Source organism: Cibotium barometz, chromosome 11 (genome assembly GCF_041138505.1).
Source record: "Cibotium barometz isolate CiBa-2024 chromosome 11, ASM4113850v1, whole genome shotgun sequence".
NCBI classification, from domain to species: Eukaryota; Viridiplantae; Streptophyta; class Polypodiopsida; order Cyatheales; family Cibotiaceae; genus Cibotium; species Cibotium barometz.
The window spans coordinates 32,627,174-32,742,981 of record NC_141056.1 but is presented as its reverse complement, the minus strand read 5'-3'; the positions used below and the strand labels follow the sequence as shown (position 1 = coordinate 32,742,981).

General features: G+C 44.2%; 1 protein-coding gene across 4 annotated transcripts; it reads left to right on the top strand.

Moving 5' to 3' along the window:
• The first annotated feature begins 19,366 nt into the window (after positions 1 to 19,366).
• On the top strand, positions 19,367 to 98,162 carry ATG10 (autophagocytosis-associated family protein). 4 transcript variants are annotated; one of them, XM_086805176.1, is made up of 8 exons: positions 19,385 to 19,544; positions 19,936 to 20,038; positions 67,150 to 67,292; positions 67,390 to 67,455; positions 67,588 to 67,647; positions 67,767 to 67,866; positions 68,010 to 68,101; positions 97,609 to 98,162. In XM_086805176.1, exons 1-8 carry the CDS (start codon positions 19,425 to 19,427, stop codon positions 97,858 to 97,860), a joined length of 936 nt encoding a protein of 311 aa, XP_086661302.1. In that variant the 5' UTR covers positions 19,385 to 19,424; the 3' UTR covers positions 97,861 to 98,162. The 4 variants fall into 4 exon arrangements, with proteins under 4 accessions (XP_086661305.1, XP_086661306.1, XP_086661303.1 ...); XM_086805179.1 differs by lacking the exon at positions 19,936 to 20,038 and having other exon boundaries at positions 19,367 to 19,567; XM_086805177.1 differs by having other exon boundaries at positions 19,382 to 20,038; positions 67,767 to 67,854.
• Positions 98,163 to 115,808: the final 17,646 nt, after the last annotated feature.

Genomic DNA, 115,808 nt, shown 5'->3' with positions numbered 1-115,808 from the left:
AGCACCTTTTCCACTTTTGGGCTTTTTCTTTACATATAAATACATCTGCAAGGCCTTTAACCTTCATCGAGTAATCATTTATACTCAAGTTCCCTCTGGTCACATTGTGTAGCTCTCTTGCTTTAGAGCTATATCTTTTGAGCTTGAGTGTTTGTATTGTATTTCTTCACCAAGTTGTTCTAAGCCTCCTTAGGAATTTGTGTATCGTATATACACATAATCGTCGAGTCTATCACACTGACATACAACCAATATAACACCCTTTTGGCTCTTTCATGCCATGCTTTTTATGCCTACACCTGTTATGGGGTGGGATTTTCTTTAGCAATGTCTGGCTCATTTTCATTACCTATGATGAACTCCTAAATTCCTTTTCCCATAAGGAAATTGGTAATCCTAAACTTCCATGCTTAGAAGTTATTCTTGTCAAGCTTCTTGCTCATAATTTGGGATAGACTATCAGAAATAGGTACCTATAGCAACTTACCAAATGGTGTTTGCAAATACTTCTACACTTAATGTAAACCTAGAATCTTCAACACAGTGGTACCATTATACTGCAACTATATATGGAACAATCACATAAACACACATTCACCAACAACCCCAAATCTCAGATTCTCTACACATACTATCGTGTTGTAACCAAATTTTTGCTGTAATTTTGCACCGAACCAGATCTAATATAAAGGTAGATGTTAAAAAACATGGAAGAAGAGATGAAGATGATTAAATCTCATATAAGGAAAGCCCAAGACATACAAAATTCATCTTATGACATAAATCATTCCCCTAGCTAGGAAGTTTTCTCAAGGTGATGTGGTCTTTCTTAGGGTGAAGCCTAAGGTAACCAATTTGAAGCTAGGATGATACAAAAGATTGTCTCGTCGATATCGTGATCCATTCAAGGTATTGAAAGACTAGATTCCTTAACTTGCAAACCTGTTTGCTTTTCAACTAACATTATGAAATTATGAAAGTGAGCAAACACTTCACTTTTCTCTTTCATGAAAGAGACCCACACCTTCCTTGTGTGGTCATTAATGAAGACACATAGTAATGACATCCTCCCATTGATGCCATTTTTGTTAGCCCCCATACATATGAGTGCACCACATCAACTGCTCTCTTACATTCCTGCCTTCTTGTGGAAATACATTCTTTGTTTGCTTTCCAAATTGACATGTTTCACATACTTTATGCATTCCATCCACCTTAAACTTTGGCAAACTTATAATAATTTCTAAATTCTACAGAGACTTCAATCGCTGCTTATTCACATGACCAATACGTTTGTGCCAGATATCTATGTAGCCCACCATAACACCTACACCTTGTGCAAACATGGAAACTTTCACCTCAGACATGATTACATCCAAAGTAAACATTTTGTCCACTCTTTTGTCCTTTATTTTTGAAGTCCTCAGCATAGTAGCCCTCAAGATTAAAGCGTACATGTAAATCGTGCTCAATCATCTGCCCAATAGAAACCAAGTTCTTTGTTATGTTAGATACGTGAAGTACATTGGCCAAGTACCTCATCTTGACATCCTACATAGCCAATGGCATATTCCCAATGTGAGCAATAGGATGAGCCGTGTTCCCCCCCCCCCCCCCGCCAGTCTCTACATAACATGGTTTTTCCAAATTTTTGACATCTCTAAACCACTCACCATGATAGGTCATGTGGTTAGATGCTCCCAAATCCACATACCACACATCATCACCATTTGTGGATACATCTATAGTCACTTAATTCATCATATGCTACATAACAAATAGATACTCACATCTATCTTTAGCCTACTTGCTTGAAGATGCATAATTATTTTGTAACTTGTCACTTTTTATGTCACTCTACTTCTTGCGACATTCTGCTCTTCTGCAACGTGGCCTAGCTTGCAATGATAAAACCAATCCTTTGGACCTGATCCTGATTGCTATCTTTGCTAATTGCCTCGACATCTCTAGCTCCCCCTGCCTTGAGACTAGCCTCTTCCACCTATGTGTTTGCTGCTCTTTACACGAATCATTGAACTGCTATTCATAATTTTTATTTCCAAAATGGCCACCACCTTAGCCTCGATCGCGACCTCTACCTCTACTTGAGTTTGAGTAGAAGGCATATTGTGAAGTGTTCTTGCTTTGGAAGGAAGAGTCTTCACCCAAAAGACTTCTCTTCTATGATTAACATAAATACCAAATCTCAAAAGTTGGGAACATTCTCTCTTACAACAATATAGGCCTTGAATGGCTTGTATTCTTTTCTAAGCCCATTAAAACACATGCTCACCATTGTCTTCCAATGAGACATTAATAGATCTAAGGGATTCAACAATATAGGCCTTGAATGGATTGTATTATTTGCTAAGCCCATTCAAACACACACTCACCATCATCTTAATGAGACATTAATCAATCCAATGGATTCAACAATACCCTTGATCTTCAATGCATACTCACATTGATGGACATGTTCTTCTTCTCCACCATATGCAGCTCGTGTTTTAGTTGTAACTTTTTTGCCTTTATGTTTGTGTGGAACAACTTCACCAGGTTTTTCCATACAACTCCTAGACTGTTGACATCCTGTATATAGTGTTTATCACACTAATTGAAAGCCAATACATAAATTTTCTTGCACCTTGGTTCCAGTATTTGAACACATTTATCTCTGCTAGAGTAGTATTCTCTTTAGGCAATTTGGAGGCTCCTCTCCTTCACCATAGCCCCAAAATCTTTTTCCCATCAGAAAATTGTTAGTCATTCTGTAGAATCATTGGTAAAGATCCGTCGTGTCAGCTACCAAACATGCCAATGGTGTAAAGGTGGAATGGTCACCCAAGCACATCATGAATGTTAGCTCATGTTAAGCTTGACATCTCAACACAGAGCTGCATCTAAAATCATGGAACATATTGACTCATCATGTTTAGAGAGGTCAAGATCTCATGATAGAGAATTGTGCACACATCTTCACAAAGGCTCATGCAAGGATCAGATGGTGGAGAGTGGTAGCTTTATCAACTCGACATGGGATCATAGAGGTAGCTCACCTTTAGGTGGATATTAGGGGGGAGTGTTGGATATATATGATCCACTCTCATATTATATTGCACCGTCTAGCCCATATTTATATAGCCCCCATTAGGAGAAGTAGCTATAGTTGAGTGGTTGAGTAGCCTAGGCACCTTGGCATCCTTGTATTCACACATGAAGGTGGCCTAGAAGGCCAAATGGTTTAGACAAGGCTTGGATTAGATTTGGCACACTGCCAAATAGGCTACATGCTACACTGGACCGTTACATCTCATAATGATCCACACATGAAATTGGTAGACTTTACTAAATTGACACCCTGTCCTAACATTGCAAGGCCTAAATAGGGCATAACATGAGCTTATGTTGGGCCTAAAAAAGGCCCAAGTTGAGCTTAAATGGCCTTGGGAGGTTGGAAACTACATAGTAGTTTGTAGTCAATCTTTATGAGAGAAGTCTACGCATGGACGGTGGCACTGACTATGATAGCATGAACCTATGTAGTGATGTCATGTGGCAATTTTGCATTAAAAAAAGCATGTTTTAATCCCTAGCTTCTACTAGTATACAATGTAAGATACATGAGGATACAATGTACAATGTTTTGTATACAAGAGAACACTCACAATCCGTGTTTTAAAGGCTTGTACTATCAAAGCTCCTACTTCTTGTGAGTGTTCTCTTATATACATAACATCGTACATTGTATCCTCTTGCATCTTCTAGTACCTTAGTACATTGTATCCTCTTGCATCTTCTAGTACCTTAGTAAAGACACTTAAAATTATGCTCTTACTAATACCATTACTACCTAGTTCCTTAAGTCTTACATTTCCTACCTTACAAACCTAAAACCTATCGTATTCAAGCCTACCCTACATAACCTAAAATCAACAATTCCCCTACATAATCCAAAATCTACAATCCCCCTCAATTTACATTAAGGTTCCTTCTTTCTCTTAACTCACATTATATATCAACGTACATGCCAATTTGATTTACAACCCTCTTCTAACCTTATTAAACACCCATTTCACACATCTCTTAGCCTTCTGCTCTCCAAACACTCCCAAATAAGCTCAAAACTTATTCAATCTTGATAATTAGCTTTACTAAAAAAATTATAGATCTCTACTATATCTGTAAGTATGAATTTGATAAGAGCTAAACTTTATTGATGAAAAATTGCTAAGAAAATTAATATCAAAGAAGATTTGGTGATTACTTTTTACTTTCATTACGCAACCTTCGCTCAAAAGCTCAATGTTGTGGAAGAGTATTTGTGTTGAGATTTCTCTATTGCAAAAGTGGGAAAAGAAAGCTCAATAGAGTGGTATGCTTGAGAGAGAGAGAGAGAGAGAGAGAGATAGATAGATAGAGAGAGAGAGAGAGAGAGAGAGAGAGAGAGAGAGAGAGATTAAGCATCTTCTAAAGACCCAATGGGGCTATGAGACTAAAAGTGGTACAAGAGTTTCATGTGGTGTTAGGACAAGGAAAAAGACTAACAAAACAAAAAAACTCCTCTAGGTTAATGATTGTAATCTTGTGTCTCAAATAAGCTAGTAATGGTTAGCTAGGGAGGTGTCCCTCGGTTGTGCTTTGCTCTCTCTCTCTCTCTCTCTCTCTCTCTCTCTCTCTCTCTCTCAGGGAGTCCATCTATTAAGCTCCATCAAGTAAAAACTTCACGGCATATCTAGTTTAGGAAATCAATGATATTGCACAATGGACAAATCCCTCTAAACAAAAGGCAGTGAAATCTTCCCCATATCCACAAAAGGTATGTAATGCATGCATAATCCCTTAGCTAAATCTAAAATGAGCATTGTAATCATTTGCATATAGTAGTAGGAGAGGGATCAAAGTGCTTGCCAAGGTGAGAACATATGCCATCTAGGGATCTCATTGACTCTATATAGAGGAGGCCCTTTCAGTTGGGATTCCATCACCTACTATGACACCTTTCGGTCGTGGGAAGGAGGTTACAAAGGATACGGGTAGACCAAAGAAGGTGTGACCATGATGCATGTAAGCGGATCTCATACTTATGCATTTGAGAATCTATGGATGTTTAACATCAACAATAAAGTATTGTTTAGTCAGTAGATTGAATTATTTTCTTATGTTGGTAATCTAGTGGTGCAAGGGATCTCCCACATGCATATGTTGAAGTCAAATATCTCATCAATGTAAAGTCCAAATAGAGTTTGAGAGAGGGGGAATTCTTATCTTGACATATCCCCTTTGACGAGCTTTGACATTGCTAGAGTAACTGATTCATTAATTGACATAATTCCCCATATCATCTTTGAGGGTACATCCAAGTCCTACAAATGCATAAGGAGGGTGTGCCTGCTAGGGGGGGATAGCATTAAAACCTTTGTGGGAATACACAAAGCAACAACAAACTTGGTATCTCTTCTAGGATATGGCCTCTAGATCTTAGTGTGAATATGTGGTCGAATGTGGAGTAGGTCCACCAAAAGTGTTCATGTCCTATGGCCTTATATACATGTATCTCTACTAAAGAACTAAGTTCTAACTCTATGCCATAGATCCAGAAAGCTTAATTAATTGTTGGAATTAGGGTTGCAGGAAAGCACACAAAGCTTGGAGAAGAAGAAGCAAGAATGCACACAACACACAATGTATTAGATTGTGTCAATGTACAAAAGATAAGATAGCCCTAGTAGGATGGGCGTATATTCAAGCCGGGGGAAAAAACCTCCTAAAGAGGGAAAAAGTGCCCCGACGGTCCTAAGTGTGTTCACACACATCACTACCTATGTATATGGTAACAAATCCCCCCTAGGAGTGATGGTGTGAACGAGAGCTGGCACTCATGTATAGGGGAGTGCCATGCCCGAAGTAGATCAATCCACAAAGGGGAGCAAGCCCAAAGCTTTGCGGAAAGCTTCAAACTTCTCACGAGGAAGCGCCTTTGTGAAAAGATCGGCGAGGTTGTCCTGTGTTGGCACATAGGCCAAGCTGATCTCTCCTGCTGAGAGTCTCTCCCTGACATAGTGATAATGCACCTCAATGTGCTTTGTGCGAGCATGAAAAATTGGGTTTCTCGCAACTGCCAATGCGCTCTGACTGTCAGTGTAGATAGAGGTGGCAGACTCTTGTCCAACACCCAAATCAGCCATAAGCCGTCTGAGCCACACACACTCAACCGTAGCTGTGAAAGCTGCCCTGTACTCAGCTTCACAACTAGAAGTGGCCATAGTAGGTTGCTTTTTGCTCAACCAAGATATGCATGAGCTACCAAGCATGAAACAAAAACCACTTGTGGACACTCTTGTGTCATAGCAACCAGCCCAATCTGAGTCTGAAAAAGCATGTAAATCTGGCGGCAACAATCCCCCCTTGGGATAAAACAACCCAAGATGTATGGTGCCACTCAAGTAGCGAAAGATGCATTTAACTGCCTTCCAATGCTGAGACCCTGGGCTATGCATAAACCTACTCACCTGTGAGACTGCAAACTGAATGTCCGGCCTCGTAATGCATACATAAATGAGGCAACCAACAGCTGTCTGATAGAGTGTGACATCAAAGTGATCTCCAGCATCATGAAGACTCAACTTCAAACCTGTCTCCATTGGAGTAGCAATAGGCTTGCAGTCTTCAAGGCCAAATCTCCGCAACAATGTCTCAATATACTTTGTTTGACACAAAGCAATACCTCCATCACACTGCTTAAATTGTATCCCCAAATAATGATGCAAATGCCCCAAATCTGACATCTCAAAAGAGGCATTCAAATCAGCCTTAAAATCAGCAATATGACTCTCATTTGGTCCTGTGAGCAGCATGTCATCGACATAGAGAGGAATGATTAGATGTACACCATCCACACGTTTAACGTACAATGCTTTCTGTTGGACTATTCTGAAACTTATGTGCAGTCAAATATGCATGTATCTTTTCATACCAAGCTCGTGGAGCTTGCTTTAAACCATATAAAGCCTTTTTCAACCTGCACACTGTTTTCCTGCCCTCTTTGAACAAAACCATGAGGCTGCGATACATACACCTCCTCATGCAAATCTCCATTCAAGAACGCAGTCTTTATGTCCAGCTGATGTACATTCCAACCATTATGAGCTGCCAATGCACAAATGCTACGAATGGTAGTCATACGACAAGTGGGAGCAAAGGTCTCATCAAAATCAATGCCCTTTTCTTGAGCATAACCCTTTGCAACAAGCCTAGCCTTATAGCGATCAACATTGCCATCTGGCTTTCGTTTCAACTTAAAAACCCACTTACATCCAATGGCCTTTTTACCAATAGGCAAATCACACAAAGACCATGTACCATTCTTCATTATAGCATCATATTCACTTTGCATTGCAGCCAACCAATTTTCTGATTTTTGTGCCTCATCAAATGAAAGAGGTTCTTCCTCTTCACACATACTAGACACAGCCAAAGCATAACAATCTGATGCATAAGAGGCATGCTGAAAACCTGAACGAGTACGACTAGATATAGGTGCATCAATTTTACTATCACGCAAGGTTTGCACCAGCCATTTAGGCATACCTCTAGCCTGCTCATTTTCAGCCCTATCCTCATGAATTACATCCTGTAAATCTGCATCATAAATAGGCTGATCTATGATGTCGTTTGAAATCTGCATAGGCTGAATATTTGCCTCATTAGGACTTACATTTGAATTTCCACCTATAAATAGAGGCAACAATGTATCAAACACATCCCATGAGCTCACACCTGTCTCTTTGGTACATGATAACAAAGGCTGTACAACATCTTCCACAAAAACAACATCTTGACTAATCAAGATACGCTTTGACTGCGGATGATACAATCTGTAATCCTTGCTCTCAGCACTGTAACCAACAAAAATGCATTTGACAGCCTTATCATCCAATTTTCTGCGTTGTTGCACAGGCACTAAAGCATAGGCCAAGCAACCAAAGACACGCAAGTGACCAATAGAAGGTTTCCTGCCATGCCAAGCTTCATATGGAGTAATAGACTGCAAGGCCTTTGTTGAGTACATATGCAGCACACATGATAGCCTCAACCCAAAACGCATGTGGCAAAGCTTGGCTCTTGACCATACATCGTGCCATCTCCATAAGTGACCTATTCTTCCTCTCAGCAACACCATTTTGCTGAGGGGTATACGACACTGTACATTGGTGTTTTATCCCACAACTAGCCAGAAATGCATCAAACTCTTTAGACATGTACTCCCCCCCTCGATCAGAACGAAGGGTGCCCACATTACAATTGGATACATTTTCAACCATAAGCAAAAACTGTTTAAAGCACAAAAACACTTCAGACTTTGCCTTCAGTGGATATACCCATGCATGCCTTGAGTAATCATCAATGAAAGTCACAAAGTACAAGTGTTTACCAAATGACGGAGTTTGCATAGGCCCACATACATCACTATGTACAAGCTGCAATTTGCGAGTGGCCGGCACAGAACCATCCTTTGGAAACACAGAACGCTGCATTTTGCCCAAAATACAGCCTTCACAAACATGTTCCAATGGTGCCTCAAGAGGGGGCAATGAAGCAACCATATCAAATTTCTGCAAACGCAGCAAACTAGCAAAGTTTAGATGACCAAAACGAGCATGCCATAGTTTTGCATCTGAAACTGCCTTTTCATCAGAAACTGCATTTGCTGAATCTTCCACACATTTGTCATAAGAATTGAGCCTATACAGCCCACGAAACAAGGTGCCAGATACAATAATCGTATCACCAGAAGTCAAATCATGAACAGTACATCTGTCATCCACAAATTTGATTACAAATCCAAGTCTAGCAAGCGCAGAGATAGACAATACATTCTTCTTTATCCCTGGCACATACAAAGCATCTGAAAGTGTGAAAGCGCTGCCATTTGCAGAAGTAAGCATAATTTTACCAATGCCCTTCACTGGGTAAGAAGCATTATTGGCACATGTGACAGTATTCCCATTAGGGACAGCCTCAAGAGAAGTGAACATATCACGATGCGAGGTAATGTGCTTTGTAGCACCACTGTCAAAATACCATACATGAGAGTCAACAGAAACTGCCAAACATGCATCATGTACAGATGGGTCATACTGGCAATACACGCTAAACACCCATTCTGTATCCTGCACAACATTTGCAGAATCTGCATTTGTAGAAGCATCCGCTATTGTGGCTGCATTTGACTCTTTCTTCTTTGCCTCTTTAGCCTTTAGCTTAGGGCAATTCTTAATGACATGATCATTTGCCTTACAATAGTTGCACCTGGTCTTTTTCTTGCCTTTATCAAGAGCCTTCTCAGACTTATTGTTGCTACCTGTGGAAGGAGAAGAAGTTGCAGACCTACTAATAGGAGAAGAAACAGGGGAAGGGGCTGCCTTACCACTTCTTCTCTGCTGCTGGGCAGCAATAAATGCTTGATCAACTGCACGCTGCCTGGCCCTGTTTTGCCTGGACTGCGCTTCTTGCAAGAGCTTGTTGACTAATGTATCATACTTGACAGCATCAGGTCTGTCCTCATTAAGAAGTCTCCACGTGGAAGCAAAAGTCTGATATGTCTCAGGTAAAGCATCAAGAACAGTCTGTACAAGAGAATGATCAGGAATAATCTCACCTGCAGAAATCAACTGTTCTTTGAGATCTTTAATCTCAGCAAGAAAAACATTCATGTCATCATCTTCTTGCATAATCTTCAATTCTAGCTCTTTACGCAGGTAAGCGATTTTTGCCTCATTATGACCTGCATACAAACCAGCTAGAATATCCCAAGCCTGTTTTGTTGTTTTAGCTGAACGAATATGTGGGGTGATGTTACGTTTGACAGAAAGTGCAATCAAGGCATGAGCCTGCGCATCTTTACCATCCCAACGAGCTTGTTCAGCAGTGGGTAAAACAGCAGCAACAGTAGAGCTGCTAGAACCTGCAACATTCTCAACAGATCCTACATCCATAGAACCTGGACGTACATCCGTACCCTGCACAATGTTTCACACTCCTTTTGCAACCAAAACATGCTGCATCATGTATGCCCAAAGTGGGTAGTTGCTGTCTCCATCCAGTTTGTCTTCAGCAGACAACATGCGAAATACATCATTGCTGTTATCAGCCATGGCCACTGACTGAAACTGATGCAAAAGCTACCTGTAATGAAGCAAAGACTAAACAGAAGACAACTTGTGCTATGTAGCACGGTCCACAATAGAACACGTATGCCTGTTTTGCAGAAAACTGCACTGTCGAAATTTTTGCAGAAAATGACGAAAACACCTGTGCAGAACTTGAAATGCAAAAACGGAGCCCGAAACGACCTCAGACGCAAATTCTGAGAACGCCAAGTCCTATGGGCTTATTTGCAGAGTATAGGGACCTGCAAGCGCTCGTGAAAACTCACCTCAATCGGAGAACGTGAGTCGAAGGGTGCTGGCGGCGTAGCCCTGGGAGCCGATGCCTGCTCTGATACCAATTGTTGGAATTAGGGTTGCAGGAAAGCACACAAAGCTTGGAGAAGAAGAAGCAAGAATGCACACAACACACAATGTATTAGATTGTGTCAATGTACAAAAGATAAGATAGCCCTAGTAGGATGGGCGTATATTCAAGCCGGGGGAAAAAACTCCTAAAGAGGAAAAAAGTGCCCTGGCGGTCCTAAGTGTGTTCACACACATCACTGCCTATGTATATGGCAACATTAATGTGTGGCTAATCATAATAGTCCCTATAATTTCATGCTCACACGAAACCTATTGAGTCATCATGTTTAGAGATGTCGAGATCCGACGACATAGAATTGTGTAGACATCTTCACAAAGGCTCTTTGCATGGACCAAATGGAGAGTGGCAGCTTCATCGACTTGGGAGTTCACACCACAGAGGTAGTTCACCTTTGGAAGGATATTAAGGTGGGGTGTTGGATATTAATGATCCACCCTATATTGTACTACCCAAGCACCGACTAGCTTATTTTTATATGCAGCCAGCATTATGAGGAGTAGCCATGGTTGAGTGGTTGAGCAGGCCAGGTGCCCCAACATCCTTGTATTCACACATGAAGCTGGCCTAAGAGGCCAAATGGTTTAGACACAGTTTGGATTAGATTTGGCACATTGCCAAATAGGCTACATGCTACATTGGACCATTATATCTCATAACAGTCCACACATGGAGTAGGTGGATTTTACTCTTAGACACCATGTCTTGACATTGCCAGCCCAAATGGGGCCCAGCCCAAGATGAGCCTAGATGGCCGTGGGAAACTACGTAATAGTTAGTAGTTCATTTTTAGCTGAGTTTACATCACGAGTAGTGTGCTGACTATGATCACCATGGGAAACTATGTAATAGTTAGTTCATTTTTAGCTGACTATGATCACCATGGGAAACTATGTAATAGTTAGTAGCTCATTTTTAGCTGAGTTTACATCACGAGTAGTGTGCTAACTATGTAATAGTTAGTAGTTCATTTTTAGCTGAGTTTACATCGAGTAGTGCACTGACTATGATCACCATGGAATCACTGTGGAAATATGTAGTAATGTCATAGCCGCCGTGCATATAGAGGCCTATAGATACATCACGAGTAGTGTGCCGACTATGATCACCATGGAACCACTGTGGAACTATGTAGTAATGTCATAGCCACCGTGCATATAGAGGTCTATAGATACATGACCATCTCCTTCTCCACATAGTTCATCAACCATCATTGTGAGTTTAATCCCTAGCTTCTACTAGCATACAACCTTCATCTTAGCAGTTGATTAGCCATCAAAGCTTCCCTAATAGAAGCACATGGGTGTGGGGATTTCCCATCGATTATATCACTTTAGTAATACAATATTCTTCTCTATCTCTGTTATTGTGCAATTCGCATTTTAAAGTTTGTGTTGTGAAAGATCCTACTTCTTGTGAGTGTTATCTAGTATACACAACACCGCACATTGCATCCTCATACATCTTTTACTACCTTGGTGAAGACACATGAACTTATGTTCTTTGCCTTACATTCCCTACCCTACAAACCTGCGGAGAGCTTTTTTCAACTCTCACACTAGCTATAACTAGCTAGCACTATAGGAATGTAAGATGAGATTAGGTATACAAGACACCACCCCCAAACACTAAACAAAACACGCAAAAACTAAAGGTCTTGGTTTTCCTTTCTTCAGCTCAGTGGTCTTTGCTTAAATACAGCTCTGGACAACTCCTCGTCTTGACAGCTCCTAATTCGGATACTTGAACCCTCTCAGCCTGAATCAATTGACCCACCAAAACGTCCTCTTGGGTTAGTCTTGACTCTAAAAAAGTTAGATCTTCTGTCCTAACTCCTCAGCAAACCTCTTGTGATCTGTTGGTTGACTGTATCTAACCCTAGTTGATCATTGCTGATCAGTTGTGCTGATTGTATCTGACCCTAGCTGAGAATCTCAGCTAATCAATTTGCTGACTGTATCTAACCCTAGTTGATCATTAGCTGATCAGTTGTGCTGACTGTATCTGACCCTAGCTGAGAACCTCAGCTAATCAATTTGCTAACTGTATCTGATTCAGCTATCTGTTGTGCTGAACTATCAGATTCTTATCCTCTAGATTTTCCTCCAGAACTTACAATCCTAAAATCCCTTGCTTCAGAAGCTTACTGGTGGTCATTTAGCACCCTTATGTTGTGACTGTCTGTTGACTCCCATCTGACTTAGTCCTAAACTGTGTTGACTCAAACCTTTTCACTCATGTGTCCTCTCACACTCATAAGCACTCAAACACCTTAAATTCCACAATGATTCAATCTCACAATCCCTAATTTGATATTAGCTGACCTCCAACTGACTTTGATGTTCTCCAACTCCACAAAATTGCCTGACTGATTTCGACAGGCCTTTGATTGTCAGACTTGACCCTAACTAGCACCCTCTCAGCTCAAAAAAATTATTTCTTCCCTTATACAACTTTAGTTAACTCATTATGACCCACACAACTGACACTAACTGGTCATTGTGTTGCTTCTCATCAGCTGACCCTCACAGCTGATGCAATCCCTAGTTAGCCAATTCCTAATACTCACTCAGAGAGTATTCTCCATTGATCTCTTTAGTAATATTAATCAAAACATGATAGCCATTTGTTGGAATTATTCAAATTATTTGGCATTTATGGATTTATTTGATGATATTTATTTTATGGGCAAGCGAGACTGATCACCTCTAACTTATGGATTTATTTGATGATATTTATTTTATGGGCAAGCGAGACTGATCACCTCTAACTTGTCACATATTTTGAGCTTATATTGTGAATGTCAGTGCAGATTAGTGGGGCAGGGTTAGTGTGCGGGATGTGCATGGATCCATTGGGCTTGCTTCGACAGAAATCTATTGACACATGGCACATGGCAATTATTTATTCGACAGTGGTAGAGTGATATTTTATGTGCACATTAGTGTGCAACATTTTGATATATATTAGTTCTATTTCATGAGTGAACCTTAGAATGTTCACATTTTTGTATTTAGGCTTATGCAAGCCCACCAATGTGGAGATCCATATTTGTGGTTACATGTATTTTTTGGCTCTTGCTTTTTGTACAAGGAAATATATTTAAATACACCATGAAGAGGACGTGAACCACTCTTATGGTGGGGGAGATTTAACCCATTCTTGTGTCGCATGCATAGATTTCTTCTATTTTGAGCTTGAGTGTTTCTTTAAAGTTGATTTTTATAGAGGGCCAACTGTGAGCTTTCAATATTGGTATCAGAGCCAGGTTGATATTGGATAAGAGGATGAAAAATCTGAATAAAAGATGCCCATTTAATATGGCATTCTGAGATAAGAGGTTGATTAAGAAGATATCTAATACTTTGTTGGTTGCTCTTAATCATAAACTCACAACCCATAAGATAATGTTTCCACATGCATAAGGCATGGATAACTCCTTGTCGTATGTACTACGCAAAAGTTCAGAAGGTGTCAATTTTCTACTCTCATAAGCTAAAGGATGTTCATCCTGCATGAGGACTGCACCGATTCTTGAGCCACTAGCTTCAGTGACTACGAGAGGAAGAACGGTTGAGTAAAGTCTAGAAGTTGGAGGATATGGGCATGAGTCAACAAATATTTTAGTCTATCAAATGATTTTTGTTGGCTTTCACCCCATCGAAAAACTAGACCTTTCTTAAGCAGCATTGTCAAAGGAAGTGCTATCAATGAGAAATTACAAACAAACTTCCTATAAAAACGAGCCAAACCAAGAAAAGATCTAACTTCTTTAACACATGTTGGAGTAGGCTATGTCTCAATGACTTTTACCTTTTTTGGATCAAATTTGATACCTTCACCTGAAACAATGTGGCCTAAGTACTCAATTTCATCTTGAAAAAATAGACTTTTATCCGCATTAGCATAAAGTTGATTTTCTTTAAGAAGATTAAACACTAATGCAAGATGCTCTTCATGTTCGGCATGATTCTTACTAAAGACAAGCAAATCATCAAAGAAAACAATGAAGCAATTCTAATGGTCAAGAAATATACGATTCATCATGTGTGTAAAAGTAGCAGGTGCATTAGTTAGACCGAAAGGCATAACCAAAAATTCATAATGACCAGTTTGAGTACGAAAAGCAGTTTTATAAATGTCAGAACTAGTCATTCGAACTTGATGATATCCAAATTTTAAATCAATTTTACTAGACAGATGCACCTTTAAGCTTGTCTAGCAAATCATCAACACGAGGGATGGGATATCTATTCTTAATTGTGACCTTATTGAGAGCTCTATAATCAATACACATGCGGTAAGTCAAGAACAGGTGCACCAAAAGGAGACATACTAGGTTGAATAAGTTTCTTATCTAGTAATTCTCTAATTTGGCATTCTATTTCTTTTTATTGAAGAGGATTTGTACGATAAGGAGCTCTATGAGGTGGTTGGCTACCTGGAATAATCTCTATAGTATGGTCTTCAAGACGTGAAAGAGGTAAGGTTAAGGTAGGAGGTAAATCATCTACAAAACAATCTTGAAACTTAGCCACCATGAATGCTTGCTGAGAAGGAGTGAGATTATTTTCATATGCTTGCACTTCATTAACTAAAATCATGTATGCACGTGATTATTTTCGATGTGCACGTTTAACTTGGGTATGGGATAATAATGGATACATCTCAAGAGAACGATTACCAAGTAATTTCATGAGAGTACCATTATGTGTGAAATCCATAGTATACATGGAATAATCAATATGTGGATTGAATTCATGTCTAAACAGCATACCAAGCATGATGTCACTAGAATACAAAGGTGCAATGAGAAAGTTTCATTTTTGTTTATAAGGTCCAATTTGTATTGCAAGGTCACGTACCTCACAAGAGTGCCCGTGTAGCGTGTGCCTTGAAATGAAGATTTAATCTTATAACACGAAGGTGAGTCTCCAAATGCAACCTACGAACTGCCTTTTTAGAAATAAAATCATGCATACTACCATCATCATACAAAATAGTGATATCATTTTCATTAATAGATCCTTTCATACGAAGCAAAGAGTGAGGAGTGATTGAAGTACCTGCCAATTCGCTTTACATACACACTTCTTCATTGTTGAGTTGTTCTTTCGTCCAGTCCGGAGCCGTATCATGATCACTATCGTAGAATGTGTCGTATTCAATATTGTGAAGTTGTGCCACCTGAGTAGGACAAAATGTACACTTGTTGGCTCGATGACACTTGAAGCATGTAGGCACATTATTGCCTTGACGAGGTTGGGTAGGGCGAGGAGTGGGTGTATTCCTATTGTGACTAGAATTGGGTTTGGGGTGTACATTGCTTGGGTTGGTAGTATTAAAATTGTTCTTTACATTTGAATTGGAAAAAGTGCATACATTGCTACTGCCATTACCAAAATTACATGGACGCCGTTATTGTGATGAAGGAGATTGATAAAATTGAGGGCATCGAAAAGAAGATCTGAAACCTTGATTCCCCAACGAAAGAAGATTGTCGATTGGGTGGAGAAGCATACTGACCACCACTGCGAGGTAATTGACGAGGCAAACCTTTCTTGCACTCAAAATCATGAGCAAGAGAGATTGCATCATCAAGAGAAGTTGGCTTGAACATGTTCACATCCGCTTGAATAGTTGTCTCAAGACCATCTTTATACTTCTCAAGCATACGAAGCATAAGAAGTGATTACCAAAATCTCTTCGTGTATTGAGAAACAGTATCACGATCTATCATGCGGAGAAGATTCCATGCTTGACAAGTGTTAAGGTGGAATTGTGGAGGAAGAAAAGCAGATTTGAATTTGTCTTGGAATTGATCACGTGAGAGGCTTAGTAGGACCCATGTGAAGTGTGTTCCACCACAAAGAAGCTCGATCACTCAAATGATTAGTAGCATGCTTTTATCTTCCTCAGAGAATCGTCCACCAGAAAAATAATCATCAAATTGAGTCAACCAAGAAAGAACTAAATGACCATCTTTTTTACAGTTAAATTTGGAGAACGTGAATGCACGACAGCTAATCTTGGAGTCCTTGTGAGTTCGTTGTTGCGAGTCGAAAATGGATTTGAGAATCTTGCTCAAGCGATCATCTTCGGGAGGCATGACATTAGGAGATTCTTCTCATGAACACACTGGCGTTTGCATTGTTCTTCAAGTTGCATCTCAAGTGGAAGAATGTGCTCCTCCAAAGTAGGAGCAGGAAAAGGTGACACATTTGAATGGGGGACTTGTTGGTGGTAGCAGAGATGCTTGGTAGAAATCAGGGATGTAGAGGAGACAAGGATTGGAAAAAATATACCCCTTCAAAAGATGTAAATATATATATATATATATATATATATATATATATATATATATATATATATATATATATATATATATTTTTAAATACTTCTTCTTCTTCTCTTTCCCTCTTCTATTCTCTCTCTACTTCTTCTTCTTCTCTTTTCCTCTTCTCTTCTCTCTCTACTTCTTCTCTCTCCTTCTTCTTCTCTTCTCTTTCTTCTTCTCTTTTGCTCTCCTACTTCTTCTCTCTCCTTCTCTTTCTTCTTCTCTTCTCTTCTCTTTTGCTCTCCCTCTACTTTTTCTTTTCTCACGGGATGTGCATGGATCCATTGGGCTTGCTTCAACGGAAATTTATTGACGCATGGCATGTAGTTTATTCAGCAGTGGCAATGATATTTTGTGCACACATTAGTGTGCAACATTTTGATATACATTAGTTCTATTTCATGAGTGAACCTTAGAATGTTCACATTTTTATATTTAGGCTTATGCAAGCCCAATGTGGAGATCCATATTTTTGGCTCTTGCTTTTTGTACAAGGAAATATATTTAAATACACCATGAAGAGGACATGAGCTACTCTCATGGTGGGGGAGATTTAGCCCATTCTTGTGTCGTGTGCATAGCTTTCTTCTATTTTAAGCTTGAGTATTTCTTTCAAGGTTGATTTTTATAGAGGACCAACGTGAGCTTCCAATACCATCACAAACAAAATACCACAAACTCAATCATCTACTCATAATAGGATTAAACCCAAAAAAACTCTGAGTTTTTGTGGGTGGTTGGTATTAGATGTAGTGAAGAGAGTTGATGACGTGGGGCCGAGGTTTTGATGGTGGGGCAAGGGGTGGTTGGTTGGGTACATGATAGAGTTTTTGTGCATATGTGTGCCAAATAAAGAGGGTCAATGATGGTGTGGCTAGTGCTCCAAGACTCTGTACTCATTAAGAAAATTTTCCATAATTCATTCTCGCATTTGTCAAAAAAATTGCTTCTTGCCATTAAGTAAGGCGATATAAAATCCATTGTGCTTTGTGCTTCGCAATAGTTGACCACTTGCTCTTGCAGGATGCAGATGCTTTAATCAGTCTCATCATCATGGGCATGGATTCACAAGGGACTTGTTGGTGGCGGTAGCATAGTGCGTTCAAGGGAAAGAGCTTTGGTGGGTGAAAGTGTGCAGGATGGTAACTGTGATGTGAGGGTAGAGAGCGGGATTCAAGGGTCAAGCTCATAGATTTAGTGATTGATGTGGTCACGATACACTGAGTCTAAATGTGACGAAAGTGAACTCATGTGATGAGAGATGGGTGTAGTGTGCTGGGGAATATGGTAAAGGAGAGATAGGTGTGACTAGGAACAAGTGAGGGGAGGATGGGGAAGTATTGGATTTAAGTTGCCAAAACCAAAGTAATCCATTGTGCTAGAGCCTTTGCCTTATAGGAAACATGTGAGACTATTAGAGGAGGGCCATCTGGCCATCCTCATGTTATATATAGCAAGGCCTTGAGTAGCTCCCATATTGAGGAAATAATAAAGGTTATTTTGGTTATTTTAGTTCATCATGTTGGGAGTTCTATCATGTTTGTGTTGCACGAGAGAGAGAGAGAGAGAGAGAGAGAGAGAGAGAGAGAGAGAGTCATATTTGTGCTGCACTACATTAAAGCTATTTTTTGTTGCATTCGAAGGATCCCGAATATTTACTTAAGTATTTAAGTATTAAAGACCTTTCATTATGGTTAATTAAGCTAAAAGCTTAATAGTGGTATCAAAGCAAACAAACTCCAACTTGTAGGATGCCCACAGCCAAACCCTAACCCTAAAAAATAGAAAATTCTAACCCTGAAAATCAACCAACCCTAACCCTAAAATTAGTCTTAGCAAGGGTTGTATGGAAAAATGGGAAAGAATACCCCTACCAATTTTTATCCCTTTGTCCAATTTGGCCTGATTTTTCCATTTTCCCAAGTATGCAGTAGTCTTTTTTTTTTTGGGAACATAAATATAATTATATTTATAGGTTAAGTACAACCATATACAAAAGATCTCTTTTTACAACTGTCACTCCTCCCATCCTACTTCCAATCACTATTAAAAGCAGGTTACAAATTCTCGTCCTCCCAAACAAAAGATGAGTGTTCCCAAGAAATATGATATCCCAACTACATACCTGCCCCACACGCAAAGACTAAGTAGTACATCCCTAGAGTAGTCTCTTATGTCGTTTTTTTGAGGTGCAAATAGTCTCTTCTACACGCAAAAAATAAAATAAAATGACGGAAGGCTGTACAAGGCAACCATTAAAGTCATCAAAGCCTTTGGGAACCCATCTTCTCCCTTTTCATGTACACATCAAGGCTGAATTGTGAAGAGACGCCACGACTTCTTACTTATTAGAAAAAAAAAAATATTTTCCATAATACTTGTACAGCTTAGCCTTATTAAAAACACATAAATAACCAGCCCTCACGTTATATAAACGCTTCCTTCCGCCCCATACAGATTGCGATTCAGCGACCCCCGCGCCGCCCCCCCCCCTCCTCCTCCCGCCCCCCCCCTCTCTGCAATTTTTGGTGCTTGCGCCTGTTGCTTGGTGCCCATGTGCTTCTTCATCAGCCTGCCCTTCCTCTTGCCGGTACCTATGTGCACATTTTTCCCCAAGAAGCGGTTTGATGCAGACAAGTTCCGCCTACATATCAGAATATTTAGCATGTGCCAGGTGTGGTCTTTCTAAATTATCGGGTACATACATTTTCATAATGTGGCACTTTGATGTTAAGAAACCCGCAAATTCATCATCATATGGGCACAACACACTTCCAAGTGCACAAATGGGGACCTATGGTTTTAAAAAATAAAAACCCCTCTGCGCCCTCTTCATTGGCAAAAACCAGCTCCAATGCTCTCGGTTCCAGTTGATCTTCCTACCTATACGGGGTGGTCTATAGCAACCTCCCCAGATTGCAACCGACCCCTTTCCAGTTCACAATATGCCTCTGCCTCACCCACCTACTGACTCCAGCCGACTGGTAGCAGGCTTTGTAGTAGATGCAGTAGCAGTTCGAGCAGCAACTTCAAGCGTTCGTGCTCACACTGGCTTCTCTTCTCAGATCCAAGAGTGGCAGACTGATCATCATTCTCATGCTAGTTCTGTACCAATAGCTTCAATAACGCTATCAAACAATGAAGACACCATTCCCCCTGAGTTGGAAGGTGACGATCTTAAGACTCTTTATTGTCTTTTGCAAGCTAGTAAAACAAAGAAATTGGAATTTAAAGCCCGTGAGTTCTATGGAAGATAACACAATAAGCATATGTGCGACAACTAGTCCTAAAAGGAGTTGAGTCTTATCGTCTTTTGCAAGCTAGTAAAACAAAGAAATTGGAAATTAAAGCCCGTGAGTTCTATGGAGGATAACACAATAAGCGTATGTGTGACAACTAGTCCTAAAATGAGTTTTTAATTGGATATTTTTGTCTTGTGCTGCTAGCCAACAGCTTTCTCTGGACCGACCTGCAGCCCAACCACATATAAAAGAAATAACTTCATAATTCACAACACAAAAACACATCATAAAACAACATTCACCATCTATTGTTGTCGGTCTACCTCTGTAGCAGCTTGGACCTCATCGTTTATCTGTAGCTTTCGTCGGCTCCTTCCTCTACACACAACAGCACCAGCTTGTGTCTTTTGCCCATACCTATCTATTGTCGACTCTACCCCAGCAGCAGCAGCAGCAGCAGCAGCAGCAGCTTGGTAAACCTTCTGCATTGTTTGTGTAGCCTGCAGCTCTAGTACCTGTACCTGCAGCACACTTTGGGACAACAGTCCTCTCTACTCATCATCACCCATCGACTTGGGACAACAACTCTCTCTGCTCATCATCACTTGACAACATCAGGACAGCAGCCCTCTCTGCTCTTCACCACCTACCTTGTGACGACATCACACCATTCGCCTGGGACAGCAACCCTCTCTGCTCCTCAGATCTGCTTTTCTCCTGCAGTCCACTCATCTGCAGGTTTGCGTTTGTCTGCATCACCACAGCTCTAGGTATTGTAGTACCCTTGTCACCAGAGTCTGCATCCCTCAGGTACCGCATCACTCTTGTCACCAGAGCCTGTACCACTACATTTCTATTGCCCACTACAATCATCTACCACCTCACGGAGCGCCACCGCTATCCTCGACATGAGCCTTCGTCACCGATCGTGCTTCAACTCCGACATCATCTTTGCTTCTTCGACAGTCTACTACTCAGAGTCATCTCACACTAGAGGGCCTCTTGTACAGGATTTCATTCACCATTATACATACACTCATTCATCCATTTCATGCTGTGTTGATTTGCTTTGATCTCTCGTACATCTGGTCCTTTCGTCCTTTGGTCCACACATGGTATTAGAGCTATCATGAGCAAAGGGATTGAAGACCTCGAGAGGACACATCATGGATTGTCTACCCATAGTTCTGGAAGACCAACCTTCGTCACACCAGATGTTGATTCTCCTTACTTAGATTTGGACCACACGGAGGATGGGACTTCACCAGATGTTGATTCTCCTTACTCAGATCTAGACCACAGAGAGGATGGGACTTCTTACTCATTGGAGAGTCCCGTTCGAGGTCTTTCATTGGGAGTAGACCAACCTGTCTACACCTACTCACTCTCTACACCTTTGACATCACGCCCTTTCTCTCGGAACTTATTAGACTTTGCTTCCAGAGGGGGATACATGCCTTCTGTCAGTGTGCCAGTGTGGGATGGGACCCTGGTATCCTCTCTCTTCAACTCATTTTCTTTCATGCTTCCCTTTTGGTTTGAGAGGGGGTGTGTGACAACCAGTCCTAAAAGGGGGTTTTTATTGGATTTTTTGTCTTTTGCTGCTTGCCGATGGCCTTCTCTGGGCCAACCAGTAGTCCAATTACATATAAAAGAAATCGCTTCATAATTCAGCAAACAAAAACACATCATAAAACAACATTCACCATCTGCTCTGCTGCTGGTCTACCTCTGCGGGCAGCAGCCTAGACCTCATCGTTTATCTGCAGCTGTCGTTGGCTCCTTCCTTTGCACACAACAGCACTAGCTCGCATCTTCTACCGATACCTATTTGTTGTCAGCTCTACCCCCTGCAGCAGCAGTAGCCTGGCAAACCTTCTGCGTTGTTCGTGCAGCTTGCAACTCCAGTATTTGTACCTGCAGCACACCTTGGGATTGTAGCCCTGTTTGCTCATCATCACCCATCGAATTGGGTCAGCAACCCTCTCTGCTCATCATCACCCATCGACTTGGGATAGGAGCCCTCTTTGCTCATCATCACCCATCAACTTGGGATAGCATCCCTCTTTGCTCATCATCACCTCATGACATCGAGACAACAATCCTTTGTTTCTCGGATTTGAGTTTCTTTTGCAGGTTTGCGTTTGTCTACATCACCACACCTTCAGGTACTGGAGCACCCTCATCACCAGAGCGTGCACCCCTCAGGTACCGCATCACCCTTGTCACCAGAGCTTGCACCACTATATTTCCGTTGCCCACTATAGTCATCTATCACCTCAGAGTGCCACCGCATCCACCGAAGCAAGTCTTGGACACTGACCACCTCACGGAGCGCCACAATTCCGATTCAACTCCCCTTGGCAACATTCGCTACAACCTTGTTGTCGACAGGAAGGGTCTTCTTCTTATCATTCTGAGCGTCAACAATTCTTTTTACCACGTGTATCTGATCGCGGACAAGACTTTGGACGTGATTGGGTATGACAAGCTGAAGTCCCTTTTATTTGAGACTTCGAAACAGCTTGAACCACCAATGCCCTGTGCAAGTGCACAAGGTCGGATGGACCTGGAAGGCAAGATTGAGTTAGAGGGCCTCACGGGAACTTGGAAACCTCGAGAGGGATCACGATGACGTAAGGGTCTCCAAAAAGGGGGGGGGGTGGGCGCGGGGTTCCCTGCAGTGGGACTGTTTGGGGGGGGGGGGGGAGGGGGGTCATCACCGTCGGGGGGCTGGTGTGATAAGTGCTCACTAGACTGGCGTGCTAGACGGTGCCGCTCTACTGTGGAAGTCCGATGGTGGTTCTGCCCCGAACTGGCAGCGTGCCACTCTTCTACACCGAGAGCCTTAGGGGTTGGGACTTGGTGCTGTGAATCCTGGGGCCGGGATCTCCTCTCCCCCCTGGTGAGGAGCTGAGCTAAGAACTTGGGGGGGGGGGGGGGGAGGCATTGGTGATGCTCTCCTCGATTGACAACGGGGACGAGCTCTGGCAAGGTGTCCCACCTGACGACAAATGAAGCATTGCCTGGGGAGGCCAGAGTACTCGACACTCTGCAAAACAGGAGCCCCACGGAGGGGGGTCATCACCGTCGGGGGGCTGGTGTGATAAGTGCTCACTAGACTGGCGTGCTAGACGGTGCCGCTCTGCTGTGGAAGTCCGATGGTGGTTCTGCCCCGAACTGGCAGCGTGCCACTCTTCTACACCGAGAGCCTTAGGGGTTGGGACTTGGTGCTGTGAATCCTGGGGCCGGGATCTCCTCTCCCCCCTGGTGAGGAGCTGAGCTAAGAACTTGGGGGGGGCGGGGGGGGGGGGGGGGGGGGAGGCATTGGTGATGCTCTCCTCGATTGACAACGGGGACGAGCTCTGGCAAGGTGTCCCACCTGACGACAAATGAAGCATTGCCTGGGGAGGCCAGAGTACTCGACACTCTGCAAAACAGGAGCCCCACGGAGGCACGGAAGCGATATGGCATGTGGGACTTTCTTCGGAGAGGCTATGCAGATGCAAAGAGAGGGAATCCTACCATCCGAGCGAGAACTGAGGCGGGATTTGATCACTCTCCCAATAACACCACCTATCATCGGAAGGAGGGGAAGATATTCCTTCTTGAGGCTAGGAAAGAAGATTGTGATGGGAAAGCCTGAGACGCTAGCCAGAGGGTTGGATGTGTTGGAAATTATTTCATCCCCAGATGGACTTTCCCATGCATATTCATGCTTGTATGTGGCTCCATATGAAGCCCTGCATTAGCATATCTTAGTAGAGATTATTTAGCATTTTTTCTACCATTTTTCTGGTATTTTTAAGGCATTTATAGCATCTCTTTGCTATAGCCAAGCTGTTGGCCTGCTACAGCTGGCCGACCAGCTCCTCTCCCACATATATATAGGTGGCTTGGCTTAGCATCATTATTATTTCTTTTTCAGCTTCTGCAATGATAGGCAGCATCTATGGGACCTCCCTCATGCTGCTCCACATGATGTACTACCTTTTCTGGTGATATTCAGCAGTGATCTTTTCTCCTTTATGCTTGCTATCCATATACAGTGTTGTACAGTTCTTGCAGCATTTCTGAGTGGGTATCTCAGCATTGTACCCATTCTTTCATGGTATCAGAGCGGGAAACATCTACAGGGACCTGCGTTTCTTTTCCCATGCTGCTGTTGACTGTTTACAGCATATAGGAGCTGTTTACTGCTGCGTTTCTTCATCAGTAACCTGCATTTTACAGTGGAGCTGCTGGACTGCCTCAAGTGCTGCAATTTCTTGCTATTGTAGGCTGCGTTTTCTGCATAGCTTCTGCGTTTTCTGCAATTTTACTGTTATTAGCTGAAACCCTCTTCATAGGTGCTGAGGATAGGAACTCTGAGATAGTTTGCTTCTTCTATTTTCAGATTCCCACCCTCCCTTCCCTTTCTTTCTTCTTTCTCTTGATGTGCACAGCTTGAGAGGAGGTACTTTGTTTTTTTTTTCAACAGACATGGCTTCAGGAGACCCCTTCTCTACAGCCATTCCTTCTCCTATCTCTTCTCCCACTCCATCACAACCTGGATCCCCTGCTCCCGCCACTCCACAGGTGGTTCCTATTCCCAATCTTTCCTTTTTGAGTTTCTCTCATCCAGGTCTTGCTCCCACCCCTGCCCACATACCATCCTACAACCCTCCCCAAGTCAGTGACTCCATGAAGCTTACAGCAACCAACCGTCATACTTGGTCTTTCTACACTCAGTTGTTGCTGGAAGGAGCCGGTGTGTGGATGGCTATCTCCACACCTCATTTGGTGGACCTTGCTTTGCAAAGCATATTGGATGCTCGGGCTCGTCTTATCATCATCCATTGCATGACTCCATCCATACAGGCACAGTTTGTCTCCTCCCAGAGTAATGCTCATCAGATGTGGACAGAGATCCAGAGGAGGTTTGGGAGAGTTTCGACAGTGAAGATTGCCAAATTGGAGTCAGATCTAGAGAAGCTTACCATCACTGAGTCAGATAACTTGATTGAGAAGATTGGAGAGTTCTCCCGTATCAAGCTGCAACTTGAGGAGTACGGGAGCACCATCAACAATCCCATCCATAAACTTCTTGGTAAGCTGCCTGCTTCCTTTGATTCTTTCAGGGATAATATTTATTTCCGTGATCCTCTCCCCCCTTTTGAGGAAGTCGTGAGTTATCTCCACGACAAGTGGATGCTTTGCGGAAAAGGCAAGTCGGAGTTTGCTTTTGTTGCCTCTAACAAGGGCAAGGGCAAAGGAAAAGGGAACTCCAACAACAACAAGCAAAAAGTCACCCCAAAGTCATCTTCTGACGACGACGATTCTGACAATTCTAACAGCATCAAGGGTTCCAGGATGAAGGATTCTTGTGAGTTTTGTGGCCGACATAGTCATTCAGAGGCCAAATGTTTTGCCTGACAGGCTACTTCCCGCAAAGCTAAAGCCAAAGCTAAAGCAAAATAGGAGTCCTCCTCTGATGGCTCAGACACTTCACCCACAACAGATGGCTCAGATACCAACTACAGAGGAGAGTACGAAGTCTCATGCTAAGATGGCTTTTCTTGCTGTCTATGATCCCCCTGTTCTTTCATCTTCACAGGAGCAAGATGAGTCCATCCTGGTGGTCACACAGGAGACTTCTGATTCAAAAGTCAGTGCCCTAGAGGAATATTTACAGGAGTTTTTGATAGAGACCTTATTAGTTCCTCTAATCCCTTTGGATGAGTATCTTCCTTCTCTTGTGCTATTTCATGCTGATGCTATTATTGTAGATTTTCTCTCCTCTCTTTTAGAGGAGGATAATGGTTCTTCTATAGAGCAGGTGGATGATTTTGTTGAGATATCCTCACATATTCTGGAGCTTCCTACTTTGGCGGCTTCTCTCTTGGCAGTTACTTCTCCTTCTTATGTTCAGAGGTGGCATCTTCCGCTATCTTGGATCCTGTTCCTACTTCGAACCTGGCAAATTCAGCTATCACTGATGATCAGTTTGTTCCAGTGGTTGTTTCATTTCCTTCTTCTTCAGAGGAGGATTCTACTTCGGTCCCGATACTTGTTGCAGATGCAAGGAGGTACCACATTTTTCGGAGCCATCTATGGTTCCATCTTCTGAGGGCTTCTCTCTCCAGATTGATTCTGTTGTTTCGTCTTCGATATCTTCTCGATCTTCTCGTGGCTTCTTCTGGAAAACTTCTGGGTATTCAGATGTACCATATCTTCGCGAGCTTTGTGCCTTTTATGAGGAGGTTGTTCCTTCAGACTCTTTGGAGGATTTTTTGCAGCGTCCCGGAGTTGGTCCACCTATCTGGCCGCGTGAAGAGGAGGTGTTGGAAATTATTTCATCCCCAGATTGACTTTCCCATGCATATTCATGCTTGTATCTGGCTCCATATGAAGCGCTGCATTAGCATATCTTAGCAGAGATTATTTAGCAATTATTCTACCATTTTTCTGGTATTTTTTAGGCATTTCTAGCATTTCTTTGCTATAGCCAAGCTGTTGGCCTGCTACAGTTGGCCGACTAGCTCCTCTCCCACATATATATAGGTGGCTTGGCTTAGCATCATTATTATCTCTTTTTCAGCTTCTGTAGTGATAGGCAGCATCTACGGGACCTCCCTCATGCTGCTCCACATGATGTACTACCTTTTCTGGTGATATTCAGCAGTGATCTTCTTTTCTCCTTTATGCTTGCTATCCATATACAGTGTTGTATAGTTCTTGTAGCATTTCTGAGTGGGTATCTCAGCATTGTACCCATTCTTTTAGGATGCTGGGTCGAAGTAGTGCTGCCACCTTGCAAAGAAGGCTTGGGCCATATGTAGTGCGATGGGGCGTTGAGCTGCATGACTCTATCCAATGCTGCAGGCGATTCAAAATCAACCTGGTAGTAGCATCCACGCCACGCCTGAAAGGATAAATATCAATAATCTTGCCAAGCTCACCGATGAGGCTGCAAAAGATCCCTGAGCAGTCCACGTGTCGGGTGGCTACCCACAATCTTGCAAACCAGGGTGGAGGTCTCCAAGGAGGTGATTGTCGAAGTGAGGAGTTGGAGTTCTACTTCAGAAAAGGAAAGGCAACGATGTGGCTCGGTTAGGGATGATGAAGCGGATGCCATGGAGTCCTCCTGGGGATGAGAAGACGCCAACACGCCGAAGAAAAAACCTGCCCAAAAGCTGAAAACACTTGACAAAGGGGGCAGAGGGTGATAGGCCTCAGGGAGATGAAGAGGATCAGGACGACGGGAGGAGGTTGGCGAAGAAATCGAGGGCAGGTGGAATGCGGGGCTAGCAGACAACAAAGGGGGAAGAGGTGGGTGGAAAGGAGGAGATCCAGGTAGCGAGGAGGTGGAAAGGAGTGGGTGGACGAGTAGGGGAGAGAGCAAAAAGAGGTGCAATGGGGGGGGGGGGGTTTGTTGCACATAGCAAGGGAGGCAGAGGGCGAGGAGGCAGCGGGCGATGGGGAAGGTGGGAGGATGGAGGGAATTGAAGGAAGATGCTGGATGAAACAGAGGCGAGGGCGCACAAGAGGCGGAGAGGGGGTAGATGGGTGGAAAACGGGGGCTCATAGGGTGTAGGAGGGCTGGAGGTGGGGCGCACAGGAGGCTATCGAAGCAGGCGACGAAAGGCAGCGCTCAGAGGGGGCAGTGTGCTAGATTGGGGAGGGAGGGAGAGGACGAAGGTTGGCAGAAACACAGAGGAGGGAGGCGGGGTAGCGCGGGGGAGGATGTTAGAAGTCATCTCCTGTCTTTATCAGACACCAGGGCCTCTGTTGTGGGTGTGCCCGCCCTGTATAGGTGTTTTCTCATTTTTCCTCACTCCCCGTATGTTTTCGCCATTTTTCCATGTTGTGGGTGGCTGCCATATGGTGGCAAGATCAACTGAAGCTGGCCGACTGCACTCATTTGCATATGAGGCTGGCCGACCTGCTCTGTTGGGGTCGTGGATGATTTCCTTGGCTGGCCGACTGGAGGGACCCAGTCATGAGGCTGGCTGTTACGAGCCTGTGTTTTTCCCTCTAGACAACAAGCTGGTGGGCACGGGCATGGGACGCACAGTGTGGACATGCATCAGCTGAATGTGAAAAGGAAACCCATGTTAGTGGCCAGCCGAAGTGTGAAAGGGAACAAAAGAGATTTTTATAAAGTTCTAAGGTTTTTAAACCTTTGATGACTTAAAGGCCTAATAATATTATTTAATAAGCATGCGTTTTTGAAAACCTTGCTTTTGGCGTTTTTAAAAAAAAAATGTATCTTCTTTATTTAAGGGAAGGTGGTGGATTGGAGGGTGTGGTCATGGCGTGGCTGCATGGGTATGCTGTCGTCGCTGTAGTTGGGTACCGCTGCCACCGGGTATAGCAGCTGCCACCAGCTACTGCTGGTGTGCCGCTGTCAGGTACAGTCGGGCGCCGTCGCTGGGTACAGTCGGGCACTGTCGCTGGTACAGGTACCGCCGCTGCCAGAGTTGTCGCGCCGTCGCCAGGTGTCGGAACTGCCGCCGCTGGTATAGGCGTCGCCGTCGGGTGCAGTCCGGCGCTGCCGCTGGGTACAGAGCTGCGCCGCCGCCGCCGGTACAGTCGGGCGCCGTCGGGTACAATGTCGTGCCACCGCCGCTGGTACAGTCGGGCGCTGCCGTCAGAACCGCCGCCGCTGTCAGAGCCACCGTGCCGCTGCCAGAGCCGCCGCTGCTAGAGCCACCGCGCCACCGCCAGGTACGCCGCGTCGCCTCTGCCGCCGCTGCCGTTGCCGTTGCCGCTGAGTACTGCTGCTGTCACCAGGTGTTATCATTGCTATGTATGGATTACAGCTGGGCAGCAACAATGGGCAGTATAGGGCAGCCAAGCAGCCTAGCAGGCAACCAGATGGGCAGCAGCTAGGCAGGCGTCAGGCAAGAGTTTTTCTGCAGAAATATGGCAGACAGACGAGGGTCAGATGGGAGACTCTCTACGCCAGGTGGCTTGTGTGGAAGCAGTCAGCGTGGATCTCTCTCTCTCTCTCTTGAAAGAAGGTGAGCTGAAGGAGGCATGGAGGGGCCAACAACCAAGGAGTCTCTCTCTTTCTTCGCAAGTAGGTTTTGTTTACGAGATTGGGATACAGAGGATCAAGCTGCATATGCACAGGATGATGTTCTTGGAAGAGATGTGTGTTGCTCTTCATCTTGGACTTAAGTGTATTCAGGGATGGCTTGACACATCCTCTATCTTTCTCTCTCTGAGTTTTTGGCATCGTGATTGGATGATGCATATGAGGATTTATCTGTTATGGAAACAGGACATTGGTCTTTCATGAGGAGACAGGACTTTGGTATTGGGGATATAGGCCTATGGTTTATGGACACAGGTCTATGGTTTATTAGATACAGGTCTTTGGTTTCGTGAGAAAAGCATGTCTCTAGATTCATGTGAACAGGTTATAGTTTTCTGGAGGTTACATGCAGGCTGTGACTATAGGAAGGACATATGGTTTGGTACAACCCTACTGCTGTTTGGGAAAGGGTTGTGAGATCCATGGTTGAGATGGAGAAGACCTTTTCAAGCAGGGAGGTGTCGTACAGGTGTGCCTTCTATATAGAATGCTTTGCTGTAATAGCTGAGTTCTTATTTGTGTCTTTGCCTATACGAGGTGAAGAGCAAAAGCTAAAGATGAAGCTCAGGAGAAAAGACACCAAGGACAGGAAGTAGTCAGCCAGGAACAAAGCAGTTGAAGAGTTATGGTACAAGAGATGGGTTGAAGGCTATGGCTTTCGACACTTGGTCATTAGTGGTATCCTCACGGAGGCTTCATGGTTTCGGAAGGCAGCTTCTTTCTATGTTTAGCAGTGGTGATCTACTAGGCTTCATTAGGGACTTGTGCTTACCACTTGGGTGGAGTGCAAGCAGGTTTTGGGTGCCTGTGGATGTATCAGACGAGGCTCAGATGGAAGCGGAGGGACTTAATGAGGTTCTTATTCCAGAGCAGATATTGGCACGTAAGGAAAGAAAGGTACAAGGTAAAGTTTCCCGTCGCTATCTTGTGAAGTTCAAGAACTATTCACTGATGGATGCAAAGTGGATGGAGGAGGGTGACTTAGCAGATTCACCTTAGGTATTGCAGCTTTACCTTCACACCTTTGAGTTGGAGCCGACTCTTGCGACGACTCATTCAGGTTCAGCAGAGCATGGGTCTGGAGCATTGCCTGATGCTCAAGAGGGGGGTAGCACCTCCGCTCCCTTGTTATAGACAAGCTCAGTTTTTCATCTAGAAGTCGCTTGGTGACATCTTTGTATTCACCCAAGGTACTGAGGCTGACAGTACATCTGCTTATGGGACTTCTATGATATTGTGTACTAGTCACATGAGATGGTAAAGTTAGGTATGGTTCACAGTCGGCCGCACCATGAACTATAACTACAACTATGGATGGTTTTTGCCTTTGGAACTAAGGTATGACTGAGGAAAAGATTGGGACATTGATCTTTGTCATATGGTTCTGGCTGTTCTTGACCACAAGATCGGTCAATTGGATATTGAGATGATGCTATTTGTGGAGTTGGTCTCCTTTGGAATGGCATGGTTTGGTTGAGCTCAAAGGCTGAGGCAACCTGAGCTAACACTTCGAGACTCTATGGAGAGCATAAGTCTTGTGAGCAGTCCTAGAGTTGGTTTGGTTCATATATGGATTGAACTCTATTTGTGCATGTATTTATACACTTTATGAGGTATTATGGTATTCTGGTGCCATTGGATTCTGGTATCCTTGAGAATACATTGGGTAATACTCTGGATGTGTCAGGATGAGATGCATGTATGTTGATATGATACATCAGGTACTTTACCATGTTCATGGTGTATCACTGAGTGTGGCTCCTGAGGGATGGCCATAAGTAGGGTGTGTAAAGCATCAAGAGGGACATATGTGGAAAGTCCTTAGTGGATGTATAGTTTAGATGCATTGAGTGCTTTCATATGCTCATGTTGTACCTTCAATCGTGGGTCCTACAGGGATACCCATGGGCGTAAGGCTTGCGAGCAACCCTGAGACTGTTATTTTGGAGTGGGTAGAGCATCTTGAGGAGCATATTGTTTGCGAATGCATATATGTGTCATGCATATGTTTGTCATATGTTGAATGATGCATGGTTTTGTTTTTGGCTAACACAGATTACGTGTTTCCACTTGATTTTAGACTTTTGTTGCAGGTTTTGAAGGAACAAGCAAGAGTTGCTAGTCACTTTGATGTGACAGTGTGACCTTATTGTTCAGGATGATTGTTTCATCACCCAGATGCACTGGAGGGGCATTGCTTTGGTCACATGGGGACTCTTTCTTCATTGGATGCCTTACTGTGTTATTGAGTGCAATCGAGGACGCTTGCTATTTTTCAAGAGGGGGGTATGTTACGAGCTTGTGTTTTTTTCTCTGGACAACAAGCAGGTGGGCACGGGCATGGGACGCATAGTGTGGACAGGCATCAGCTACCCATGTTAGTGGCTAGCCCAAGTGTGAAACGGGACAAAAGAGATTTTTATAAAGTTCTAAGGTTTTTAAACCTTTGATGACTTAAAGGCCTAATAATATTATATGCCTCTCGTGTTCTTTACGTCCCTGCTCTTGGTTTTCATCTTCTGTCAGTGCATGAAGTATGCAAGACTGGCTTTCGGGTGGAATTTGAGGAGGATTCAGTTGCTCTACGGGACCGTGAGACTGGCCAGGTTGTTTGGGAAGGCGGTGTGGAGAATGGTATCTACAAGCTCTCTACACTCTCCTCATTGACAGGTTCTCAGGTTGGAGATCTGTGGCACTTTCGTTTTGGCCACTTAAATGTGGATGCACTGCGGCGAGCTTTCCGAGACCAGATGGTGGTTGGCTTGCCGGGTGTTGGCAGCAGGCAAGGACGTTGCAGTTCTTGCATACGTGGTAAGCAGCACAGGGAATCCTTTCCGAAGCAGGCTTCCAGGCGGGCTTCAAAACCATTGGAGTTGATTCACACTGACTTGTGTGGACCTCAGCAGACACCATCATTGGGAGGATCTCTCTATTTTATGGTGCTTGTTGATGACTGTACCAGATTCACGTGGGTCTACTTTCTTTCACAGAAGGACCAAGCTTTTGCACGGTTCAAAGATTGGCACGTGATGGTGGAAAAAGTGTCTAGATTTCAGGTAAAGACTCTCAGGGCTGACAAAGGGGGTGAATTCTCCTCGAATGTATTTCTCAGATTTTGTGCAAATCATGGCATCAAGAGGGAACTGGCCAGAGGACTGTGGTGGAGATGGCGAGGACCATGCTGGAGCATCGTGGTCTTCCTCGTCCACTTTGGGGAGAGGCTATGGCAACGGCTATCCATACCCTCAACCGGTCTCCAACGACTGCAGTACCTAATATGACTCCGTTTGAGGCATACGTTGGCAAGAAACCTGATGTCTCGCACTTCCGTGTTTTGAGTGATGCGTATGTACATATTCCAAAGAAGCAGAGGGGGAAGCTTGACTCCAAATCCCGCAAGCTTATATTTGTGGGGTATAATTCTCTTTCCAAGGGATACAGATTGTATGATCAAGAGAGGAATGAGATTGTTGTCAGCTGGGATGTGGTCTTTGATGAGCTTGTTCCAGTATCCACTGTGGAGGAGCCGCCACATGGATATCCAGAAGAGTCTGATGATGATTCCCAGACTATTGTTCCAGTTGATCAACCTCAGTCAGTACAGGAGGTTGAGCCCAGAGCTGGAGTAGAACCCCGCAACGGCAGGAGGCTCCACGATCTGTTCGAGTACCCAGGTGGTTGTGGTTTCCGTGGCTCCTGGTTTCTGCCGTCAATGCACATGTAGCCGTCCATCTCTGTGTGTTCCCGCCGTAGCCCATGTCGGGCCAACCCATCCAATCACCCACGAGCTCTTTCGTTGACTACCACGCCCTTGCACCTCTGCCCTGCCTGCTCGTTCCTCCGGAGACACCCGCACTATCACCACACCTTGACATCGGGATGGTCGTCCTGCACTGCCCGATGCCCGACTTCTACTCGAGTCCACGCCTGAGGTTTGCGCTTGTCAACTTGCTGCTCCACCGGCGCGCTCTAGGACTACGCCGTCGCAGCCAGCTCCATGCCACCTTCAGTCGAGCAACATCGCCTTCCGCCTGTTGGCTTTGGAGCTCGTGGTCGTGTATTCTGAACTCCCCTTTGGCTCTTGTCCATGCATTCCGGCCTTCACTTCATGGCTCAAGGAGGTGTGACCTTGCCTATTGAACTTCTCTTTCAAGCAGCATCTCCGCCATTCTTCTTGACACCTATTGAGGACACTTGGCATCATATTTGGTAGAAGGCATATGTGGTGGTATCGTATGCTTTGGAGGTGGCAATTCTCATAGCTACTCTCGGGTTATCACATGACTAGAAGTTGTGGTGGATTATCCCATATGCAAGAGCATGGGAAGTTGAAGAGCCATATATAGGGTGTGGTGGCACCTTGTCATAGATATCTCCACCGGCCGGGTTTTTTGGGGGGAGCAACGGCTAGGAGATGGGAGCCTAGCCACCGACGTTGCTCAGTGCCCTAGGGTGGTGTGCGTGCTGCTGTTGCGTGACTTTGACATGGTATCAAAGCTCTGCTTGTGTGGTCCTGGGTGGTCCTAACCTTTGTTTGATCGAGGTGCTTGAATTGAAGGAGGGTGTTGGAGGTGGCAATTCTCATAGCTACTCTTGGGTTATCGCATGACTAGAAGTTGTGGTGGATTATCCCATATGCAAGAGCATGGGAAGTCGAAGAGCCATATATAGGGTGTGGTGGCACCTTGTTGGGAGGGAGCAACAGCTAGGAGATGGGACCCCAGCCACCGACGTTGCTTAGTGCACTAAGGTGGTGTGCGTGCTGCTGCGTGACTTTGACAAGCCTAAATGTCAATATCTACCACACCTCTACTAGGATCACGTGATGCCTCATCACTTGTTGCATGCGGAAGACTTGGAGATGAATCGTAATGATTAGAGGACAGATTCAGCACATAGACTTGACGATTCAGATATGCACATATGAAAGAGAGAGAAGCGGGAGAGAGTACATAGTGTTGGGTCGCAAGTAATCCTTTGAAGGGCCCCCATCGTGAAGGTGTATTTGCTTGTATTGCTGAATGTGTAATGGACTGACTATTGGCTGCAAATCGGCACCAAGACCATTGACGGGACCTCTGCAGAGTACCCGTGAAGGAGGACAAACATGCCACCTACGCAGTACAGTCTGGACAGCACCTTGTACTTGCATTAATCCGTACTGGCTGCGTTTTCTGTGCTCACAGCAAGTCGCCTTCAATTCAGCACCTTTCCCTTTGCGTTACCTTGTCTTGGGCTGCCCAGGGTATATGCACAAGCAAGGACTGATGGCAAGGGGTTTTGGATAATAGCCCTATGGAATTATATGGTTGTATATGGATAAATTGGCATTCTCCCCCGAGGAGAAGCCCAAAGAGCTTGTTCTTGAATATTTATGTCATGACCCTGTGAATTTATGCAGCATAAGTGTGAGCATGGTGGTCGGTGTGCAAGACATATTTTTTTTTTAATGTTCACAATTGGGAAAAGGGGACAAAGGTTTTAAAAACTAATAAAACCCCATGTGTGGAGGGGACAAGGGTACAAAGGTTTAAAAAACCTTTTAACCAATGGAATATCTCCTTTTAGGAATCGTGGCCCTTTTTAGGGGAAGGCTACGTTATTTTTGGGAGAGGACTCTTTTTGGAGCAATTGGGGTTGCAGCTGCACGTGTGGTGCTTTTTCGCTCTTTGGAAGGCAAGCGGCTGGATGGCAACTCCACGTAGGAGCTTTGAGTTGTGGAAAAGCTGAGGACTGGCTGGTTTAGTTCAGTACTTTTTCATTTTGTTGGGATGACAGAGGATACCCCACACAGGTACATTGATTTGTCTCATAGTCCGAGTTCGGTCTTTTGGAAGACGTTAATAAAATCTTTCTTTCTCTCTCTCTCTCTCTCTCTCTCTCTCTCTCTCTCTCTCATGGAAGGTGACTACAAGGCAGAAGACGCGGGACTGAACAGAGTTTTCTCCCGCCCTCGCTTTGTCTTTGAAGGAGCAGACAGTAGAAGTAGAGGTGCACACGTGGGGACGACCAGTCTCTATTTTCTCTCTTCTCTCCCTTTGGGGGAAAGTGACACAAGGTCTGCAGGTTTCTCTCTCTCTCTCTCTCTCTCTCTCTCTCTCTCTCTCTTTGTGAGAAGGTGGGACTGCAGAAGGTGCACAACCGAGTCCCTCTTTCCACTAGTTCGAGACTGTTTTGGGGGTGCTCCTGTGGCCCTTTGTGAGAGGAAGGGTTTGGTAGTTCAGAGGGTGGAAACAAGGCAAGTTTTTGGACTGATTTGGAAGAGTTTACGGGCTGATGTATGGATGGTTTTTGGCTATGTGCATGGGCCAGTTAGATGCGTATTCAAGGCCTCATGGATGTACTATCTTGGCTGATTAGAGGTGAATAACAGGGTGGTGTTTGGGGGCACAGGGCTATTCGTAACCTCTATGCTAAGAGGTCCAGAGGATTGGCAGATTGGACATGCATATATATAAGCCATGAGTGGCCATGATGTATTCAGTTAAACTCTTCCATTGAATGTGAATAAAGAAATACCGAAAGGGGAGCCAAGCTTTGGGGCCAACAGGTGTCGTTGTTCTTTTTGTGTAGGAGCACTCTAGCTCCCTTTTTATCTGTCTTATTTGCTGAATTACAACTGTGTTTGGGTGACTGCTAGTTTACTACACTTTGGTTTCTACTAGAGGCCAGTTTCAAGGTTCCGTTGCTGGGACCATCACCAACTTTTCTAAGGTGGTGAGCTCGTGGTTGTCTCGAGGAAAGTCGTTGCTGAAAATGTCAGCAAGATGTCAGACTATGAGGATGACTATGACTATGATGATGAGGAATAGCAGGAGACCACTCCTGAGAGGATTGAGTTTGAGGATGACTATGACTATGAGGATGACTATGACTATGATGATGAGGAATAGCAGGAGACCACTCCTGAGAGGATTGAGTTTGAGGATGTACTTGTAGGAGAACATGTTGCACGTTATGAGGATGTACTTGTAGGAGAACAGGTTGCAGAAGATGCACGTTATGAGGATGTAATGCAGCCAGAAGATATGCCAAGTAAAGAGGAAGATGATGCCCAATTCAAAGCCCGTTCGGCAGGGGCAGTGGATGTGCTTATGCAGCTCACACAAAATGAGAAGTTTGTTGAATTTATGAGGGCCCCTTTTGAGCCTAAGAAGAAGAAGAAGAAGGTGCGTTGTAGGAACCCACCTCAGGGCAATAGTGGTGCCTTCCCATAGGATCCTGCTTTTGGACAGTTTCCAACATGCAGAACACTTATGGTGCAAACCCACAAAGTTCCTTTTTCGGGTAGCCACCTATTTCGCAGCAATCGATGCATCTAGGCTATTTTGGCGGTGGTTCCGTGTTCCAATCTATGACTGGGGGTTACCCTCAAGGAGGCATAGGAATGCAAGGGAATTTTGGAGCTAGTTTTCAGCCTGGCATGCAAGGCAACATGTATGGTGGTATGAAGCCCGGAATGCAAGGGAATATGTAGGGGGCATGCAGCCCGGAATGCAAGGAAACATGTATGGGGGCATGTAGCCCGGTATGCATAGTGGTATGCTTGGAAACATGGGAGGATCAGCAGGATTGCATGGTATGCAAGGTGTGGAAACTGGCAATGTTGACCCTAGTATGGGCATGAATGCAGGGGGTAGTAATCTTGTGAAGCCACTTCCTTACGATAATCTAACACCTATGGGTAAGGCAAAGGATTATAAGGAAGGGGGAGCTGCAGTGAAATTTGACACATTCAGTGGGGCCAAAGACAGGCTCAAGGCTCTTACCTTTTTACACCAGTTTGATGCTGCTTTTTCTAGTGGAAATTACACAGAATCCTCGAAAGTGAGAAAAGCTGCGACTTTTCTCAAGGGCAATGCATTGCAGTGGTGGTCCACTCTTCTTTTGTAGCGCATAACACCATCTACTTGGGTACAGTTTAAACAGGTGTTCTCTTCCGTGTGGCTCACATCTACATTTGAGGTGGATGTAATGATAGCATGGAATAAGTTGGATGCATCGAAATGTGAGAATCTTGAGGATTATAACAAGAAGTTTTGGGTAGATTTACTCCCAGTTACTTGTTATCGTGCAGTGCCACTGTCTGAGCAGGTTGAGAAGTATTGTTGTGGATTGCCCAAGGAAGTGCGTGACTATTGCATTAAGACCTGAGTAACAAATATGTCGCAGATGATAGAGAATGCCGTGACGGCAAATGCGTTACTCACTGGGGTTTCAACTAGATTTAAGGGTAGCAAAAGCATTGGCAAGAAAACTAAGAAGTAAAGGCATGCATCTCGAGATGCAACAATGCCTGCAGAGAAGCGGCATAAGAGAACTCCTGAGGAGAAGCAGGCTTTGTTGGATGCCAAGAAATGCTTTTTATGTACCGAAGAGGGACATACGTCTTTCAATTGTCCCAAGCGTAAGTCCAATAAGGTCTTTGACACTAAAGGGGAGCCCAAGTCTAAGAAGGCAAAGCCTTCTGCAGGGTTAGTTTCTGATCTTGTTGGGGAACAGCCAAGTGGTGAGGAGACTGAGTTGTGCAGAGAATGGGGCAAAGTTAGAGATCAGAATGCTTTGATTTTCTTTGACACAAGTGCTAGAGCCAACTTTATCTCACCAGATTTGGCTGGCAGATTGGGGATCCGTGCAGAGGAGATGGGGCCTTTGTATGAGGCTAATATGGCTTGTCCTGGGTATGCAGAACCCGTTACCTCTATTATTGGGAAGTTGAGGCTTCATGTGCAAGGTTATGCGGATAGTGAGGAACTCTATATCATGCCACTTGATGGGTGTGATGTTTTGTTGGGTATGCCATGGTGCCATAGAGTACATGCGGTGGTGGATACGTACAACAGGAAGATTAGTTTGACTCATAGAGGGAAAGAGCATATTTTGGATGTAAAGCTTAAAGGGGAATCTGTTCCTATTGTATCGTCTTCGGCCATTACATCAATAATGAAAAAGCATCTTTCTGTGTACTTGGTTTTTGTAAAGGATGCAAAAGATGATGAATCTCAATCTAATTTGTCTATGTTAGATAAAGACAGGACTGATTTCCTATGTGAGTACCAAGATTTCTTTTCCGAGTCATTGCCAGGAGAACTTCCTTCGGAAAGGCCATAAGATCATGCCATTGATCATGCTATTGATCTTATTCCGGGGAGTACCCCACCAAATAGACCGCCATACCGTGTTAGTGCAGCCCAACAAGAGGAAATTATGAGCCAGGTACAGGAGTTGTTGAAAAAGGGGTTGATTCAGCCTAGCTCATCACCCTTTTGCTCACCTGTGCTCTTAGTGCAAAAGAAAGATGGTTCTTGGCGCATGTGTATAGATTACAGGGCACTAAACAAGAACACCATCAAGAATCGATTCCTTATTCCGAGAATCGATGACATATTGGACCGCTTACAGGGCTCCACAGTCTTTAGTCGGATAGACTTGAAAAGCGGGTATCATCAGATACGCATTAGACCCAAGGATGTGCATAAGACAACATTTCGGATCACCTTTGGGCTATATGAGTTCTTGGTCATGCCCTTTGGCTTGACATATGCTCCCGCCACCTTTAACAGGATGATGAACAGGATTTTCCAGCCTCCAAGAGCGTTTGTGGGCACATTCTTTGAGGACATGATTATGCATTCACGCTCAGAGGAGGAGCATAGGGAGCATTTGGCCATAGTGTTTAAAGAACTCCGGAAGCATAGGTTGGTCATAAATGGCAAGAAGAGTGAGTTCTTCTTGGAAGAAATACACTTCTTGGGACACATCGTGTCTAAAGATGGAGTCCGTATGGATCCTTTGAAAGTAGAAGCAATTCTCAATTGGCCAGATTTGAGGACCGTGCATGATGTACTCAGCTTTTTGGGATTGTGTTCCTATTACAGGCGGACATATGGTATTTTGCTGAGATTGCTTCGCCCCTTCATGCTTTAACAAAGAAGGGAACTACGTTTTGATAGGCTGATTGGGAAATTGCAGCCTTTAAAAAGCTTAAAGAAAAGCTTACTTTGGATCCCGTATTGGTACTACCGGATCTCCGAAAGGCTTTTGTTGTCCAATGTGATGCATGTGGGAACAGCATTGGGATAGTTCTCATGCAAGAAGGACATGTTATAGCCTATGAGAGTCATATATTACAGAATGCCGAGAAGCATTTACAGGTCTATGAGAAAGAGATGTTGGCTGTAATTCATGCTCTTTCTACATGGAAACACTATTTGCTTGGGGCTGATTTCACTGTGCAGACAGATCATCAGACCTTGCGTTATTTCCTCATGCAAACTAAACTTTATGAGAAGCATATGACATGGGCCAACTTTTTGTCTATGTTTCACTTTCAGATTGTACATGTGGAAGGCAAAAAGAATGTTGTGGCAGATGCTTTGTCACGCTAGCCACAGGTCTCAGTAGTTTCACTTGCTTATCATCATGAGCTTGATGAGATGAAAGAGCAGTATGCCCAGGATGAGGATTTTAGCAGGGTCTATGATCAGATGTCTGAGGGTCAGCAGCATGATCATTATACTCTCAGAGATGGCTTCTTATCGATGCATGGTAGACTGTGTGCTACCAGGCAGTTACGACTCAAGGTTATGATTGAAAGTCATGCTCCACCGTATGTAGGTCGTAGAGGCATTGACGCCACAGTAAAAGCAGTGGAGGCTTTCTTTTATTGGCCGACCTTGAGAAGGGATGTTGATGCTTTTGTTAGGCAATGCATCATATGTCAGAAGGTGAAGTTTGACCGTCAGAAGACACTAGGGTTACTTCAGCCTTTACCTATTCCAGATAGACCATGGGCGAGCATTGCCACAGATTTTATATTTGATCTTTCGAGGACACAAACGGGGAATGATGGCATTTGGACTATCATATGCAGGTTCAGTAAGCAAGCTCATTTCATTCCCGTGCGTAAGAAGATCAAAGTTGATCACATGGTGAAGTTGTTCATGGCGAACATCTTCAAGTATCATGGCATGCCTTCGTCTATCATTAGTGGACGTGATCCACGGATGACGAGTTTATTTTGGAGAGGGTTGTTTGACAACATGGGTACAACTCTCAAGTTTTCATCATCGTTTCATCCACAGACAGATGGGCAGTTGGAAGAGGCTAATTCCACAGTATTAGATCTTCTCAAGTGCTATGTGTCAGAGCACAAGCAACAATGGAAAAAGTATCTTCCTTTGGTGGAGTCCACTTATAACAACACCATCCATACCTCGACGGGCAAGGCGCCTTTTGAGATCTTGGAAGGAGGTAAAAAGGTACCACCCATTTTGTGCACAAAGGATAAGATCTTTCAGGCTGACCAGTATGTGGAGAACATGGATGAAGCTTATAGGAGAGTTAAGTTGGCACTCCGAAGAACTCAACAAAAGCAAAAGAAGGCAGTAGACCGTCACAGGCGTGCATTAGAGTTTGCATTGGGTGATTGGGTTCTTTTGCGATTTGAGAAAGCTAGGTCCAAGAAGATGAAGGGTAAAGAGCGCTTATTACCTAAGTTGAGCATGCGCTATTATGGACCTTTTCAGGTATTGGAAAAGATCGGTGAGGTGGCCTATCGTTTGAAGCTACCAGATCACTGGAGGATTCACAATGCATTTCATGTGAGTCTACTTAGACCTTTCCGTGGGGATGTGCCTGAGGATGTATCAGATGAGGCTCAGCCGGAAGTGGAGGAACTTGATGAGGTTCTTATTCCCGAGCAGATACTGGCACATAAGGAAAGAAAGGTACGAGGTAAAGTTTCCCATCGCTAGAACTATTCACCGATGGATGCGAAGTGGATGGAGGAGGGCGACTTAGTAGATTCACGTCAGGTATTGCACCTTTATCTTGATGCCTTTGAGTTGGAGCCCACTCTTGCTACGGCTCATTTCAGGTTCAGCAGAGCATAGGTCTGGAGCATTGCTTGATGCTCAAGAGGGGGGTAGCACCTTTGCTCCCTTGATACAGACAGGCTCAGATGTCATCTAGAGGTCGCTTGGTGCAGCTTGTCTCACCCGAAGGTACTGACAGCTGATAGTACATCTGCTTATGGGACCTCTATAATATGTGTACTAGTCACATTGGATATTGTGGTTATGTATGGTTCATAGTGAAACCGGCCTCTGGTAGAAACCAAAGTGCGGTAGACTAGCAGTCACCTATCCAATTGCAGTCCAGACAATTAAACAAATAAACTAGAGCTAGAGTGCTCCAAAACAAAAAGGAGAACGACACCTGTTGGCCCCAAAGCTTGGTGCCCCTTTCGGTATTTCTTTATTCAATTTCAATGGAAAAGCTTAACTGAGTTCAACAAAGCCAGTCAAGGAAAAGAAACTTGCATGTCCAATCTGGCAACCCTCAAGACCTCTTAGCATAGAAGATACACATACAGATTTGTGTCTCACAAAAGCAACACACTGCTGTCTCCTCTAATCAACCAAGACAATGCAACAGGGAAGCCTTGAACACGCATCTGGCTGTTCCATGATCGTAGCCTCAAACTCAGCCAAAGAACAAGTCCACCATCTAACTCTGCTTCCACCCTTCAAACTGCCACACCCCTCCTCTCACAAAGGGCCAAAAGAAACAACTCTGAAGCAGTCGTAAGCCAGTGGAAAGACAGAGAAAGATATTCAGCAGGTACACTGCTGTCCCTCAGTCCAATCTTCCTCAAAAACACCAGCCCTGAGAGTATAGAGTATGCTGTCCTGAATTGCAGCCACCTGCCTTTGCTCTCCAGAGCTCACACGAGGGGAAGAGAGAGAGAGAGAGAGAGAGAGAGAGAGAGAGAGAGAGAGAGAGAGAGAGAGAGAGAGAGAGAGAGATTCAGGCTGCGCCTGCTGTCCTGTCAACCGCTTGTACCAGTTGTCCCGCGCCAATTGCCCTGTACAGATCTGCACCAGCTGACCTGCGCTAGCTGGCCTCTAGCTGACTGTACCAGTTGCCTTGCAGCCGCCTGCGCGCCAGCTGACCTGCAACAGCCGCTTGCACCAACTGTCCAACAACCGCCTGTACCAGATGACTTGCAGCAGCCGCCTGTACCAGATGACCTACGCAACCTGTACCTGCTGACCTGTACCAGCTGGCCTGCACCGACCTGCACCAGCTGTCCTGTGCCGGCCTACAGAGATCTCTTCAGACGCCTTCCTCTCCACGCAGCCAGCCGCCTTCCCCTTTCCAAAAGCAAGAGAGAGAGAGAGAGGGGAGAGAGGCGTGTACCTCCAAAAATGGTGTAGCCTCTCCCCAAATTTATCCATAAGAAATTCTAAGGCTCTAAGGCCCTTTTAAGTTTATTAAAACTTATCCCTAGGGGCCACTTATGCCTAGGGGCCACCCAAGGTTAAAACATTATAAATATTAAATCCCTTGGTCCCCCTTCACACTTGGGGATGTCCACACATGTTACCATTTGTCCGGGCACCCAAGTATGAATCGTGAAATATTTATCTTGCTCACCGACCACCATGCCCACACTTGTGCTCTACCACTTTCATAGGGTCATGACACATAGTGGTATACAACTTGGACTATTACTATACCATTGGCTTGCAGTGAATGTTGCTACATATGCATGGCGCAGAGAGGTTGGGACGCTGATCTTGCCATATTGTACTTTTCACTTTTAGTTGGATCACATGGCTGATATCTTACTGTATTGGGCAGCCTTCGTTATCAATGTGGTTCCGCTTTGGATGTCTTGCTGTATCACCAGAATGCAATCGAGGACGCTTGCCATTTTTCAAGAGGGGGGTATGTCATGACCCTGTGATTTGTGCAACATAAGTGTGAGCATGGTGGTCGGTGTGCAAGACATTTAAAAAAAAAAAATGTTCACACTTGGGAAAAGGGGACAAAGGTTTTAAAAACTAATAAAACCCCATGTGTGGAGGGGACAAGGGGACAAAGGTTTAAAAAACCTTTTAACCAAAGGAATATCTCCTTTTGGGAATCGTGGCCCTTTTTAGGGGAAGGCTACGTTATTTTTGGGAGAGGACTCTTTTTGGAGCAATTGGGGTTGCAGCTGCATGTGTGGTGCTTTTTCGCTCTTTGGAATGCAGGTGGCTGGATGGCAACTCCACATAGGAGCTTTGAGTCGTGGAAAAGCTGAGGACCGGCTGGGCTACAGAGAAGTACTGGCGGGTTGAGCTGCAAGAGCAAACCCGGTGGGCTGGACTGCATTGGCCTCCCTTTCTCCCTCTTGTGAAAGGCTGCACAGGACTATAAGGGAAGATCGGATGCTAGATACATGTGGATTAGACTGCAGCTCTCAGCGGACAGGGTGTTATACATTGCTCTATGCTACTTTTCTCCTAGAGGATTGAGATATGCCATGACAGCAGAGGAGGAGAGTAGAGGGGAGGAGGAGGACACGGGGCCATTGGGAGAGTCACCATATGCAGCCCTTTCAGATGAGATCATACACTACTCCAACCTGGGGGAAGTCCTCCTTATGGGGGACTTCAATGCACGGACACAGAGCCGACAGTGCGACATTTATGATTTCGAGCGCCCCGAGGTGATGCACACACTAGAGGTGGAGGACACGGGAGCTTGCAGGGTGTCAGAGGACATGGGGCCGGATAACACCAGATATGGTCATCACTTACTTGAGCTGGGAGCGCGACACCATCTCGTTATTTATAACGGGATGAGACAGTGGCAGGATTCAGGAGCACTGACATGCTTTCCACGATAGGGGGGGGGGGGGGGGGGGTAGCACAGTGGACTACATCATGGGGCCCATGGAGACCACACAGGCAGTGACATCTTTCACCATCCCCCCGTCCTATTGGTGCGGATCACATGTACCTCTTACTGTCACTGGCGAGCTCCACACCAGCACCCACACAGCCCACATAGGCATCGCATACAACTTTCTACTTCACCCATGACTTGGCAGACATATGAGCATCATGTATATGACGGGCTGTTCCAGATGGATCCCCTCTCACCTCTAGACACACTCACCACCCAGCTATCATCTCTACTACATACGGCCGCCACCCCCAGCTTCCCCTATCATACACACATTGCACACACAGATAGATCTGGGAGCATGCCCCAGAATTGGTGGTATGATGATGAGTGCAGAGAGCTATATAGACACCTCCATGCTCAGAGAGCACTGGGGACCATACACAGAGACAGGCGAGCCGACAGATGAGGACCCTCACACGTCGTAAGAGGCGTGCATATGAGGAGGCACAGTACTCGGATATATACCACCTACTCATGAGCAGAGATGCAGACACTGCATGGCGCAGGATGAGAGAGCCTCGCCCTCGTACCCCGATTGAGGATCCACACACATGGCACACATATGCAAAGAGCCTCTACCATATCCCTCAGCAGTCGCCCATACCATAGCCACAGGAGTCCCGCCCTACCACCTCTACTTTCTTTACCGCCTCAATGGTAGAGAGAGCTATCCGCCGGTTACAGCATGGGAGATCGGTTGACCACACAGGTATACAGAGTGAGCATCTTATTTATGCAGCTGACACATTGGGACCCTTTGTTGCTCCCCTCTTTAATAGGGCACTAGTGGAGGGCCTACCAGCTGAGTGGACTATGCACACCATCGTGCCTCTCCACAAAGCGGGAGACATGCTAGACCCTAGCAACTACAGGACTATCATGATTGGTCATAAATTGGCCAAACTTTATGGCGCAGTGCTCAAGGCAGAGTTGAGCTCATATGCAAAGAAGGAGGGACTGCGAGCACCAGGGCAGGTTGGATTCCGACGAGCTTTCTCCACTATTGACCATATATTCACTCTGAGATGTTTGATTGACCGGGCTAGGGTGCGGGAGAAGAGATTATACTGCTGCTATGTGGATTTCCGCAAAGCATTTGACACGGTACCACGAGAGAGACTCTTCCAACGCCTATAGTCATTAGGGATCCCATCAGAGATCTGAGATGGTTTGGGGCATCTATGCTTTATATGAGCAGGTCCTCGAGCACATACGATGCCCCGGGGGGCTATTTGATGTTATTGCTAGCACCATAGGTGTGAAGCAAGGATGCCCACTCTCTCCTACACTATTTGGGCTATACATCGATGAGGTGGTTGACTTCATTGGTCACGGTGGTGGGGACGGGGTAGACATCTCAGGTACCACAGTCCACATTATGCTATATGCAGATGATATTATTCTGGTCTCTGAGTCGCGGATGGGACTAAATCACCATCTCCATACACTCCATGACTTCTGCACACAGAGGGGGCTTACAGTGAACCTTGGGAAAACCAAGGCCATGATTTTCCACACCTCAGGACCGGTTCGACGACAGGCCATCTTCACACTAGCAGGAGGACAGGTAGAGGTGGTAGACTCATATGTGTACCTGGGGATTACATTTACGACTCCGCCAAGAAGATTTACTATGGCACAGGCAGCCAGGGATAGACTCACACGAGGGTATGCAGCTCTGGCCATGCTAGAGCTGCATACCCTCGTGTGCAGCTCTGGCCATGCTAGAGAGACAGTGTCACCAGGCACACTTCCAGGAGCCCCGCACGAAGGGGTGGTTGTTTGACACACTAGTCACCCTTGCTTTGATGTATGCTGCAATAGTATGGGCACCTGGGCTCGCTACCTCCACATGGTCTCAGATAGAGAGGCCTCAGATTCTCATGCTCTCACGGATGATCCGCAACAAACCCTCCGTCCCACATGAGATTGTCCGGACGGAGTTTGCTGCACCTCCTATGCTAGTAGAGGCCCTCTTCTAGACGCTCTGCTTCATATAGAGGATCAGAGATATGCCATCAGATCGACTCACATAGAGCTGTTGAGGTGTCCAGGCAGCTCGCAGAGAGTGGAGATAGGAGATCATGGTATTCACAGATGATACAGTGGCTCACTTAGCATGGTCTCGACATAGATCACCTACCACCTTTCCAATATGATATACAAGCACCACACATCCAGCTCTCTCACAGTGAGAGGAACAGAGTCCTTCGGAAGGGTTTATGGCAGCGATACACTCAAGAGACTTGGACTACACCCAGTCAGTCTCTCCCGCCGAAGATGCTATACTACAGAGATCAGTTTATGCATATCTTAGCGGATGGATTCATATAGAGACTTGGATACATGGATGTGTACATGCCTCACAGACTACAGTGCCCGAGTGGCGATTGGCCAGCTCAGAGTGTCATCACACCAGCTTGAGATTAAGGCAGGTAGGGCAGCACGGATCCCCAGAGCAGAGAGGATATGCAGACTATGCCAAGAGAGGAGGTTGAGAGTGAGGAACATTATGTATGCAGATGCAGAGCATATAGTGTCATTAGAGAGAGATACACCACCATCTTCAGTGGACATCCCTCACTCTGCCAGATCATGGAGTCCGTAGACCAGCGCAGATTTGGCCAGTTCTTGTTAGAGAGATAGCGCCACAGAGATACACTGATACGGACTCATACCATAGGGAGAGGTGGGCGACAGCTCCAGCTCACTGATTTCTTCCAGAGATCTATCCTAGTGCCTACCCTGACACAGGAGGGGGTTACACTTCAGCGCACTGTGGACCTCCAAGCCAGACGGATGCCGAGAGCACCAGGCTACCAGACTCCCAGACTACATCAGAGGGAGATCACAGAGATACATATTACACCCCCATTATGGTACTGGTTGGAGCTAGACAGATCTGCATTGCATTCTTGTATACCCTACGCATATAGGTTGCATATTGAGCCTCTAGCAGTAGTGCTCCATCCATCACACCCCCCCACTAGCTCAGTACTTTCATAGTTTATTTCATGTTCATTTTGTCCTTTTTTTTCTGGACATCCAGAAGACATTGACAATTGTACATTGATTTGTCTCATAGGTCGAGTTCGGCCTCTAGTAGACGTTAATACAGCTTTCTTTCTTTCTTTCTTTCTTTCTTTTTGATGGAAGGCGACTACAGGGCAGAAGGTGCGGGACTGAAGAGAGTTTTCTCCCGCCCTCGCTTTCTCTTTGAAGGTGTCAGACAGTAGGAGAAGTAGAGGTGCACACGTGGGGACGACCAGTCTTTGTTTTCTCTCCTCTCTCCCTTTGGGGGATAGTGACACAAGGTCTGTAGGTTTCTCTCTCTCTCTCTCTCTCTCTCATACCACAGGGAGAGGTGGGCGACAGCTCTAGCTCACTGATTTCTTCCAGGGATCTATCCCAGTGCCTATCCTAACACAGGAGGGGGTTACACTTCAGCGCGCTGCGGACCTCCGAGCCAGACGGAGACTGAGAGCACCAGGCTACCAGGCTCCCAGACTACATCAGAGGGAGATCACAGAGATACGGGCTCGACATCAGCACCATATCCAGGAGCGGCTAGCTCACTTACACTCACACCCGGAGATCATGCTTCGAGGTATTTTTGCCTCGCCATCGCCTATGTATCACATATTACACCCCCATTATGGTACTGGTTGGAGCTAGATAGATCTGCATTGCATTCTTGTATACCCTGCGCATATAGGTTGTATATTGAGCCTCTAGCAGTAGGGCTCCATCCATCACACCCCCCCACTAGCTCAGTACTTTCATAGTTTATTTCATGTTTATTTTGTCCTTTTTTTTTCTCTGGACATCTAGAAGACATTGACAGTTGTACATTGATTTGTCTCATAGGTCTCTCTCTCTCTCTCTCTCTCTTCGAGCTCCAGGCAGACTATCTGATAGGGTGACCAGCACGATAGGGGTGAAGCAGGGATGCCCGCTATCGCCCACCCTCTTTGGACTGTACATTGATGCGGTCTCTGATTATGTAGACAGATTGGGAGGCCCAGGGGCATGCCTGGCAAGGGTGTTGATACCCATCTTGTTATATGCTGATGATATTGTTCTAATCTCAGACTCTCCGGAGGGATTACAGAGACACCTGGATGCATTACAGGCTTTCTGTGCAGATAGAGATCTTACAGTGAACCTTGGGAAAACCAAGGTTATGGTGTTTAACACCACACAGGCATGGGTGACGAGATCAGAGCCTCAGTTCACTTTCCGAGGGGAGCCGGTAGAGTACGTCAGGTCATATGTCTACTTGGGAGTTACTTTCATAGGACCGCGTTTCTCCGTGAAGGAGGCAGCAGCAGCAGCTAGATTAGCTCTCGAGGGCATGTAGCCTTGGGGGCACTTGAGAGGCAGTGTGCACACATATAGTTTCAGGAGCCACGCACCAAATTGTGGCTATTTGATACGCTTGTCACACCGACCCTCCTGTACGGAGTTCCAATTTGGGGGCCCAGTATACATCATAGATCTCAGAGAGGGACAAATGAGGGATGGAGGCAAATGGAGAGACCACTGATTATGATGATTGCCCGCATGATTTGGAGCAAATCATCAGTACCACATGAGATTGTTCGGGCTGAGCTGGGTGCCCCACCAGTAGTAACCGAGGCCCTATTCCAGGCAGTTACCTTTTTACAACGGCTATGGGAGCTCCCTTAGCAGAGGTACTCCCGTTTGGCATTGACCTCATCCATACAGTTGGCAGAGGATGGAGATACTCATTGTTGGTACGCTCAGATGAGATCATGGTTTGACCTACATGGTTTGCGGATAGAGGCACTACCACCCTTTCAGTACAGTCTGGATTGTCCATTTTTGGATCTCACCCGCTCAGAGCAAAACCACATGATCAGGATGGATATCATCAGAGTGGACTCAGAGAGGACATGGACTAGCCCCCTTGAGCCCTTGGGCACGAAAATTACAAGAGCCATTTTCTACACCTCTCACCGGATGATTTTATCACCCGCCCGGCGTACATGGATGTACACCTATCACATGGGATACGTTGTGTCATTGGGCAGATCCGGACCTCATCACACCAGCTGCGGATTGAGACAGGGCGATATGTGCACTAGATCGTGGATGACCGCATTTGTCAGCTATGCTACCAGGAGGTAGAGACAGAGGAACACTGCATTTGCCGATGTACAGTCTATTATGAGATCCGAGGTAGATATCACTGCCTCTTCCGAGAGGGTTTTGGGCCATTACGCAGGGTCATGGAGTTTGAGGATCAGAGATGCCTGGGATTGTTTCTACTTGAGCTCAGGAGACACAGAGAGACCCTCTTGGCAGACAAGAGGCCGAGCCATGATGTACCTAGACAAAGGACCCTGACAGATTTCTTCGGCACCAGCACCAGCAACCCAACCCACATACCTCGTGATACCTTCTCCATTGGGCCATCAGTGTTGGGGTAAAGGCGTTATGCCCACCCTTATAGTGTGTACAAGCCCATAAGTTATAGTACATAGTACACTTAGTACTTTTAATGTACTAAGTGCACTATGTGTACTAGTGCAATATACATGTGTGATAGGGGAGTCACACACTTATGCCTCATGAGTTGACTTATACCCACAACTCTCTCTCTCTCTCTCCCTTGTTCTCTCTGTGTATGTCTCCCACATGAATTAACCTAACCCTAATTCCTGTTTCTCCCACACAACTGGTATCAGAGCCGGTGCCCTTCGAATCTCTGTGCAGTAGCAATCAGCTTGACTCTCCCATTCAATTGGTCGTGGCCAACAGCCAGTTGTAGGCTTGCAGCAAGGCAGTGAAGTGCAGGCAGGCGGAGTAGTTAGGCGCCTACAGCAACCTAGGAGAAGAAGCGCAAGGACACGACAAGAGCTTTCGGAAAGCAAACGCTAGGCGTCCATTGATAGGCGAGTGTGGTAGCTCTACACGGCGAAGGCAGCGCTGGCCCTTCAGCGTGAGCAGCGAGCGGATACACATGCGACACACAACCGTGGCGCTAGAGGGAGGTCGAACAGGCTGGTCCACAAGGCGGGCGTCAACAGTGCGAACGTATGCGAAGGCAGTAAAGCGTATTAGCGTGGAGCGTTCAAGCGCTACTTGGCGGAGGATATTAGCGTGGAGCGTTCAAGCGCTACTTGGCAGAGGCATAGTCGAATCGGTAGGTAGCTGCCCCGAGCCACATGGTAGTCATGCGGAGATCCAGGCTAGCATGCCACCATGCGAGGCCCAGCAACTAGTGCTCCAGAGGCCTCACCACCAGTCCCAGCTCTATCCGCAGACTGATGAAGGAGCCTTCCTTGCGGATCCCAGGCCTGGAAAAGATGCCCTGCACTCTCACTGAATGAAAAAGATGGTGAAGGACCCGATGGTGTAGGAGTTGCTGGAAGAGGAGCAAATCTGCACGAAGAAAGCAGGAGCTTCAGAAGTTCTGAGCCGGAAAATAATAGAGACCCAACAGCAGCACCAAATTCATCAACCCGCCTGCAAATCAGAGAAAAAATCAGAAAATTACAAGGTATTCTGCTTCAATTTTTTTTTGGGATTTGCAATTGAGCAAGTACAGTAATCAATTGAGCAAGTACAGGTGCCCAATTGCTCAATTTTTGAGCAAAATTGGCAAAATTGGGTGACATTGGTCACAATCAGGATCAATTTTCAGGAAATTGGATGTCAAAATTTGGGGCTTTTGATGTAATTGTGCAATTAAGCACTCATACATGCTGTATGATGTGAAAAATCGCACATTTGGGCAAAATTGCAGCAAATTGCAGTGCAAATCAAGGGGCTTTTGTGCCGATTTGGTTGATTTGCATGCAGGCACTTGCTTTTGATGCTGTGGATAATGTGTTGATGCCTTACAAGCACTCAATGTGCCTGTAAATCAAGGGGGTTTCATGTCTTTGATGTATATGTGGCGAGGGAGAAGCATCGTGAACACTCTGGATGCCTTCATGTGCGTCAATGTACCATGTATGATCAGAAATTGATCTTAAATCAAGGGGCTTTTCAAGTTTGTATGCTTGTTGAGCTTGGCAAAGCAGCAGGCAAGACATTTATGCCTTGAATCCTCAAAATCAGCTTGCAGTCAAGGGGCTTTTGCCCAATTTCTGTTCGGGACTGTTGTATGCAGTGTACAGGACTGTAAAAGTCTGATTTTCACTCATTTGGACAGCCAGGAGAGCATTTATTGCTATTGTACCTGTTGGTACAGATTTGGCACAACTTTGTGCAAGTTTTGGCATGGCTGTACACTGTTTTGAGTGACCAAAAGGTTCAATTTCAGCTGCTGTACTTGCCGGTACAGGTTTGGTACATCATTTGTGAGCAATTGGTACTGTTGTACAGTACTTTGGAAGGGCAACAGAGCACATTTAAGGTGCTGTCCAAAATCTGCAGCAACCAGATTTTGGTGATTTCATCACATAAAGTGGGAGAAAAGTTGCATTCTTGCTTCCGCAGTGGGAGATAAAGCTTGGGAGAACAACTGTGAGCACTTTGTGTGCTTTTGGTGCAGTGTTTGCACATTTTTGCAGGGAGTCAGGCATTGATAGGTTGCATATTGCTATGGCAACCACAGGTGAGAGCTCTTCATTGCTTCACATCAAGAAGCTTGAAGGCTCGCATAATTATGATATTTGGCAAACCCAGTGCTACAATGTGTTGCTCCAGAAAAGGCAGCACAAGTCTATCAAAGAAAGGGGTGTGATGCCCGCTTCTCTTACTGCTGAAGAGTGGGAAGATATGGATGAGCTGGCAAGATCTACTATCATGTTGTCTGTGTCAGACTCATTACTTTTCAGCATTCGTGAAGAGAAGACAGCTTGGGGAATGTGGCAGAGATTGCAGGACTTGTATGCCCAACAAAGTGCCTCAAGCAAAGTGTATTGGTTGAAGAAACTCATAGGTCTTCAGATGAAGGAAGGGGCGTCTATGACAGCCCATCTAAATGAGTTTAATGGTATTGTCAGCCAGGTCATTAATCAAAAGTTGGCAATGGACGATGAGTTCAAAGCCACTTTTCTATTATGCACTTTGCCAGAGAGTTGGGACACATTCAGGACAGCCACTAGCAATTCGCATGCTATGCTGTCATATGCAGATGTTGAGGGTGCTCTTCTTCAAGAAGAGATGAACAGGAAAAACAACTCTGTTGGAAAGTCCAATGCAATGAATGCACGTGGGAGATCCCAGCAAAGGGGAAAAAGCCAAGAAAGGGGAAGGAGCAAGTCTCGCTCCAAAAAGGATTTGGAATGCCATTATTGTGGCAAAAAGGGACACATTAAAAAGCAATGCTACAAATGGAAAAATGATCAAAAGGAAAAGGGAAAAGGCAAAGACAAAGAGAAAGATGAAGCCAAAGATGTAAAGCCAAAGGGCAAAAGTGGAGTCAAGATTGAAGAAATCAATGTGTCACATGCAGGTGGCAGTGAGGATGAGGTCCTATTTACGTCTTCACTTGATGCCCATTCACTTCTTACAGGTGGTCATGGTATGCACTCATGGATCATTGATTCAGGTGCCTCCTTTCATGTCACAGGTTGTAGAGACTTGTTTGTCAAGTATACTGCTGGCAATGAAGGAGTGGTTTATTCTGGTGATAACCATGCATGCAAGATTCTTGGCAGAGGTGATGTGAGGCTTGTGTTTTCAGATGGCTCACAGCTTATGCTCCATGATGTCAGGCATGTGCCTGAGATCAAGAAGAACCTGCTTTCTACTGGACAGCTTGATGATGCTGATTATGTTACCACATTTGGTAGTGGAAAGTGGAAAATTAGTAAGGGCTCACTGGTTGTTGCCAGAGGCTCTAAGGTGGACACTCTTTATTTCATGCATGCAGGTGTTTGTCACCATGCTAATGTAAATGCAACCGAGCTGCCGGAAATTTCTATGTGGCATAGCCGGTTGGGACACATGAGTGTCAAGGGAATGGAGCAATTGTCTCGTTTGGGTTACTTGCCTTCTCTAAAGTTTTCAAGTTTTCAGTTTTGTGAGCATTGTATTTATGGCAGGCAACTCCAGTGCCCCCACAAGAAAGCTCTTGGACAGAAAGATGCTCAGTTAGAGCTTGTGCATACAGATGTATGTGAGATGCCTCAGCTTTCTTTGGGAGGGGCAAAATACTTTGTGTCTTTTATTGATGATGCCACACATAAGGTGTGGGTCTATCCTCTTCGTTTGAAGAGTGATACATTCTCAGTGTTTCAGAAGTTTGTTGCTCATGTTGAGAATCAAACTGGCAAAACACTGAAGGCTTTGCGTTCCGACAATGGTGGAGAGTATATGTCCAAACAGTTTCAGGACTTTTATGATGCTAAAGGCATCAAGAGGGAGCTCTCTACTCCTTATGATCCTCCACAAAACGGGACAGCAGAGAGGATGAACAGGACCATGCAGGAGAAGGTCCGTTCTATGTTGTCACATGCTGCATTACCTCATGGTTTTTGGGCTGAAGCTGTTATGACAGCCGTTCACCTTATAAACAGGTCACCTAACACGAGGCTTGGTGGGAAAGTGCCAGAAGAAGTATGGACAGGGAAGCCTCCGTCATACAAGCACTTGAGAGTGTTTGGTTGCGTTGCGTACGTGCACATACGCAGGGAAATGCGCACCAAACTTGATCCTAAGTCTCACAAATGCATATTCCTAGGATATGGTGACAGAGGTGAAATGGGGTATAGACTTTGGGATCCCGTGAATAGAAAGATCATACGCAGCAATGATGTCATTTTTTATGAAACATGCATGTATAAGGAGCCTGCAAGGCAACAGGAGCCTGGCAGAGTCATCTTTGATGATGATGGACATCATGGACAACAACCAAGGGCTGTAAATCAGCCATTACAGCAGGAAAACCAGCCCTTAAATGGTGCTGAAAATGGTCCAAATGGACAGCCAGAGATGGCAGAAGATATCCCTATGGATATACCACAGTTAGAGGAGATACCGGGCATGATTTTTCAGCCTTATGGCATGGAACAGGAGCCACCAATGGGTGATATGCAGGCTGGACAGCAACCTGCAAATGATGGTCATTGGGTACGGAGGTCCACTAGACCCTCCAGAGCCCCTGACAGGTTTGTTCCAGGGGTTGACTACTTGATGCTTACTGACTGTGGGGAGCCCTCATGTTATAAGGAGGCTTTACAGAGGGCAGACAAGGCTCTTTGGGAGCGTGCCATGAAGTCAGAGATGGATTCTCTGCACAAAAATGGAACATGGAAGTTGGTGCATTTGCCTGCAGGCAAGAAGGTTTTGCCATGCAAGTGGGTTTACAGGCTCAAAGTTGCACCAGATGCAAAGCCAAGATACAAAGCCAGGTTAGTGGCTAAGGGCTTCAAGCAGGAATATGGTGTGGACTTTGATGAGATCTTTTCTCCAGTGGTCAAAATGACCACACTTAGAGCTGTGTTAGCTTTGGTTGCGCATGATGATTTGGACTTGATTCAGATGGATGTGAAGACTGCTTTTCTTCACGGTGATCTCCATGAGGAGATATATATGCAGCAGCCAGAGGGTTATGCAGTGAGTGGAAAGGAGAAGCTTGTATGCAAGCTGAAAAAGAGTCTTTATGGGCTCAAACAGGCACCAAGAGAATGGTATCATAAATTTGATACATTCATGAAATCTCAGAAATTCAGGAGAAGTGACATAGATCACTGCTTGTACACCAAGAAAGCTTTGGATGGCAGTCTATTGATCCTCATCTTGTATGTTGATGATATGTTGATTGCCGGGAAATCTCGTAAGGAGATGGATGCCTTGAAGCAGAGGCTGCGTCAAACCTTTGATATGAAGGATTTGGGTGATGCAAATCACATCTTGGGTATGCGGATACTTCGGGACAGAAATCAGCATGTGTTGTATTTGTCTCAGAAGGAATACATTGGCAAAGTCTTGCAGAGGTTCAATATGGACGGGGGGAAGAAGACTAGTACTCCTTTGCCTCCATATGTGAAACTTAGTGCTATGGACAGCCCACAGTCAGATAGAGACAGGGCTGATATGGCCAAGATTCCGTATGCTTCAGCTTGTGGCAGTCTCATGTATGCCATGGTTGCTACTAGGCCGGACATTGCATTTGCAGTGGGAGTGGTTTCTAGATACATGGCCAACCCTGGTAAGAAGCATTGGGAAGCAGTGAAAGGTGTCATGAGATACCTGAAGGGCACACAGGATATGTGCATTTGCTTTGGCAAACAGGATGCATTAGTGCATGGTTACACGGATTCGGATTATGCCGGTCATCCAGATAACCGGAAGTCTACTACCGGTTATGTATTTACATTCACAGGAGGTGCTGTGTGATTCCGTATGCTTCAGCTTGTGGCAGTCTCATGTATGCCATGGTTGCTACTAGGCCGGACATTGCATTTGCAGTGGGAGTGGTTTCTAGATACATGGCCAACCCTGGTAAGAAGCATTGGGAAGCAGTGAAAGGTGTCATGAGATACCTGAAGGGCACACATGATATGTGCATTTGCTTTGGCAAACAGGATGCATTAGTGCATGGTTACACGGATTCGGATTATGCCGGTCATCCAGATAACCGGAAGTCTACTACCGGTTATGTATTTACATTCACAGGAGGTGCTGTGTCATGGATATCCAGGATGCAGAAGTGCACAGCCTTATCTACTACAGAGGCCGAGTATATTGCAGCCACAGAGGCTTGCAAGGAGGCATTATGGCTATCTCGGTTAGTGGTTGATTTGGGCTATACAGGGGATATTCCATTGTTGCATTGTGACAGTCAGAGTGCCATCCAGTTGGCAAAGAACCCTGTCTTTCATGCAAAGACGAAGCATGTGGATGTGAAGTATCACTTCATCAGAGAGGTGATAGAGAACAAGCAAATTCAGCTTGTTAAGATTCATACGGATGACAACCCGGCTGATCTGTTGACAAAGAGTTGCTCATTGCAGACACTTGATGGGCATTGGATGAGGCCAGTTTCAGCCTTGATATGGCCTTGTATATTATCATGTACATGCTGATTTTTTCTTTTCCTTCATTTAAGGGCGCTTTGCCTTTAAGTGGGAGGTTGTTGGGGTAAAGGCGTTATGCCCACCCTTTGGTCATATTTAATAACACGCATTGATGGTATCGAAAAGCATGTTAAAGGTTGTAGTAGTCTCCTTTGTTACATTGGTAGTAGAGCAAGGCTTCCTTCTCTCTCATAAGGAAGAAAAACTATCACAAGTGGGGACCACACTTACCATTGGTGCTATTAGCCAATTCATAGTCTATGCTGCAAGAGATAGAGAGTGATAATGCAAGGGCATATTATGGATGGAGTGTCTCAATGTGATGTATGGTTGAGAAACATTTCTTGATAACTCAAATACTACATGGATTTGAAGGCATAAGGATCTCCGTGCTCCATGTTTCTCAAGAATACTTCAAATTCTACATGGATTTGAAGGCATAAGGATCTCCGTGCTCCATGTTTCTCAAGAACAACACTTAGAGCTAGCTTGGCAAAGAAAAGCCAAGTATACTTTGAGTTTGCAAAGTTTTTGCATTTCCTATTTGTTTTAAGAGTACCTTTGAACACCTAACACTTGTGGTGGTGCAACAATGCAAGGAGAAGTGTGGATTATTTTTCTTATGTTTGTCTTAGAGAAATTATGGATTGTCCTAGGTTTACAGGCAATTTTCACAGAGCACTCTTTGCTCACAACATCATGAATTTATGACATATTCTTGCGTTTCTCTATGGCCGAAATGCCTATAAACTAGGAGAACTAGGGTATGGTTGTGATACTAGAAGTACTATCTGTTGGAGAATACATAGGCGGAGGCATAAACAAGACAAGAGAGAGAGTAGAGAGAGCTTGTGGACAAGATCACCTAGCTTTACAATGGCAATAGGCCAGCAAGAGATGTTGAACTTGTGCAAGGGAAGTGGATGATTTAGTGAATAATCGGGGAACTCCTTATATAGTCCATGTGTGAGCTGGTTGATTGTCTCTAGGGCTGGTCGACTGGCACAAGACAAATAAATAGGAGAAAATTACATAAAATACCAAATAAATGATACAACCCAAATACATTGAGATGCATAAATTCTAACACCCCCTTTGCAGCTCATAGGGTGCAAGAGTCGGAAGAAGATAACCCGATGAAGATGCAACCATGGACCCTCCAGCATCGCGAATACTGGAATCACCTAGGAGAGAGCATCCACCAACACGTTTCCTCGAAACAAAATGCCACCACGAACAGCAAGGAACTTTTCTTGGCCACGAATTCCCACACAAGTGTGCAGTGAACTCCAAGAATAGAGCTGTTGGACACACTGTGCTCATAATCCCCAACAGTGGACGGAACACATCACGTCCCAAAAGCCTCGAACAATGAACTCGGAACATATCCAGTTCATAATCTCTGCTACACAAAAGATAACCATGTCTTGCCAGATGTCTAATGCTTGGAACTCCGAATCACGGTCGCAATGCACTAGTAAGTGGAGCTGTAATCAGCCCCCTCTCCCTCCCACAAGCCTCCTTTGGCTGGAAGCACGTGGGGGAAAACTGCATGTGTACTAAGAAGTACACCATCTGGGTTCTCTTGAGCTGGAAGCGCCCTGGGAGCCCTAGAAGTGGTAATAGAATCTGTATCACTGTCGTGTGTCGTGTCTTTGCCTTTCGAAGTCTTGCCCTTGGTCTTGTCCTTCTTCTTGGACAAACAATCCTTGGACTTTTCTATTGGCATATATGCTATGACTTATGCCACTTATGATATGAGTAGTGCCAAATGTGAACATGGGCTAACCGAGGGCACTTTTCTCCCTTTGGGTTTTTCCCCTTGGATATTAGGTGTGAAAGGACACCACACTTATTATGTGTATTTTGATATTGTAGAGTCAACACACTTGCTCCACATGTTTTTATCCTATCTTTTTTGAGCATCTATCAATCACCGTCTCTCTCTCCCTCTCTTGAGAGAGCTTGCTGCTGTGTACATCTCTGTGTGTTCTCTGTTTTTCTGAAACCCTAACCCAACAGTGGTATCAGAGCTGGGTTGCCTCCCCTTCTCCATGCGCGGGAGATCCGTGGTTCCGTCACCTCCTATGAGTTTCCGTCGTCCCCGTCCATCCGGTGGCTACCAGGTCCCGTCCGTCGACGACATCGACTTCCCTGCCGCCTGTGCTTCGCCCGGCTGGCCCTCCGCCGCCCCGTTTAGCCACCTCATCGGGCGGCAATACTAGAGAGGGCTCCACCACCGCCCCGCCCACGGGAGGGGCGCTCGCACCAAAGGAGGCAGCCCCTGGCGGCGTTCAACCGCCCCACTTGGAGCTTACATGGCATTTGACGGAAATCCATGTTTTTTGAGCCTTTTCTCTGTCGCCGTAGCAGCTCCGTCCGACGTCCATACCCTGCTCCATCTGGCACTTTCCTGCTGTCGCTGACTTCACACTCTCCGGCGCCGTTTGCTCATTGTCGTCTGTACAATGCTGCCCGTCGTCTGCTCGCTGCCACCTGCAACTCCCACCGTTGCCTACACGTGTCGTTGGCTCCTACTGGTCTTCCCGCTTGCATGCGTCGCTGACTGCTCTACTCGGCTCCTACTGTCCGCTTGGTCTTCTCGCCGTCTGTTGGCCGCGTAGTCTTCTTGCTGTCTATCGTTATCCACTTCTCGTCGCCTTTAGCAGCAGAGCTGCTCCCGCCTGTCGCACCAACAGTAGCAACCTGCATGACTCCCACATTCTCCAGCACTGTGGAGTAAGGGTCATTATTGCCAGTAAGCAACTTGAAGACGGCCGCACTCTAGCTAACTACAACATTCAAGAGCCTACTGCAAAAATCAGGTTTTCATCAGGTAACTGATTTTTCGTGAATTTATTGCTTCGTTGTAAAATTCAAGTGCATGCAGCAAGGCAAGGTAGCATTAGGGTGCAGAACATAGAAAATTTGGGGATTTTGAGAAAATTTGTGCTTAATTGCACAATTGCAGTTGTAGGACACAAAGAATTTTGGGGCTTTTCTAAAATTAGTGCTTAATCGCACAATTAAAGCTCATTGGTACACTGATTTTTGGGGTTTTTGTCAAGTATGTGCAATTGACACATAAATCAATCCATTGGTGCTCAAAAAATTGGGGATTTTCAGCATTGCTTATCTGCAGCCTTCTATCCGGGCAAAACATTTGCACAAGACTTTGTGGTTGCTTGGCATTGCACTCCGGTGCGTTTGGGATTTTGCATGCAGTGCTTTTTTACATCATATTTGGTTGCATGTGCATCTCTCTTGCAAGAAATTTTAGCACATGGCTGGAAATACGACCGATATATTCGGGGTTTTGTCCCAAGAGGACAAATTGGATGGCAGTAATTACTCCCTATGGAGTTTCATGGTCTGAAATCTACTTGTGGCCAAAGGATTATGGGGTTATGTGTCAGGTAAAGATGTATGCCTTGTTGACATAGCAGCTAACACGCTTGGCCGTGGTGCTCAACAAGCAGCGGTACCCACTCCTCCCTCACAGGAGCAGAAAAGATGGGATACTCGAGATGCCCAAGCGATGGCTTTGATTGCTTTGTCAGTAAAGCGATCAATCATACCGCATATTCGGTCGTGCGGGACCTCACGGGGAGCTTGGGATGTACTTGAAACCATGTATCAGGCAAAGAATGAGGCCAGGGCCGCATTTCTCAAGAAAGAGCTTGAGAACTTGGACATGAATAAAGGTGATTGTATGGTTGATCTTCCTACGAAGATCCAGGATCTTCGGGAGCAGCTGCTCAACATTGATGAGGTCATTTTTGAAAAGGAGTTGGTTTCTAGGACACTATCATCTTTGCCAAAAACCTACTTGAATTTCCACACATCACTCACTCTATCTATGCGGGGTAACCCTTAACCAATCTTGTTTGAAGAGCTGGTTGGTTTGTTTTTACAGGAGGAGCAGAATCGGAAGAACAAATCTTCCAGCATGCGTGGTGATGGGGCTTTTGTTGCCTAAGACGAGGGCAAGGGAAAAGCCAAACACAGTTTTCAGCCAAAGGCTGATTCGGGACAGCCTTCACAAAAGGCTAAAAATGATGCAGGCAAGTCCAAAAAAGAAGGGCAAATGTAACTACTGCAAGAAGCCAGGCCATTGCTTGAATGAGTGCATCACCTGTAGGGAAAGATGATGCATCAGTAAATCTTGTGCAAGATGAGTGGACTTTCCTTACTTGCAGTTATGATGCATCATTTATCGATGACTACTCCAGATTCTCTTGGGTGTATTCCTTGAAGGCCAAATCTGATGTATTTGCATGTTTTCAGCATTTTGTGGTACAAGCTGAAAATCAAACAAGTTGCAAAGTGCAGACCCTCCGTACAGATAGAGGGGAGGGAATACATGTCCATTGCTTTCAAAGCATTTATGGTAGAAAAAGGCATAAAGCATCAATGCATGATGCCATATTCTCCTCAGCGAAATTGTGTTGCTGAGAGAAAGAACAGGTCTTTGATGGAAATGGCTAGATGCATGGTTAAAGGCAAAGGATGGCCTCACAAATTCTGGATGGAGGCAATAATGTGTGCTACACATGTGTTGAACAGATGCCCTACCAAAGCATTGAAAACCATAACGCCATATGAGGCCTGGCACGAAAGGAAACCTAAAGTTGATCACTTTAGAGTTTTTGGATGTATAGCATATGCACATGTACCTCAGTAGTTGAGAGGTAAGCTTGATGACAAAGCAGCTAAGTGCATATTTGTGGGTAAGGCTACCGTCTATTTAATCCTTCCACACAAAGGATTTTGGACAGTAGAGATGTTGTATTTGCTGAAAATTCAGACTAGCCATTGGCTGAATTTTTTTCGGGCCCACATAATATGTTTGAAGGACTTCTCCCATTGGGAATTGATGGCTCAACAGATCAGCCATCAACTTTGCCCAATGGACAGCATTTGGGTGCTCAAAATCAGCCCATGAATGAGCTCATTACACCTCAAAATGTGGAGGAAGCAGTGGAGCAAGAGCAGACAGCAACGGAGGAGGTGAGAGTTGCGTCTCGTTGGCTGATCCGTACTTTACAGGAGAGCAAACTTTCAGCTCCACTTGGTAGCAGGACACGGGCTGGTTCACGTAATGCAAGAGAACACGCAGATGTTGCTTGCATGAGTACACTTTGTGATGCAGATGAGCCAAATTCATTTGAAGAGGCTCATGGGTGAGCATTGGATGCAAGCCATGAAAAATGAGATGGATTCTATCCATAAAAATAGCACTTTGGATCTCGTAGACTTACCTGTTGGCAAGAAGCCCATTGGCACAAAGTGGGCTTACAAGTTAAAAAGAAAGTCTGATGGTACCATTGGCAGGTACAAGGCTAGGCTAGTGGCCAAAGGATATGCCCAGCAAAAAGGCATTGATTATGATGAGACTTTCGCATCTACTTCTCGTATGGCCACAATTAGATGTGTTGTTGCATTGGCTGCCCATCATGGATGGAAAGTGCATCAATTGGACATAAAATCAGCTTTTCTCAGTGGGGATTTGCAGGAAGAAGTGTATGTAAATCAGCCCATTGGTTTTGTGATGCATGGTCATGAAAACAAAGTATGCAAGCGTCGAAAAGCAGTTTATGGTCTCAAACAAGCTCCTCGAGCTTGGTATGAGAAGATACATACTTATTTGACCATGTAGGGATTTTGCAATAGTCCAACGGAGAGCCTCCTCTATGTGAAGGAGGATCATGGCACTTTGATTATGCTCATTCTTTATGTGGATGACATGTTGCTAATTGGGAATGATATGGATAAATTTCAGCATTCAAAATTGAATTGCAATCATCATTTGAGATGACAGATTTGGGATTGCTGCATTATTATTTGGGCATACAATTTGTGCAGACAAATGTTGGGATTTATGTACACCAGTCAAAGTACATTCAAAAGCTGTTGCACAAATTCGGGTTTCAAGATTGTAAGCCCATCTCTACTCCGATGGAGCTAGGGCTGAAATTGAGCATGTATGATGTTGGAGAGCCTTTTGACATGAGTGTTTACAACCAAGCAGTAGGCTGCCTCGTATATTTATGCAACACACGCCCAAATATTCAATTTGGGGTTTCCCAGTGTAGCAAATTTATGCACAGCCCAAGTACAAAGCATTGGCAAGCAGGGAAGCGGATCTTCAGGGCTCCCTAGATCTTGCATTGGTATATCGCATGGTGAGGCAGCCCTGAAGATAGCGGATCTTCCGCTATCTTTAGGGCTTCCTAGATCTTGCGTTGGTATATCGCATGGTGCTATCTTCAGGGCTCCCTAGATCTTGCGTTGGTATATCGCATGGTGAGGCAGCTTGCAGTTATATGCTTACAGTGATTCCGACTGGGCTGGTGACTATGATACACGGCAATCTACTAGTGGGAATTGTTTCTTTTTGGGGCATTCATGCATATCATGGCTGAGCAAAAAGCAGCCCACTGGTGCCACATCTACTTGTGAGGTTGAGTACAAGGTAGCCTTTACAGCCACAGCAGATTGTGTATGGCTGAGGAGATTGATGACTGATCTTCGTGAGTGTCAGTAGACACCCACCACCATACTCACTGATAGTCAAAGTAAGTGCTATAGCCGTGGCACGAAATCCAGTGTTTCATGCACATACTAAGCACATAGAGATTCATTATCACTATGTCAGGGAGAGGATTCATGCAAGGAGATCTCATTATCTTACTGCTCTACACAGGACAATCTTGCATATCTGTTCACGAAGGTGTTGCCTCGAGAGAAGTTTAAATCTTTTCGCAACGCTTTAGGCTTACTCTCCTATAGAGAGTGATCTGCTCAGACCTTGTACAGGTTCACATTGCTACTACAAGGGGATTTATTGGCATATATGTTATGACTTATGCCACTTATGATATGAGTAGTGCCACATGTGAACATGGGCTAACCAAGTGCACTTTTCTCCCTTTGGGTTTTTCCCCTTGGATATTAGGTGTGAAAGGACACCACACTCATTATGTGTATTTTGATATTGTGGAGTCAACTCACTTGCTCCACATTGTTGTATCCTATCCTTAGGCGACTCTTTATTTAAGCAAGCAATTGGTATTCCCATGGGTACCAATTGTGCCGTCTTTCTTGCTAATTTTTATCTTTTTACTTATGAGTTTGATTTTATGGAACACCTTATTTCTACTAATACTTGTCCAGTCTTTCTTTACAAACTTTGTAATGTGAGGCGTTTTGTAGATGACCTCTTCGTTCCCGACATTCCTTCCTTTCAAGAGTTTTTGTATATCAGTCCAAATTCCTTAGGTGGAGGAATCTCTCCCAAGGAATTTTGCGAACTTAAACCACACCTCGAATAGCGATAGTTATGCTTTTTTAGACCTTAAGATCACTCAATCATCTCCAGGCTTCATAGTAGATATTTATGACAAACGATTACAACCTGAATATGCTAACTTAAAGATCATTCGGATGCCACACTTTTCTTCCAATATTTTTGATACAGCTAAGTATGGTGTTATCTGCTCTCAAATTTTTAGATTCTCTCATCTTTGCTCTACTAAATTTGCCTTTATCTCTCAATCATGCCATCTTATTTTGCTGCTTATCGAAAAAGGTTATAGTTTCAATAAGATTTTGAAAAAGGTTCGTTCTTTCATGAATCATAGTAAGTTTATCTTTGGTACTTAAGCTTTTGCAATGTTTAAAATGATAAGGAGTAAGTTTTATAGAAGTGGGGAGCTGAAAAGCCCACTTAATTCATAATTCAATGCTCTCTTTTTTGTAAAAGTGGCTTGTTCTAGCTTAGAGTAGGGTTTGTTGTTTTAACTTAGAGTAGGCCTTGTTTAGTCTTTTCTTTCTCGCTCTAGCTTAATATAGACTTAGTTTGGTTCTTTCCTATGTTTTGTGATTCTTTGTTGTTATACCTTAGAGCAGACTTTGAGTATTAGTCTCTATCATGGTTGAGTATGCCCATCACCTCCGAAGAGTGATAGAAACTCAGTTCACTGGTTTTATAAAGCATGTTCTTTTTATACAAACCCTCTTGGGCACTGATGACGTGAGTAGGGATGTCATAGCTTATTGTCCACGCTATGCATGATAGAGTTGATGAACCTACACTTCATGCTCGGGCAGACATTGGAGTTAATGGTTGCACTTTTGAGTCGAAGTCTTTTTTAAAGTTTAACTTTATGTTTGGTTTTGGCTCTTAGTGCTTTAGGTCTAGAGTTTACAGTTCTCTGTTTTGCTATTTTGTGTTGTTGTTTAGTATCTGAGCTCAAAAGGTTTAATTAAGAAGAAGTGTGTATACTTTTGTGTGTGTGTGTGTTTAAAAATAATAATAATAATAATAAAGTTTCTTTCATTCAAGTAATTGTTTTGTTTTGTTTTCTTGTTTCTTGTTTTTTGTTTTTTACTTTTGTTTTTGTTTTTTGTTTTGTTGTGTTTTGTTTTTGTTTTTTTTTTTTGGTTTTTTTTTTCGGGTTTTTTTTTTGTTAATGTCTTAATTAAAAGTCTTCATTTGATATTGTCTTTTGATTTCCTCTCCTTAGTAGCTAGGTTTTTTAGTTTATTTATTTTTTATCTTTCAAATGCTTGTTTGTCCTTCTTCACTATTATTTCTTTCTTAAATCTCTCAATTCGTAAGTTCATATTTTTCTGACCTTATGAAGGTATATATATCTTTTTTGAGCATCTATCAATCATCATCTCTCTCTCCCTCTCTTGAGAGAGGGAGAGTGCTGATGTGTACATCTCTGTGTGTTTTGTGTTTCTTTGGAACCCTAACCCAACATTTTCCCGCAAGAGAAGCATCGACTACAACCTTTCTTCTGAACTGAGGAAAGTGCCTGGTCATAACTGTTGATTGACACCTTCAACTTACACTGTGAAACGAGAACGGACTCCTCCAAAAGTAGGGAGCTGAGATCATCAAAATCCAACTGAGTGGATGTGACCTGGCACCGCAAAGATCGAGAAATCACATCATAGTCCGGAGGAAGCTTGGTAAGAATAAGGATAGTCAGCTGAGCAGAGGACAAAGCAACACCCATAGCCAGTAAGTGGTCATGGATAATCTTGGCCTTCATAAGGAATCACTGCATGGAACTGCCTTCAGGGAATAATAAACCGTAGAGTTGCCCTTGCAAGGTAACTGCCCTCATCGACGAATCTTGGGCAAAGAGATCCTCCAATTTAGACCATACCTGATGAGCACTGGTGAGAGTTTGCACGGCCGGTGGGACCTCCTCTGTGATGGTCTGCACAAGCACAGAATGTGCCTTCGAGTCCCAATTCTCCCAGTCTCGTAATTCCGTAACAAATTCATCCTCTTGATCTTGTGTCCACCTCCTAGAGTTTTGAGGACGCTTGGGCTTCCTTTCAGTGCACTGAATAATATCCCACAAACCCTTGTGGATGAACCAGATCGGCATGTGAAGCTTCCAATGAGCATAGTTGGGTCCTTTCAACTTGTCATCCTTGTTCGTATAGGGGGTAGCCATATCCACAGCAACAAGAAACACAGATCTCAGCTCTCAAACACTTCTCTCAAGTGCTTTCTAACGAAGCGAGGCTCCAGAACCAATCAGCCCCCTCTCAAACCTGAGAGAGGAGGCTGGACAGCAGCAAAACAGTCCAAGAAACCACTGGGAACCTCCTACCGGAAGGGCAAGGACTCGTGGAGGAAGAAGGAAATGTACAGCCACTTGTCTGGCAACTCTACATGCAAGAGAACTCACCAATAACTGATGCCGGAGCAGAATTTGCAGCCAAAACTCCAACGCTTGCCTCTGTAGAAGAAAAAGCAGCCAAGAACCTGGCCGGGTTGCCTTTGTAGGAGAAAACGCAGCCAAAAAACTGGCTGGCAGCAAGAAGAGGGCTGGCTGGACCAAAAAACGCAGCAGATTATGGAAATGCAGCCACTATTTGGGACTGATCTGCAGCCAGGAGGATCTAGGGCAGAAAACGCAAGGCACATATGAGAAGGCGGGCAGATTTGCAGAAGATGGAGCAGCCTGAACCTAAGCGAGTGATACCATGTTGGAGAATGCATAGGCGGAAGCATAAACAAGACGAGAGAGAGTAGAGAGAGCTTGTAGACAAGATCACCTTTTATATTAGCTTGAAGCTTTACAATGGCAATAGGCCAGCAAGAGATGTTGAACTTGTGCAAGGGAAGTGGATGATTTAGTGAATAATGGGGGAACTCCTTATATAGTCCATGTGTGAGCTGGCCGACTGGCACAAGACAAATAAATAGGAGAAAATTACATAAAATACCAAATAAATGGTACAACCCAAATGCACTGAGATGCATAAATTCTAATACTATCTCCCCATACGGAGACCATGGGTTTATTGTCTATAACATCAGGCACACGGAATCGTGTTGGGATTGTGGATACCACCATACACGAGGAGTCATCTTGGGATTGTGGATACCACCATATTTGAAGAGTTGTGTTGGGGTTGTGGAGAGGCCAATTCAATGCACACTCCACCATACACGCGGATTGGTGTTGGGATTGTGGAGTGAGTGCTTCATTGTTCACACACTAGACTCGTTGTGATCATAATTGGGATTGTGTGAGAGAAAAAGGGGACCGTTGGGATTGGGAGAAGGGTTTCCGGGACCAAAATCCTTGAAGTTTGATGGGAGAATCAGGAGTGTCCTAACCAATGCTCAATAAAAACATTCTTTTCAACCAATCAAAATAAGGATGATGCCTTAATCTACCTTGTTTTAGTTCCCAAAATGTATACTACATGCCGGTTTTATAACTAAAATATATAATAAATGAATTCTTAAAATAAGGGCAATGAAAAATCTTAGGCATTTTTTCATAGTTCTAGCCGGTAAAAGTACATTAAGTTGCTGTTTTTTTTCGAGCATTGGTCCTAGCTAGTACAAGCACCCATAGTATAAATGAGCACTAGTCCTAGCTAGTACAAGCACCCATAGTATAAATGAGCCCCATTAATGAGTTTTACAACCAATGAGGGTTTATCCAACATTCTTCTCCACTTGTATCCCCTTGGCTGCTCAATTCTCCTCCCTTCTTCGTCTTTCTCCATCTTCCTACTCTTTCTCTCCCTCCCTTCCCTTATCTTTTGAAAAAACTTTGTATATTTTTTCAAAGGCTTCAGCGGGCCTGTGCTTGCAGCACATTTAATGATTTCGGGTTTTTTTTTTTCAGTTGCAGCACATGTAATGATTTGGGATTTTTCTGTGGGTAGGATTGAACAGATGGCACATGGATGGGACTTTAAGCATGGATGAATTTAAATCAGCATGCTTGTATTTGATTGACGCTTGGGCAACTCATTGCTGTGATTTGCCACCATGGCGCTGGCAAGAATGCCACAATTATCCGATCATGGTCGGTGACACTCCGAGTCCTTAAAATTAAAAAGTTGCTGCTTGTTTTGTCACCTTTTAACTCTAGTCTGACTGTACTGACACTTTTGTATTTATAGGGAGAAGGTTATCTTGTGCTTGAAGATGTGCCATTTGAGAACTCACAAGAATCAGAAGAAGAGGAGGTGGGTTCTCAGGTTTCATTCAGGGCTGAGTTCAGGATTCTTGGTTTGCACAGCTTTTTCTCATTCCTGGTTTTGAAATTTATTTAAAATTTTCTAAAATTCAGGATTCTTGGTCTTTTCTTTTGTGACAAGTGCTCATGTTATGATGCTGAATTCGACAATGAAGACAATTGGGATGTAGATCTAGCAACTGTGAGTAGTCTTTGTTTCTACAAGAGCAGTTCCAGTATATTTTAATGTAATATGCTTTCCAATTTAGTAGGATATTAAATTTTATAATACCTTGGGATTCTTTTTTTCAACTGTTATAGGATTTTCCGTCAAATACCGGAGGTCACTTTTATACGTATCACATCATCTACAGTGAGCTGTTCAGAGTGCCAAAGCTACTTCTGAAGGGTAGATATTGTGGTAATAAGCTTGTTTTTCTGAGCACTTTAAGAGACCTGATGTGTAAGCTATGTGTAATTTTTACAGTAAGTACATGTATATGTACTATTAGTCATTAACCAGCTGGTCATTAACGGAGGGTTTATGTTGCTTATGCCATATAGATGGACGGCCACTTCAGTGGCAAGATGTACAACGAATTTTACCGGCTGGATTGAATAATGAAAGTACAAAGTGGACCTTTCTGACATATGAGGTTTAAAAACGAATTCTCTCTGTTTGATTTGATGGTTCATGCCATTTGACTAACCTTTGTATGATGTGACAGAAAGATGTTTTAGCATTGTTAAAAACTGTGACAGTTAAATGCACTACACATGCTTCTTGGAGGGAGGTTACATATGGAGTGGGGGGAAGAGCCATATTGGGTCTATAGTACCATGTGAACCCATGGATGCCTCCAGATAGGAAAGGTGGGGGGCGCCAAACATGCAAACAAGTTGCCTCGAGCTGCATTTGGAGGCTGTGGCGAGTGTGAATGAGGTTTGTCTAGATGCACGACCTCTGCAGGAGGGATGACTGTATCCTCTTGTATGGCTCGCGGAACCAGGCTTGCTTGGCTGTGCGAGGCTACTGGAGCAGCTCCTAACGGCACAGTGGAAGCCTTGGGAGTCTGGGCAAACTGTCTGGTCTCGACTGATCTGTTCATATTCCCAGTGGAGTATGTGTTAGGCCTCGTAGCAAAGTGTGTGGCTACTCTCCATCACCTTGGCAACTGGATGAATGGGATTCCTAAATGATTGTGGGTGAACAAGCTGAGCATCCTCTCCCAAACCTGCTGTGCTGTCGGGCAGTCCAAAGATGGTAGCGTTGGGACTCCCATGCTGATCCACAAGGCTAACAATTGGCGGCTCTACCTATTGTGGCCATCCAGGCTCCCACTGCAAGATTCTTATGAGCTATCAGCCAAAGAGGAGACCTTGCAGTAGCAGACACTGTTGCAGAGCCATTACCATAACTTTGCAAGGATGTTGCCTGTGCTTACTAGTACTTCCAGGTGTGGGGAGTATGGTCTTGCTGATGAAGCTAGATCTGACAGCCAAGGCATGCTTAGGAGAAGGGATAATCGGGAGGGGATGTGAGTCAGAAAGGCTCTCTTATGTTCCGTACCCCTTGGGTCCCATTTTAATTTTGCGAAGGGCCAATCTTCCCATATTCGAAGTTGCTATGGGGGGTCTACACTACGAGCAGGGGGGATAAATAATCACTGGAATATGTTGCAAGGGGGCCATAAGGTCCTTGGTGGCATCCTGGGAGCGAAGTAGATGGCACCACCACAATGGTATGTCATGGGAGGAGAAACACAGAGATGGCATCGATCCTAGTCTACCATTCTCTAGGGATGGTTAAGGCAATGGTGGAGATATGGTCCTGGTTATTAGTAATTACCACAGCCTCTCGGTATATTGGTGTTGGTGATGTGATGTATCCTAAGAGAAAACAGGAGGATTGGTAAGATCATGTGAGGCCTGAATCCAGGTTCTCCAAGAGATCTAGGAGTGCATGCCCAGTTGATACAACCAGAGGGCATCACCAAATTATTCCAGAACATGTGCGGAGATCTTCAACATTGAGGTAATTGGTATTGATTGTTTGTTTGCATGCTAGATATGAGGATAGTGTATCTTTGCCTCCCCAAAGCATTGTAACTAGATTTCTGGAATCAAGGAATACCTGAATGGAGGAACTGGCACATACATTGGTCCCCATTTAGTCTTTGTGCATGAAGCACACATATGCAAATACACAGTATTATTTCATATTGTATTTGCATCGTCTTGTTGTCAAGTGAATTATTAAGATCTTATGGCAAAGCTTTGGTAGCAGAGCACTGTCTCCATTCTTTGAGTGGAAATGGTCCCAGAACCATGAGATCTTGGTGATTGCTGGATTGAAACTTGTAATATCACCGATCTGATAGAGATTTCACCCCCTGAAACTTTAGAGGAATTGCATCTCGAGAATGCTACTCTCTGACAAAAACTTGATGCTTTAGGAGTTGAAAAAAATGAGGTCTTATATTAAGGCTTGACATCCTCCAAAGTGGACAAGCACATTGAAAGAGCTAATAAGAAAGCTGTATACAAAGAGCAGTGTGTGGACCTTGTAGAGGCCATGGGCATGGGATCAATCGAGATGGCTGTTACAACATTGAAGAATCCGTCCTTCTGAATCAAGATCAAAGAATAATCAAGAAAAATCAATGATTATGAAATGCTCTAGAAAAGAGCTCCCTGTACTGCTGCACAACCCTCCTCCCCTGCACCTGAGCGCTTTCCATCTGCTGCCCGCCATTTCTCCTGCTGCCTGCCCTTTGCCTCCTGTTCTCCTGCCTTTGGCCACCTCTCCTGTATACAAAGAGCAGTTTGTGAACCTTGTAGAGGCCATGGGCATGGGATCAATCGAGATGGCTATTACAACGTTGAAGAATCCATCCTTCTGAATCAGGATCAAAGAATAATCAAGAAAAATCAATGATTATGTAATATGGGCTATGTTAGAATGAAATGCTCTAGAAAAGAGCTCCCCGTACTGCTGTGCAACCCTCCTCCCCTGCACCTGAGCACTTTCCACCTGCTGGCCGCCATTTCTCCTGCTGCCTGCCCTGCGCCTCCTGTTCTCCTGCCTTTGGCCACCTCTCCTGCCCGCCATTGCTTCTGCGCGCTTCCTGCTGCGCCCCCCCCCCCCCCCCCCCCCATCTTCAAAGTTCACAAGAAACAGGTACAAGGACCCTGTAGCCATACTCTGCAAACCTTCATCTTCAACCACAGCAAGAATCACTGAGAAAGGCCTTCGACCGGTCCAAGTTCCAACAGAGCTACAACAAGGAATTCTAGGGCACCAATCATCCTACAAGATCCTCTGTCACTTCTATGCACTCTTTGCTCTGAACAAGTCCAAACCTCCACAAGCTGATTCTTGCGTATCGTCACAAAACTCCATCATCACAATGACTTTCAAATCCCCACAAACCAACCAGCTATCACAGAGCCTTCTCATCACAAAGTCCCTCCTGGCTTCTCCACTGTCTCTCTCTCCTGCAACCTTACCTCTCTATCACCTTCTCAATGTTCTCTCTTCACGCTCTCCCCTCAATTCGTCCTCAATCTCCAATACCCCCGTCTCTCCTATTGCGCCTTGCAGCTATTGCATATTTTTTTTACTACTCCTGCCATCTGCACATGCAGCAGTCCCACACTTCACTTCACTGCAGCTGGCAACAGCTGTACACCTGAGGTTGGTGGCCATGCAACATCTCTTGTTTCTATGGTTTCATACATACTCCACGAGCCTTATTATCTTCGCGGGGTGTGAGCAGGCTCTTCCATTGAGCTTATCCCTTGGGCCACAAAAAATCGTATTTGCAGAACCCCCCTCCTTGGTTAGAGCATTTATGCTTAACCACTTATTTGGCTAAACAATTATGCAAACCCTACAGCTAGCTCGAGTTCCTTTTGGTTGATTCTCCACCTGGATCAAATGGGCACATCATCATCCTCCATAGTCTTCTAACTGCATTGAACCACCCTCCTGGATCAAAGACCTGCAGGCAGTTTGCAAACAGCCCTTGAGCCTGTAGCACATGGCTGCATCTCACATGTAAGCTTACTGTCCAGCCTCCTCCCCGCTTCTCCATCTTTGTCCATTCTAATCTCTTCACCCAACTCAGAACTCTCTGCATTTCTTTGCACCTTCATCAAGCCTTCACACACGTGTATACCCAATACATCCTCATCATCACTAAAAACCTCCCCAACCAGACCATCCTCAAAAATCTTGTAAAAGGGTATACCACCAAAACTATCACCAAGAATAACATTCCCATCCTTATGTATAAAGGCACATACCTCCTCAGAGCACTTTTCTTCTTGTAAAGTTGAATTTGCGTGAAAATCATCATCAGGCCCTCTCTTCCCATCAACTAAACTGCGAAAATCTTGCAAACACTCCTTATGAAAATTATCATCATTCTTCACATCATTAAAGCAAATTCCACAAGCAACTGAAACACAATCTTTCCAACAATCCAAGTCAATGAAGTGCTGCAACTCTTGGTCTACTTCCATAGCTTCCTCATTCCATAGTCTGCTCACAGCATCTAAAACTTCATCATCATCAACACACACTTCAGCATCTACATAGGCATCAGTCTACTCAGCATATCCTTGATCCACAAACTCTTCAAACAAATCAAAAACACCCTCCAAAGTGTCATCCCACAAGGCATCCTCATCTTTAACCACACCACTATCCATATATTCAAGCGCACCTGACAGCTTAACCATATCAGCATCTTCATCATTTGTATCATCAAAGAAAGCCAGCTCCCCGATAAACCCTCTTCCTCACTCTCTTCCACAGCATCAAATGAACCTGTAGGCTCCACACCAGCATCCTCAAACGAAGTAGTCCTCATGTCTGGCTCCTGTAGAATCTCTAGCATAATAGGTTTACCATTTGGGCATTCCTCCTCCACTTTGTTGGCATCTACCATCTTCAACTCTGGGTCCGTAGACATGCCACCCGCATTCTCTTCACCCTCACAAACCTACTGGTCCATAGCCTTTGCATTTGCCGTTACAACACTTATACAAGGGTCAATAGCATGATAGACATCAAGCAAATCAAACGCAGCAACCCTATCTGGGCTTGTAGATGGCTGATGCCCGGGCTCGATCCTCTCTAACTTCCCTATTGACCTCTTGTCACAAAATTCCTTACAGCTTCTGTTTTTCTATTGTTCATGTGTGGCATGTGGAGCCTAACATGACATACATGTATGGCTGGTGTAGCCTGACATGATAGTCCCCTTTAGTTGCCCTCGCCTCCTTCCTGCCCCTGTTGCCCCTGTCTTCCTGCTGCCCCCTCTTTCCTCTGTTGCCCGCGCTGCTTGGCCTCCTCTTCTGCCCCCGCTCTCTTCACTGCCATCGCTGCAACTTCCTGCCCTCCTTACGCTCCCCTCCGCCTCCCTTCTCTTCCCTGCCCTTCCTCCGCCTCACTCAAGTACAGAATTTTCTTTAACAGGTTTCAAGTTGGCCTTTCGTCCGATTAGCATCATGGCTAGTCAACCCCCTCCGTCTAGGCGAGCCATCCATTTTTCACAAGATGAGGGGGGCGTGGTGAGCGCTTTCAGATCTCCGGCTCTGTGAGGGAGGATGCCCGTTAGCTCCACTAGTCTACCTTTTAGTAGTGGAGGCTATGAGCAAGTTTCTTAGAGTTAACCCCAGCTGTCTCGGGCCTTAGGCTGCCTCTTCACACAGGGGATGAGTTACTGGACTTTGAGTTAGTAGATAATACTACTATGTTTTTGGAGGGTTCGGAGGCATGCTTGTGTGCTTTCCGCACTGCTTTGGAGATGTTTTGTTTGGCAACAGACGCCTCCATTAATTGGCACAAATCAGCGGGATTTCGGATTAGTGACTGTCTACAAACAGATTGGGGTTGAGAAAGTGCCGGTCTCAGAAGCTCCCAAGCTTGCAGGATGCTCAAGGCAAATCTGTCCTCCCATCCTCTACTAAGGCCTGTCTTGGATATGGGGTTTACCTAAGGATGCACTACCAGATATCTTGGCTGTCAGGTTGGCATTGACATCTCGCCTAAACAATAGTTTGCCCTTGTGCTCATGAGCATTAAAAGCAAACTTTAGCATTGGAGTAGCAGGAAGCTTAATTTGGCCTCTAGAGCCTTGGTAGCTAACCAAGTGCTGCTGGCAACTGCCTGGTTTGTCACGTCATGCTGGGTGTTTCATAAGGGATGCATTGGTCAGCTTTGTCGGCTTATTCAGAACTTCCCTTGGTCAGGACTAGATGGCACTGTACACGCCAGGGCGTGAGTGGCTTGGGATACCATTATTATGCCCAAGCAAGAGGGAGGATTAAACATCATTGACCCGGAGGTGTAGTGTAAGGCTTTACTTTGTAAGCTGGTAGTCAGGGGATTTCTTCCGAGCATTGAGCCTTGGATGGACTTTCTTCAGCAGATTACGAGGTGCATTCCGATTAGGGGAGGTGATTGGATTTACAGCCCACGTTTTATCTTCTCGGATGTAGAGCACCGACCACCTTCTTCGTCCTTGGTGAGATCTCTTCTGCGAGCCTGGGATTGCATGAGGAGATTCTTGGTTCATATTCCTCCACAATCAGTTGAGGAGGCTTATAGGCAACCCATTGTGTGGAATGACTTGATCTTGGATGAATTTGGTAGACCTCTTGGAGTAGCCATGCATATCCAGTGGGCTGTCTGGGCAACTCTTCTCCCCTCAGTAAGAGGCTCATGAGTCTTGCGGAGGATGAGAGAATCCTTCGCACTCAGCACTTGAGAGGCACTAGTCAGAGGATTACGTAGATGAATGCAACCATACCTAACCATTGGATCATAGGGTTTTCTCTACGTTGCAACTAGATAATCACCGTCCAGGTTGCCTTGGCCCAAGCAGGCCTCCCATCACTGCCAGCCCATAGAAATTTACGGATCAACCGCCGCTGAACCTGACCAATGCAAGCTTGGGAGAAGGCTCAGCAGGAGGTCATGTACCACATGGTGGCGAGAAGAACTTGGTTCGCCACCACGACCCGGCCAGCTAAGGAAGCCTAGTTGAACTCCAGTATAAAAGCTTCTTCCGAATGCTCAAAAGAAGAGGGGTTACTTGCTTCTCCAGGGAAATATCGATGCCCACCTGGCATCCAACATAACGAACTGGAGTGCCCCTCGAGATCCACTGAAAGACCTCAACTGGATGCCATCGGGGCAGGCAATGAGCCAACCCAAAATCCACACAACTTGTGCCAGTTGATTTGCGCTTCAGATGCTCGGCAAAAGATCTCTATCGTGTTGGCGAATCTTTAGAGGTTCCCCTCATCTCTAGATAGGTATGTTGCTGTGTCATCGGCAAACTTGGAATCAAGTAGCTCCTCCTGCGTGCGGATGGAAAGACGTCGATGGATTGGGGAGAACCTGCCTTTATAGCTTCGTCCAAAGCACACCACCGTGAGAGGTGACTATCACAAGCACCCGGTCCAACATAAACAACACTAAAGGGCACCAACACATCCAGCTGACATCCCCTGGTCCTTAGCTGCCCCAATTGGATACTTCAATACCCTCCCAACCTCCCTAATCAATCCATCTGCTTACTCAGGTTGTCCTCTAAGGTCAGCTCCCACTTCCAATACCTCTGATCTTTCAACTAAGAGCCTCTCCTGACTTCAGTTGACTACCAAGCTGCAGCTTCCAGCTATCACAGAACTAGTTGAAACTTGGCTCCGAAGTCCTCTACTTGTTTCCTATCAGAAATCTACTCTCCAGAGTCCCAAAGTGTCCTCCACAGTCAGCTAGCTTCAAATCCTTGTCTTAAAACCTCTCAAAACCAAGCAGCTGCCCTCATCTGACCACTGGCTGACGATAAACTCTCCTGGCTGCCACAGACAAGTTAGATACTCACTATTACCTGCCTCCGAATTCTAATGGCTTACCCCAGTCCAGAATGGGTCCTCCAGTGTCCTCTACTATCCTTCAACGTCAACAGATCTTATAGCTACAATCCCTAGACCTTCTTGGTTGTCCTACCGACCCTCTTCCGACCTTTCCTTGATCTTTCTCCTGTAGAATTCTACCACAGTACCGTCTGTCTCCGAAGTCCACAGTAAATCTGAAACTTTCCCGAAAGTCCTCTGACAAACACAAACCCTCAGATGTCTCTCATCTTAACAAGATATCACCTTACAGGGTCTCTGTTGACTACTGGAAGCCCACAACTGTCTCTGAATGGATTGTTTCCACCTAGCTAGCCAAATTGACTTGGCTGACATAGATTCTCTCTTTTGAGTCAGCTAACACCACAGGAGCCTCAAAGCACTTAACCACTAGTGTCAGACTACTGCCACAAAAACCCTATAAGACAACAAAGCCTTATGATAGCTGACAGCTATCCTCAGACAAACCTAAAACCGTCAGCTGTGTCTCAGAACCACATCCTATTAACTCAAATAGGTCAGAACAAGATCCCTACACAACCTGCTGACTATTCTGATGTCTAGCTGACACACAAACAATCTGGTACCTTCTCAACAATTTCTGACAATCAGAACTGACTCAGAATAAACATCCTAGACAACAAACCAATACCTCCAATGGTCCAACCTCATCAATATCATCAAAACAGCACCATACCACAACAATATATCAAAACAAAAGTATATGTATCCACTCACAACAGATACAAAAACCCTCTGTTTTCATTAGATAGACAAGAAACACAACTGTGTCTCAACAGCCTTGAGACAAGGGGATTAAGTCGGAAGAAAGAACACAAAAACAAGAGGGGTACAAGTCTTTACATGTGTGGCTTGTGGGGCCTGACATGGTGTACATGTATGGCTTATGGAGCCTAACATGATGTAATTCTCTAGGACTAGCTATCCTGGAGATCTTTTGTATTTATGCTCTGGGAAGATTCCAGAAGGATCATGAGCCTTGGACATTTTATTATTGGATACAACTGAGGAGATGGGTGTTTCTTCCAGTCTAGCTGCATTCATGTGTATGCATGACTTTGATTTTACCTTTGGATGACTTGTCTTGTTTGCTTGGACAATGCTTGAGATTTCTGCCTGTGTTATCCATGGGGCCGGGGACGCCTGGGCACCCTGTGGACGTGTATGTGCACACTTGTTTGGGACCGACAGGTGGTCTACATGTGTTTTGCAGGTGGTAAGTGTACCCAAAAACCTAATTTTCAGCTATATGGTTTCATATACTAATAATTACGGGTGTAGGTTCACACACACTTATAAGTGGCCGGACAACTTATAAGGTATTCACACTGGGTAGGACTATTTTAATCCATGTGGCGGCCAAAGGATGGGCACCGGACAATATTTGGGCTATCTTCAAGTAGGCGCCCCCTTCTGGACCTAAAAAGCACACGAGTGAGCTTTTTCCGGGGGCAGCCTCTATTATTGAAAAAAACTCCAAATTTGAGGAGAGCGCATGCTTTTCAGTGGTGCATGAGGGCTGGTCGGCTGCTTTTCAGCCTATTTGGCAGGCTTCTACAGCCATCTACCGTGACTGAAGTTCACCGGGTGCATGGGAGAAGCTGACCGACTCTTTTTGTGTGTCTTCTACTACTGGCCGGTTGGTTTTACAGCCTGAACAGAGGCTGGACATGGGATAAAAACAAAGAGGAGGAGCTGGTTGTTACCATCTGGACAAGTTTCCTTCTGAGCGGGAGCTTGCAGGTTTGTGTGCTGCTGTTGGTCACATCCCTCTGTGGTTGCTGAGGGCCGGTCAACTGCTGTAAACAGCCTTCCATGGCTGGTCGACTTGCCCTGTGAGCCAGACAGGAGGAGGGTGAAGACACAAGGTTGTTCCAGGCTTATGCGGGAGTGCTATGGGCTGTCCATAGTTGTCCTAAATGTGCTTGATAACGGAAGTGCCTTTTATGTTGAGGATTTTCAGCAAAACTCTGCATATGTATTTGCTTTGCTTTCATATTGTACTGGAAGAGACAGGTGCTAGCTAGTGGAGAATCCCTGGGCACCCTGAAGTTGTATTTGGAAGCAGACTCCTTTTTGGTAATCTAACCATAAGGGAGGGGGGTTCTGCCCATCTTCTGGCTCCCAGTGTGGTGTACTATGTAGATTTGTCATCTTGTTTTATCAGGCATGCTTATGTGTATTTTCAGTTTTCATGATTGATAAGATTTCCGTGCTCAGTTGTCCTTCCGTTTACATTGGTATCAGAGCTTGGCTTTCTACAGAGTTGTGGCCTAATATGATGCTGGATATGGCTGTAAGGAGTCATTATCTATGAGAGAAGGTTGGGATTCTGAGGTAGCCCCTAGCCCTCGTCTTATTGTTGTGCCTCGAAAGAGGTTACTTTTGGTTTAAGCAGCAATGAGCATGCGGAAAGACTTCGTGGCCCTCCTATGTGTGTAGGGGCACTGTTGCACCCTTGTAGTCTATTCAGTATCATACTTGGGGAGCTAGTAGCTAGCGATTCCGGGGCACAGAAATTCTTTTCTTTCTGAAAAAGCTGGAAGTTACATTATGGCCAGCCACTCAGATCACTCTATGGAGCACTCTATCACCCGTAATCGCCGTATGTGGGAAGAGGATATAGACATGGGCCATGTTGGGGCTTTGGTAGATAACGATCCACCATTGTCTGCTAGGGCTGAAGATCATCAGGATATGGATGCCTTGATGAATGAGCTATAATGGAAAGTTGGATACTACCAAGGCACTTGCTTTTATAAGGCAATTTGAAATAGCCTTTTGCACTGAGGAATTTACCGAGAAATCTATGCTCAAGCATGTGGGTATGCATCTTAAAGAGACTGCAGGTGATTGTGGATGGCAAAGCTTTTGGACAGGACAGCTGCTCGTACATGGAGTGCTTTCAAAGAGTAATTCTATGATCAGTGCCTTCCTCCTAACTTTGAAAAGGATGTACGTAAGGAATGGTGGCTAACACAAGATGAAGGCGAATCCGTTTCCTTTATGTCTCAAAGTTTTGGCGATTCTTCTCAAGGTCACACCTTTCATGACGATTAGTGAGGACAATAGATGTGCTTAAAGTTTATGCACATGCACATCAACCTTTGGAAAGATAGTTGTGTCTTAAAGGTTGTGCACATTAAGCAACCTTTAGAAAAAATTCAGGTCATTACATAAACCAAATACATTACCTTATACATGTTTCCTTCCATGTTTGTGCCATATGCCAATATCTGCAATGACACCTATTCTATGCGCAAACATGGCTACCTTTATCTGAGACATGTTCACATCCAAATTAAACATCTTGCCATTTCTGTTACCCTTTGCAACCAAGCGACACTTATTTTTGAAGTCTTCCACAAAACATCGTTTTGAGGATTAAATGTCACTTGCAGACCCTGCTCAACCATTTGTCCAACAGAAACGAGGTTCTTTGTAAAGAATCATTCAAAAGAGCCTTGCAGTGTATCCCCACAATACCTTACAGGAGCTCATATACTCAGCCACTATTTTTGAGGAGTTGCATCTTAAGGGAGCTTCAAAAAGACAAGAATTCAGCTCATACAAGGGAAAATTCAAAGCTGGAAATGAGCAGAAAAAGGGTGGACAGCCACCTAAGTTTATGCCTAATGAGTCCAAGGATGTAAAAGGGAGCTCGAAAAAGAAGCCAGGGGGTAAAAAGGATGATCCTAAGCTGTCCAAACAGCATATTTTTTATTGCATGAGAGAGGGGAAGTGCTTCACATGTGGGAGCAAGGATCGCATGAAAGCCCAATGCCCCCAAAATCTCAAAAAGAATAATGTGCAGGATGCCAAACGGAGTGTGAATGTTATACCCGATGTTCAGGGTAACACTGCACATGAACCAAAGAGCAGGATCTTATGCAAAGCTTGGGGCAAGTTAAAGGACCAAACAGCTTTATTCCTTTTTGATAATGTCTCAACAGATAACTTTATATCCATACAGATGGTTGCTGCTCTTGGGCTAAAGCCCGAGGAATTAGGCATGGACTTTCATGCAGATGCTGCCTTTGAGGGCAAGGAAGTTAAGGTCACTCCCATCATTAGGAAACTTCGCATACAAATACAGGGATATTTGGATCACGAAGATTTTCTCGTGCAGCACTTACAGGATGTGATGTGATACTTGGGATGCCTTGGCATTATTATTTGGATCCCAAGATTTTGCACAAAGAAAAGAAAGTTATGTTTACTCATAGGGGTAGGGAAGTTTGCATTGATGCGGGTAGTAGTGGGAGTACCATACCCATTGTAAGCCATATATCTATTTCAAAGGCAATAAAAAAATCAGCTTGTTCTTACTTAGTCTTTGTACGTGATAATATTGAGTATGATGCTGTAACTCCCGTAGATCAAGATAAGATTGATTTCTTAAGTGAATATGTTGATTGTTTTGCTGATTCACTACTAGGACAGTTACCCTAGAGAGGCCAGAGGATCATTGTATTGGCATAATCCCTAGGAGCTCTCCTCCTAAGCGACCTCCTTATAGGGTGAGTGCTGCCCCAACAGGAGAAAATCATGACTCAAGTGAATGATTTGCTTGAGAAGGAGTTAATAAGGCCCAGTTCTTCGCCTTATTGTTCTCCAGTTTTACTTGTGTAAAAAAGGGATGGGACATACAAAATGTGTGTTGATTACAGGACCCTCAACAAGATTACAATCAAGAACAGGTTTCCGATTCCTCGAATTGATGATATTCTTAAGCTCGAGGGAGCTACTTGTTTCAGTCCCATTGATCTTAAGAGTGGTTAGCATCGGATTTGAGTGGTACCTCAAGATCTGCACAAAACGGCTTTTCGAACATCATTTGGGCTATATGAGTATTTGGTTGTGCCATTTGGACTTACAAATGCTCCCGCCACTTTCAATAGAATGATAGACAGAATTTTTAGACCTCACCTGAAGTTCACAGGCACTTTCTTTGATGATATTATTATCTTTTCAAAGAGTGAGGCTAAGCATAAAGAGCATCTCGCCATTGTTTTTGAAGAGCTAAGGAAACATAAGCTTTTCATCAATGGAAAGAAGAGTGAATTCTTTTTGTCAGAAATTCACTATTTGGGACATATTGTCTCCAAAGATGGAGTACGTATGGATCCCGCAAAGAGTCAAGCTATCAAGGATTGGCCAGAACTGCAGAATGTACATCAAGTTAGGAGCTTTATTGGTTTATGCTCTTATTATTGTCGATTTATTCGACACTTTACTTTCTTGGCTTCGCCGTTACATGATCTAATGAAGAAGAAAGTGGCATTGCGTTGGTCGGATCCCGAAAAGATAACTTTTCAGAAGTTGAAGGATGCCATCATCTCAGAGCCAATTCTTATTATTCTAGATTTGCAGACCTTTTGTGGTCGAATGTGATGCATGTGGAGATTGTTTAGGGGCTGTTTTGAATCAAGAGAGACATGCAGTGGCTTTTGAAAGCCGCCCCTGCAACATGTGGAATTATATTTGCAGGTTTATGAGAAAGAGTTGTTGGCCATTATTCATGCCCTTCAAACATAGAAGCATTATCTTTTGGGGGTTGAATTTATGGTAAAAACAGATCACCAGAGTTTACGGCACTTTCTTACACAACCTAAACTCTCAAAAAAGCATCTAAGGTGGGCAAACTTCTTGTCCATGTTCCATTTTCAGATTTTGCATACCCCCAGGCAAGAAGAATTTGATGGTGGATGCTTTGTCATGCAAGCCTCAAGTGCATGCCGTAACTACTGCCTATCATCAGGACTTGTCAGGGATGCGAGATATGTATGCTTTGGACACAGATTTTCAGCTTATTTGGGTTGATTTGAATGATGGTACTGCTGTCCCATCTTATTCGATTAGAGATGGGTTTCTGATAATGCAGAACCGTATTTGTGTAGTGCGTGAATTACGCCACAAGGTTATGGAAGAGTATCATGCTCCGACATATGCTGGTCATCGTGGTATTCTAGCTACTGCACAGGCTTTGGAAAGATATTTCTTTTGGCCAGCTCTACGCAGGGATATTGAAGCTTATGTGCGAGAGTGCAGTGTGTCAGAAAGTCAAGTTTGACAGACACAAGACATCTGGTTTGCTTGAGCCCTTACCCATTCCACAGGAACCATGGAAAAGCATTGCTATGGATTTCATTGTGGATTTGCCAAGATCGGCACATGGAAATGATGCTATATGGACTAATATAGATCGTTTTAGCAAACAAGCACATTTTATTCCTGTGAGGAAAACAATCAAGCTAGAGCACATAGCAAAGTTATTTTTGGCTCAGATTTTCAAACATCATGGCATGCCCAAGTCTATTGTGGGAGATAGAGATCCTGAGACTACCAGTTTATTTTGGCAGGCATTGTTTGATAATATGGGCACAAAGCTGAGTTTTTCATCAACCTATCATCCTCAAATGGATTTTCAAAGTGAAATTGCAAATTCAGCTGTACTTGACTTGCTCAAGTGTTATGTATCGGAGCACAAGTCAGATTGGGAAAAGTATTTGCCATTAGTTGAGTTTGCATACAATAACATGGTGCATTCTTCAACAAATAAGGCTCCGTTTGAGATAGTCTATGGCAAGGTGGTGCTTCCACCTATCTTACGAACAAAAGATGAAATCTTTGCAGCAGATGAGTATGTCCGGGATTTGGATATTGCGTTTGCACAGGTTCGGACAACTATAGAAAGATCTCAAGCTAAGCAGAAAAAGGTAGCTGACAAACACAGGCGAGAGGTTATTTTCAAGGAAGGTAATTGGGTATTACTTAAGTTTGAGAAAGCATGTCTTCGAAAGCGGCTAGGCAAGGAAGGTAAGTTTCCTAAGCTTTCAAACAGGTATTATGGGCCATTCTGGATCTTGCAGAAGATAAACGAAGTGGCTTATATAGATTGGTATTGCCCGATCACTAGAAAATACATAATGCGTTTCATGTCAGCTTGCCGAGGCCTTATGTGGGACCACCTCCTATGGAACCAGTTTTGGAAGATACACCAGAAGTGGATGAACTTGAAGAGGTATTGCAACTTGACAATATAGTTTTTCATAAAGAGCGCAAGCATGCAGGTGGCAAGCTAGTGCGCAGGTATCTTGTGAAGATTAAAAACTACTCGGCTATGGATGCAAAATGGATGAACGAGGATTATTTCGCGGATTATCCGGAGCTTCTAAAGGCCTACTAGGAAACCTTTCAACTGCGGTCAATTGCTTAGAAGCCGAGGGAAATGTCACAAAATTTCTTACAGCTTCTATTTTTCTATTGTTCATGTGTGGGCATGTGGAGCCTGACATGACATACATGTATGGTTGGTGTAGCCTGACATGGTGTGTCTGTGTGGCATATGGAGCCTGACATGACAATACATGTATGGTTGGTGTAGCCTGACAGGATAGTACATGTGTGGCTTGTGGGGCCTGACATGGTATACATGTATGGCTCATGGAGCCTGACATGATGTAATTCTCTAGGACTAGCTATCCTAGAGATCTTCTGTATTTATGCTCTGGGAAGGTTCCGGAAGGATCATGAGCCCTGGACATTTTATCGGATACAACTGAGCAAATGGGTGTTTCTTCTAGTCTAGTTGCATTCATGTGTATGCATGACTTTGATTTTACCTTTGGATGACTTGTCTTGTTTGCCTGGACAATGTTTGAGATTTTTGCCTGCGTTGTCCATGGGGCCGGGGACGCCTGGGCACCTTGTGGACGTGTATGTGCACACCTATTTGGGACTGACAGGTGGTCTACATGTGTTTTGCAGGTGGTAAGTGTACCCAAAAACCCAATTTACAGCTATATGGTTTCATATACTAATATGGGTGCAGGTTCACACACACTGATAAGTGGCCAGACAATTTATAAGGTATTCACAGTGGGTAGGACTATTTTAATCCACGTGGCGGCCAAAGGATGGGCACCGGACAATATTTGGGCTACCTTCAAGTAGGCGCCCCCTTCTGGACCTAAAAAGCACACAAGTGAGCTATTTCCGGGGGAGCCTCTATTATTGAAAAAAAACTCCAGATTTGAGGAGGGTGCATGCTTTTCAGTGGTGCATGAGGGCTGGTCGGCTGGTTTTCAGCCTGTTTGGCAGGCTTCTACAGCCATCTACCGCGAGACTGAAGTTCAGCGGGTGCATGGGAGAGCTAGCCGACTCTTTCTGTGTGTCTTCTACTGCTGGCCAGCTGGTTTTACAGCCTGAATAAAGGCTGGACAGGGGATAAAAACAGAGAGGGGGAGCTGGTCGTTACCATCTGGACAAGTTTCCTTCCGACCGGGAGCTAGCAGGTTTGTGTGCTGCTGCTGGTTGCATCCTTCTATGGCTGTTGAGGGCTGGTCGACTGCTGTAAACAGCCTTCCATGGCTGGTCGACTTGCCCTGTGAGCCAAACAGGAGGAGGGTGAAGACACAAGGTTGTTCCGGGCTGATGCGGGAGTGCTATGGGCTGTCCATAGGTGTCCTGCATGTGCTTGGTGCCGGAAGTGCCTTTTATGTTGAGGATTTTCAGCAAAACTCTGCATATGTATTTGCTTTGCTTTCATATTGTACTAGAAGAGATAGGTGCTAGCCAGTGGAGAATCCCTGGACACCCATGAAGTTGTATTTGGAAGCAGACTCCTTTTTGGTAATCTAACCATAAAAGGGGGGGGGGGGGGGGGGGGGGGCGGGGGGGGGGGTATACAGCCCATCTTCTGGCCCCTAGTGTGGTGTACTGTGCAGATTTGTCATCTTGTTTTATTAGGCATGCTTATGTCACATGTGTATTTTCAGTTTTCATGATTGATAAGATTTCCGTGTTCAGTTGCCCTTCCGTTTATACCTCTTGTCTCTGTAGGATAACATAGACTCCACCTGGGCTGCCTCTCTTCAAACTCCTGAGTAGATGTCTCTTCTTCTCTCCTGGCATCTTGCATGTCTTCACTTCTACATAGCATTGGAAAGCTATAACCACTCATCCTCCTAGTAGGTATACCTTGCATCAATGAGACCATTGGAACAGTCTCCCCTTCTGCTGTCCTCTCCCTAGGCATAGTTGGCCTCTCTTCAATCTGAACTGCCCTCTGCTTCAGAACCAACCTCTTTAACTTCCACTCCTTCTCTTTGGCTATCCTCAGGGCCTCATCAAAGTTTCTAGGTTTCTTGAGCTCCACCTTCTCCTTCAGATCTGTATGTAAGGACTCGATAAACATATCTTCCTTAAGTAAAGCCGACGGATGCTTACCTCCAAATTGAAGCCTTGTTATGATAGATCTTTTTCGTTCACCTAGTTGAGCAAGGATGAAATAAATTTGGCCATTATCCACAAATAATTTTATTATTCACTTGGTTGAGAAAGGATTAACTAAATTGAGACTAAATTTGGCCGTTATCCAAAAAAATGCTACTCTTTTTTTTAAGGTCTTTGGGTGCCTCAAGTAGCCCACACAAAGGTGTCATGATGTGTAAGGGTTTTAAAGTTTGTTAAGGGTGCCATATTGGTCTACTTGGAAGTCTCAAATTGAACCACAATCTCACAAATGGCCAAAAATATCCAAGCTCTCATCAAGCAAGATCTCACACATCCCCCCTCTCTTCTCACAATGTAATGAGGCTCTTTCTCTGTAGGACATTTTAGTCATTTTGTAAGTGCTATAGGGGATGAATGGGAGGACAAGGAAGAGCCATTTTAACAAAAATGGTTCATGATGAAGGCATGCATTTTGCAATTTAGGATGCTAGCCTCATGTTTGGGACTATGAATGCTTATATGAAAACCTTTAGTTTCATATAAGGAAGAGCCATTTTAACAAAAATGGCATGCATTTTGCAATTTAGAATGCTAGCCTCATGTTTGGGACTATGAATGCTTTTATGAAAACTTTATTTTTCCTTAAATATGTTGATTGTTTGAATTGAAGGAAACTGCCCCACAAGTCCTCAAAATGTTCCACAAATCTATTAAACACATCTGTCAGATCATGCCTTAGCTTCTGAATTTCCTACCACAAAACATCAGGGGATTCACCCTGTTTATACTTCTGTACCAAGGCCACTTTGATGTCCTCATATGCTTGACCTTGATTTAGCTAAACTCTCCTTGTTTGAAACCATCTTTGGGCATCCCCTTTCAACAACATTGACAACAATGTTAGCTTATCCTCATCTCTATCCTTCCCAAAAGTGAATGCTGCCAACTCCATCCCATCCAAAAATTCCTCTGGATCTTCTCCAGCAAGCCCATGGAACACTGGGTACAACATCATGGCTGCCATCTACTCTCCTGACAATTCTCAGGCCTACAAACAACCTAAAGGGTGCCTTGAAAGCCCTCCTCCATGGAGGCACCAAAACAATGATGGCTTCGAGAGAACATGCCTTTATATCTCTGTTCGAAACACACCTCCGTGAGAGGAGACTATCACAAGCACCATAGCCCAACAAAAACAACACTAAAGGGTACCAGCACACCCAACTGACATCCCCTGGTCCTCAGCTGCCCCAATTGGATAATACTTCAATACCCTCCCAACCTCTCTAATCAATCCAACTACTTACTCAGGTTGTCCTCTAAGGTCATCTCCCACTTCCAATACCTCTGATCTTTCAACTAAGAGCCTCTTCTGACTTCAGCTGACTCCCAGCTGACCAGAATAGCTTCCAGCTGTCACAGAATTGGCTAAAACCTGCCTCCGAAGTCCTGTACTTGTTTCCTGTCAGAAATCTACTCTTCAGAGTCCCAAAGTGTCCTCCACAGTCAGCTAGCTTCAAATCCTTGTCTTAAAACCTCTCAGAACCAAGCAACTGCCCTCAGCTGACCACTAGCTAACAGTCCCAATCATTTTCTTACCTTTGAGGCCCTACAAGATGCTTTCCTTCATCGGTTCTGAAAGGATAAAACCTCTTCTCAAGTGCTAGATAAGCTTCGTTGGCTAGAACAGAAGTGGTTGCCTGTGGAGGATTATGCGGCCCGTTTTCGTACTCTTTGGAGTTGGGTGGATCCTGTGGATCGGCCTACTGAAGCTTTAATGGGGGAACGGTTTGTTCACGGATTGCGCAAGAAGCTGAAACCAGTTGTCGCTTTGGTGGATGTTACGGTTAGGGGCTTTGATGCATTGGTGGAAGCCGCCCGATGTGCTAAGTGCAGTTTATCAAGTTGCACGTCTAAGAAGGGAAAGCATTAAGTACAACTCGGATTCCTCGGACGATGACCAGGAAGCGGAGAACACTTCGGATTCTGACTCAGAGTCGGATTCGGATGTAGATTCCAAGCACCAAAACTGGAAGCAGCGGAGCAAGCAGCTGGATAAGGAAGTCGATGAACAACTGTTGGCAGTATTGGCAAACCTTACCGGAGGAAGTGCGGGTGGGACTGGATCCAGATTTCGTCCTGGAGTTTGGTGTACCAAGTGCTCCAATGAAGGTCATACCAAGGAGGACTGCAAGGTGACCCCATATTGTGCAATTTGCGCGACCAACACACACAACACAGAAGCGTGTTGGTACAACAGTCATGTTTATTGTCCACCACGAGCCGCAGGACCAGGGCGACCCAGTGTTTCCGTCCAGCGAGTGGCGCCTGTCAATCTGGCAAATGCTAATGCACTGCCGTATCGTTCTTATGGGCGCGGAAGATCTGGAGTAGTACCCGGAGGCAATTTTCATTGTTATTATTGAGAAGCCCTAGGTCACGGAATGTCCAGTTTGGAAGTGCCATCAAGGGGAGTTACAACAAAATCAGGCGGAGGGGTCTACTTCTCAAGCTCCGGCAATTAATATGGTTCAGATTGAGCCTATTCTGGAGGACTTTCCACCAATGGCTGTACTGGCAGTGACACGTTCACAGGAGTCAGTGATGAAAGAAAAGAATACTTTGCCACGGGCCACGACACCCAAACTGGATTCATTCAGGATAGGAGCATCTTGGATAGCATCTTCACCTTTTGGGAGGGGACCCCACAACTCGTCTTCGTCCAGGAGGAGAAGGCAATGCTACTCCTAGATTTCGAGAAAGCCTGTGACAGAGTAGATTGGGTTTTCCTCGAGAGCATCATGCTTTAGATGGGATTCCCGGTTGGCTGGGTTAGAAAGAAAGAAAGAAAGAAAGATTTTATTAACGTCTTCTAAAGGCCAAAAAATGTCCTATGAGACAAAACCTGTGTACATCATCATCATGTCTCAATGGACATCAAATGGATACAAAAGAAAAAAAAGTACAAAGTACTCTATAATGTGGAGATAAATCACATACAAGGCTCTGGTTAACTTCTGTGGGGTGGGTGGGAGGGAGGGGGGGGGGGGGGTAAAATACATCCAATAAAGCAACTAGCTCCAACCGGTGCCAATGACTGGGTGTAGGATGTCATACATTGGGTTAGGGGCAAGATATCTCCCAATCTGTGCTAGATCAGTCTGGGGTCTATCCTCTCTGCTATGTCTCCTCGAGATCTCATCAATCTGTGTCTGGTGGAGACCTGGGAGGCGAGGGCCAGGTGGACGGGGGCGTCTCCTAGATCGTAGCTCTCTCGCTCGGGCTGATGTCACTCCTCTACTAGTAGATGTAGAGATAGTGCATCTCCGAGTGACCCGGATTTGGACCGAAGGAGATGTGGAAGATGTCCCACCACTGAGTGGCTGGAAGAAGGTAGTGATCCATGTCTAAGATGTAGTATCCCTTTGTTGTGGGAGCTTCTGTAATAGCCGCTCTCTATGACGTCATAACTCCATCAAAAATCCCCCCAAGCATTTCTGCATAACTCTGCTGAGTGGACCAAATCCCTCCCTGAAGAGACAATGGTATCTCCCCTGAATCTCATAGTATACTGGGCAATGGCAAAAATAATGCTCCTCTGTCTCCACCTCTAAGTGGCACAATCTGCAGATACGTGTCTCCCTCGGGGTCCTGTAGCTCTCCCTGCCTCTATCTCTAGAGTGTGTGAAGATACCCAAAGCTGCCCAGTAGTAGTGTGCATGGCATGAGACATATATACATCCATGTACCCCAGTCTCTGCACAAACCCATCCTCTGTGAGCTGCAAGAAATGATCGTGGTAGTGCTGCCTCTTCACAGGAAGAGGCTGTGGAGGATCAATCCATGTATGACGTGTGTATAGCTGTATCAAATCCTGGCGTATCAATCGGTTCCTCTCGACAAGGGAGAGGATCAATCCATGTATGACGTGTGTATAGCTGTATCAAATCTTGACGTATCAATCGGTTCCTCTCGACAAGGGAGAGTCTCATGGTCGGATGGTGCTCATCATACTGAAACAGGGGGAGCCTGTCCATACTCATCCCATGTAGTGAAAACCACTGTAAAACCTCTGCATACCATGACTGTCACCCTGATATTGCTACTCACTCTGATGACTCTAGGGCCTGTCTCGGTAATCTATCTGGGGGCATGTGCCTAACCCGCTGAATAAATGTCACTGTCTGAAAGAGTGCCTCCACTAGCATGGGCGAAGACACAAACTCTGCCAAAACTATCTCATGTGGCGTCGAGGTATTACTATGAATCATCCGTGAGAACATAAGTATTTGTGGGCGCTCTAAACCTTGCCATCCGCTCGATGATAGTCCTGGAGCCCAGATGGGGGATGCATACATCAAGGCTGGTGTGACCGTGGTATCAAAAAGCCATCCCTTTGTATGGGGTTCCTGAAAATGTGCCTGGTGACATTGCCTCTCAAGTAAAGCTAAAGCTGTATACCCTCTGGCTACCCTGTCCTGAACTGCTTGTCTCATGTGGAGAACCTCCCCGCCAGGCTAGTAAAGGTGACACCCAAATATACATATGAAGTCACTACATCCACACATCTGTCCTGGTATATGATGTGGGTGGTCTCTCGCCCCTGCTTCGTGGTATTGAAAATCATAACCTTGGTTTTACCAAGATTGACCATCAGGCCCCTCTGATTACAAAACTCTCCCAAGGCATCCATGTGCCGCTGTAACCCCTGCTGTGTATCCGAGACAAGTACTACATCGTCTGCGTAAAGCATCAAAGCTACATATAGATCTGCCAAAGATGATCCACTGCCCCCCCCTCTGCCCACAAAATCTGCTAGCTCATCAATGTATAATCCAAACAGGGTGGGAGATAATGGGCATCCTTGCTTAACCCCAATAGTGCTAGCAAGCTCCTCTGATAATCTGCCCGGGCATCGCATACAACCCACAGCTCTCTCATACAAAGCAATAATCCCCCATATCATCTCTGATGGTACCCCAAGTGTCTGCAATCTCTGCATAAGTCTGTCACAAGGCACAGTGTCAAATGCCTTGCGGAAATCCACAAAGCAGCAATATAATCTACATCTCTGTGCCTTCGCCTCCTCTATGAGGCTCGTCTACCACCCACAGCCAGATCCTCATCCAGGGGGCCAAAGGGGACATGTTTCAGATTACTAGATCAGTTCGGCAAGGATGCCCTCTCGCCCCTTTCCGCTTCCTCTTCATTGCAGAGGCGATGAGCAGCTTTCTGTCCGCACAGGGGATGGGACTTCAGGGCCTTCATCTCTCCATTGGTTCCCAGGAGGAGCTTCTCGACTCAGTTTGCAGATGAGCAGCCACTTACCTTTCAGGAGAGGAAGGGAATCTTCAGAGATTTGTGCTTGCCATTGAGGACTTCTGCCTAGCTTCAGGCGCTGAGATCGATTGGCACAAGAAGTGTGGTTTTTGGGTTGGATCTTCACCCTCCCCAGATTGGCGCCAATTGAGTCTTTTTAGTGGATTCCCAGTGGCAAGGCAGTTTGCTGGTTTTCCATTGGAGGATGGCCGGCATAGTGTGCGTGTTGTAGCCACCCCCTGGAGTCACAGCGACATTGCCTTTGGGACCATCCCAAAGCATAACATGTTTGGCAGAGGATTCTTCGCCTCTACACGGCGGTGCGGCACCGCATATCATCACCTGGGGAGCAGTTGTCTGGGCGAAAGAGAATTCCACAAGTCACCAGGCCAAAAAGACTTTTGGCCTAGTGACCACAAGTCATCAGGCCAAAAGATACTCCTACAACCAAAAGTCTTTACAGGTACTCCGCCCTGGTTGAGACATTCGTCAGTCAAGAGTCTTCATAGGTACATCCGCTCTGTTTACAACCTGTGCACACACCCGCTCAGTCCCCGAAGCTTTCCAGCAACCTCTACTGCCCTGAGGTCACCTAGAACACCACCTGGAATTCACATAGCACTGCTGTAGCTCAATCAGTCCAGGTCAGCATGTTCGTTAGATTCTCCCACGTATGGATGCCCGATACCCAGTAGACCACCCTGGGGCTGTATGACCAAGTTTCTAGCCGAAATCACATGCAGACCAGAATTCGCAGCTCTGTTGTGGAGTCGACCAGCCCTGTGGAGAGTGTGGAGAGCCAGCTTCCGGAGGCTCTCCCTAGAGACATAGTACAGATGCCGGGGCAGAGACCCCTCGCTATTGACTCAGCCATACCCCCCCGATTGGCAGACCCCCCTCCCCCGCCTGCCCAAGTGGCTTGTAGCCTTCACTCGTCATGATATCTCCCTAGCAGTTTGGGGCCCACACTCATTTTTTAAGTTGGACCCCAGGGCCAGCTGACCCTCTCCCTCACCAAGGATTTCAGCAGTGGCTCACTTCAGTGGGTGAGGATTCTTGGCTTTTATGATCATTAGTGGCACATTGACCCTCCTCTGGACAAGGCGGCCTGTGATAGCTCTTGGTGGCCATATGGCTTTGGGAAAAACGACCTTTGATGTGTCCAATAGGACCCTAGTGAGTGGGAGTGGCAGGACTCCTTCAGCCCAGAGAGCCCGACCACCCGCTTCTTTAACTACACGGCCACTTCCTCAGAGATTTCTGGAAGCATAGCTTTGGGCCAAGGAAGGTCACATTCTTCCTCTGGCAGTTTGCTGGTTTTCCATTGGAGGATGGCCGGCATAGTGTGCGTGTTGTAGCCCCCTGGAGTCACAACGACATTGCCTTTGCGACCATCCCAAAGCATAACATGTTTGGCAGAGGATTCTTTGCCTCTACACGGCGGTTTGGCACTGCATATCATCACCTGGGGAGCAGTTGTCTGGGCCAAGGAGAATTCCACAAGTCACCAGGCCAAAAAGACTTTTGGCCTGGTGGCCACAAGTCATCAGGCCAAAAGATACTCCTACAACCAAAAGTCTTTACAAGTACTCCGCCCTGGTTGAGACATTTGTCAGTCAAGAATCTTCATAGGTACATCCGCTCTGTTTTGCTTTCCAGCAACCTCTACTGCTCTGAGGTCACCTAGAACACCCCCTGGAATTCACATAGCACTGCTGTAGCTCAACCAGTCCAGGTCAGCATGTTTTAATGTTAGGTTCTGACACGTGTGGATGCCTGATACCCAGTAGACGACCCTGGGGCTGTATGACCAAGTTTAAATCAGTCACCAGGCCCCTGTTTCTAACCGAAATCACATGCAGGCCAGAATTCGCAGCTCTGTTATGGAGTCGACCAGCCCTGTGGAGAGTCTGAATGCAGTCGACCTTCAGTGTAGCTTGTGTGTAGATGGTCAACTAGCTTTTCTCACCCTGGCTCTCTTCAAAATGGGTGCCTAGCTAAAACTGGGGCTGTTTCTTTGTCTTTTTCTTTTTCCAGGGTGTCCACACTAAAGATGGGGTGTCTAGGTGTCCCTTATGCAGAGTGTGCATGTTTGACAGGCACCCAGGTTATAGAAAATGTCCACGTGCTTGTAAAATCGGTCGAGATGGTGCAAACACTTTATAAATTGTCCGGACTCTTTTAAAAATTTAATGTGAACCTGCCATCATTAACCTTAGTAATAAATTATCAAGAGCTGTAAATTTGTTTTAGTGAACACTTACCACCTGCAAAATCCGTAAGACAATGCTTTAGGTTGAATAGGAAGTGCACATATGCATCCCCACAGACTGCCCATCTATAGTCAGAGGCAAAAGTATCAGGCATTGTCCAAGCAACAAAACAATGTCACAAAAATAAAAAGAAAGGTCAAAGCATGCCAAGTATGCATAATGCATTTGTGAACTTGGAGAATCATCCATCTGCTTTCTTGTACTACCAAGATTCTGGCTGCCATCTCTGTACACGCTGTGTACATGGCCAGAATCCACACATGCACCATGGATATTGCCTAGCCTTCACAAGACCCGGTATCCATATGGGTTCCGCCCGAAATCCAAAATATTATGCCATGCCCTTGGACTCCATATGGGCACCTCCCATATGATCCATACACATGGCCAAGGCTAACATGCTCCATATGTCTTGAGAAGTTAGGGGTTTGTGACATCCCTGCGGCTTCTAATCAATTGCCCACAAACTGAAAAGATTCCAAATAGGCCCTTAGGAGATCTGGGTACTCATGGAAGTAGGCCGCATCCATCCATTTTGCGTCCAAAGCTGGGTAGTTTTTGAACTTCACAAGGTATCTACGGATGAGCTTGCTAACAGTAGCTTTCTGTTCTTTGTGAAAGACAATTTTCTCATGTTGTAGAACCTCTTCGAGCTCATTCACTTCTGATGGATCTTCCAAAACTGGTTCCACTAGTGTCGGTCCCACATACAACCACATGGAAATCATTATGTTTATTCCAATGATCTGGAAGAACAAGCGGAAAAGAAAAATCATTGATCTTATGCAAGATCTAGTACTTGTTGGAAAGCTTAGGGTACTTTCCCTCTATCCATGGCCTTTTCCGAAGGCGTGCTATCTCAAATCTTAGCATTACCCAATCACCTTCTTTGAATTCCACTTGCCTTCTGTGGGTATTAACTGCCTTTTTATACTTTGTCTAAGATCTCTCTATGGCTGTCCGCACCTATGCAAATGTAGTATCCAAATCTCTCACATACTCATTTGTTGCAAATATCTCATCCTTTGTCCCAAGGATGGGTGGTAATACCACTTTGCCAATAATAATCTCAAAGGGTGCTTGCCCGTAGAAGTGTGCACTGTATTGTTGTAAGCAAACTCAACAAGTGGCAAATACTTCTCCCAATCTGACTTCCTCTTAGACGCATAACATTTCAGCAGATCAAGGATGGTTGAATTTGCATTTTCACTTTGTCCATGTGTCTGCTAATGATAGGATGATGAAAAATTCAGCTTTGTTCCCATGTTGTCTAGTAATGCCGGCCAAACAGACTTGTGGTTCGATGATCTCTATCCCCGACCATGATGCTTAAATATTTGGGCCAAAAACATCTTTAGCCATATGCTCTAGGTTGATATTCTTACACTTTAGAATGAAGTGTGTGTGTTTGCTAAACCTCTCAACAACAGTGCATATAACATCATTCCCTTGAGGAGTCTTGGTTAATTCCATTATGAAGTCCATAGCTATGTTTTCTGAGGGTTAATTTGGTATGGGTAAGAGCTGAAGTACTCCAAGTGTTTTATGCATGCTACGTGCGGAAGCTCTGAGAGTCTGCTTTCAGCCCTAACTATTGCATAGGAACTCTTGATGCAAGAACAATCAACATAGACAGAGAGAAGAAAGAGAGAGATGGCTATGTATTTAGTATATTCATAGAGTACAAAAAGGTACAACATTCTCGCTGCCTTAGCAACACCAAAATCCTAATCTAGACCTCAAGGGTCCTATTCTAGACCTGCCTCCAAGTGGAAGTGAGGTGATCTACAATGTTTTCTAACATGGCCTTTTATAGGCCCTTTGGTTGCCAGTCCAACTGGCTGACTACTGTTGGTCAGCTTCAGTGGACAAAAACACTCATATAATCCATCACCGACCTCAGGTAAACATGGCCGACTTCATCTGTGTCCACACTAAGCCTTTCTTGAGCTTGTCTAGTGCCCTAACCCTAATGTTAATCTGCTGCAAATTAGGGATTTGACTTGGGATTAGTATGTCCATGTGCATGCACACGACTGAGCTTGGCTAGTGCCCTAACCGTAATGTTTATTTGCTGCAAATCAGGGATTTAGCCTACGATTAGCATGTCCATGTGCATGCACATGACATCCCCTTTTGCTAAACTTGATGATGGGATTCCAACCTTTGACCCTAGATGACTGTCATCATCCCCTATCTCCACATATGGTCTCCCATACTGGTCATCCTTCCCTTCTTGGCGACCTTTTCACTGAAAATCCTGCCTTAGGTCTGTGAATCCACTCCAAATCTGATGTAGAGATTTGTGCATCTATTCCACTTTGCCCCCTTGCCTTCTTGCCCTGCCGCTAACCACAAACATGAATCCTTCTTCTTGAAAACTGATCCTGGCACCCTTGGCTTCACCCCTTGGATGAACTTCATCCTTTGGAGTGCTCCATAAAAGCTTCTTGGGCAGCCCCAACTGGCTACCAACTCTCATGAAACCCTCCCCTTGGGTTTTCCTGACACCAACCAGCCTCTGGGGGTCTTGACACATGTTGAGTTTCTCTCCTTGGACCTGTGCACTTCTTCTGGGACACCAACAACACTTAACATAGTTGAGCCTGATGCTTTGATATCACTGTTACATGAGGAATCTCTAGGAGTCTTCTTTCCACCCTAAGTATTGCATAGGAACTCTTGATACAAGAACAATCAACATAGTCAAAGAGAAGAGAGAGAGATGGCTGTGTATTCAGTATATTCATAGAGTACAAAAAGGTACAACATTATGGTTGCCTTAGCAACCCCAAAATCCTAATCTAGACCTCAAGGGTCCTATTCTAGACCTTTTCCCAAGTGGGAGTGAGGTGATCTACAATGTTTTCTAGCATGGCCTTTTATAGGCCCTTAGGCTGTCAGTCCAACTGGTCGACCACTGTCGACCAGCTTCAGTGGACAAAAACACTCATATAATCCATCATCGACCTGAGGTAAACCTGGCTGACTTCATCTATGTCCCCATTAAGCCTTTCTTGAGCCTGTCTAAACCTGGCTAGTTCCCTAACCCTAATGTTTATTTGCTGTAAATCAGGTATTTAGCTTGGGATTAGCATGTCCATGTGCATGCACATGACAATGCGTGCCAAACTTGCTTCCACAATTTAGTGAAGGCTTCATCAAAGCAATTTTGGAACAAAACAGATTGTTCAGGCGGCAAATTAAGGCTAAAGAAGAAGAAGCAGAAAAGGCCAAAGAAAAAAGCTAAACAAGAGGTTGAAAAAGCCAAGGAAGCAGTCAAAGAAGATGAAAAGCCAAAATAACTTTCAAAGCTTGAAATATTGTTCCTCATCATGGAGCAACAAGACCTTTTGAAATACCATACATTCAAACACATATGCTTCTATGTCCTTGTGCATCTCCGGCCATCTCCGGCCAAAAGAAGTACCATTCCAAGGCTTGAGCAGTGACTGAAATCCCTCTTATGACCTGCACATGGAGGAGCATGGCACTCATCCATGACCTTTTGGTGCAGGCTCTTCACCTTACACACGTGATTCTGCATCATGAGATAGCCATCCCTTATTGAATAAAAGAGGAAAGCCATGCCAATGAGGTGATAGCTCAAGTGGTGAAGGTGTTTGCCTAGGACCAAGAGGTCCTGGGTTCAAAACCCCCCTTCGTGCTGCCTCAGCGTTGCCTATGGGCGGATAATTAAGCGCCTACAGGCGGTGAAAAATCGGTAACTACGGGAGGATCTTGGGCCTAGGCTAGTCACGCGTCGCCGCCGGAGGGGGGGGGGGGGTTGTTTGGAAGGGGACCAGCCATACCCTCTTGCAAAATCCTCATTCAAATGATAAATAATATGCACGTCTGACAAGTCCTCATGATATGCAACTGCATGTTCCTGTGGCCTCTAGGACAAGGCATGTGCCAATACATTCTTTTTTACCGTGGGTATGCCAAATCTGAAAACGAAACATAGAGAGGAAATTTTCCCATCTCATACGCTTCTGTCCAAACATGTTGCCATTTCCAAGCTCCTATGAGTTGGAATAATGATGAAATCTTCATGTTCTGATTTTTGATTAAGTACAAGCTTTTTGGTGAATGCTAATGTACAATCCAATGTTGGGGTGTTGGGATTAATGCCCCAGTACTCTTGGTCATGCAGTAGTTTATCATTGTGGGAGGTTGTTTGGATTAATGACCCATTACTATTTGTCTAGTCATCATCATGGTGGTTTCTTAGAGCAAGACTTAATGGCTCTCAGCACAGGGAACCAAGAGCCAGTCCTGCTGTACAGTAAATTTCCGGTATAAAGCAGAACATAAAAGAGAGCTTGAGAAAAGGTCCAAGGGATACACATAATTGTTAAGGTTCTTGCTAGCCATTGCTTATGTGTAAGAATTGATGTAAGCAAGGTCATAATGTGGTTAAGGAAATCACAAACCACAAGAAGTGGTAAACTAATCAAAGTGCATTGTTCTTGTGTTCAATGAGAGTCTCCTTCAATTGTGGGTGGAGATTGAATCTAGATCTTGAAACCTCTGCAAGTCTGGGATCTCACTTCAATCAGGGATGATTGTGGGATGCCATCTCGTGCAGCCTGTGGCATCTTGAACAGGAGACAAGTTCAGGAAAATGGAGCCACATCGGGTGCCGCCAAATCTTCTTGGTATAAAAGTTCATCACTGTTCTGTTTGTCCATCCCTGACCCGAGGCTGTAGATCTTGGTGCTAACACCTCTGATGCGGGCCAGCCCATGTTCTAGCCAGCCTCCTTCCAGGACTCAGGTGTCTGGTGACGCTTTGCCTGAGCTTCTTTGCCCCCTTTCTGTGGAGGATGGGGGAGTGGGGATGCCTTATTTCCCCTTTACTCTTGTTGAGGTAGAAACCTGCTGTTGGGAGGATGCAGTTAGTGTAAGAGATGGGATTCCTGCAGCAGGTGCAAGGATTGAGGCAGCCGTGACAACTGATGGGAGGAGCTTCTGGTGTCCTTGTGCAGGCGTTGGAAACAAATTGACATTGGGAATTTGACCTTAGTGAGGTTAGGGTCAGTGTCAGGTGAGAAGCTGTGGCTCCATCAAGCAAAATACACCATAGCGCTCTGTAATGCGAGGGGGACTTTTCTGAAGGACCACTTAATCAAAACCTTGGAGTCAAACTCCATCCGAGTGAGGTAGCTCTGCCAAGAAGCTTGATGCGTGTGATACATCCCTGTTTGTTGACCAGGCGGCCTGCAGGTGGTCCCTGCAATGGCCTAGTATGTGAGGTATCCTTGCTTTTATATTTTTTTTATTTGTTGATAAAAAAAGTACCACTATGTGCATTGCAGGAGTAACATTAAGTTAATGACAATGCAGAAAAATGACCTGACATTTGACCAATTTTTCCAGGAACACCCATACTTGCACATGCCTTGGTTGGCTTTGCATCCATGTGGTACAAGTAAGCTCATGAGCATGGTCTTCTCCACATCTACTATTGGAGGCAACGATGGCCAACATCAAGGTGGCAGTGATCTTTCTTTGGTTTCAACTGCAGATTTCTACATCTTGACATGGCTATCATTTGTAAGCCAAGCTGTAGCTATGAAGGTTCCTGGAGGGTTTTCAAAGTGCTTTACAAATGGGAGGAAATCAAAATAATCATAGGTTAGTTTAGTTCATGTTTATACCAGGATAGACATGATTTATGCATGCACTCAGAGATACTGTGCATGTTATGCCATGCAAGAGGAATGTGTATGAATCACCTCAAATACCCTGATAGAGGTCCTTGTTTCGAGCTGATCTTTCACCATGTTAGATGAGCATGCAAGAAACTAAGGCTAGATCATTGTCAAGAGCATGTAAGTGATCCAAACTTAGACCAAGAAAAATATCAATGCTGTCAAACTTCACAAAAACTATCCAATACCAAACTTGAAATGGGCACTTTGGGAGGAGTTCTTCAGCGCTGCTGCTATTTTTGAGAGTGGTAAATGAAGAGTAAAAAGAACAAAAATTTTCATGCACAAGTCGTTTAGGATGAGATACAGTTCAATAGTACATGGATCATTTGAAGTGCACCTCGATATGTCATACATGAATGCATACATTTGAAAAAATTGTCAAAATTTTGAAAACTTTGTTTTTTTTGGTGAAATTCTTGGAAATATCTTAGGAGCATAATTGAGTAAGATTTCTGAGCAGGTTTTGTTCAATTTTGTACCAGTCCAATTAATGCAACTTGAGATTAGAATGGATTCTTGGAACAACTTTCCTCCTTTAGATGACGATAGTGCATCAAATTATAAAAGATTCTAATATCAGGCAACCTTAGATTCATATGAGGGGAGTTTTATGGCCCTAAGATGACACAAATTATTAGACAACTTCTAGTGAGGAATCTATGGACCAAATAAATAAAAGCACCGATGTGTAACAAGGATATGTAGTTACAAAGGGGACTGGAAATCCTATCATACCACCTTCACAAATAGTAACCTCCAACACTCTGTCAGGGTTAAATTTACTTGGAATGATCCCTATTGTAGAAGACTCTATTTAGGAATGACAACACGAGGACTTAGGGGCGAATGCTATCTTAAGGGTGGACGCAGGGGCAAATCCCAGTAGTGTAGGCCTCAAGGAGAGTGGTCACTTTTAACCTTAAGCTTGTGCAAATAGAGGCTATGCTCTGACCTCAACAGCTAATAATTACAAAAGAAATCCCAGTAGCACTAGAAGGGCACACATAGCAAGAGCTTCAAGAACATCAACAATTGATGGTCTTGCAGGGTAAACATAGCAAGAGCTAAAAGAGCATCAACAATTGAAATAAGTGCAGCAATCTATAATGAAACAAGTTTACATCAAATCGAGCAAGGTGAAACTTCGGCCTTGCCGTGTGTGGAGATTATGCTCTTGATGTGGGAAAAGCTAGAGAGGTTATAGCAATGAGACAAACAACCACAATTGGTTTAAGAGAGATCTTGGGGATGCACACAACAGTTCAACATCTCCATACACTAATGATATTACCAAGGCGGGTTAGGAAAAGAGTTACTATTTGACTACCAGCTATAACAACTCCTGAAGGAAGACTCTAGGGCTGTAATAGCTCCAATGGTTTCACCATATGTGCCAATGGTCCTGTACGATGGAGTGCTTGAGGGCATAACACTATCTTTACTAATACTCACAGTTACAATCAATATGTTGAAATTGGCATAGGAAATAGAAGGTGGGTGGCAAGGGAGGTCGAAAGAGGAACTAGACATCATATCAAGCCACCAACTCAAGTGGCTAAATTGATGCATAACATTTTGGAGATCTTTGCACATATTTGTGATACATTCAGTAAAGTAGATGACTTGACTCCTCTCAAAGGATTCATTTTAATAGTGGAGGGAGAGAGAAAGAGAGAGAGAGAGAGAGAGGGGTTCAATGGTTTAAATCACTCAAACCTGAGGAAAAAGTGGGTTTTGATAACTTGAGTCTTGTTTTTGTTAGGTTAGACATTCTATTTGTAAGATTGGAAGGGCAAACCTATATTACACTAGTGATTTGCATTAGATTTGAGCCCAAGAGGCTTAGATTAGATTGCATAGAGCCAAGAGGTGACTCAGCTAGTACGATTAAGAGTGATTATCACTCTTAAAACATAAGCATTAAGCTCCAATTGAGTGGATAAGGGTGTGGATGTTATTTATTTTGATTTCATACATGTATGTTGGATTTAGTAGTATTAGGGCATCGAAAATCAACAAAAACAATTATAAAAATCACTTACATAAACACCCATAATTAGGATTAGGAAACCCCTGAAAAACTAGGCCAAAACACCTCATTGGGTAGGAGACATTCGACTAGGCAATGTGAGTCCACAATCATGTGCAATTTAGCCATGGTGGACGTGAGTTATAACTGACATGACGTGGGCCTGACCAGGACGTGAGCGTGAGTCTAAACCTAATATTGTACTTGCCAATTAAAATTACCTTGAAGACTTATGAGGAAACGCTTACCCATGTCCTACTAAAAGGGTTTTCTTGTCATACAATCTCTACCAACATCAATTTCCAAGAAATATCCTTGCCAATTATAAGCACTATTACTCAGCCAAGATAATAACACTTTCGTGCTCATTATTGCAGCGCCACGAGAACCATGCCACAAGTCATTGTTGGTACTAAGGAAACTCAACACGGTGGACCTTGACACCATGGTAGATACTCCCAGTGCCAAGATAACCATTAGCCTTACTAGCCCCTACCGCCACTCCTCAATGACCAACACAAGCTCCATAACCCCTACCAAGAGGTATATATACATACTACCATAGATGCCATACCCACCTCCGATATTACTACGCCAATGAGTTTCTCCACAAACCGCACACCAATACAATAGTATTTGGTGGCTCTACCTGTTGCTAATTAATGAATCCAAAATATCCTTATCAATTATGAGCATTATTACTCAGCCAAGATAACAACAAATTTGTGCTCATTATTGCAGCGCCATGAGAACCACACTATAACTCATTATTAGTACCAAGGAAACCCAATAGGGTGGACTCTGACACCCCAACAAATGCTTCCAAAACCAAGGCAACCATTAGCCCTACTAGCCCCTACTGCCACTCGTTAACAGCCCGCACAAGCTCCATAACCCTTACCGAGAGGTATGTACATATCATCACAGATGCCATACCCGCCTTCTTTGATATTACCACCCCAACCGGTTCCTCCATAAATTGCACACAATTACAATAGTACTAGGACGCTTTACTTGTAGAGAATCGAGAATAGGAAAGCTATCATAACTCCTTATCGAGAGGTATGTGCAGACTTCCAGCGATGCCATATCCACCTCCGATATCACCACCCCAACCGGTTCCTCCACGAACCGCACCCACACCAGTACAATAGTATTGGGTGGCTCTACCTGCTGTTGCAGAGAATCCGGAATAGCATAGGTATGAGTCTTATGAGCAACAAGACCTCTATGAGTAATGCGATCCATATGGTTCAGAACATTCTTCAATCATAGACTATGCCTCCTGTTGAGATGTCAAGCTCAACAAGAGCTGACACTCACGAGGCACCTACATGACCGTTCGACATTTACATCACTGGCATGTTTGGTAGATAGCACTGACATATCTTCGCCAGAGATTCTATAGCTAGACTACATCGACTAGTCCACACCTACCCACTCCACTTAGCGTGTTCACATTATGGACCGCTTGTATATACTCTATTATGTGTGTTAGTCACTTTATCTCTTTTGTAGACCTCTTTTGTTGTGTGAAGAAGAAAAAGAATTTTCAGCCTCTCACCTTGTGTGTTCTTTTCTAGGGTTTGTGTGAGTGTGTGTGTGTGTGCTTGCAAGAGCTCAAGCTCTCTTCTCCCCTGCATCTTTTCATGGTATCAGAGCTTGGTTCATGCTAAGAGCTGAGCGAAAAGCAAGAGAAGCACAGGAAGCGGTATGAGGATAAGAGATTCATCTACTATTTTCTCTTTGTGTTGGCTACTACACCCTTGTTGCGCGAGCTCTTCGTTGAGAGGCACCAACAAATAAACTCCAAACGGACGTCATTTTTCGGGCCGAAAAAGCATTTCAGGCGCGTCTGGACCTCCGTTTTTCAGTTTGCAGGCGTTCACATGCATTGCGAGTAAGTTTTGATTCTGTGTAGAACTCTGTTTTTGAAACTACAAGAAGGGTGATTAGTTATGCAAACAATGTGTGTATTGCAAAGAGGTCTCAAAGTTGCCATTGGGTGTATGTATGCAAATTGAGGTCACTAGTTGTGATAGTTTGGGTGCCGCTACAGAGAACACTTCAGTTTGTGCAGGTTAAACAACAGCGTTGTTTTTGGTAAATTTGTATTGTAGACAAGATGTCGAATGATGAAAAAAACCAAATTATTGCATAGAAGCTTAACAAGAACAACTTCCATGCTTAGAGATTTAGATTGGTAAATTTTATGATGGGAAAAGGTTACTGGGACTAAATTAAAGGTGAACATGAGGAGGCACCAGAGATATCGGAGATTAATCCAATTGTTGCAGATGTAAAAGAATTCAAGGATTGGAATCAAGGAGCAAGGAAAGTCATGTATTGGCTTTCTATTTAGTATACAGGATACCATGATTGGGCATATACAGGATGCCAAGTCACCTAAGGAGGCATGGGACACCTTGGTGAAGCTGTATGAAACCAACACCAAGGCACGAAAGATTCAGTCAAAGAATGAGCTTCATACTGTGGAGAAGAAAAATATATCTGTGAATGATTATGCCTTGAAGATCAAGGGCATTGTGGAATCCCTTGCATCCATTGGTGTTTCTGTTTATGATGATGATAAGGTGGAAGTGTGTATGTGCGGTCTCAGGCCACAATACAAGGCGTTCAAGATGTCTATTCAAACTCGGGAGAACATTCCCAACTTTACAGATTTGGTGTTAATGCTGATCATTGAAGAGAAGAATTTGGGTGAAGATCAATAGTCTTCACAAAGCAAAAACAGTTCAGAGCAGCAGGCCTTCTACACAAGTTCAAGTAGAGGAAGAGGTAGAGGTCGTGGATGTGGCCAAGGTGGTGGCCGAAGGTAATCAGAATTATAGTCAGCCAACGGTAACAGTCCCAGGATTCACAACAACAACACACAGGTGGAAGAGACCAGATAAGAGGTAGGGAGACTCAAAGAGGTCGTGGTAATTGGCAAAGGCAGCATAATGATACACGAGGCTATTTTTAGTGTGGTAAGCCTGGACATGTGGTGCAGGCAGATTTCTATAAGAAACAGAGTGACATGCGAAATGAAAAAGCGCACCAAAACAACTATGCGTCCTTTAGCAGAAATAATGAGAATAATGAGAGGTTGTTTGTTATGCAACATGTGGTTAATGCTGTGTCTAGAAATGATGTAGCAGCATGTAAGGATGATGTGTAGTATGTTGATTCAGGTGCTTCGAACCACATGACAAGTCATGGTGAGTGGTTCAAGGAAATCAAGAGTCTTAAAAGACCAGGTTTTGTTGAAACAAGGGATAACACTGCTCATTCGATTGCCCATGTTGGAGATGTGCCATTGTCTATGCAGGATAGTAAGGTAAAGTACCTTGTAGATGTACTTCATGTTCTGAACATTACAAAGAATTTGGTTTCTGTTGGCCAGATGATTGAGTAGGATTTGTAGGTCTGATTTAACCTTGATGATTGTTATGTTAGAAGACTTTAAAGATAAGTGCAGGCTGGTTGCAAAAGGCAACAAAGTGAGCAGAATGTTTACATTGAATGTAAATCTACCTGAAGTGAGTGCTGTAATGTTTGCAAATGGTTTAGAAGTTGTTGCAGATACATACATTTGGCATAAGAGAATTGGGCATGTAAATGTGCAAAGAATAAAGTCTATGCAGACTAAAGAAATTGTGGCAGGGCTACCTAAGTTTAAGGTTGAAGGTATGTAGAAAGTATGTGAAGCATGTCAATTTGAAAAACAAACAAAGCATGTATTTTCACATGATAGAAATGTGAGCAGGAATGTACTAGATGTTGTGCATTCATATGTATGGGGTCTTGCGAAGCTATATCTATGGGTGGCTGCAAGTACTACGTAACATTGATGACCACATGAGGAAAGTGTGGGTGTATTTTATAAAGGAGAAGAGTGAAGTGTTCACTCATTTTTAGAAAAACAGACATAAAAATATATGAAGTGCCTAAGGTCAGATGGAGGGGGAGAATACTTCTCCAATGAGTTCTTTGAATTCTTGCAAAAGAATGGCATTTAGAGACAATTTACATGTATATACACTCCACAGCAAAATGGACTTGCTGAGCAAAAAAACAAGCACATTGCAGAGATAGCACGAGCATTGATGGCATAGAAGAATATGTCACATAGCTATTGGACTGAGGTTGTGTCTACAGCAGTTTATATCATGAACATGACTCCTACTGCAGCCATACATGATGTAACGCCAGAGGAGAAGTTTACTGGCAAGAAACCTGATTTATCTCACTTGAAAGTTTTTGGATGTATTGCATATGTGCATGTGCCAGATGAGTTGCGTACTAAGCTGGATCCAAAGGTAGAAAAATGTGTGTTCATTGGGTATTTCCTTGAGCAAAAGAGATATAGATGCTATAATCCTGCTACATGTAAATTGAGGGTAAGCAGGGATGTTGTATTTAATGAGATGAGTAGCTGGTATGCTGCTGAAAAAGATGATGTTGGGACTGATGTAAGTAGAAATATGGTTACACAGAATACAAGTCAGCAATCACAGTCATTGAGAAAGTGGACCAAGAGAGTCCTCATCTAGTGGTTCTATTGATAGACCATGGAGTGGCAGGCTACATCATAATACCAGTCCTGGAAATGTAGTGGTACATCACATAAAGGCAAAGAGAAAGTGGTGGAGCCCCTTGGTATGTCAGATATTTCTGCAGGGCATTCTCTTGTTTAATGGAGAGTCTAGTGGCTCGGAGAGGGGCCTTGATGAGGAGCTTGGGATTCCAACAATAAGGACACCTAGTGTGAAGAAGGCTATGGAAGCCATGAATGCAAAGTTACGAAGATCTGGAAGAGTCAAAAACCCTGTGCAGAGATTGACTTATGACGGTTATGTGACACATCACTATGCTTATATATCAAAAGTTGTGCAAGTTGTAGAACCCACATGTTTTGATAATGCTATTGGAAATGTGTGTCGGAAGAAAGTTATGGATGAGGAGATGGATGCATTGTATGGAAATGAGACTCGGGAGATTCGGTGCCATTGGCAAGAAAGCTATTGATCGTAAGTGGATGTATAAGGTAAAATATAACAGTGATGGTAGCATAAACATGTATAAGGCTAGATTGGTAGCTAAAGGATATGAGCAGACACATGGGATTGATTATGAGGAGACACTTTTCTCGGTTGCAAAGATGGCAACTATGAGATCCGTGATTACGGTGGCTGTAGCTAAAGGCTGGTTTTTACATCAGATGGATGTAAAAAATGTGTTCTTGCATGATGGTGACTTGCAAGAAGAAGTGTATATGGATCAGTCCCCCACTAGGTTTTGAGGATACAAGTCACCCAGAGTATATGTATGTAAGCTTCGTAAGGCCTTGTATGGGCTGAAGCAAGCTCCACGACGAGCATGGCATGACAAGATTGTTGAGTATCTTGTCACTGTTGGTTTTCATATGGCAGATACATATCACTCTTTGTATGTGCGCAAGCAAGAGTGATAAGGGTATTGTGATCATCACTATCTATGTAGATGATCTTATTGTTGGGGGTGACAACTTGGATGAGATTGAGCATGTGAAAAGTCTTCTCAAAGGGAAGTTTGAGATAAAGGATTTGGAAGATCTGTGTTACTTTCTAGGAATTGAGGTCATTCGCACACTTGATGGTATCTGGCTGTCACAGAGACAGTATGTATTGGACATGTCCAATACATACTGTCCAATACATACTGTCACAGAGACAATATGTATTGGACATGAGACAGTATGTATTGGACATGTCCAATATCATCGCACACTTAATGGTATTTGGCTGTCACAGAGACAGTATGTATTGGACATGTCCAAGTATGGGATGGCTGATTGTAAGTCAATCTCAATGCCATTAGATCAAAATGGTAAGCTTAGTGCGCGGATGCAGGTTATGTGTTGGAGGATCCCACTATGTACAGGAAGATTGTGGGTAGCTTGGTCTATGTCACATGATCAGCAGGCCAGATTTAAGTTACACTGTTGGCTTAGAGAGCCATTTTATACAGGTTCCGCACAAAGCACATCTTGATAGTGTGCGACGCACACTTCAATATTTGAGGGCCACTGTTGATGATTATGCATTGTTTTATGCAGCATGTGTACCATTGGAGCTATATGGATACACAGATGTAGATTGGGCAGATAGCATCTCAGAGAGGAGATCTACCAGTGGATTTATTTGGAAGTGCTGCTGTGACATTGAGTAGTAAGAAGAAACCCACTGTTGCCTTGTCGAGTATAGAGGCAGAGTACAGAGGAGCTGCAGAGTGGCAGCGCGTGAGATAGTTTGGTTATGCAAGCTACTTTGCTGATTTGGAGTTGCATGTGAAGAGAAACGTTGTCCTATATTGTGACAATCTTAGTAGTATACAGTTGGCCAGGAGCCCCCAGTTTTCCATGCACGGACGAAATACATTGAGGTACATTACAAGGAGAGAGTCTTGGCAGGCAACATTGACTTGGCCTACGTCAGCACACAGGACCAGGTCGCTGACATCTTCACGAAGGCCTTGGAAGCTGAGAAGCTCCGCAGATTTTGAGATATGCTTGGAGTTCATGAGTTGGAGTTGAGCTTGAGGGGGAGTGTTGAGATGTCAAGCTCAACAAGAGCTAACACTCATGAGGCGCTTGCATGACCATTCGACATTTACATCACTGGCAGGTTTAGTATGGCACCGACGTATCTTCGCCAGAGATTCTACAATTGGACTACACCAACTAGTCCACACCTACCCACTCCACTTAGCGTGTTCACATTATGGACCGCTTGTATATACTCTATTATGTGTGTTAGTAGTCACTTTATCTCTTTTATAGGCCTCTTTTGTTATGTGAAGAAGAAGAAGAATTTTCAGCCTCTCACCTTGTGTGTTCTCTTCTAGGGTGAGTGTGAGTGTGTGTGCTTGCAAGAGCTCAAGCTCTCTTCTCCCTTGGATCTTTTCACCTCCTTGTTTGAAGCTATGGTGAGGGACCCTAATAATATGGCACGTAAGCCATCGATGCAATGATTTCAATGCAAAGGACCACATCTTATTGTGGAGTATCCTCACAAGGATCCTACATCAAGTCCCCCAGTGCTCTAAGCACTCCGAATCCCATGCCTAACCCCAATGCCATTCCTTTATAGTGGCACATGTTACAAGTATGCATTCAAACATGCTTATAAGGAGTGTTCTCGCAATGTGTAGTTGCGTCAGTGGTATAAGCATCATCCATTCCACATCAAGTTCCCTAGTGCTCCTAGCACTCCAAATCTGTTGCCTAATCCCAACGTCATTGCTTTATAGTGGCACGTTACAAGTGTGCATTTGAACATGCTTATATGGAGTGTCCTAGCATAATAATAATCGCCCACTTCTATGAGCCTTAACTTGTTAAGTGTGCATATAGTCCCCCTCAATACCATCGCAATGCCATCACAAGACTCTAAGACAAGATAAGGGATGTAGCCAATAAGTAAAAAGCTCAAGCTTCAACCAAAAATCAAGCAACTAAGAATCTTGAGGCGTAGGTCCCAAGGCTAAAGTAGTCCCCCTAAAGAAGCTAAAGGACGAAAATTGGAGGTTCAAAAGAAGAAGTCACATGGAAGCATAACCAAAGGTCCAAAGAAGGAAAGCATGTAGAAGCATAACCAGACCTCTACTTCTTTTGGAACTAGAGGTCCAAAAGAAGACCTTAAAGAGCATGCGGAAGCATAATGCATGATCAATTGTCAAGGTCAACAACATCATGATCGTTTGAAAGTGGTCTAGACGAGAGCTCTAAATTGCCTCCTTTATAGAAATAGTAAGCAATTGCTCACTCAAGCTAGCTCTTCACAAAGAAAAGACGCATGTTTGACTATGATAACCTTCCCAAGAGACTCAAAGACTACCTCGACTCCGTGTTTTGGGGAGTGAATGAAACAAGCCCAAGAGCTTGTGAGTATGAACCACTGACCCCATTTGAGCCCTATTCTGAGTCTCAATAAGTACTCTTTTACAAGGAAATTCTTAACTTTAGAGAGACTTATTCTCAGCTACATCAATTGGAATTTAAGATCCCATATAGTAGAGCTTGAAGAGGATGAGGATGATCCATGCCACATTGCTCTCCTTTGATACCTAGACCACACGACTATTGAAAATGTGCCCATGATCATGTTGTTACACTACTTCGAAAAGCGATGAAATGAATGCCGTGCTACCTATCATGTATAAGGGAAAGGCAGACTCTACAACCTTGGATTGTGATCCGAGCTTAATCGCCACCCCATTGCAGTGTTTGACAAATTCAGCACATCTCCAAAGAGTGTAGGCCATCATAGTCTAATATGGAGGACTTTATAGGATGACATGTTCTGGTAAAGTTTCAGCCTATGCCAGAATGGTCTTGCTCAAGTATGGCCACAAAGCCATCTCCATGAATGCATTTACTCATGATGATGTTGTCTCTCAACCCTTCTTGTAAATCATTCCCATATCAACCGATAGGGGGCATCCTTCCTAATGAAGTGATTGGACTGTCTATAATAGGATCCATTAAGCAAGAAGTGGGATCCTTCCTCGTATCAACCGATAGGAGGCATCCTTGCTAATGAGGTGATCGGATTGTCTAATGGGATCCATTGACCAAGATGTGGGCGATGTCTTCCCCTCCATTCCTATACATGGTCAATGTGGAACTAAGGAGCGCTGGAAGATAGTCTTTCGCTCCTATAGGGGGTTCTTTGTTTGATTCTAGAGAAAGGTAATCAGCATGGAAATGCTCAAATTCCTTTCTCACTATCGTGGTGGTGAAGTCAAATTCTGGTGATACGCCTCATGGTGCAATATTCACCAAAAAAAAAAAGCAAGGCTTGATGGTCGACAAAGAAAACAAATTTTCTAGCTAGGAGATAATGTCTTTACTTCTTTATAGTGTACACCATGGCTAAACCCTCTCTCCCTATGGTCGACAAAGAAAACAAATTTGCTATAATGTCTTTACTTCTTTATAGTGTACACCATGGCTAAATCCTCTACTGCGCCTGAATCAATTAAAAGCTTAAAGTGCTTACCCTTGTACTCTGCTGGAGTATGAATGACCAAGAACTGATGATTCAATGGCGGCATGAATCCATCTTCTTTCTTCCTCCACTACATCAGCTATTGTGGCGGCTCTGGCTACTGCTGTCTGGGGTGGAACTCTCTCTCTGGCTTCCCCAATTTTGGGAGGGGGACCTGAGACTACTCTACAGCACTGAGGTTGCAAGCTGAGCTGACATTCTTCTAGGGTTGCCCTGACTTTGGCGAGAGAGACCTTGATTAGACTGATACAAAGGGGTCGATCTCGGCACTCTTAGGACCTTGGCTTCCCTAGCCCACTGACATAGAAGGAGTTGGGTAGTCCTTGAGCTGGTGCCCAAAACCTTGACAGCCAAAACATATGTTCTCACTTCTAAGATCTTCCTTCTGCATCATCATGGAAAGAGCCGGAGTTCCAGAGAATGTGTTCCAAGGACAAGGCCTTCCGTCCATTCTGAAACTTCCCGTATCCTGGGTTTGATTAGGACCTTACTGTCTCTTAGGAGTGAAAAGTTAGAAGCACTTCTAGGGTTTGGAATCTTTTGAAAGATGAGGGTGTTGGCTTTGGAAGAACCTTGACAACAAAGACGAGGGTGTTGGCTTTGGAAGAACCTTGACAACAAAGACCTTGGCGAAATCCTTTGCCATCCGCACTGCTTCAGCCATAGAAACTGGCTTAGCATTCTTATCCAAGGGTACGTTTATTCCCCGAATGAACCTAGCCCCATCAACTGGTCTTCATATCCAACGGTGGTGGTGAGTATTTGAGGAGGAGAGTGAATGCCTAGTGGTATTCCTCCATAGTTCGACCCCCTGGGTTAGCTCAAGAGACTCATTCATCGTTGTTTTCGAGAAGTCTGGAGGACAAAATCTCTTTCTGAGGTAGGTCTTGAGATCATCCCACGTTTGGGCATTCCGATCCAAGCGGTTTGACTTGCAGTGGTTCCTCCACGCTACTTTGGCTATCTCTACGATCTTCAGCCTGGCAAGAGCCACCTTACTTTTATCGTTGTAACATGTGACATTGAATTACTCCTCCATAGCTTCGATCGACTTTTCTACGGCATCACCTAAGTGTTCCCCTTCACCTTGAAGGGACCTGGCTGAGATCTGTGTAGAGATTTACAAACGTCAGGGTCAAGCCATCCTCATCCACGTGAGGATCTGGGTGTCTACCATGATGCGCACGTCTCACGATTCTGCCAAAACGATACATCATTAAATTTTCTATTCGACTTCGTTCCAAGATTCTAAGACTGAAGAAGTTCAAAAATAATTCCTTCAAACAAGGTTATCGTTCTAGTATAGATCCACGACATATATCCTAAGAAAACAGAACTTATTCCTTTAAACTTAATATGTGGTGTGCTCACAATCACTTAGACAACTGGAATTTTTGCAAAACATTCTTTATTTACGTAAGGTTTATAATATATACATAGAGCAACTTGGCTCCAAAAAGTCAAGGCCTCAAATGCATACGCATGAAGTGGCGATACTGTGATGTGGACATGCCGTGATATGTGCGTGCCCTCACCGCCATCAGTGCTATAATCCTACTCCTAGGGATAAAACACCTGAGAAGCCTGAAAATATGACAAGTGACCCTAAAATCTCGAGATGTGTGGTGATAAAGTATAACATCACGAACCACTCCTAGCCTCAACAAAACCATAGCTAAAGAGACGTTCTGTCTCAGAGCCTCTGGCGCGTTGATTGCAATAGGCGTGGATATGTCGCCCCAAGAACCCCATATGCTGTCATCCCTCAACTGGGTCCAGAAAATACAACTCCTGGAAATGACTAACGAAACTCGCCCTGCTCGATCGAGTCTTGGCAGAGGAGAGGATATGCTCAAAAGCAAAGGCGATCATATCCTGACTTTCGGTAAGGTCGAGGATACCAGATAAGTACGGGGCGTCCATCTATACAATCCAATTTATCAACTATGACTCTTCAACAATGAGACTACAACATTTTAATGCGCCTTTCTAAGATTTAATTATAAATTCTTGACAAAATTCATCTTCGGTTCTTCAGCTTTCAACAAAGCTTTGATACCAAACTATGAGATCCCTGCCCTCTTTGCGCATCGAACTTTGGAGTGCTAGTAACGGAAGTAGCAACCTCGCGCGCGCAAGGCAAAGCTTCCCACTCGGGGCCTTGCCCACAAATGTCTGGGCAAGGGACTAGTCCGACGGCTCTTCCAAAACCGAACTCGAAAAAACTTTCCTCGCCCAGAAAGCATAGGGGATTCCTCCAGGAAAATCTTCTAACAAAAATTTATCTAACAGGGGGTCAAGATTCTAGGCTATCCTTCACTCTCAGATGACCGACTTGAAGGGAAAACAATCTTTACACTTGATTCATAGAAACCAACACTTTTTTTCCCATCAAAAGAGGCACAGCCGTTGATTTGATCTCTTAAAGCAGATTGTCCAGGTTTCTAAGCTACTGATCACATCCTAAACGAACTCCTACCGAGATTAACCTTTATTATTTAATTTATAAAACTTCCACCATTCCAGCCTAACCACATCCAATCCCATGGGTTAGCCAACCGCCCAACCATTGTACTTGTTGGTGGAATATTTAGTTCCTCACACACCCATAATTGAAATGCCTTTCTTAACTTTAGCTTTTGAAAACAGTTACGCACGCACACCTCGTACGCACACACTCCTCTTTCAAAAGATGGAAGAGTAACCAAATATCACACCAATACATTGATTACAAAATATCATAACTCGAAAATAATCCAGTTCCATTGTTTTCCAATCAAGTGTCATCCAGACTCTCCGTTGTTGAAGACCGGCTAGTCAACCAAGGAGATCCAGTTTCATAGTTTCTAGTCAACCAAGGAGATCCAGTTTCATAGTTTCTAATTTACTTAAATATATACATAGTACGCCACTCCAACTCCTTGAAATCTCCCTCGACATACACCAGGGTGTCCTAGGTAATTGTGAGCCCGGCACCGTCTGGTCAGAACCCTCTAGGATCCTCCTTACGTGTCCTAGCCCTTCACTCAAAGGTCGCTTCGTCAATCCCTCGCCCATTGCATCGGGAGCGCACCATTTTTAATCGTACCGAGGCTGGTCAAGACCTTGTGGTGGGAGCAGGCTTTGCCGCGCGAGAGAGGTCCTTCTCACTGACTCCCCCTAGGTGTTGCAAAACATAAACTCTCCTTAGATTAAATAATAAACCAAATGCTTCCTCTAGCATTCTGGCATAAGAGTCCTTTTACCCAAAAAAAAAAAAAGAGTTTCTATGCAAGTAGGATTTTTCCATTGAGTTTGTTTTCATCTCACGAAAAGCTATTTCACGAGAAAACATCTCTAGTATTGGTTTCACAAGACCTTTCATTCAAAACCCAGACTTCCTCAATGAAAATCACGAATCTCGTATCTCGGGTGATCCATCCATCAAATACAAATCAAAACGAATTTCTAACTTATTTCTAAACGATTTCAGGTCTTAGGAGAAACTTCTCTAAATCAGGCGGGTATCCCTTCTTCGAACTAAGGAAATGGGAATGGTCACAAGTCTTTGGCTTAATTTATGATTCAAGATATGGGCAGGATATAACTGTCCAACCTTTCTCAAGTGGTCATGGTCTAGCACCAAAATGCTTGAATTTATTCCTAGATTTATTTCCTATTTCTATCTTGGAAAATTTTTGCCATAACCGGACAGTTTTTCAATTTAAATTCAATAATCAAGAAACTTGAAAAGAAGTATTCATACTTATAGATAATATTAAAAATAAGAATTTCTCTCCTTATCCTTTTCCAAGGAATTGCATAAACATAAATTCCTAGAATTTATATAAAAATAGACATGAGAATTCCTATAGATATTTCTCCATTTATCTCATAAAATAAATGTGAATTCTAATCACATGGATAAACATCCAATAGTATGAAAAATCATTCTACTTTGGATATAAAAGAACTATAAATAACTCTACTCATGATGAATAATGGAAATTAAACATGGATATTTCTTTTCTAAATTATCCTTCAATAAATATACATGCATCATTTCATTAAAATATTCATATGAAAATATTCTTAAACATTCTCTTTTCCATTTAAACCTAGGTATCAACATGCCATAAATATATACATATGATGAAACATTCTCTTTTTGATGCTAAAATTAATTATGCATATTCATATATAACATGTGATGAAACTTCCTCTTTTTGATATAAAAATATTCATGTATAGATATACCATGAATATACACATGAAAATATGTTTACACAACTACTTTTGATATCTAAAAAATGTCTAGGCATAAGCATACCATGAATATAATACATAAGAATACATTCACACATCCTCTTTTGTCATCTAGATAATTATTCATATGCATGAATATAATTATGGAAATATAACAAAATTTTCTCTTTTGACATCTAAACATTTATGCATACACATACTATGAATGTATAAAAATATATTGAAAATAATTCTTTTAGCATTAGAATATTTATGCATAAACATAAGCATAAGCATAAACATAAGCATAAGCATAAACATAAACATAAGCATAAGCATAAACATAAATACATCTTAACATCATTATAAACCTTAAAATAAAGTATTAATAAAGCAGGAGAGTTAACATCTTTACCATTAATGATGTACTTGATTTAGAATGCCTGGTTTAAAGAGATAACCATGCTTCCAAGCATGTTGAAGAGAAGAGAAGAAGGAGATTCATTCTTCATGGATGCATAACCAAAAAGAATATTTATGCATAAACATAAACATAAGCATAAGCATAAACATAAATACATCTTAACATCATTATAAACCTTAAAATAAAGTATTAATAAAGCAGGAGAGTTAACATCTTTACCATTAATGATGTACTTGATTTAGAATGCATGGTTTAAAGAGATAACCATGTTTCCAAGCATGTTGAAGAGAAGAGAAGAAGGAGATTCATTCTTCATGGATGCATAACCAAAAAGAAAGATTATCTTCTTTCTAAACATGAGTATTAATCATAAATCATGACCATAGGCATGAAAGATTAGCATATAAACCAACTCCACATGGTTTAAAAGAAGAACCATGGATTAGAGAGCTTTCAAAACATATGGAAGAGAAAAGAAGATCTCCTAATGCTTAAGAAAGAGATTAATCATCTACTTAATCCATAAAACAAGACTTCAAGAAGAGAATCATGCATCTTCATGCTTTCAAAGCATGTAGAGGAGAAGACGATAGTATAAGCATCATTGTTTAGGCTTACCCTTGGTGTGAGCTTGATTATTTATCTTGCAAGGAGATGTGTAGCCCTGAAGGAAGAGGCTTGGCCACCAAGAGAAGAGGGTAGTCTTCAAGAGAAGAAGAGGTTTAGTGAAGCACCAAAGCTTCACAATGGAGAGGCAAGGAAGAGGGATGATGGAAATACACTAAAATGAACTTAACACCAACATGAGAATACACTATAATGAGGTTATATTTATAGGTGAGGGAGGCCACCAACTAAGCCCAACTGGGATCTAGAGGCTTCTAGCTTCAGTTTGGTCCAAATTGGACAAGATTTAGACTAGTTATGCCCACTTTTTGATCTAGTTTGGAAGAGGAGAGATGAGAGACGAAATATCCCATGCTTTTAGAGTATTTTTGAATTAAAAAATGGGGGTTTGCTGGGACTTATAGGCGCCTTCTTGAAGCTCTCTTCCCACTCCACTGAGGTGTCAAAAGGCCTCCAAAAAGTCTCCTTTACATATCAGAAACTCATGATTATGAAATCTCCACCTCATGTGACCATTTCTTTAATATTTTCTTGTGGGGATAATTCTAAATTTTTCTATTTTTCTTTTAATTCTATTTTCTAACCTTATTGGATAAGGATATCATATTTTTAAATTCAAAATAATTTAATAAGGCTTAGAACTTTGAACTAGGGCCTCCTTGGTTCACCCACCATCCAAAACTAATGCAACTTAGAAAATTCAAACTAAAATTCTATTTCAGGGGATCACTTCCTATTGGTTGGAAGAAAATAATTATCCAAAAATATTTTAATTTTTTATTACCTTTCTCTAGAAGATTTTCTCTCTCTAGGCCAAAAACAAGAAAAAACAATGCCTTTTTGCATTCTGAAAAGGGGATGATGGGGACTGAAAGGAGAACTTACACATCTTTAGGAGCTGGGGAGGAATTTTATAGAGCTTAAGAGAATACCATAGAGTGCTCCCATGTAATATGAGGTATTTATAATAAGTATCATAGGCTAGCTAGCCTTGTGTCTATAAAACCAAGCAAAACTCTTAGTGATTGTTTCAAAAATGGCAGGTGCAGAGGATGTACAAGGAGGGGAGGCTAGGTTGGGTTAGAGGGTGTAGAGAGGAGGTTAGGTTGGTGTAGAGGGTGTAGAGGGGAGGTGTAGGTGGGTGTAGAGGGTGTAGAGGGGGGTGTAGAGGGTGTAGAGGGGAGGTGTAGAGGGGAGGGGAGGTTAAGTGGGTGTAGAGGGGAGGGTAGGTTAGGTGGGTGTAGTGGGTAGGTTAGGTGGGTGTAGTGGGGAGGTTAGGTGGATGTAGAGGGTGTAAAGGTTTAGTGGGTGTAGAGGGGAGGTTAGGTGATTGTTTCAAAAATGGTGGGCGTAGAGGGGAGTTTAGGTGAGGGGGGTTGGGTGGCTTAAATAATTCTAACATTTCTTCCTTCTCATCTAATATGGTAGAGTTCATGAGTACTTTACACCAGGATTTGAAGTTACCACGTTAATTGAATTTTTTTCACATTTCGGGCATGTGTTGT

Coding starts and splice junctions, on each gene's coding strand:
- ATG10 (XM_086805176.1), top strand. CDS start 19,425: ATGTGCTTCTTCATCAGCCTGCCCTTCCTCTTGCCGGTACCTATGTGC. Junction 19,545..19,935: donor GAATATTTAGCATGTGCCAG/GTGTGGTCTTTC, acceptor TTCTCTTCTCAG/ATCCAAGAGTGGCAGACTGA. Junction 67,648..67,766: donor GGGATGTAGATCTAGCAACT/GTGAGTAGTCTT, acceptor CAACTGTTATAG/GATTTTCCGTCAAATACCGG.